We start from the raw sequence: 144,179 nt of genomic DNA, 5'->3' as shown, positions 1-144,179 counted from the left end.
ATGTATGAAGGCAGCAGCAGCTGGTGGAGATACACAATGTCAAGAGAGCTCAGAGAGACAGAGAGAGAGAGGACAACAGAGGATGCCTCCTTGGCCGACTGCGTGGAAGGGGGACAGTGGAGCATAACAAACAGGATCCACCTTTCTGCTTGGCTAATTTTCCCCATTAAAACAGCCCAGCAGGAGCCTCAGCAGTCCACCAGCTGGAACAGAGGTTATTTTAGTGCCTGTCTTTCAGCAGGGTGTGTGCGTGCATTTGTGTGTGTCACTTGCATCTATTTTGGCGTGCGAGTCTGAGGTTTGGGGAGGCATAAAGATCTTCCATAGGAGCGGATTCAATTCACTGATATTAATTTCCTTCTCTCCAGTCATGCATAAACAAAGAAAATCTCCACGGCTGTCTACAGTATGTGTTTCGCCCTGCTGCACGGCGCTATAATGTGCTCGGCGCTGATATTGATGTATGTGCCCATATTTGCCCAGTCATCTCTTTATGTGGCAAGCCCTCCTCTCCTCTGTCTCAGTCAGATCCTAAACTAATCCCCAACCCTGCTACTCTGACAAGAAAATCCCCTATTTTAATGCATGCACACACACACTCCGTCTTCCTCCCTCAACCCCCGGCCACACACCCCAATCACAGCACACACACTTTCTTTTTTATCCCTCTGTGTACCTGTACACAGCATCGCTCTAGTCTCTTTAGCTTTTAGTAAAGCATGCCGCGTATGGAAGTTACCATTTGTGATATTTGTTATGGTAATATCTTCACAGTGTTGTGGCGTTTCTGGAAATATATACTGTAATGAAATTTCCTTTTTGTTCACACAAGGCAGAGTTTGGCAGCGCAGTGTCATTATGCTAGACACTGTCAGGAAATGTTAACCGAAATCTGCTATAGTCCATTTACTGTAAGAAAACATAATCAGATAACAGACATTTGTGAGTTAAAAAAAGGGGGAGACATGTTGTGTTACTAAAACATAGCATCAATAATGCAAACTAATTTTTCCAAGGGGTCATAATGCTTGCAAATGACAGCTCGTTCATATTGTAGTCTGAGAGTTTGGACACATTGTGCAACTGTGCCATTTTGGAGGCCAAAAGGCTAACGAGTCTCGTGGTTAATTATGCTGGCATATAACATTAAATAACCTGCCCTCCAAAAGCAGCAAACAGTAACTATATTATGGAAGCCGAATGGACTGTATTCATACAGCACATTTCGATCTTACCGGACAAAGAGCTCCAAAATTTGCACACTGATGGCAACAGTGCTGCCATGCAAGACACGAGACAGCTCATAAGGAGCAACTTCGGTTTACTTGTCTTGCTCAAGAACATGCGGAGCTAGGGACTGAGCTACCAACCTTGTGATTAAAAGACATCACGTTCTACCTCCTGAGCCACAGGCCTCTAAAGAAAATTGGGAAAAGGTGGGCAAGGTTAAAAGGTGAATGACACACACTGTGAGATTGTAGGCCTTAAATTTGTGCCCTTTTAGGCCGATTACTGTATTTAACCCCAAATTTCATTGCCATAATACCCACATGATACTTAAAATATTCACATACAGCATTCTGCCTTTGCAAGAGGAATAGTAATGCTCCACTCATTGTTTGTAACTTCACTTTGTTTATCAGAGTTCATAGGAAAAACATATTTCTCTGTTTTCAAGGTGTCCATCCTTCTACTATCAATATTCATATTAAAATCAATATATTACATTGATTTATAATTAATAGATTTAAATATATGATTTAAATGTATCCATGCCTCACCATAATGCATGAATTCCTCTACAGTCAAAGCTGACATGCAGTTCGGCTAATGCTACGCTGCTAAGCTAGATACCGTTAGCATTGTTTTAGCTCAATTTTTCTGGATTCAGTAATAATAACAAAAAGGTTTAGTGTACATTTATCAAAATTGATATTTTTCATTAACAGGTAGGGGAAAAATCATTAGCGTGAGTAAATCTTTTAAATCGTTTTAGCTTATGCTAAAGGTAGCTGCAGCTAGCTCACTAGCTAACTTTAGAAGAACACGTGACTTGCTTTAGATGTCTGTTTTACTGCTTTTCTGTTAGTGTAATTAGTGTTACGCTACCAGAGTGTAAAGATTACAAAACCAAAGTCCAGTTATTACAATATGGCTTGATTTTTGGCTCCATTTTGTAGTTACTGCAAATTTTCCATAGTGTTTTGGTGGGACTTTTACAGTTCTTTGCTGTAATAATTGTTTAGGATGTAAAAGAGGTGCCAAAAAGTTAAATTCAAGTATAAACTTAATTATTCTTTAAACAAATACAGTTTCCCAGTAGTGCACAGTGTGGGCATAAACTGAAGCTAACGCATACATGCAACTGGGTGCGGCCTTGGAGCAGTTTATGTGGTGAGTGTATTCTCAACCCTCAAAAATAACTACGTACGGAGGCAGAGGAGTTGGAGTGAAGCTTTAATTTATGCCCTTGTTGGCCTGTCAGGAGGTTTGCCAACTCCAGCCCATTTATATTTCACACTGTTGTTTAAAGGCTATAAAACATTTTATTTCTAATTTCTGTATTTAATAGCATATTAACACTGATGATAAAACAATACTACTAAGCTGTAACTCTTCTGAATACCACACCGGATTATTTATGTTTACATACAGTAAATTCAGCCTGTCCAGATGACCAATTACTACCTGGTACATGCACAGAAATTTAACTATTATGGCTCATATCAGATGAGAGAAACATACATCACACGAATATAACTTTCCGTATGTTGTGAGCTAAACAAATGACAAAGGATTTCAGCTGCGTTACATTCAGCATGTGAAAGGACCGACTGCATTTACCAGCCAGGAGAGATGAGGTGCGGTTGACCTTGGCATGTGTGCGAACACACGCACACAAACGCAACGCNTCTCACTCTCACTCTTTGAAACACACACACACACACACACACACACACACACACACACACACACACACACACACAGTGGAATATGAGTGATGTGATTCAGGACACCTCTCGGCAGCCACTCTGCTTTCCATCCTAACGCCTGAGCAGAATACTAATCACTGGATCACATTACAGAGAGAGAGAGGGAGAGAGATGGTTACAGCTATAGAAGGAGAAGAAGCAGCATGGAATAGCATGGATTATATCAGATAACACAAATACAAAGGTGGGCTTCACAAGCTGTGGTATTTTTTTTTTTTTTTTTTTTTTTTTAAAGCTACACCTTCCTGTGAGCAGCATGCAAATACCCTGGGTTAGTGATGAAAAAGTAATGTCACGGGCAGGTGAGAGCAAAGCTAAACAGCAGGGTTGGAAACACGCTGGAAGCAGATTAGAAAGGAAAAGAAGTTCTGTCCACCTGTACGCTATGAAAGTCACTGACAACAGGAAGCTGCTATAGGACCAGTTATTTCCCATAGCTGCAGTTAAAATAAATAACTTCCTTTATTTGAGCACTTTTATTTAATGCTACCTCTTAAAAACATTATAGAGGCAAATATTGTGCTTCTTACTCCACTACATTTATATTAGTTTATGCTTAGACATTTATATTAAAGATACTAGTTACTTGGAAGATTTAGAATATTTTACAAAACATATAAACAACCTATAAAATGCAGTGTTACAAACTGAACTACCCAACAGTGTGTAAAATAGTTCAAATGACCTCCAGCAGCTACAATGCATCAGTAATTCAGTATCATAATAGACAATGATGTAAATGGGGGCGGCAGTGGCTCAGTCTGAGGGGACCTGGATGGGACCCAGAGAGTCGTTGGTTCAAGTCCCCATACGGACCAAATACTGAGTGTGGACTGGTAACTGGAGAGGTGCCAGGTAATACTCCTGGGCACTGCCGAGGTGCCCTTGAGCAAGACACTAAACCCCCAACTGCTGTGGGTACCTGTCCATAGGCAGCCCCCTCACTCTTACTTCACATCACTCTATTAATGCATGTGAATAGGTCCTGTTTGTGCATGTGTATGTGTGTCTTGGTAATGTGTAAAAATAATAGTGAAAATAATAAGATGACTAATAAAAAAAAAGCTTTATTTTTTCTTTCTATAACAATGACATGGGCTATTCTGCAGACTTTAAAGCTGCACTAATCAATATTTTCACATTAGCGATGGGGAAAATAACAATGTGTAATGTGAAAGGGGCCATTTATAGTGATGAACCCACAGAATCATCACCCAAATTTGGAGTCCTCCTCATTTCAACATTGCATTTTAGGCTCTTTCAGCTCATTGTTTTTGTTCTCCTGCCTGAACATTACTGTTTGGTTCACTCAACAGCAACATTTAAACCTGGTCCCTCCTCCTTACATGGCTTGTGCGTACACTGCAAGCTGTTGTACTATTGTAGGAGCTTTACATTTGTTGTAATTGAGTGCCCCAGGGTTGACATTTTTCTGTTAGCATCGCCCCGGTTCCCTCGTAATAAAGCCTATGGGATTATTCTGTTGCATTTTGGATTATTGCTGAAAATAAGCTCTGTGGCAAACAAACATTTATGATACTTACATGTTTTGTTCAGCAAGAAAATCTTCACAAGTGAACACCACTTTTATAACTATTGAAGTCTAACTGCAATCGGCAGAAGTAAAAAGCTAACGTTATAGGGTAGGGTTTATAGGGTATAAACAAACTGCACTATGGTCACATGACCTAACATCACCACCATAACAACACCATAAAGCTTCAGCGCCACTCGGTGTGATGATGTTCTGATGTTCTCATTTAGCCACTTGTTAGCAACCGCCTTACACATAGAAGCTTCAAAGTTCATGAGTGGGGTATTTACTGACGTATTTTATGTTGTAAAACAAAACATGAAAGACTCTTATTTTAGGCATCGAACCCCATTAAAAAAAACATTGACTTTGAGACAAGGGAACCAGGAGTGGCAAAATGCTAACTCATTTCTGGGGTTTAGGACTCATTCCTGAGGCACTCTATGAGCGAGCTTACTAAGCTAACTTTGCATCACTCTTCATCGTCTTCTATATTGCTCGCCAGTGAAAGTGAAAGCCAACCCCAGCTTCACTTTCGTTTGCCTCGCTATATTTGCGTGTCTCAACGTTGTGTACGACTTTCGTAACTTCCTCTTCGATGCATGCTGCTACTACCTGGTTGCTACCTTTTTAAAAGTTCTAACCTCACTTGCACACAGTTATTGGCAGGGAACTACAAGCTCATAAACATCCCAACGACAGCAAAATACGAAGAAAATTAGAAAATACAGGCAGACACCAGGGCTCTGCAGATTAATACGCCACCACACATATCTAGTTGGTCATAAATGATGATTAGGGATTACTTTTGTACAAGTCTATCCAGTAATATCCTGAATAGTATACCTGTAAGACAATGTTGTGGTTAGAGCATGTGGCGCTGCCCCCAAGTGGCCAAAAATTAATGAACGCTGCTTTAAATTCATTTTTCTAATTAGAATTATGTACCTTTGCTGAAGTAATATTTTGTATGCAGGACCTTTCATTATAATGGTGTATTTCTGCATTATGTATTCCTACTTTTACCCAAGAAGAGGATCTGCATATGTTTTCCATCACTGTCTGAAACAGAGATTAGATCAAACAGCAAAGAAAGAAGCTCCTTCCACCTGCATCGGACTCATCCTCGAGAGGCACCCAGTAATAGAGACATTTAGGCCCATTAACTGAAGTTATCGGAAATAATTGTAGGAGTCATTCTTCCTGAGCAATGACTCAGATTAAAGCTCATTTTAGACTAATCTGGATCATCAAATGCCAGTTTAGGCAGTGTGCACCGTGTCCTTTATCCTCAGTGCTGCACTTGCCTGTATGGCCAACATGCAAATACAAACACTCACACTAATCTCACACACTCTCCTTCTCCTCACCCTCCCTCCCCTCGCCTCCCTACCTCCCTACCTCCCTCCCTCTCCCCAACCCCATGCTGAAGCAATTATGTCCAGTGTGTGAGTCTTCTACAGGCAGTGTGAGGGTGATTGATGATGCTGTCAGCACAGGGAACATGTTTTAACGTCAGAATAATCTCCCTGCTAATATATTACATCCACTGGATAGGGTTCAATCATTACTAATAGCGCTGCTAAGTTGGTGAGAGGGGAGCTGGTGTTGAGAGCACGTGCCTTTGTGTGTGTGTGTGTGTGTGTGTGTGTGTGTGTGTTTGAATGAGTTTGTGTGTGTGTGTATCTCATTAATCAGAGCAGAAGTAGAGGCAGGGAAATCTAGTAAGGCCAACCAATAAACAAGTGTGCCAGTGCAAGGTGGAATAAGCAGCCAGCGAGAAGTGTTTACTTCTTACATAATTATTCACACATATCCTATAGTCAGTGAATCGACTGAGACGCCGTTATTGTGAATGTGCGAGTCTTACCACCACTTGATATAATATCGTCTTATGAAATGAAAGAAGTGGAAAGAATGGAGCACAAAGGCATCCGACGCTTCAAAAAGAGGCAGCCTTGTGGTGTCTAATCCGCGCTGTCTAATCTCTCAAATTGCTGTGACGTTTGATGAAGGGGATCGAGCTTGGTGTGAGAAGAGAAACGGGCCCAGTCAGAGAGGGAGTGTGTGTTTTTTTTTTGCTGATGTGTACAGTACAGATCCAGCTGTGCCCTCTGCGTCTGAACAAATCCTTCTTTAAATACGAGCTGTGTTGTTTACAGCAGTTCTCTGCCTCCAGACACCATCCTCTCTCTGCCTACACTGCCTCTGTTCATTTGACACTGCCTCCTCTCTTATCTGCTTTACGTACTGCTGATCAGATGCACCATCCCCCCACTTTCTATAGCTGGGTAGAATATGCATGTTGTCGCATGTTGCATGCACACGCGTACACATGCATCTGGGGACACGGGAGAAGAAAAAAAACCAGAACTGTGTGTGTGTGTGTGTGCAGGAGAGAGTCTGTGGGGATTGGTGTTATATTCTGCTGGTGTCAGCTGGCTCGTGGCCTGCAGATTAATGTGTGTGTATGTATGTGTGCACACGCATATGTGCAAACAAAGGCGCCCTCACAAACACCCGTAAACAGATTAGCTCGTCTGCTGAGAAACAAAGGGTTAAGAGAGAATGCAGATTTCACAGGGAAGGGGAGGGAGTCGAGGCTGCGCGTCTACTTTTGGGGTGTGTGTGTGTGAGGGGTGAGCAGGGCGAGCGGGGCCAGCACGGCGGTGGAGCGTCGTGATCCCTCTCCCTAATACTGTGTGGAGAATCTCCTCGCTGGGCTCAGCTGCCAATTCTCTCCACTGTAACAGTTCCATTCTCCTCCTCAGCCGGTGAAACAATACTGCCATGCCTTTCTCTGCATCTCCACACAAAGAGCCCAGCGCTGAGACAGACGCTCAGAGTGAACTGAGACACAGCACCGGGACAATAGACTGAGAATGGTTTTGTTCGGCATTGTGTTGTGTGTTTGTGGAGACAAACAATAAAGAAAGTTCCAAGGGACGAGCAACTTTTTCCTCATTGTTGAGACTTTAAGAGGATGCACAGTTTACAGAAGAGGGAGCTGGGGATTTGCTTCTTTGGAAAATCTGTCGCTAAAACTTGTGTGTATCACTCAAGTGTATCTCAGAGAACATTTAGGTGACTGTGCTTGGAGTCAGACTTGTTTTCCAGCACCTTTTTGCATGAAATATCACTCAGGTCTGATCTAGTGACAGCGAGGCCTGTGTAACTCTCTCTGCTCCCCTAAGGTACAAGTTTAAAGGCTACAGAAAAATGTGCTTACATGCACACACATCTCTCGCTATCCAACACACACAAACACACACACACACACACACACACACACACACACACAGTGGACAGTACACTTGCATACAGGAAGTTCCCCCTCTACTGGTGGCGGTGGATGCTGAGACGAACTGCCCCAGAGGACCACCTCCATGGGACCTTGAGCCAATCACGACTGCCGAAACAAGCCCTTTATCTACAGGGGCTTATTAAGCTAATTGAATTAGCATGTTGTGGTTTCTGAACCCAAATACGATTAGCCTGTTATTACTGTGTTATCAGGGTCCCTTGTTACAGTAACAGCAGGTTACTTTTGGCTGCTTCATTGGCTCTTTTTCTCCCTCTGTCTCTCTCTGCCTGCATAACACGGGAGCTTTTCACATATCAGCTCCTTATCTGTTAGCTACCTGGCAAACTTACATTGGCAATGAAAATCAAAGATATAGAGCATCTCATACCAGCTAAAGCTCCACCTGCACTCATGTTAATTTGATTTATTAACTCGGGCAGATATTATAGGGTCCTTAAAGCAACAAACAGCAGAATTATACATTTAGCAACTAGTAACCATAGTGGAGCATTTAGCAGCTAAAGAGCCAGATATTTCCTTTAGTGGTTGGTGGAGATAAAGAAATGGGCTAAAATGAGCGTGAATATCGGATTTACACTCATCAGGTGGACAGAGACATAACTTCAAATGAATGCTTATGGTGCTCAAACGGCAACCTCTGGGTCTGGAAAATGAAGCCAACACGTGAGTGCCAAAAACTGCAGTTCCTCTGATGGCCACTTGAGGCTGGCTCCAAAAGCGACTCAGTCCCCATACACCCCCATGTTAAAATGGTCAAATTTACAGCAGAGATAAACACGATTACAGCCTGGTACAAAATAGGTTTTAGTCTTTATAGCCAATTTCCTACTTCATAACAACTGTACAGGGGTGATTTTTTTATATAACTTACCTGTTTACACTTTACTAAGGCTTAAAGTTGCGCATAATTAAGGGTCTGGCTTCTTAGAGTGACAGGCTGTCTGACAATAGTACCTTCGGCTTCAGTCGAATCCACCCCTCGCTCCTGCACAGCTCCAGCCTTTCACCCAAATATGGTCACCTCTGGCTCCAAAGAAAAACAAAAAAACAAGCTAGCGATGGCCAAAATACGGCAGTCAAGGCTTCAAATGGGAGTCCTGCCCCGACGAGCAGAGCCCACTGAATCGCCATCGGACCAATCAGACCAGTCTATCTGACAGAGGCGGGCTCTGGGCGGGCGTAAGATGATGAAGACAACGCTGCGCCGTAGGAGTTGAAAAGTAAACAGCCAAGATGGCAGCTGCCGAAGGACCGTGTCCATTCAATTTAGCTTTGGAAGAAACGCTAAGCCAACTACACTTATCTTTTTCCTTGAGAGAGGAACAGAAGACTGCCCTAGAAGCCTTCGCTTCCAGGAAGGACGTTTTTGCAATTTTGCTGACAGGATACGGCAGAAGCATAATATATCAGTTAGCCCCACTGTTCGGCAAACAAATGGGGCTTAGTGCAATGAATACGTCACCTTGTTTTTTGCTCTGATTGGCCATCGTGCTATCCAGTTGCGTGCGGTAGCATTTAATATGCCTCAGTTAGTGCTGTCCCTTGGGTAGGAAGGGTGTATCGGTGAGGGCCAGACTCAAAATCTTTCTAGATTTGAGTCTGGATTTCCAGGCTACAAAAATGCAACAGTTTGCTAACATGCTTGCCATGACAACTTCATAAGTTGATAATGTATTAAGCTGTCTTACAATCTCAATGACTTTTTTTAAAAAAAACAACAACTAATTTTTATAAACTCACTTTTCTGTAACTTTGTTTGTTTACATTTTTAAAGTTTTTTCATCTTTTTTGGATGTCGGGGGTAGGATGGGCTGTCGGAGTGGGAAAGTATTATATTATGTATTATTATGTATTATACTGTTTTGAAAGGTGCTGTATGAATAAAGTTATTATTGTTAAGTACTGCAGGGCACCTATGACATACTCATGTGCACAGTTAAGATTTTGATGGTTATCTGATCACTGTTACTATGGTGGCAACTTTACATACATCAGTCAACTGCAACTATAAAATGAAAGCATGCTTTGATGCCTTTTCATCTTCTCAGCAGCTATAGACTGAGACACATCATTTAATTCACTGTGCTGCTCAAAGGCTACCAGCAGCTATTGCTGCAACAATGTTTTCTTGCACGTTACTCAATGCATGAGTTGACATGATGAATCAGTCAACACACCTTAAATGTAAATGTGACAACTTTGCACATTCTGGTTGTTTTTGTTGTCTCTCTTGCCTGACGCATGTGTTAGTGATGATTAGATCTTCAAGCACCTAAAAAATGTGTTTGAATTTCAACCAGATTATGCGAACTGTGAATATTCTTTTTCCTCATGTGGGGAAAAATACTGGCGGAGTGTTTTTTCAGTGTGCTCTGGCAGCACTACACCCCTGCACCAAGTGACTAAAAATCAAAAATGCAGGTTTCAGTGAAAAGTGAGCTGATCAGAACAATTGTCGGCTTAAACTAGCGGCATGTTGTAGGTGAATTTGATGCTTCCTACACTGCTAATTCATTTAGATATCAGTTTCTTTGGATTGGAATTACTCTATTCCTTCACTAACAATAATGTCATGGGTGTTTATCATTGTATTTCATTATCATTTACTTAGGATGCTTCAGCACATGATCATAAAAATATAACTTTATTTAAAAAATTGCCTTACTGAAATTTAAATCTCTTAAACAGAAGTGCCCTGGTCAGGCAATAAATATACCATATCACAAGTTATTACAAATTAAGAGATGAAATGCATAAAATGAATAAATAAAAACATTGTATATGTTGTGGTGTTTGGACCCAAAGCAAAGATTTTGAAGAAGAAAAAGAAAACGTGCAGTGTTTCGTCTCATTGAACCTGCGTGAACACAGCGTTCCTTGTGCACCGAAGCTCCCTTTACCAGCTGGGCAGGGAGTCATAGAGGCAGGCTTCACTGGGAGAGTAGGAGGTGGGCAGACTGGGTGGAAGGAGGTGCAGGGGTGAGGGAGGGGGAGCTGGGTGAGGGGGCTGAGAGACCAGGTTGGGGAGTCAGCTGGTGTCTCAGAGCCTGTGATTAATACACTGGGGCTGCTCTGCACCACCTCCACACCACACTGTCCTCACCTCCAATTAGCATGCTAATGAACCTGCACATGTGTGACTGTGTGACTGTGTGTGTATGTGTGTGACTGTGTGTGTGTCAGTGACTCTGTGTGGAGTGTGTGTTTCACCTGAGGGCTCTTTCTCACTGTGCAGCATAAACAGAAACAGGCTGGCATTCAGAGGAATGGCTGCTGCTCTGCTAATTGAGACTGTGTGTGTGTGTGTGTTTGTGTGTGGGTGTGTGTGTGTGTGTTATGGGCTGACCCCGGTCCCGGTCTTACTCGCTGCTGTTATGGTAACCGGTCGAATAGGAATGTTTTCTCGGTCTAGTTATACCTGTCATGGTGACCTTTGTTCTCAGTGACTGCTGAGAGGTGGACATGAGCAGTCACAGCTCGTTCTCCATGGCTAACATGATTTACAGGTCCACCATGAAACACAAGGCATATGCAAATATTCAGAGGCTGTAAACACACAGTACACAGCCAAGAGATATTAAAATATGTGTTAAGGAAAACCTTTAACGGTGTTAAAAAATTATTAACTTAAAGGTGCTGTGATTTATTTTGTCCAAAAACTGACAAAAGACTAAAAACAGGGAAACAGCAAAAATTAATCCAGGGATGTGACTGATTGTTGATCAGTAGGAGGTTGACAACAAAACAGTTTGGCATACTGCACACAAACATGTAGGTGATACTGCCTCAGTTTACTCATATTTGGGGCAATGAACAGTTTGCACCTGGTAAAAAGGATGGAGGATTTCGACCATGGTATATAAAAGGTATTCAGAAAATGATGGACCTTTCTGTTCACGGAGTTTTGCTTTCTTTCGATCAGTTATGTCAACATTTCTTCAAAAATCTACAGTTAAAAAGCTACATGTCATCAAAACTTAAACAAATGAGTATATCACCTCTATAAAACTAGAGGACATAACACTTGCAAGTTTGAAAGGGCGGGGCCTTGTATCTAAATATTACAGCACATTAGTGGCATATAGTACAGAATCAACTTTAGATACACTCAATGCAAGGAAAAATGATAAAGAAGATATTGATGTGACAAATTGGAATTTGGCTTACTTAAAAGCACAAAAACAGACAATAAATAAAAGGTTTAAATTATAATATAAACTGGCTAATGTGACCTTAATGTTACCTGATTGGAAATTGTAAAAAAACAAAAAAACAAGTAAGGAAATATTTTAATTTATTAGTATTGTACCTAATATCTGTGCAAGTAGAGTGTGTGGGTGTATGTAAATGTGGATGTCTGTGTAATGTATTTTATGTTAGTTTCAAACTGTTATATTGCTGGTGTGCATTTCTTTAATGTGTTTTCAGTAGCAAAAGAAAATGACAATGAACATATTAGGAGAAAAAAAGCATAAGTGCCTTGTTAACTCATTAACACACTGCGTTCAAACTTGACAGGAGCTAAATAAAACTGACCAGAATTGTTTTGGTTAGTCCACTCTTTCAGCTCTGGTTTGGTCAAAATAAACTCTGAATTCATCAAGTTAGACATGAAAATATACTGGCTCTACATGTTGTTTCTCCCGCTGTCTCTCTGCTATTGCTGGCCTCTTTGTGCAGTAAGCTCACTGAATCAGAGTCTGTCACTCAGTATTCTTGGATAGCCAAACCTATCTCCAAACTTTGTTTTAGTTCTGTGCCAGCTGCCCGCCAAGCAGTGGGTCTCACTTGTCCTTCGGAGGCAGACAATTAATTTAGCAAAATAAAATGAAAAAAGAAAATCCCCAGCAAATTTTATATTCGTCTGTGGCCCTTACTGTGGACAGAGCCAAGGTAGCTGTTTCTAGTCTAAGCGCTAAGCTAAAGCAACTAGCTGCTGGTGGTAGCCTCATTTTAGCATACCAACATGAGAGTTTTTGTCCTTCTCTTCATTGTACCTATATGATGTCTACACAATAGGGCTGTTACTTTTTAGTTAAAATCCAAACTTTCATTTTAACATGGTGAAAAAAATAACATTTGCAATGACCTGTTCAAATCCCAAATTGAATTCTTAAAATTCTGTACCCGCAACACAGTGCTGGAAGTAGTTTACCTTGTGGACCAGCAGAGGTTCACAAGAAAAACTTAACCTGATCTATTGAATTTCCTATCGAAAGAAAACTGAGCTAATAAATTCTGTGGACTTGGATAAAAAGTGTGTGTGCACAGTCTGAGTTTCTAATTAATGGTTTAACAACAATAAATCTTTAATACTGTACATTCATTTTGAGACATTAGTCATTTAATAATTGTACCATAAAATTACAGTACAAAAAAATTCAACCACTGCTTTTTTTTACCAGCAGCAAAGAGGGTTTTTTGGGGAAAACAGTCTCTATATTTAGGCAAACACAAGCGCTTGTGTTGGAGGAACGCTACCATGACTTGACTTGCCTGTGCTTTTGTTTCGGTGGTGCTGAACCAAAACCATAATTTCAACATTCCAACATCCAAAATGCAAAAGGTAGCAGCCACACATTTCATCAGCTTAAAATACATACATCTCCATTTCACCAGTGTATTTTGGTGCTTAAAAAGAATCCAAGAGAAAAAACAGTCTTTTTGCCTTTTGGACACTAGAATAAAGATGAAATCAGATGCATTATGGTTTGTGACCCTTCAGTGTGTCTAACATCACCTTACTTACAAAAATAATGCATCAGATAAGACCATTTACAAACTTTAAATTCCTCATGAACAGAAACATAATCCTATTTCGATTTTGGTCTTCTGGTTGCACATGTATGTACAGGAATGTGCATTTAGGTGCCTGAGTGTGTGTGAAAACACATACTGCTTGTGTGTGTACAGGCACAGGCAGGGAAACAGTGCAGCAGCAGTGCTACAGTAACCTTTGCAATAATCAGTTCTGTCTGATGGGCCTCTTTAATTAACCTTGTAGGAAATTAATCCCAGTGTTAAATGGACAAGAAAAAGATGTTTGATTACCACCGCAAGCCAACTGGGACTTCTCCCTCTGTCTAATTGCCCAGGAAGAGAGAACAAGAGAAAAAGTAGCAAGAATGAGAAAGGGAGAAACAGATAGGGAGAGAGAGGCGAGAGGGGAGAGCGGAGAGCGGAGAGCGAAGCGCCTCGAATCCTGTGGTGTCATTAGCGTCTGTGTGAATGTCAGTTAGTCCCTGGAGCACTGATAAGGCTTCACCAAGAAGAGAGAGGAGAGAGAAAAAGAGAGGACAGGGAAGAGAAGGACATCGAGGAAAAAGGAGGAAACATTTTGTTACACTGAGAGGGACAAAGTACTTTACATATTGTACAGGAATTCCTGAGTAGTTACTGGGGAGTAAGGAAGGAACTAACTGTTATTTCGGGAATAAGAGGCTAACAGGTGGTTCCTGAAAAAAGGTTTGAGTATGTTTCAAACTCTCTGTTGTGCAAAATGCCGTCTCAAGGCAAAACCCTGCTCTAAATGCCCAAACTCAGAGGTGGGGTAAAAGGCTTGCTGTCATGGCGTTCTCCTTGCTGGAAGAATTCTGTGTCTTCTGCATTTCTTTGTCGTGTCAACGTGATGATCTTACACATAAAAAGAACAGCGCAAACTTTCGGACAGTGTCTTGTTATGTTATGTTAAGCTGTGGCTGAAATATAAATAAAAGAAAAAGAGCTGAGCTTGAGATTGAGAACTTTCAATTCCACTTATTTTAACACCTAGCATGCTGAGGCCGTAACTCTGAATCAGTGTGGTAAATTATAAATCACCTGAGAACAGATAAACTATTTAATTGTAAATGTACTGATGGTTTTTGAAGATTTGCAAACATATTCCAATATTAATCATTACAAAATGATTTAGTGACGCAGTATCTAGCAGTTGATTCTCAAACCATTATGTTTCCAGGTACTCTGATGTAAGTTTGTCCCTTTGTGGAGTGTTGGAGCTGTGTGGATGTGACAGTGTGACACAGAAGTAGTGTATTTTGCATGTGTGTTGTGGATGAAGCAGACATTATCAGCAGTGACCTATGCTGCAGAGGTGGTTTGATTAGTTTTTATGGGTGTTTAATACACTTTGACAAATCAGAACTTCAAGACAAACTGTCCACACTTATTTGCAAGTGATCATATCAGATTTCTGTGCGCAGACATCAATAACTTTTCTACGTGGGTAGCTGTAGTTATGGCGTAGGCGTCAGTACATATGTAGTAACGTGGAGATATCGCTTAATAAATTGTCCTGTTCCAGTAGGTTCTTTCTAGCTTTACCTACAGAAGCCTCACCGTTAAAGTGAAAGCAGACAATTAAGGTGCTGTTTTGCTGTCTAGACTTTCTTAAATAATTATGTATACAATTTGGATATGCCCAAATGGATTTGGACTGGCAGTCTGACAAAACTTACGTGTGAATGTGGTCTCAGACACTGTGAGATTTAAATGAAGCTAAAGCGAAAGTTCGGCCAGGGAGGCTATACTTTCTCATGTTTTCTGCCACTCACTTTTTGCATGCATGCTCACTCACTATTTCTATATCTTATTGCCTCTCGTTTTTTTGGTTCTTTTGCCTCCTGTAGTCCTTTCGTGCTGCTGTCGTGTGTACCCTACACCTCCCCATCACAGCCTATTCTTCACGGACTCATCAGCCTCATCAGCCATCAGCCATCAGCCTCAGGCATCTCCACCACCACTAGTGTCTGGACCCCATGGGAGGATTTATCTTGCTGCTGCTCAGATGCCCTTCAATGACAAAAAATCTCCCTGGTGTCCAAGCACCAAAGACTTCTGTTAAATCTTAATCAGCTCAAATCTGTTCACCCATGTTCTGTATTAAACTTTATCTTTACTTCACTCATTTGTCTCTCCTAATTGAACTGATGATACACTGAGAACAGATCACACTTGCACTATATTAAAAGTGTTACCACCTAAAAGTTTTTTATCTCCCACCTGTCCTACTAATTTACATCCACCTCACCGCTGCTTTATGTACTCCTCTTTTCCTTAGGCTTGTTGGAGCAGGTGCTTCCCCTCGCTCCTCACTAATGTCCCCAGATCTTTGCACTGACCTCAGCTATCCATGACTCATCCCGCAGCGTGCTGGCTCCGTGTGTCAGTGCATGTGTGTGTTGGCTGTGTTCATCGGTGTGTGTCGACTTCCCGGATCCCTGCAGGTGTCTGTATCAATAACCCAGAGGGCAGAGTGAAGAGAACCAGCGGAGGCTACGTCCGCTGTTTCCAGCTTTGGCTGTTTAGTCTGTCAACTGAAATAAATTTGTCTGAATGTTATGTCACAGAGTTTGACAGAGACACTTTCTGATCAGTTATAGTCAGTTTCAGTTATCTATATCAATTATCACTGGCTATATGTTCCCTCTGCATTTATTAGCTAGGTTTTATTGGAGGGAATGAATCAAGGAAAGTGTTAGGTGTGCACTTTTTTCTTTATGAAAGCATCTAGCAGTGTGTGGCCACTTGAAAATGTCAATTACTCATCATTATTATTTGCTAAAAAGTAATCTCATTACTTTACTAATCACCAAGATAGCTTACCTCACTTTTATTTCTCATCCCAGCTTCATCAAAGATGCCTTCCATCAACTCCAAAGCTTCCAGACCCACTTGTATCATCTTCAGTATTTGAACATGTAGAAATAGAGAACAGGACATTGTCGTGAAACAAATAGCCGGCCTACTTTGTGGAGGTTTCAACGGCTCAGCTTAGCCCCAGTGACTCCACTCCATGAGTCCTGTTATCACACCCTCTAACTCTGAACAAAACCAGGTGATTCCTAATGTAGGCTTATCTGTGGCTAACCAGGAAGACAGAGCATGTCAAATAGCAAACTTCTGAGTAACAATAAGACATAGCTCTTCTCTTTCTGGCATGGCTAGCCACCACCAAGCACCTCTAGGCCCTGTGGCACCCTAACATGTTCCTGATTAGTCTACAGACAGAGACATCATTCATACACTCCCATCCAAGTCCTGGTAAGACAGCAACAAGCTGAACCCCCAAAATGTTACATTTATATTAGACAGTGTAAAGAGCCTTACTGCCCTGAGGAAGGGAAAATTCAAAATAAGATCCCTTCTTTGTCCAGCCTATTTTTTCTAGATATAACTGAACTCAATATAACATCAATATGTGATTTTCATTAGTTACTCATACAGTATTTCTTAAATTTAGCTCCTGAGAAATAGCCTTCCTCCTGTCTCAGTCCCATCCTAATTTATGTTCTTAAAATCATCTGTTTTCCTCTCTCACTGCAGTAATCTTTATTTGTCTGAAATAATCAGCTGTTGTGATAACAGTAAGATAAAAAAAACAACTAAACTGACTCATAAATTTGTCTCAGTGATCACATTCAAGTCTCAGCTCTGTGTATTTTATCGGTTTTTAGAGTCGAGGAACCTCTGAGAACCCTATGAGCACAGCACAAAAAAAAAAAAAAACTCCTGCTGATTTATTCTTTTGCTCTTTATTGCTCCTAAGTGGAAGTTTAGGAGAAACAGATCAGAATTTAGAAATCTCCAAATAAGAAGCAGATTTATTTCTGACGAGACAATAAAAAGACTATTGTGAGCAGCAAATTTTTCCTCTGGGTGGGCTTTAAATTACTGAATCTCAAACTCCCTGTAAACACAATAATAGGGGAGAGTTGCTAGAGAATATTTAGAAATTTGGGTACTCTGATTCAAAGACTTTATCAACTCAATGGTGTGTGGGTTAGGACAGATCATCACATGCAGGAGGTTCCACTTAAATCTTTTATTTTAAGGCAGTTTGAGTTGGATTGTCTAACAACAGAAGAAAAGAATCAACATTATTAAACTAGACGTCATGATTCCTGATTTGGAATAATTAATAATCCAACAAAGGTAATTTAACTTCAAACCCAATAACTACAAACCTAGGAATCAGGAAATAACTAACTGATCTTCTGAGGTTACTAAAAATGCATCAAATCAAAGGAAACTCACATTTCACAGACTCATTTCAAACAATTTGAAGGTAGGATGAGGCTGTTGTTATCCAAAGAAAATGGACTGCCACCTGTGAGCTGCTGCTAATAGACTCTGGGCTCCACCCTATTCAGGAAGAGGGAGGCAGGCAGGAGTGGAGTGGGGGATTTTCTATGCAGGTAGACGGAGACAGGTAGAGGGGTGCTTAAGGATTTTCCACAGCTGCCTTAAATGTAACATCTTGCCACTTTTACAAGCACATTTTCTCTTACATGTGCTTCATTTGTAAGATCGAACAGCGTCCACTCTTGCTTAAATTCCTGACAACAGGTCGTTTTCCTGAAAATATTACACATGTAGGAAAAAAAAAGAGAAAAAGAGTGACAAGTGAAACATGTTACAGTTAAGGAGACTGTTCCCTACTTTAAAGCTGCTGTGGGGCATTCAGAACCCGGGCTGGGGCTGCCTGTGCACGGCTCTCAACTCTGATGTCACAAGCAAACTGAGCAAACTGATGTGACTGAGCCAAAATGCTAACGGTGCTAACAATGCTAACAACTGCAACAGTGCTGATAGAGCTAACAGTGTTAACGCAGAGGGGAGGAACCAGATGGTGGACGTTACCCTTCAATGACAACTTCTACGGTTTTGTTTGTGGCGATGGCCTTATCAGCAGTAACCACTGTACGATTGCGGTGCAAGACGGCGGCAGTTAGCTAGTCAATGGGACACGAAGGGCGGGACTCAAACGCACTAACAAGCATACTCAGCCGGACCATCAACCACAACAAAGAACAGTGAAGCTTGAATTACAGCACACATAGAGGTAGCCAGACTTCACTCTGTGGTCAGGACAGTATTACTCCACCATATCTTTACATAGCAAATAGTTGTTTGCTGCTATATTAATGTCCTTAAAAATACACAGTAACTACACACTGAGGCTGACACGGCTACGAAGGTATCTCATGGGGAACTATGATTTGTTGTTTGTACAAGTTTCTGATGCCGACAGAGACTGGTCAGAGTGAATATAACATGAAGCATAACACCTCCTTTAAGTTTTTGCTGCCAGACGTCTGCTTCCATAGGTTTCCTTTAATACTTACTAATGAATGGAAATAATTTTATGCCACAAATACTGCAGGATGTTGTGTTAAACTGACAGCGCACATGTGTAATCAAATATTAGCTGTTGAAGATGCAAGCTTCTCTTTTCATGAGCTGTAGCCTCTAACAAGTCTTGGTAACTTAGAGGGTAGTATAAATACCTAAAAAGTTTATAAAAATACAGTTAAATTACAGACCATGATATTAATGACTTGATAGACATCTGTTTTTTCAGATCTGTGTTTATATGCGAGTCTATTTGAATATTGTTCTTGTCAGTCGAGCGTCCACTCACTTCATTGTCTCCAGCTCACCTTGCCTTCTCCTCTTTAAGAGCTCGTTAGCGTTAACTCATCAGCGGGGTCAAACACTGAAAACACACATTACAACACAGCCAAAAGATCACATTACACTATTTGAATAAATACAAGGCAATTTGTCACTGTCATGTCAGAGTTGCCCCTTTCTCTGTCTGCCCTCGCTGGCTCTCTCATCCCACCTCCTCCCTACCCCCTCTCCTCCTCCACGACCTGCCTCCTCTGCTCCGGCACAGCAGCAGGAAGCCGTAATGGTGATTGTATTAACCCCTCGCAGAGAGCACTGACCTTCACTTCTGTTCAGCTGGAGGAAATAGTCTAGCAACACACACAGACATATGTCTGAATGTGTACTCACTCACACGAAATGATTCAGGCAAATGAAGAATTTTTAAGAAATGTACACTTAGAAAATGAAAAGGGAAGGAAATGCATTTTAGAAGGTGGTTTTCTCCTTACAGCTACAGGCTCCAAAATTCCCTAACATTCAAACTAACTATTACTGCCATTTCCTAAAAGGTTGAACCATGTCTTTGTCACTTAATAGTTATTTGTATCACATTGTCACTGTCACAGTTTCTCCATTCTTTATTAAGTTTGCTTAAATTATAGTACTCCTCGGCATTCTAACATGTGGTAAATGTCACTCACTTTGTGTGGTTAGAGAATGTATTTCACTGTTATGGTACAAGACAATCATGTAGTTACCCATCATGCCACTGTAAAAGTGAACTGGCAGGACTCTGGGGAAAAGTGAAGCTAATTGCATTCTGGCCTGCCAATAACAAAAATTGGAAAAAGATAGCATCATTTAAATAAAAGAACTGTGGAAGTCAGCAGAGGATAGCTATGCAAGTTGTGGAGTGTGAACAACCAAGACTTCCAAAACTGATATACAGTATAACTGTTTTATGATTTTATAGCGCTATGACTAAGTTTGCTTAGGTTTAGTCACAAAGACAACTTGGTAAAGGTTCAGAAAAGATCATGATTTGGGTTAGGGGCCCTTTGTGGTCATAGTTACAGTAATAACCAGGGTGTTGATTGAGAAACAGCTGTGGTCAAGATGAAATAAAATAAATATCGGGAAACGGGAAATTAAAAGCAGTCTCCTGTGTTAAAGTGAGTAGCTCCGATTTGTGGAAGTAGGGTTGTATGGGGTACTTATCCATAGTCAGTGTATTACATATGGTGGATGTCTGTCGGCACGCCTCCAATTTGGAGAGGCAGGCAGGAGCATAGACATATATACGTAGACGCCGCATCGAGCGCTGAGCCGTACGTCAACGTCGCCGCCATGTTGGATGTGGCAAGGCTGTGCTGTAAACAAATACAAGTAAATGGACTTAATTTCATAAATTGCCTTTCTACAAAGAAATTTACGATAATGCCTCTCGTTTGTTCATTCACACACACACTAATATACTTGGGAAACAGTTAGGCACCAAAAACAATGTATTTGATCTTCTCAGATGGCTAAGATAAGAACTTTATTGATCCCACACAGGAGTAATTCACGTTACATCAGCTATAGAGAACAAGGTAGTGCCGGGTTAAAAACAATACATATACGTCTATATATATATATATATATACATTTATTACACGGCTCTATTAAATGCTGTATTCTAATTGGTCAGTCGCGGCATTCAGCGGTCATTACACAGTTGCTATGCAGCCCAGCGTTGCTAGGGAGGCTGCCCTGCAACACTGCAGCTGTCAAACAACTTCCGAGGGAAAAAACAAACAGAAGTGGCTGATTTTAACATTTCTTTTAACTTATTTGGAGAGTAGCTACAAGGATTTTGAGGAATGGGATGCCGCTGAAGAAAAAGAAATGGAGAAGGAAAGAAAAAAATCAAGCGAAAAACGGCACATGAAACTGACACCAGGAGGAGAAAGATGAGATAAATACAAAAAAGACAACAAAATGGGCTACTGTACTATACTGTACTGTACTACTTCTACTATACTGACGGACTTTCTCTGCCAAAAACAAAAGAACACGGATTTGAATACACACTTGGCAGCCATGCTTAATGACATTTTACGCGAGTTTTATGTCTTGGTTCAGTCCACTAAGGTGAGTACAAAACTTTCACCAAAAGTTGTCGAATCCGGTCGGTTTTAATGCACTTCGCGGAGGCAGACAACATTATTTATTTAACTGATAATTAGCCGTGTAATAAGCGGGATAATGTATAATGAGCCGGTGGATACTGGGAAAATAACTCCCTTCATGGGAATTAACTGTCGGGAGTTATTTTCCCAGTATTCACTGGCTCATTATACATTATCCCTTACATATATATATACATACATACTGTAGTGTCCACCAGGACGTGTGGAAAGGATGACGCAGCTATTCGGCAAACCACCGTTTATTACTGAACAGTACAGGTTACTGTTGGCCGTAACCACGCCAAAACAACCAACAAACAAGAACTTAGCTGTAACTCCAACTGTGCACTCCTGCTCTCTCCTCCAGCTCGCTCCTACACACACCAGCACGCAGCCCTCATCCCTGTCACACTCGCACCCCGCCCCCCTACCTATACTCATTCAATCCCAAATATGCCATTAACTCACAGAACACTGACATTATAACAAAACATTTACTGCAGGGTCGCTACAATACACACATATATATATATATATATATATATATATATACATACATATACTGTGTATTGTTTTTCGGCACTACCTTGTTCTCTTTAGCTGATGTAACATGAATTACTCCTGTGTGGGATCAATAAAGTTCTTATCTTAGCCATCTGAGAAGATCAAATACATTGTGCCTAACTGTTTCCCAAGTATATTAGTGTGTGTGTGTGTGAATGAATAAACGAGAGGCATTAACGTAAATTTCTTTGTAGAAAGGCACTTTATGAAATTAAGTCTATTTACTTGTATTCATTTACAGCGCAGCCTTGCCACATCCAATATGGCGGCGATGTTGACGTATCGCAGCAGTGGGCAAACCCACTCGATGCCGCGTCTACGTATATTATGTCTATGGGCAGGAGTACTGTGTAACTTTGGTGAATCTGAACTAATCCATTTCAAACACCAAAGTCACACAATTAACCTTTTGCTAAGTCCCGCCCCCGAATACAGACTGGCCAATCATAATGTAGCAGGGGTCTGAAAACAACACAGCTGTGCTCCATTGACTCTAATGCAGTGGTTTCAGTTTTCCTTCATTTTCAGGCTGGTTTTGTGGATTTGGAGCTAAATGTTGTGCCTGGGGCACATCGTGTATTAATGATACTTGTTACCTGGAGAGGTTGGAAAAAGATATGTTTCTTTCCTGTTTCAAAACCAAAATCAAATCCTGAAAAGTGTAGAGTTAGCTAGCTAGCTACTTTAATGATTACCATAACAGTGAAAAAAAGACCGACCCTGCTGTACAGGAACCAGGGAAGGGAAGCAGGGAAACTTTGTAGATATTCAACCAGCTGTGTGTCATTGCAGTGTGCGCAGATGAATGTTGTTTGATTTCCCCTGGAGATCCCTGCCTGTCCAGTGGCGGAGGTCAGGTGTTGGCAGTAGCACAGGGGTGAAGCCAAACACCGTTCATCTGCACATATTGTGATGCCACACAGCTGGTTCAATATCAGCAAAGTTTCCCTTTATATTCATTGTCTTCTGTGGCGATCAGCAATGATGTGGTGGTTCACTTTTACACTGTGATCTGTAGCCTATAGTTTGGCTCTAGCTTCTAACTATCTTTGCTTTTTAACCTGTTGTTGCTGCTGAGTCAGTTTGACATCCTGGATATATCCTTCAAACACAGACTGTAGACCCCTCTGTCTCCTTCTCTCTGGAATCACTGTTTCATTGATCCAAAATTTGATAATATTTCTTCAGGGAGTGCAGTTAGTTACAGTGTGGGCTCCATGCTTACTCTGACAGCTTGTTGGACCATCAGACAGGGGCAGAGCTTAGCGAAAAGTCAATTACACAAACAATTTTTTCAGGTGGCTAAAATGCGTTTTGCTGCTGCCCCCATCCACAGTAGTACATTGTTTAGATTCTGTGGCAGCACTCTTGTCTGTTTCTCTAGCCTTCTACTGTACGTAATTCACTGACTATGGATAAGTGCCTCATACAACCCCACTTCAAAAAATCCAAACTACCCCTTTAAAGTCTGACATTTTGCAGGACCTATCCATTAACCCAGCACACTTTATAATCATGGCGACTGATTCTTTTTTTCTTCTGATGGACCAAAGAGTCATAGTTTTTGCAGCTGATAGAGGCTTTGTCATTACTCTTTGAACAAATGTGCTTTTGCTGAAAACATATTATGCTGTTGCTGTCGTTCCTCTCTTGAGGACAGTCTCAGTCTCTCTAACATGGATGTTTAGCACATTGCCTCCATGACAGAAACCTTCTCTTTCTGTCTCACTTTCTTTGTTAGCTCATTGTACATTTCTAAATAGCCCCCTGTGTCTATATGTCTTAACTTCCTATACTGTTGTTATAATGAAGGTTATATTGCAGAAGACCTTCTGGTTGCTTGTTACAATTTTTTCATCTTTGTTTTGCGTTTAAGCTACTCTGTATAACAAGTAATTGATTTTAGTAATTAGCTAGATAAGGATGACTGTGGGCTCATAGGCTGTTTTCATATGACACAGATAAGAGTGGTGTGTAAGTCATGTAGTAATACATCCTTGATACTGAACTCAACATTTAATTATTATCTGTGAATTAATATTAAGTGGTTCTCTTACACTATTACTGATCCGTACTTATAGTCTGTACCTGAGTAAGCTTTGTAGCTTTGTAGCTTTTGCCAGTAGAGCTGCTGTGCTGTCACTGCTGTTCAGCTGTGATACACAGTATGTTACTGCCCGGTTGAAAGCTTATAATTATACAGCAAAAGACTCCGAAACAATTGTAATGTGATAAATCTGTTGCAAATAGTTGGCTGCTGAGCTGATGACCCGATAAAACCTTCTTCCTTAACTGCTTTACCCAGCAACGAATTAAACCTGAGTACTGTCAGAATCAGGTTTGAAGGTCACAGACATAATAACGATGATGTGCTCACTTACTGATGTGCATTTAAACAGCAATGTAACCGCTTAGCTTAAAACAAACTAACTAGGGCCTACCGTAAGAAGTTGATGTAGCATACAGGTCTGAAAAGTGAAGCCAATGCTTAAGTGCCTTAAACATGCATTCTGTCCAACGGCCAGCAGGGGGTGACTCCTCTGGTTGCAAACATAGACTGCAAAAATAATATACATGGGGCGCTTGGTGGCTTAGTGGGTAGAACAGCCATTTTACATATGAAGGCAATGTCCTTGCCACAGCGGCTGCAGACTCAATTGACTGATGGCTAAGCCACGCCCCCCTCCACTCACTCAGACAAACTATCAACATTCAGTGATCGAGCGCTATGGCAGGTGTCACAGTACACGGCATTTGCAGGAGGCAACTGATGATTTTTTGGGACATAACGATCAGATTTCATTCAGAAGTAACCAAAAGGGCCTAAACTATGCACTGGAGGGATATATTCATCATGTGATTGTTGAGAAGGTCAATGAAAAGCTTAAATTACAAGCCAAAATTTACAGGTCACAGTGTACGCTTGTGAACCGCATTTTGTTGCTGTCACCATCAAAGACAACAAGTTAAAGTGCTGCTGAAGTTCAGGTTTTTGGCTCAGAGTATGAGAAAAGGATAGCGGCCTTTTTATCATCTTTACCAAGAGTGTCTCTCCGTTGGTTTGGTGCTGCAGTATTTACATTGAATCATTCAGCATAACGTTTGCCAACCTTTGTTATCTCTGCGATTACAGATAAGTTAATGAAGCTAAGCTCCAGAAGTTAACGTTAGCTTAACTAGAGCCCTTTGGACAACAGCTAACAATGATGTACGATCACCAAAGTACAAAACTAGAACAAAATAGGCTAATGAACTCCCAGGAAACAAGGTGTCATGATGAACAACGCAGCTAGGAGCTAATGTTAGGCTAACTTTAGCTAATGTTAGCTAGAGATGTTAAAGATAACTTTATATTTCTTTCCAGCAAAGTGACAATATGTTGCCTCAAACACAATGTTGACTTACCTTAGAGCAGATGTAGACATCATTGTTAATCTTATTCCCCCTCTCTCTCCCATTCACGTTTAGACTGTCCTATAATAAAAAAAAATAATAAAAAAAACACAACAAAAAAACTAAAGAGAAGTCTATACTGAACACCAGAAATGTGAGCGCCCAGACCCCACGCCCAGGGAGCCGCAGAGGCCGCGGGACGCCACGCAGGCCCAAGGACCCGGCCGCAATGGCCAGCACCCCCAGAGAGCCAGAGATGCACCCCAGATGGGCGAGGCAGGAAGGCCCACCCACCCACCGCCCACTAAAAACATACCTACTGGACAGGAACTGTAACCAAATAATGGCCTGGTGCAGGTCGGTGCAAAAAAAACAAACAAAAGCCTTGAGCAAAAAGCCCCTGGTTCTTTTAAACGCCTGGGGTCAAAATCGATTTTGTGAAATAAACGCCCGGGCGACTATTTGGAAAAATACGGTATCTATGTGTTGTAAAGGCATTTTGCTCTGCACCTGTAGACAGCCTGTCTAAATGATGTCTTGAAGCCTGTCTGATTGTATGTGGGGTTTTTTTCTTCATGTTGGCATGTTAAGCTTGTATTTTTGGTCTCTGGAGACACTCCAATAAATTCGCCTATACAGTATTGTACCAAATTGGCCTTTGTTTTACTGTGTTTCATACACCAGACCCCTTGGTTATCTTCTAGAAATGAGCTTGTAATTAATTTATTTTCTTTATTTTCTGTGAAGTTAAACACATGATAATGATAATTAAACATCCGCTCGCTGTCCGTGGTGCTGAAATATGCGCCGAAATAGGTCCGATATTTTCACTGCTCTCACCAAGTTGTGCATTACATGCAGACATGAGATATTATGAATGAGAGAAACAGCTTTATGTCCTTTGAAACAGTTTTCAATAGCATAGTATGTACTTCTGACAGGTCAAAGACCAAAGTGAAGTTTTATTTAAGTTCATATTTTTGAAACTCCATCATCAGTAGCTCTGTGACGTCATGTCATATTGCCATACCTTAGCTTTTGCTGAAACGACGCCCCTGCTCTTGGTAAAGATGGTAAAAAGGCTGTTATCCTTTTCTCATATTCTGAGCCAAAAATCTTAACTTTAGTGGCAACGAGATGCAGTTTATCACGCTTACACTGGGACCTGTAAATTTTGGCTTGTAATTTAAGCTTTTCATCGACCTTCTCAACAATAAGATAATGAATATATCCCTCCAGTGCGTAGTTTAGGCCCTTTTGGTTACTTCTTAATGACATCTGATCGTTATGTCTCCAAAAATCATCAATTGCCACCTGCGAAATGCCGTGTACTGTGACACCTCCATAGCGCCGGTCACTGAATGTTGATATTTTGTCCGAGTGAGTGGAGGGGGGCGTGGCTTAGCCACAGGTCAACTGTCCGGCCTAACCATCAAAATCTGTTTTTCTACCAGGCTGTAAATGTTTATTTCTACTTTAAAGTTGGGCATTTTAACGTGGGTATAGGGACTGCCTGGCTTGTGTATCTAGCCTCAAGCAGCCATTTAAAGAACTGCAGTTTTTGGCACTTCCATGTTGGCTTCATTTTTCAACCATGGAGGTTGTCGTTTGGTTGCAGCAAGAAGTCAGACTTTATAGAAGTCTTTGAGAAAATGACTGTACTTCTTACTTGATTAATTACCTCAGTAAACATTTTCCTAATGAGTTTATGGTCTCAATCGCTACTTTCAAGTCTTCCTCAATACAGCATGATGTTCATTTTTTAAAGTACGGTACCCTTTAGAGTATAATAGACACAAAGCAGGACATGCTTTATGTTGTGGCTGCCTTGTGATTGACAAGTTGCTACCAAGGGTGTCCTTGGGCTCTCAGTCAGATATACCCCTCACTCCTCTATAGCTCCACCATCTCATCCAAATACAATCAATTGTGGATCAAAAAAAAAAAAAAAACCCAAGATGGTTACGACCAAAATGCCAGACTCAAGGCTTAAATGTAGTAGTCTGCTGCTTTTACACAGTCTATGGAAAAAACTAACATAGTCATTGTCAATGAATCTTTGAACTAAACTGAAAGAAAAGTTTTGAATCAGCACAGTGACTCATCATTTCTCCCCCTAATTTGTACATTACATTTGCTTCATAAACCAGCAGCAGTGTCATTTTCTAACACCAACATGTCCCGCTTCAGGCCTTATTTTCTTGGAGGACTGTCTCACTTGGCGTCCTCACAAATTTTCCCATGCCACACCACACCAGTGCCAAAAACAGTGCTCCTACTGTAGTTTCAGAGTTAGTATGACTAGACCTTCTTTTTTTCATTGCCAGGTTGACAGAAGATAGTGTATCTGTCACCAGTAACCCCCTGTCCATGTGATACCTTGCCAAAATATCACCCACATTAACCCTGACACCTTCACACTGAGATCAGACAAATTAAAAGGGAAAAGGGCAACATTTAAATTTGTATGCAGGATTAAGATGGTCTTGCTAAGAAATGTTGCAGTACAGCTGTTACAGTATACTAGAAGTGATATCCTGTTGAAACACAGTGTAAATCACTTTAACTTTTTGTCTGGAACGAACCCTCTTAAAGGAAAACCTTTAATAAAAGAATTTCTCAGATGTGTGTGGGGCGGAAGTTAAGCGGGGCACCTCCGAGTGTACGGGGGTTAGCACAACAGCTCAGACCTCCTGCACTCTTTCATCTGGCTGTTTCAACATCCCTCCATCCCCTCCACCCCTTCCACTCCACTCTCTTAAACAAATCCTCTTCTTTATGACAACCTAACACACACATGCACATACGTACACACACAGAGCTCCGGGGCAGAGCTGTGACCTATCCAGACTTTGACCCTGTGTGGGTGAAACAGTCAAAGTCCTCGTGGACCCAGATGTCCTCTTGGCTTCTTAAACCACACAGTCTCCCCTTTACTTTCTTTTCTCCTCTTCTCTTCCCCACTCGCTCTCCTTTCCCTGCAGCCCCTCTGGAGACTCAGTGATAACCAGGGTAGACGGGAGGAGGAAGGGAGCGGAGGAAAGAGGGATGGAGGGAAGGGGGTGGTGGTGAGAGGGAGTTGTGATGTCCCGACTCAGGGATATTTAATCCTCTCTGTGAGGGGCGAGCGTCTCTCTCCCTCTGTTTGGCTTTGGGAGATCAAAGAGGCAGTTCAGATCCTGGCGAGATCGCTCGCTCTCTCCTCCTGAGTGGACCAGAGACTCACACTCACACACAAACACACACACGCTTAAGTACTTGGGGTGACTGGCGAGGACGTCGGTGGTGACGGTGGTAATGAGGCAGTGATTGATGGGACTTTATGGTTCTTTGCAGCACTGTCTTAAACCACCAGTATATGAGTACGCTCCAAGTAAAATCAAATCTGTATGCAGAAGAAAAATGGCTGGTTGAGACAGAGAAGAAGACCCACATTTGGCTTCTGTCAACAATATTATGTGATTTCCTTTTGGGTTGAATTTTAGCTTCATCTCCATAGAGTAAAACTAGTTTAAAAGTTAACTTTGCACTCCAGCACGCTCCCACTGTGACTCACAAGCTTCTTCTTTTGGCATGGACGCGATCAAACAAACACACCTGGAGCTGCAGTGAGTACAGAGGTATTTGCATTCATCTGTATAAGAACAATGCAAATGTAGTTTTATTTTGGAGTGTGCTGTTGGCTTTAGGCCATGACCATAATGCTAATGTGGGAACATTTGGAAAAGCATCCTTTTTTCTGCTCTGGCCTCCACCCACACTGGTCCCAAAAATTCTGGTCTCACATCATGATGTCTAAGGAGAAAGTAAAGTTTCAGATGCATGATTATTGCATGGTTTTAGGTGTCTTATTATCACTTTGGACAAAGCTGACATTCTTGTGCGCTCCATTCTAAAAAATTGCCATAAAATTGGGGTGGCCTTGTGGTTTAAATGCCTACGACATATCAAACTGACATAAAAAAACTAGTGTTGGTGAAGGTTGACTGTTGTGTTGCCTAATTTCACCTGTGTCTCAGCCAAAAAGTTGCACTTGAACAAACTGCAAAGACTACAGCCAACAGCCAACTAACAGATACGCTCTGCGGCTACGTGAGAGGAAATAACTCTGTGTACCAGAAGGCAGCATTAGTCATCATTCAAAAAGGGAAACCGGAAAAATGACAAGATGGATTCAAGACGCTGGTTAGTCAGTTAGCACATTTGCAATACAACCTAATGTTGAAAGAACAAAGGATATTTACAGTTCACTAGCAAACAATAACACAAACAATTACAAACTGTCTTTGCTAAAGACTTCAATGTCTAAAAAAGACAATCTTACCTCATATAACAAGTTTGTTTCAACCTCACACCCTCATGACTTTAGTTGTTTGTTTACTTTCCTCACTTCCAATTCTGTTATTGTCTTGCCAGTCAGAGTGATTTGATTCACCGACAAATCTTCTCCTACAACAATTCATCATGCTGAATAAGCCAAAAATCAGCCGACAAGGGCCGACAAGGGCCGACTAGTGCCAACGGTGCAGGTAACATTACCTTATCCTTGCCTTCTTCCCAGTGTTTCTTGCCTATGTGTGTAATTGTCAAATAAAAGCAAAATATGCTGCCAAAATAAATGAATAGCATGAAGCTGGTGGACCACAGGCCTGTTAGGAGGATTGCTAGCATGTTTCCATTGTTTGTTATTTCAGTGTGGATGCTGATCATTTAGGAAATTCTAGTCCGAGGAAACTTTTTTTCAGTTTCTCCAACACCTTGGTCCTGACTGAAATATCTCAACAACCACTGAAAGGATTGCCAAGCAATTTTCTACAGGCATTCATGGTCCCCAGGCAATGAAGCCTGGAGACTTTTCCAGCAGTGCCACCATGAGGTTGACATTTGTGGTTTATAGTAATATGTCTCAACAATTATTGGATGAAATTGGTGCAGAGTACCCCTCTACATGCTATCTTGCTTAATTAAGACAGGTAACACGATTATACCTGCTAAACATCAACATGTTAGCTTTGTCACTGTGAGCGTGTTAGCATGTCAACATTAGCATTTAGCTCAGTACACAGCTGTGCCTAAGTACAACCTCACAGACTCTTAAGGGTCATCCACAACGAGACCGAGAACTTCAACAAAAACTATAGCGATGAAGTGAGCGTCCACACTTGTACAATAACGTGCAGCATGCTCCAGCTGTGTCAGCAGCTTAGACAAAATTGAAATTTATGACCTGAAACTGCTGTAGGTTGTGCAGAGAAACACAACAACGAGAAAAAAATCCCAGAAGGAAATGGACTCACGAATTTCGTCAAAGACAAAAGAAGTTAGGAGAATCCAGCAGTCTGTTATGAGAGTTGTCGTCATTTGAATACAAATTTTATTCATACTTTATATAAGTCAACATCAGTTTCATGGTATCCTGGTGATCATCAAAGAGGACATCAGAAAAGTCAACTTTAGACATTAGCTCCAAAGACCGTAAAATTAGGTTTTTACTATGTTGAAAGCAAAGCCCTGTAAATTTGGATGGATTTTGATTGGCTGTCAGTGTTTCTGTTGTGTATCAAATCGCTCTGAAAGTGATCCCAACAATATTGTTTGTTACTGGCGTCCTTATAGTTGTGGTTTTGACTCCACCATTCACTTAAGTTAGAGCAATTTTTAAAACAACAGATTTATAGTTATTGCAGTTATCATTCTTGGTGTGGACGGCCCTTTAAATCTTGTCAAAATATGAAAGCATGGTTGTGGCAGAACCTCTTAGCTGACATGGTCGTAAATGTGTGTTAAGTTTCCCTGTGATGTAACATACAGTAGAACAATTTTCATTAACTTTATTGTCAGGAAGAATTACACTGTCATGGAAGACCAGCAAGGTTTGGTTTTGGAAGGGTAAAAACTCAGGTTGCAGCTGATTTTCACGGTACGATAGCTGTCTTAGAAAATGTTGCAGTCTCACGGTATCATGGTATTACAGAATTTAGATTATTGTCAATCAGAGTGACTCTTAAAGGAATGAAAACAGAAGGGTTATTTTTGGTTGATCTATTACCATAATTGAAACTTGAAACAGTTTTGTAAATGGAAGTTTGTGTAAAAAGTCTCCCCTTTGAAAACATCTGAAATAAAGGGGAGATTTTCTGTCCAGTTGCTTTTTTTCAATATCGTAGATAAGCAAATGTCCACAGTACCATAACCGTCAACTTTTATATCACTGTATACCTTGAAACCAATAGATTACTGCAACCCTTGTAAAAACTTTTGGTTATGCTTAGTAATCCAATATGAGTGTAATTCTTGGAATTCAAAGCTTTATCTTTAAGGTATAGTTGTTGATCTATAGGATCAGGTGTTATCCCGTGTAATTCCTACAGACTTGGCTCAGAATTAAATGTTGAGCAACTCTGTGAACGTACTCATCGGAGGCGGAGCGCTTTATTGTTGGATGCAGTAATGTTTTTCTCACCTAATGCCTAAAATGAGTTTCACACCCATTGCAGTCTTGCCAAGTGTTTATAATATTACTTAAAGATATTCTCTGAGTCATGAAGTGAGTACATTCCAGCGCTTTCTGTTTCATCACCCTGGAGGAGTTTGTTAACAGTGGGAGCTATAAACCGTATAGCTGGCGATAACAAAAGTGATGATTCCAATGTTTCCTTTCTATTTGTATTTTAATTTTATACCAATCCCCTGAAACACACACACACACACACACACACACACACACACACACATTCATGCACTTACACACACTCACACACACAAATGTAAACCCACGGCTCCCCTGCCACTCGGCTTCTGAGGTTTGCAGGTCTCTGATAGGAAGCCTCTGAAATGGAAAAGAGATAAGAGTAAATAAACAAACAAATACAATAAAACCGAATTTGTGCTGGTTCAGTGCACACAGAGGGAGAGGGGGAGAGGGAAACGGAGGGAGTGTGCTCTGCAAGGCCCGACGACGAACCCCACAAAGATGCATTCTCAATAAAGCAAAGCAAGGTAAATACCTAAGTGAATTCATGCAACTTCCATTTATTCAGTGGAATCTGTTGAGACTGTGCGCTGATAGAGAGAGACACCATTTGGCTCTCGAACAATGGAGCTATCAGTTACAGCCTCTGTGTTCCCTCGATATGATCTCCGTCCATTTTACACAACTGAATCGCTCCAAAAAAAAGCACTTGATTTCCATCACAATGATGTTATATAGTGTTGTCAGCTAATTCTCAATGGCACAACAAGCCTCTCTTTCTTTCCTTGTCGATACCTTAGCGGAGGAGCCGCGCTAAACCAAATGTTCTGCACAGCCAGTCTGCCTTTAAAGCAGTGCCACAGGCTTTGATGTGCGCCCACACCAACACGCCACTCCAACAGCCTTTCTTCTCAGATGTTGCTTAATTACACTATCATAGTCTGTTAATTACCTTATCAGTGCTGCATAATCCCATGGTCAGTGTTCTGAACGCCATCTATCAAAGCAAAGAGAGTCTCTTTCATGTGTTTTTTTTTTTGTATGGTAGTGATTAGTGAATTCAGTGGCTCCAAACTGAACATAAAGACGACAAGTTGTTTAGGCAGGGATTCATGTAGAAGCCATGTCTTGATGAACACCTTCCCACCGTGTACTTCAGTGCAGCATCTCTGGCTGCAGGGCGGGTTGCCAGATACTGTTCAGTCGCACAGCACAGTATCTGGTTTTGGTGTTCATATCGACACGATAGTATGAAACCTAGTGACCTCATGGTGATGACAAGACTCAGTCACTGTGGCTGACTGTTGCCAGCAAAAAAGTAATTACCAAACATAAGATACGGAAGAGAACTAGAGCCGGGCATAACAAAAAAAAAAAGAGAGGAGGAATTTTTCTTTTACTTTGCATTTAAAAATAAATTTGAAATGTTGAGGGTAAAGTCCAACTGACTTGTACTAATGCCAAAATAAATCAGACTATTAGCATTAGCGTATATAGCTGTCTCTATAAGATGCATTGTGTAGATGAATTGGTGACATTGTGCGTCAGACTCAGTTTTAGTAACAAGGAAATTATTGCTCTTTTAGTGCCAAAACACAGTATGGTAATAAGCATAAGGACTCAGGAAGAGATAGTGCCAAAAACTGCATCAGTTTCGAGGAAGAAACGGCACTGTCTTGGAAGATGTGGTTGTATTCATGCATACTGAAACAGCTGCGAGGGTATCGATGTTACCTGGACCTGAGGAGTTGACTTTATTCTGAACATTTAGACTTTATTCTCATAATTCAAAAAAAAAAAAAAAAAACAACTTCCTCCTCTGATTAAAATTTCCCCATGTCTGGCACTAATACTGAAATTTAAATTTTATTCTTGAAATTTAAATTTTAGTCTCAACATTTTGACTTGAATCTTCACCTTTATCTTTATCCTCCTCTAATCTTTTACCCACATGCCTGGCACTAATACTATTCCATACATAACACAAATAAGTGTTACTACATTTACTGTTGGTAAACTTTTTTTCTTTATTAATTTAATCATACAAAGAACCAGGCCAGCTCCCTGTGTCCAGTTTTACAAACCTTGTTAACCCTGCCTTAATCCAGCTGAATATTTGATCCGCAGACATGAGGTTTATTAATCTTTGCAACTTGGAAATAACATTTCACAAAACATATTGTAACATATTTCCCAAAATAAATAACTTCGACTGTCTGAGCAGTCACTGACATGCTCCTAGTTTCCCTGTTTATTATTAAAGCAGTAAAACCAAACAGTGTCCATTAAATTTGGGAGCAAAAAGGCCAAAACCTAGCCTGGAGGTATGATTGTGAGAGAATCAACTCCAGGCAAATATAATATCTAAAGTTATTATGTGTTCTCTTATAATCGTCTATGTTGTGGGTGTGGAACCATGAGGTGACTGCAAACCCGTCCTGACTGGCATCTGTACGTTTACCTTGAGTGCATCTGATGTGTTGCATATGTGTCGATTTTTATCTCCACACAACTCTGTCTGGACGTGGAGACGATAATTAAGAAATAATTGCAGGGGCTAGTGAAATGTTTCTCAAGCGTGGAAGATGCATGCCTAAATGTTAATTCCACTCAGAATATGTTAACGTATGCACAGATGTTAATGTAGACTGCACGGTGGGCTCTTGTGTTGTGCACCTCAGTGCTTTCCCAGCGCGCATGTGTTCTTCCCCTCAGCTCTGCCAGCAGCCTACTGGATCTGTCAACTTGGGGAAAATTTCCATTTTGCAGCTAACTCTGCAGCCGTTTGATGGATACGTCTTGCCGACTTTTATCTCTCGGTGCGTCTGCAAACTAATTAATATTTTTTTTCTCTCACTCCCTCTCTCTCTACCCTTCAGGCAAATATTTGTTTCCTCAGAAGTGAGCGTGGGCAAACCTTCCTCACAGCTCCATATGCTGCCAGCTGCCAATCAAGTGGGCTGGAACCCTGAAACTAATCGCAACCCCCCTCCTCTCTCCTCTGTCTCCTCTTCCTCTCCTTCAGCAGAAATGAAAGAAGTCGGGGGGAGGAATGGTGTTTGTATGTGTGTGTGTGTGTGTGTGTGTGTGTGTGTGTGTGTGTGTGTGTGTGTGTGTGTGTGTAGGGGGATGTTAAAGGAAAATAAAGACATATACTAAAGAAGAATAAAAGGGATGGTTGAGACACAAGCCCAAAGGAGTGTCTCCTCTGCTCTATCTGTCCACACAGAGATCTTACTGCCTGTCTCTGTGTTAAGCTCCTTGTTTTTATTGTATTTCCTTATTTGTTGTTCAGATGGATTGTACACTGTATCTGTACTGGATTTGGTTTGTTTGCCAGACAGCTCCAAGAGTGAACAGTGCATGTAAACAGTGATTTGGGTGTGTGTGTGTGTGTTTGTCCTACTCAGGTAGTGGTGTGTGTACCAGGGCCAAAACACAAACACGCAGACTGGGCTAAAGCAGGTTTACATCCACCTGCAGATCAGCAGCAAGTGAATGAACAAAAATGATAAATGTTGTGTGCTATATCAATCAGCTCTGTCACAGCAGCTGAAGTCTGAACCCACACACACATATCCATGCACTCTGTGTCGGCTTAGGACATTTAGGGGACTTTATGGTCCTGGATGCTGACTCTAACTTAGCTGAGACATGGCTAGTTTTACATGTGTGCAGGGTTTCAGCTGGGCTGGTTGTCACTCTCAGACATTAAATTGTCAAGGGTGGTCCTAAACCAATATGATCTCACCAAAATATGTGAAATAACCACAACCTTTTAACACTGCAGTATGTGGTGGTGGCATATATTGTGTTAAAGTTATTTCCCAGGACTGCTGCAGCTTTAAACACGTAGTTAATGCTGTGAAACGGTTGCAGTTTGGTTTGGTCGGCCTTCCCTCAGCTAACCCCGAATAGGCCACTTTCCTGCAGCACAGAGCAGATGAATTTTAACATCTTTCATCATGAGGACACTTAAAATTTCAAACCCGCAACGAAATTTAACAGACCACTTTAGAATGCTCGACACAGATTATTGAGTAACTGTTGGGGCTTTTTAACTTTACAAACTGTACAATGTCACAACAGCTGTCAAGCTGAATGAAGCACACTGGGCCCTCCCTCAGTAAACAGTAAAGCTGTGCGGTGCACAGTGATGCTCATGTGATGCTAACACTGCCGCTGCGTCTGCCTCATCTGTAATGTAGCCAATTCTTCCCGTCAATCACTGTGTTTACAATCAGGTAGGCCTGTTTCATACTCATGGACCTTGCTATTGCTTTCTAAAAAAAAAAGTGGTTTTGGTTGAATTAAGAACGCTTCTTACGTATGGGACATGAGTATGTAAAATATGTTAAGTTAAAATAAGTCAACATTGGCTTTTGGTTTCACACGAGCAGCGGTCTCATGGGTGAAAGTCCTGTGTTTGTTGACCCATCAACAACCCTGACCCACGCGGACTCTTCCCTCTTTATACTACCTATGACGTTGTTACATTACAACCTCCCATTGTGTGCTTGTTGAACCAGGGAATTTGTGTCCACCATGACAAAGGCTCTTGACTTTCCGCAGGCTTTGTTTTTGTGGTGCCTGCACGTAATTTTAACACATGATGTGCCACTGCCGCGTAGTGCGGTGTTTAGAGACTGTAATCATTTCACATATTTTTGTGAGACAAAGCTGTCCGGGGCTCTGCTGCTCAATATTTGGTGTAATTTTAGATCTAGAGTGGACAAAATGCTCTTTTTTGGTTAGAAATATTTACCTTTGCTAGACAGTGTTAGTGGAGAGCTGGCAGGAAATGAGGGGACTTGTCGGGGACAACATGCAACCAACAATCAAACTCAAACTGTGGCCAGCATCTTGAAACTCCACCACGACCCTGGAGCAAAACAATTTTGAAGGACACAGCTAGGTTTTCTATTAGTGTCACAGCTTGTAAGTCAGGTTGAGTGTTTTGTCCATTTTTGTTTGTCCCAAAAAAATGGCAACATAGATTTGAAGTGAGATAGTCACCCAGGTAGAAGACTCTGTGGTCCACATCAGATGGAGCCAGATTGATACATAATGAATCCTGAAGAGTTCAGTTTGCTTTAAATAAAAACTGGGTATAACAACATGTCGTCCAACTGTGTCTGTTGCTAAAAGTGTTAGGTGTTTCTTGTACAAGTGTACAAGTGTTCTGTTATGATACCTCATTGTGGCTACTTTACATCCCACATTCAATATCTCGCACTTTGTTTTTCTTGCATGTTTTTGTTGTCTCGACATGATGATATGCACAAATGGGGATAAGGACACATCAGAGAAAATAGAGCAAGAGTAGAATGGACATTTAACTTTCACCATGGTCATTTGACCAGTTTACAAGAAAATGGTGATTATTATTAGTTAGTGTGGCTGTTAACTGTGTCACACTCAACAGTTTGGGATAATAATGAATAAAATGTGATGACTTACCGATAGACAAATTAAGCAATTCATTCCAGCAATCCTTAATTCCTCTCTAGCAGTAAAGCAACGGAGATAGTTCACAAAAGACAACCCTCCATGCTTCACACTACTCTACTGCTCACCTGGTCGTGGCTGCAGCTCACCTCACTGAGTCTGTGACTTACCACAAGTTGGTTTAAACAAATGTTTATGTGGAAGTTTCCCCTGCTACTACGGTCAAAGCTCTTTGCAGTGGCAAGGGTACACATTAAAATGGCTGCCACTCTGACCATCCTGCTATGTTAATTCAAATAGGAACGTCCTTTTTACTGTCATTCTGTATCAGTACACATGAATGAAAAAGTTGTGTAACCAAAAAAACGTTCAAAGGCTACCTTACATTCACACCTCTGCACACCTGACCAATCACAGTGTAACACAGGCTTGCTTGTCAGATTGTCCTCTGATCCCACTATAAGAAAGGCAGGCTGAGATGTTGTTAGATAATCTGATAAGCACTTATCACACTGAGGCCTTAACTTTGACCAAACGTCTTAAGTCCCTAACTGTGGTATAACGCAGACACTATGCTAACATATACAATATGATCATTTTCTAAAATAAATACAAAGATAGAAGCAAAACTGTATGCTGTGTTGTATTATTTTTGTTCTAAACAAGTATAAATAAATAACAGCAGCTTCCTCACAGTGTGGTGAGTGCCAATAAATCCAAATGCAGAGCAGCACCTTGCCAGTGCTGTAGCCCTTTGGCATCGCTGCTATCTGAATCTCACCTCACCAGTCTATTGAATTTCCCTGCCAAGCTTTTTTCATTTACTTTACCTGCAGTATTTATTCTCTTAAGACTACACACAGCAGTGCATCCCACCTTCACTGTTTTAGAGTAGCAGAAACTAAATCTGGTAACTGTGCTTATATTCAGTGGTTTGAACAAAGTGGACAACACACAGGAATGTTTGTCTCTCAGAAGACAATATGATATAATGTCCTCAACTAATAGGCTGATTATTGTATCATGTCTTGATATGTGGTAGAGCCTGCCTGTACACATATCAGCCACTGAGACACACACACACCTCCTTATGGTTTCCCTCCTGCTATCATCAGATGTGTGTGTAAGTGATCCTGTCTTTGTGAGGTTAATTGAAGGCAGGAGCTCTGACTGTCTGAGACATAATCTGTCTGCATGAACAGTGTATGCATGTGTGTGTGTGTGTGTGTGTGTGTCAGTGCATGTATGTGTGTAAGTGTTTTGGGGGGTGTTTTGAGGGGAGGGATGTCTTTAATAAGACTGCACTAGTTATTTATACAAAAATAGAAAAAAGAAACACACAGAAACTCTTCTTTATCCCTCCACCTGCTCCCTCTCTACCTCAGCTACCCCCCAGTGCAGATTAGCAGTGTGTGTGTGTGTGTGTGTGTGTGTGTGTGTGTGTGTGTGTGTGTTAGGGGGTGGTGGGGCTGTTCCTGGGGATTTGGGGTGTACAAAAGAAACAAAAAAAGCAACAGTGATGCCATAAGGCTTGCCATTCTCTCATATCAGCTCTTATTATCAGTCATTTTTTGACGGAAGAAAAACCTTTATCTGGGAGAAACTGTGTCCGTCTGGCCGTCTCAGGAGCACACACACGCTCACACTTAAAAAAAAAAGCATGCTCGGGGCCTAGCGGACCGGGGCTCTCACACACAGAGCAGGTAATCGGCTCACTAGTGGAGTTAGGGGGTTAGAGAAAGGAAGGAAAGAGCTCTCACCAAGTGTATCCCCCCTCTCTGACTGGATTAGAGCCCACCAGTATTCAGTCCAGGTGCTCTGGAGGACAGAGGGGTGAGGGGGTCCACGTAGGGTTAAATTTCCCTACCTAGTGTGAGACCACATCCCGCTGTTTGCTGTCTGACACATCACATACGTGGGACCTTTAGCAAACACTGGAAATTAGCATTGAATAATGCTGCCATGGCTGGAGCTACAGATCTACATCCCCACATACATACACTCATTACCCCTAATCAACAAGACGTACGCTCTTTAGGTTCCTTGGGTCTGTTGGGGTTAATTTGCAGACCATTTATTACTTTATTATCACGTCATGTCTTTATTCACGTGATGCTCACTATGCCATATGCGTAATATTATAACGCCATAATTGCTGACACTTCAAGTGCAAGATTATTTCTTCCTTAAATGAAGTGATAGTGTGTTTCCATTGTTGTGGATGACAGGGGAGGAGACATAAGAGTTAATTAACTATGATTAGGAAGAGCTACAGTCACTGAACAAGCCGGGGTTCTAGCTCAATACTCTGCTCAGTAATTGCTTCCTTTCCTTTCCTTCACTTTCCTTTCCTTTTCCACTCGCTGCTCCCTCGTATTTTTCTCCTTCTGTCCATCCATGCATGAGAGATGTTCCTTTTGAAGAGGAGAGCTGGAGAGCCCTCTGCTGGCCGATTGTGGCAATTCAACCACAGCCATAACTAAAGTGAAGTAGGCCAGTTACCAAGTACTTATAAGATGAATGTTTAAATGAGTATAATTTGCATGGATTAGAAGTCTCAACAAGTAATTTGCCATCAATCCACCGTCAGGATTTGACTGAGCAAACTTATTCAGATAACAGAGCAAAGCATGGCTCTTGTAACATTCAAAATAAGACAGAAACAGAAACACTGTCTTCATCCTTGTACATGTCCTGTCTAAATTCACATTAGAAGCCTATCCAAGGTATACCCAAAGTAAACTGAAATCTGTTCTTGTTCCATTTTTAGAACATGTGCACGCATGGTCTCATTGAAAGGTAACAATTTTTTTGTCCGTAACAGTCAGAATTGCTGTAAGTGCTTCTGTCACTGAGTTATATAAGTTTCAATGCGCTGAAATTAAAGTTTTCTTTATTTTTTTTTTTTTATTTTTTTTTATCTGTGCCTGAATATAGAACTGGGAGGTATTAGCTGGGCCATATCACAAAGCTTCACATCCAAAGTATGTAACAATATCACAGAAAATATACATGTTTTTTTAAGGTTTTGTCCAGGTGCTTTTTTTAAATTATTTTTATTTACTTTTTTACAGATGGTAGACTTTACTGAATGTGTGACTATGAGTGAAAAACAAGTCAGCACTTGTTTTCTATTGCAGGCTATGGGATGGGCATTGAAGCTCCTAATGGCTCAAGTTAGGTGTCAATGAAAGGGTCAGGAGTTAGCCACCATTCTGACAGCGAGGGCTCCTCATATTTACATACAAACAGAAGAAATATGGATAATATATGGAGAAATATGAACATTTGAAAGGATGCAACAGCAATTCGTGGGTATCTATGGATGTAATAATGTGTTTGGACTAAATATTTTTGCTGGATTTGGATCGTCTGGACCTTTGAGAGTGTATGAGAACTGTGTCATTATCATTTCTATTGGCAGAATATTGATCTGTGGATTAAAATAAACCTTCAAAGGTGAGCAATAACAGTTTGTTTTCTTGTCTGACAGAAGCGTTCATTGAGCCTGCTGTGTTGGTTATATCTTGAAATGGTCAGCATCAATTGAACCGCAAGGAGTGTAGTTTTAGTGTAGACATATAACTAACCCTCTTAAACAACAGCAAATACAGCAGGTGTTTCCATATCATAATTATCAAAACCTTGCGAAAAGCTATGGATGGGTCATCAGATTTCTAATTAAATAAGAACACCCAAGTAAAAAACAAACAAAAACAAAACAATAACCTGCAGACAGTTTTACATTGTTCAAACAGTTGTTAGACATTGAATATTCACTGCAGAAATCATTCACAGCAGGCAGAGAAGACCCTGATGCTTTACTCATGTTGTATTTTTTGTGTCTTGCTGTTTCATAATTGTTGACTTTGCACCCCACATGAGGTGGCAGTTAAAGGGACAGTTCACCACAAAATCAAAAATACATATTTTCCCTCTTACCTGTAGTGCTATTTATCAATCCAGATAGTTTTGGTGTGAAGTGCTGATTGTTGGAGATTGTCTGCCTTCTTTTGAATATAATGGAACTAGATGGCATTCAGCTTGTGATACACAAACAAATTAAAAAAAACAACTCAACAACAATTTATCTTTCCAGAAATCTGGAAATCTACTGTTAGCTCATCTAGAACCATTGAACTAGCCAGTTGGCAGAGGAGGACATGTTGTCACCACCACAAGCCTCTCATCCATGAAAGGATGCACCTTTCCTTTTGCGCAGAGATACAATTAAAGGTAAAGTAAGGTAAGGTAAGGTAAGGTAAGGTAAGGTAAGGTAAAACTTTAGTGTCCCCGTAGGGCAATTTGGTTTGCAGTGAGTAAAAGGAAACATAACAATACAATATGACAATACAGCGCACATACAGAATACCAAGACCACACACAGGACAAAAGATAGCAGCTGAAACTCAGCATGTAAAGGAAGCAGAGGGTCGGACATGATGGACTGAGCCCTTGACATGAGCCTCTCCTCATAAAGCTGTGTAAGATTTTTTAGTTTCACCCCAGAGATCAGTTGGCTTGTGTAGTTTGGTAGAAAGAAAATAGTTCTTATATGAAACTGCTCACAACAAGGTCTGTGGATTATCTTGGGTAACTTGGTCATGATTACTGGAAAGACACATTGCTGTTTAGTTTTTCAAATGTATTTATTTGGTGCTTTGAGCACAACAAGCTGAGTGCCATCTAGTTCCATTATATTGGAGAGAAGGCAGACATCTCTATGGCTGATATCTGCAACATTCTGCAATTTCTACCAAAACAATCGTCATTACAGGTAAGAGGAAAATGATGTATTTTTGTTTTAGGGGTGAACTGTTCCTTAAAGTATGGGGATGTTAAAAGAAAGATCTATCAACATCTGTTTGCCAGATTTCTGTTCATTTTGCTCTGAACATTCAGGACCCCAAATCATAATGTCTAAGGAATAAGGTGATCCCTGACCTTTCCACCCACAAGCCAATATTTCCACCTACACAACCTACATAACAACACCTACATAAAACACCTAGATGGCAGACCTCTATATTTGTTAAGCACATTCATGCTCTTCTGAAGATTAACCATTTTGATTTTAACGACCCCATGACTTTTCAATCAGTGCCACCTTCAGTACAAAGACTGTATCCCCATTACTGGTTACGGCTCTAAGAATTGCTAATTCATAACTGCAACTGCAGTTCTAGGCAATTCCAAGAGCTGGCACTGCTTTGGCAGTTGTACCCTGATACACTTCCTATCTCTGTTAAGGAGCAATGCACAGCTGCCTCCTTAAACATTGCAATGGGAAGCATTCAGGACTGTGTGCCATGCAGTGGATAAAACAGTCTCAGGCTAGGCTTGTGAGTTACAAGGAATGTCAGTGACACGCACACCACTGGCATCTCAGTTACCACCACAGGCCTTTCACTGACTATACATCATACATCGGCTTTGACTTAGCTGCTGCCAGCCACTCTCAGTAGTTTTTTTTGGGGGGGGGGGGCAGTCGCACAGCTTCATAAAGAGAAAATCAAACTCCACACAGACAGGACCAAGGCTCATTCAACACCTATTCTGTGAGGCGCTGGTGCTAACCACTGAGCCGCTGATGTGACCAGTGTGTGTTGCACTAAATAGTACCACCTGCAGTTCACTGCTCAGTTTCTCAGCAGCAACAACTCCTTTCAGTGCTTATGCTTCAGCTGACACTTTCAGCTCCTTTAAGTGCTTTGATCTCGACTGTTTCTCCTGCGCCAATGAAAGCATTAAGGTTTTCAACTGAAGTGAGCTCATGTACCCTTCAATCAATAAATGTCACCTTTCCTAGATGCTGTTGCGCTATCTCTTGAATACTCTTTCCACTTTTACAGTTTAGCCAGTAGATGCTGATAACAACTTAAAGGGTCAGTTCACCCAAATCACTGCAAACTTTTTTCTCACTTATGGCTTACCCTTATGGCCAAAATAAATGGGGCATGGATGTGACGTGTCATGCAGTCGGGCACAGCAAGATGTTTTTACCTGCTACACAGACTCCGTCTTTGTAGCGTATGGTTGCTGCCAGCTTCACTGTGTGTGTATTTAGTTTTGCAGGATTTGGAAGTATAGGCTGTATCTTGTTGAGGTCGGAATGTTTGATTGATTTATTTAATGTGAAATGTAGAAACAACTATAAGATGCTTTGCATTGCCTCTGTACTTGTTTTCTTACACAGCGCTATGTAGTGCTTACCTGTTGGAGGGCTGCAGAGCTCTGCACATAGAAGAAATAAATAGACCAGCTTCACTTGATTATGACAGACGCGCTCTGCTGTGGGCATGCTGTGACTGACGTGCAGTGCTGCATCAAGGCACTGTGGAGCAGGAGTGACACTAAAAGAGCGTGACCATTGAATGTGTTCATGTTTTCGATGAACAGTAGTCTGAACATAACTGTTTGTAACTAATGAACATGAACAACACCTATGCACTGTGTTTTTCTGCACTTGAAGGAACCACGGGACCTACAATAACAGTGTTGTGTCAGAGAAGATTTCCCCGTAGATATGAAATTCCTCTTCGTAAATCTGAACCAACTCCCATTTCAACAGGAAGAAAACACTATTAGCTGGGGGAACAGACTTCAGCACAACGCCTGCATGGCTAGTGCAACTGGCGTTTTAAACAAACTAGTATTGCTGAAGCCAGTTCAAGTAAATATTTGAAGTTTTATGAACAAATCAGTTCAGATTTGGATGAAAAAAAAATCTCATATTTTATGCAAATTGTACCTCGAGTCGAGACAGAAGTCTGAAAGTCAGCCTCATCAACTGCAAATTTGAAACCTGTTGAGGCATCTGACCAGCCATGGGTAACATCTGTGATTAAATCACAAGTTTTTATTTTATTTAAAAACTTTAAAAAATGAATGAAATTAATTTGTAAAGTAGAACTAGTTCATTTTAATCTGTGGGAACTGAAATTTGAGCGAGGTGCTAATGTAGCGGAATCTAGCCATTGAGAAGTGCCAAGGTGTTGAGGTGCCTACCCCTGGAGCCATGTCAAAACAACTGAGCTAAATGGAGGTCTGATGTGGCGTTGTTAAGTTGCTGTTGAGTTTTTAAATGTAATTTAAATGATCCACAAACCACATTTCATTTATCTACATTATTCTGGGATGGTGGTTGAAATCTGAGAGACGCGTGTAAAAAAGCGATCCCTGTCCTTGTATGTTCTTTTCCCCCTTAAATGGAACAGATTTATTTCACATGGCATACCTCAGATTCTTCAGATGGAATTATGTGTCTTTTTTATTTCTTTATTTTCTCTGTCTTCTGGGCATCTTTTCTTCTGCGTCTTTATTTTTTATCTATCGTACTGCCTTCAGGCTTCTTCACATCAGGAGTGGAGTGTTTTCTTGTGGTTGCAGTGTTATCAGATTAAAACTCACATATGAGAATCCCATGCTTATAAGGCCACAGAGGAGCTGAGATGTTCTTTAAGAGGTTTACAGACTTGTATTTTTTTCTTTTATTTTGTTGAAACACTGATTTAAACACAAAGATTAAAGCATACTTTATCATGCTGCTTCATGCAGAATTAAACTGTTCTTGCAAGGCAGTTGCAGACAAATGATGCAAAATGAGCTCATATATCTGTCATGTTTATCAGAAATTATCATTACATTAAAGCTAAATAAAATCACAAGTTAAATTACCAGCAGCAATCATGTAAAAGACCACAGTGTACCAGCATTAGAGAGGTCTCCTCTGACACCACAGGCAACACAGTTAACTCAGTTGACCTTTATGATTCAGTGACGATGGTACTATATTACAGCATCACACTCTGATATATACTGTCTTACATGAGTCAGATCCAGGGTCAGTGATGCAGTTATAAATACAGAATACTTCAATAATTAACATCAGTGTGTTGTGGACAGTTTGATCACAGCATGTGTGTGTGTGTGTGTTTGTGTGTGTGTGATTGAACGTGTGTTTCTATGTGTTTGATCAGTGAGGTCTTTGAAGCAAACATGCCCCCCCTCCGCCACTCCTGCTCCACGGTGGAGCAGATGAAAGCTGATATGTGTGATTGAGAGTCCACCCGCTTGTTTCCACACACTGTCCATTCAAACCAATGAAAAAGCAGAATGATCTAATATCGTAGCAGTTATGATACAATCACAAGTCTGTGCTCCCCATTTGAATAACACTGAGGAAAAATAAAGAACAGTCATAAAGGTGCAGCTCATTTTGTCTGTGTCAGTAGATGGTAAGGAGTTTCTGAATTCGTGAACTGAAAGTTTCTGTGCACATGCAGGGTGGGGCAGAGAAACATAACAGTGTGAGGCAGAACAGAGGAAGAAGAGGGGTTTCAGTGAGGGAGTGAAATGTGATTGGGGTGAAGGAGGCAGGTGGTCGGCCTGCTGCACACCAACCAAACCCACAAACAGCTGTTCATTTCTCAAAACCCCCTTGTGCCCCCGCTACACGCATCAATTCTCTGTCTTTCCTCTCCAATATGCATCCCTCTCCTGCTCCACCCCCACCCTCAACCCCACCCTCTGTCCAAGCCCACTATTTCTGTCTCCAGTCCATCCAGTCATTCCTCCCTCCCACCTCACCCCCCTCTCCAGCAAGCCTACTTTGAATGTGTGCCAAAGTCAGGACAGGGGCCACAGCTGGTTCACCCAAACATGTCTTACCTTCCACTCTGTGGACTCATCATTTGCAGCCTTAATTTAAAAAATCAATTACAAGAATGACAGTAGGCTACAACTGAGTGGAGAAAATATTTGTATTCACACATAAAAAAACACATCTTAGCACATCATATATTGCTCCTTAAAGGAATACTTCACCTCCCAAATGACTATTTGTGTATTTATTCCTCACCTCATGTTACGCTGAATTCCTGAGGAAAACTTTGTTTTTCTCCCATGCCCCCACAGTAAACGAAGAATCCAAAAACTGAGAAAATTCTTGATGAATTAAATTACAAGGGGATCACATTTAACAACATCAAAATTATATCAAAACATCAGTTAATAAACTCACACAACTTGTGCAGTGTAATCCATGTCTCATTTATCCAGTTGTATGCTCAGTACTTCACAAACAGACCGCTGGAACTCAACTCAAAATGAAACGTAGTTAGCGACTTGTCAAAACCAGGAGTTGCTGCCTCAATCAGTAGTTTGTTGTTACTGTTTTAAAAGCTAGTTTGGATTTAGTCTCGCTCACCAGACCTTTCTCAAGAAAAGAAAGGTCTGGCTGTGCCAACTCTCACTTTAAGATAGGAGAAAAAAACGCTCCGGCTGCTTGTACTTCTTTCAACCAATCACAATCGTTCTGGGCGGTGCCACAGCAACGGTGCGCTTGCAAAAATATTGCCAGGGGGAAACAGGTTTTGGTGTAACACGCCCACAAAAATATCGCCTACAGGACGCGAACCATGGCAGAAAAATGGCTACATCAAACATCGCAAAAGTTAGTAAAGGACGTGTTGAAAACTGCTACACAACCAGAGGTGGTAGGGCGGGACTTCAACAGGTGGCTCGTTCTGCCCAATGAGAGGTTGATCTATGAGGTGGCTCGTTCTGCCCAATGAGAGGTTGATCTATGCAGCGAACTTCCGCCCACTCAGACTAGTTTGGATTCAGCAAAGTTACACAATAACATAAAGAAACTACAAATTGAGGCACCAGCAGCTCCCATGTTTAGAGAGGTAAAATTATTGTTTTTGCCAGTGGACTGGCTGTGAAGTGAGCATAGGTAAGTTTCACTTTTAGTTCAGTTCCTCATTGAAAATGGTTGTCTATTTGGTAAGTACTGAGCCTACAGCTGGTTAAATGAGTCTTGGATTATATGTAGATGTTTTGAATAGTTTGCTAATTGTTCAATGCAGACCTTTTTTACTCCAATTCTTCAAGAATTTTCTCCGTTTTGATTCTTTGTTCACCATAGGCTGGCAGAAAAAACAAAGGTTTCTTCACAAATTCAGCGTAACACAGGCTGAGTAAGGCCCCAAACACACAGGAAAGGGTTGAGATGAAAATTAAGCTTTTTGCTAGCGACGTTCCCCGTGTTTCTGCACTCTAGGCTCCTGAAGTGCTCTGAACTCCTCAAGTTGAAAAACTTCACCTCAGAGTGGAACAGCACCCCATGTGATCTCTTTTTCCATACTTTTTCCCGATTGTCCAATCGGAAGATTTGAGAGGCGGGCCTTCTGTGGTGGTCATGACAACAAGTTTACAGTTGGTAAACAATGGAGGAGAAAATGGTGGCAGCAGTTGCTGAATACCCAGAGCTATACGGCCCAATTACTGCCCCCGAGTCACCCTAAAACAAGCCTGGAAACAGCCATCATCAAGATGAAGCTCCTGGACCAACCTGTGGTACTCCCCATGATCCACCCTCTTTTTCAGGGTCTCATGTACCCACACAGATCTCTGTTTCCCTGTGCCCAACAAACTATTTGCTGACAGCCTCTCACCCTCAACCAGAGCTACAGCAGGTACCCTCTGCCTCAACATTTTAGGAACTAGATACTAATTACTGTGAAAGAAACAAAACAAAAACAGCAGATTGATTACACGGGAAGGTTAGTGTAAGGACGTGATGAGGTGGTTGCCTGGCAACAATAAAAGGTGAAGCAAGCAATTTGTTTACTAGTGGCATTCAGTTGTATAAAAAAAGGCAGTGCAGTGCACCTCACGATTTGCAACCTGCACAACCTGCAAAACACTTTCTCTGTGATCGAGGCCTAACTGACATAAAAATGGTCATTTGGGGAGTGAAGTATTCCTTTAACACCACTATGATATCAATATCACACCTCATTAATCCCATAACTTGTGCTCTTTAATTATGGTATTATTATTCTAAAGCAATTAGAGTTTTTTAATATATATAAATAAAGCAAAGCAAGTTATAGAAAACTAAAGATGAGTGTCTCTGACTGCTATACTTGACATCCAAAGGGTGGTGCTGTAATATTGATCATGTCTTTCCAGCCAGTATCTACATCCCACAAGTCTGCCAGTGAGTCCCAGTGCAGGACAGTAAAAGGTCATTCCTTTCTTCCCCACAGACCAGACGGCGAGCTCACTTGCTGGCACGCAACGCGCGGCCCACCAGCATGAAGATCATTCCAGAGATGAGCTCCAGAGGCACGCCTGCAGCCGCCACCATGAAAGACAGCCCGTAGAGCACTGAAACCTGAGCAAGTGGACACGTCTCTCCTCTCTCCTGCATGACGTAGCGCTTCACCTCCATCACCTCCATCCACAGCACGAAGAGCAGCAGCATGAACAGGATCAAGCAGGCTGGGAAGTGATATAAAGAGTGTCAGGGAGACTCAGATATCAGTGCTGTGAGTAACACCAGAGGAATGCAGCTCCTACTCATCTCTACTGTTACCACGGCAGCGGTGTTTGAACCTGCTGTTGTTATAGCGACAGTCCTGCAGAGTGACATCTGCTGCTCTGCTGTCTGTGTTGGGTGTGTGTTTGTCATGTGACAGGTATGAACAGCTGACAGCAGTAATGGCTGCAACATACGTTTATGTCTGCGCATTCACCTACTCCCCTGGCACCACACTGCAGATAAATACTGTGGTTATGAACTCCACACATACACACAGACTATATTTACCAGCAATTATGAGGAAAGCACCGCCCAGCTTGTACAGTGTGTGGCTGATGCAGGGGACACCACAGACCAAGAGGAAGCCTCCAGTTAGAGCTGCGACCAGGCCAAGGATTAACAGCACAGTCCAGAAACCCCGAAACACTGTGAGAAATACAACCAGGCCACCAGCAGAGCACTTACTTATACATGTAGATATAGATATATAGCATGGCAAGTGAGTGTTTGCATTCAGGCAACAGCTATTATTAAATGACACTCAGGTCATGTTCTCATCATTGTTTTTTTTTTTTTGTTTTTTTACAAATTTGGGCAGCTTGAAGGAAGTGGGAGTCTACAATGAAATAAACAGTCTGACATTTTGTGAAATATGCTTAACAATTATATGACAAGATCAATAGCCTACCTCTCATATAATCATATATTATAGTCAATTATTCAATTCTGTATGAAGCTACAGCCGGGAGATGGCTAGCATAGCATTAAGACCAGAAACAGGGGGAAACAGCTAGCGTCACTCTGAGAACCTATCAGAGCCTCTAAGCTCACTAATCACCACATGATAGTGAATTTGATTTATGCATACAAAAACTGAAGTGTAAAGCAACAACTTGAGAATTAAATAGGAGTTATATGTCGGACTAATTCTTGGCTGGGTGCAGACTTTTTAAATAAAAGATATAACATGTTAATTAATAAATGTAAAAGTACTGATGTGCGAATATTTTGTGTGAAAACTACTCATACTGGCGTGGATGGGATAAAAGGTTTTGTTGCAAATAGATTCGTTGGCAGTGATGCACAACAACTACCAGGCCCCTGTTGACCCAGAGCAGCGTCTGGCAGTCTGTCTGAGGTAAGTTGTTGTGGAGCCTAAGCTACTACAGGCTATCTTATTGACTTACCTTTTCACAAAATGGTCTAAGTGAGTCAGAGTGTCCTCTTGTATACAGTATGTGTAAGGCTTTTATTGTGAAAGGTAAGAACAGAATTAACAGACCTGGTATGCACTGACTCTGTCAAAGGTTGAGAGAAGTAACAAAGTTTGCCATTTTAGTTCAGACTACGGAGCCTCTGTATTGTTGTTGCTGTATTGTAATCCTCATAAGAATAGTCATTACATGATTTGTTAATGCCATCATTCATGGTGCAACAACCTTGTTCAGAAAAAAGAAAAATGATGTCGCTTTTGGCTGTGTGATAATTGCCTTCTGTGTGAAAGTACTCATAAAAAAACATTTTGAAAAAAAAAAATATATTGACATGTAAATTAATCGCACAAAAAAAAAAAAGAAAAAAGCCCATGGGCCCATGGTGTGTAAAGGCCTTTAGAGGTGCTGATAGGCTTTATGTTATTCCTTGCAGTCTTTATGTTAAGCCTAGCTAACTGAATGAAATCCTATTTAAAGGTCAAGTGTTAAGGATATAGTGGCATGTAGCAGTGAGGTTGCAGAACTGAAACTTCGACAGTGGACATCGCGAAAACATCAATGGCCCTGTCTATAGCCAGTGTTTGCTTTGTCCATTCTGAGCTACTGTAGAAACAACATGGTGGACCCTGAGAAAGACAATCTGCTCCCTATGTAGATATGTGGGGCTCATTCTAAGGTAGTGAAAACACAGCAATACTTAGTTTTGGGAATTTTAAACTAATGAAAACATAGTTATGAGTATTTTATACTGCACCATTTGTCCCAGTAGATGCTCCTACACACTGGACCTTTAAAAGACAGATCTAAGAGTCAGTCTTTCCACCTAGCTCTCGGCAAGGAAGTGAATAAATGTTTTTCCCACAGACATCATACTATTCCTTGGGGGAAAAAAAAGTCTGTGTATGAAGTTGGTGATTTAGAAATTAAAGCTTATTTTACTGTTACTCACCATAAATGGCCAAAAGTGAATTGTGAATTTGTGCTTATGCATGTGAGGAAGTGTTTGTGTGTATATACAGATGGGTGTTAAGCCAACACCTCTAAAACAGCTTCAGTGCTCCTTAGCATTTACTCTACAAGTTTGAGGAACCACCAGAGGGATGAAACAACATTTTTCTAAAAGAAAAGACCTCATTTGGTGTTTTTGTGATTGTGGTGGAGAACTCTGTTAAACAAGTTGGTCCAAAATCTAGTCCATAGCATCACTGTCATACTCATCATGCTGTCATGCTCAGATTTTTCGCCTGTCTGTAAGGGTGTGAGTGAGTGCATTACCTGCTGCAGTATCATAACTTGGATGAGGCACCTGTCCAAGTGCGACAGGCAGAGGGAAGAGGTAACCATGGATACAGACTTTGGATTTTGGCTGGTTTGCTACATGAGAAAGAAAAGTCTTTAAGGCTCTAAAGAACCTACAGGGTCGATAAAAAAACAATGTGGTTTTGAAAAAAAACAAACACACAAGAGCAAAATTTAGAGAAATGCCAAAACACCGCACAAACTGAAATAGATGCCAACACATTCTTCCTCCTGTATATTTTCTGTCAAATATCCAAATTATAGACATTTTTCTTTCCTGCACTTGTTAGCGTGTCAAGCAGACCACACTGCTGAGCGTGAGACATGCAACCACATTGGACAAACCCCAACAAAAACTTTTTGCCGCCTTGGAGGGCATACATACTGAAGAGAGTGGCCAGGACTGCATGTGCTGTGGGCTCCACCTGAAACACACATCGCCAGAAGAAGCCCTCGTGGTGCAGAGTGAGAGGTGGAGGAGAGGCAGTGACGGCTTCCACTAACTGGATCTAAATGAGAAAAAGAGACAGGCTGACATCAGCACACAAACACAGTAATGGACGCTCAAATGTCTGAAGATGGATGAACCTTAATGTCTGTCAGCTCTGTCAACACGTGTCTGTTAGCCGCTCTGTGCGATTCTGTACTTCAGCGGTGCCACGGCATCAAACGTGGTTCTGATTATGGCCTGCTCGTCTGTGAGGTTTTCAAGGGGAACTTATGAAACACGCATGAGTGATACTCTCCATTTGCTTGTCAGAAACATGATTGATGGTGCTGAATAACACACAGCAACTTTAATCATCCTCTTTTATTGAAAATGAAAGACTTTGTTGTGCTGTGGCGTTAGGGAGGAGTTCACCGGGGGATCAGCTTTTATAAATATATCCCTTACTTTGCATTTTGTGAACTTTCTCACAAATGTGGCATGGAAGAATAAACTGGGAAATTAAAGGGGAACTCCGGCGAGTTTACACATGAAGGTCAGCACTACACTGCCTGTGAAAACAGTTGTGTGATGGCTCTGGAGGAGCTTTGTCAAGTCTGACAAAATAACCCTGATGTTGTCATGACATCATTGTGTTAGCATTTTCTCTGTGAGAACGTTAGCATGTTAATATTACCATTTCGCTAAAAGAACCACTTTGCCCAAGTTAAGGCTTATAGAGCAAAAAGCATGGCTGTAGATTCTTAATCTTGTAAACAACACAGTTGATGGTGGAGATGGTGACACACCTGCTAAGCTGCCAACCACTGTTTGATGCCAACAAACAAAACTGGTTTTGATTTTACGAGTCTGAAAGTGTAAATAGTGGTTGTTTCTCACTGAGACATTGCTGCTTTTCTTGTCAAGATTGTGCCCCTCAGGCCAAAACATGATCTTTTCCTAACCATAAGCAAGTGGTTTTTGTGCCTAAACCATTAAGACTGTAAATAATAACGGATGTAGCTTCTGTGACATCACCCATTGGTTCGTAGGCTGCTGTTGTGAAGCCTCAAGTTTGGCATTTCAGCCCTTTTATATTTGGATGAGAGGGTGAAGCTGTGGAGAAGCGAAGGGGGGATCTGTCTCACAGAGTGTAGCGACGCCCCACAGATAGAATGTCATTCAAGCAGCCTCTCCCTTAGATATGCATAACTTTTGGGCCTTAATAAAATGTAAATGGTTCAGTTATAAAACAATTCACCCCCTGTACAGGTGTCGTAAATGTTAGAATTAGCCACAGAGACCAAAACTGTTTTTGTACCAGGCTGTAAACATGTTTATTTCTGCTGTTAAGTTGAGCATTTTAGCTTGAGGGTCTATGAGGATTCACTGGCTTCTGGAGCCAGCCTCAAGTGGCCATTTGAGGAACTGCAGTTTTCAGCACTTCCACATTGGTTTCATTTTTCTAAACCTAACCACACAAGCACAGCATTGTCGAAACATTAAGTTTCAACATATCACTACATAATAACATGCAAATATAATGTACCTGTGGTTTGCAAGAAACAAACACAAACATAAACACACAAATAGCCTTACGTTTGAAAGACATCAGGGTTTACAAGACATAGGCTACGTGAACACTGCAAGTCTTAGTCTGCAATTTGATGATTTACTCAGATCTGATTTTATTGTTTACATGCCGACTTTTTTTAAAAAATGCGGCCAATATCAGATTCAAGTGTGAAATGGTCATGGTTCTGAACTGACATGTTTGCAGAGAAGAACAATAACAAAAACATCACACTCATGAGCAGATGATAATGAGGACAGGCTGAAAAGAAAGAAAGTCAAATTTTTAATTATATGGTTTTTTGTGGCGCGATGGCTGCTATTTCTGTATGGCGGTGGGCGTGGAGTCGGAGCCAGGAGTGGTGGGATTGTGTCATGAATGGCTTCACTGAACAGATTTCATCCAAACTTTTAGAATGTCAAGGGCTACTTGTGACTGCATCTGTCAGCGCCTCTCCACAAGACTCTTGCAGCAAGTCTCTAGAGTCGGTACAAGTTGCATGAATTCCAATACGGCCGTTCAGTTCAGAGGTTGGAAAAGATCAGATTGCATGGTTATTTAACAACAAACAAACAAACACATTACATGTCACATACAGTATGAGCAATATTAGCATGGTGGTAGATTCTTAGTCTTTAAACAAAAAGCCTGCATTATAAAGTGACGTTTGAGAGTTGTTTACCAGATATAGAGGTTCTGACAAAAAGATGCCATTGGATGCATTATGGGAAGTGTAGGATCCAGTGTTTTTGGAGCGTAACCAATACTAAAAGTTACTAAAATCAAAGAAAAAGTCAGGATGTCTCAACCTCCTCTTGACCATGATATGAATTTGTTTGTTTGCATTCATTCTTGTGTATATCTGTTTCTTTTAAAGTGAAAGACTAGATTATTTTGGTAGCTCTTTAAATATCCTGTAGTGGCATAGCATGCACACCACTGTTTCACGGCATCTGATCAGGTTCCACAGTTGTCTTTTTGTGGTCCCCACATGTGATGTTTCAGTGATAAAAATAATGAACTGCGGTGATTATTATTGTAAGCATTTGTTAGGCTGTAAGTCACTGACAAGTTCTGACAGACAGCAATGCGGTTTGTATTTACTGTGTGTATTTATGTCAGTGATGCTACACACATTGTATGTATGTGGCCTACCTCAGTCCCATTGTCATCTTTTGTCAGGGTTGTTTTTGTCGGCCATGTATACGGCCCGCAGTCGTCACTGGCCACCAGCCAGTAGTCTGTAGCAAAGGCAAGGAAAAAACACAGAGTCCCTACTACCCCAAATATCCCCCCAGCCAAGGTCGCAGCTCCCACCCTCATAACTCCAGCCTAAAACCTCCTTGACTGTGCCCTTTCTCCTCAGCTTTCAGTCTGCAGGTCAGTTACTCCTCAGCTCCTCACTGGTGTCCACTCTGCAGCCCTCTGCCCAGCCCCAGTCCTAAAGAAAACAGTCGGGCTCTCCCAGCCACTCCCTGGCATGCTGGGAGCTGTGGGGAAAAGAGGCTCCAGTATCTGAGGGGGTCAGGTGGGGGGACAGGAGTTATTTTAGGAAGCAGTAAGCTTGTCCTCATCACATTACCGGCGGCTGTGCTGTGCATTTACAAAAGAAACAAGGAGAGGCAGGATTGGTTTGTGCGTGTGTGTATAATGCGGACAGCGAGTATCAGCATTTATGACTGCGAGGTATTTCTAAGGTAGGTGTTACACTTGGGGCGCCACTTTGAAAATGAATTAGACAAGAGATGCAAATGACCCTCAAACCTCCACCAAAGGTGTTCATGAGGTCAGAACATGGAGCGAAGGAACGCTTTAATGTAGCTGGCAAACACTCAGAATGATAAAACCGGAAGGTGAATTATTTAATCCATTTAAAAAGTTTTAATTGGCAGATATCCATGAAATTGCAAAAACCTTTTATCAAGTCTTGAAACCCACAACTCTATGGCTAAATAAATATGAGGTACTTATCACTTTATGGAGCCATTTTGACTGAACACACTGAGTTCACTGGTTTACATTTCCGCTCCTTCTCCTTTCTGTCTCTCTCCCAGTCTGCCTTCACTGCTGCTTCTCGCTCTCCAAAACAAAGCTGAGTTGTTTCTTCGGGGCTCTTCCCACAGGTTGCTGATGTTGTGGAGAAATCTGCTCCTCTCTGGCAGCTGAAGATTGTGGATCCACTGGCCCTCCGGTCTGAGCTGAAGCTGCTGGGACTGATGAGTCCTGGAGGACGGGCCTCGGGCTGATGGCGCACACTGCCAAGAGAAGAGAGGCTGCAGTGAGCTCCAGGCCAACAAAGTCAGAATAGTCACACCGTAGCTGTCGGGGTCAAAGGTCAGGAGGTAGAGAGAGATGAGCAGTGTTGGGGAAGCTACTTTGAAAGCACATCGAAAGTTACTGATTACTTTGCACTGGAAGAAGTTGAACTACAGCAAAGCTACCTTAGGGAGAAGTCTAGTTTGGTTGGGCTACTTAGAAAAATTAGATTAAACTACAAGTACTTTGAAAAAATGATCAAATTGACAAGATACATGTGATGCGGAATTATAACAAAAAAACGCCAGTCACTAAAATTTATTGTTCGTACTTGTTCACAAACTCTAAAAAGAATCAACTGGTTCAACTTTAAAAAATCAAGGTAACAATTTGCATGCATCTTTTAAAGTAGTTACAACTCTGGCATTGTTCTACGTGTCTTTTATAATCTGACAAACTCAATTAGTTTAGTTTGCTTTGACATGAAAAAGCTTAATTAGGTTGAATCAACTTAATATTTATCCAAAAGTTGTGGTGATATTTAGTGGTCAGATTATTTTATTGATGACATTCCAACTAAATTATCTTAATTGCATCCAACTCAAAAATGTCAAAAATGTTTTTGATTTCAACCAACTTCATAAAATAAGTTGTAAACTGACTAAACCATGTTAATTCAACAAAAGTAATTTTTTATGCTCAAAACCCTTTTTTATTTATAGTTTTTTTTTTTATTAATAAATCAAATTATAATAATTAAAACAATTTAAACAGTGTCATTACTTAATGCATTTTAACAGTGTAACCAGGGAAACTGTAACCTACTACCTTTCAAAAGTAATTTTCCCAACAATGCTTCTGACTGACTTGGGGCAAAAGAAGTTCAATAGCAGTAGACAGGCAATGGTAAAATGATAAAAATAAAATAATAATTTCTTTCCCTTTATGGCCCAAAAATGTTTGTAGTTTCATTAGTTAACTGCAGAAAAAAAGTTAAAAAAAAAAAAAGTCATTTAAGTACTTGAATCACTGTACAAATATGAATGTAGCTGAACTACCAGCAAGCTGCTGCACAATATTGATAATACCAGTTTAATTACAGTTCACTACTCCCCAACAATGGAGAAGAGGGACACGCTGATGATAGGTCTTTATATTCTTATAACCTGTCTTTAGTGACTACTGAAAGCTTGAGAGGAGGCACAGGAGTGGAAAGAAAAAACTAGAATTGTGTACAGATATACTAATAATATCATTTATAAAAACAGTTCTGTCATCCTTTTACCAGATTACCAGAGATTGTCCTATACCACAGCAGTATCTTACACACACACACACACACACAGAAACATACATACGATCCTTTTATTTTTGGTATATTAATATGTACTGAACCGTCTTTCACTTTACCTGTGTGAGACCTGCTGAGTCCTGCTCTCACTCTGCGGCAGCCATTGAACTCTGCATCCTCCACCTGTCACAGTCAAAGTAAAACACGCTGACAGTTTAAACTAAGTCAGTTTGAGGAATAAATTAAACTCAATAAGTCTTACTGATAATTCTCCCTGAGTAAAGAGGCATTTTCTTCACACAAATAATGACCTAATACTACGCCTAGACTCAATGACTTGTTTACATGGATACAGTACCTGTGTAATATATGTGTATCTTTCTCCCAGACTCTGATGTCTGTAAAGAGGCTTCCTCGTTCTGTCCGTGGTGGCGTCCTGGTGCAGAGTGTGTCTGCTGTAGGCTGGTGTCTGCTGGAGTGACATCATCATACATCATACATGAACCCAAACAGCAGATTAAAAGTGCATACAGTATCTATAGTGCATGTCAATGATTCCTTCATGAAAACGAAGGTACACAAACCAAAGCTGTGAATTTACCTTGTTGTTGAAGTTTTGAAGGTTTCTGGAGAGAATTCGCCTGATGCTGTCCATCTCCTCTGGTAAGAGGGGACGGCTGTGGGAGCGAGGGTCCACTCTAAAAGTGAGGGGTGAATATTCACATCCATAAGGCCAGAAACTGTGTTGTGAGGACCGACATTTCATCAGTTTTTGGTGGCATGATTAAGGTGTAACATGGGAAGAATTCTGGGAACTGACAGAGTAGGTCGAGATATTCTGTAACTTCTTGACATTCAAACAGATGCTGAAAAGGATTCTTATAAAATGTTGTGTTGAACTTGCTTTCTTTTTTAAAGAGTTGGATTAGCACAGATTGCCATGATGGTCATAAAACTTTACTTAGTTTTTAGGATCCTATGGAACTCCTTCCATCAAGTCCTGGAGATCCCTGAGCCCTGATACAAGAAACTATAACATACAGTAACAACATGTCTTCTCACAGTGGTGGCGCCTCCTCGTCTCCCCTCTGCTCCCTCCTCTCCAGCTCCTGGTAAACTCTGAGGATGCTGGAGCGAGCCTGGTGATCCTCACGGATCAGGAAACGGCGAAGGTACTTCTTGTTGAACTGCTCAAACCTCACACACACACAAAATACTTTGACATTGTTATGTGTCCTCACTGGTGGAAAATGATGAGGAACTTTTGCATGTGGTGTTTGCTGCCACCTACTGGTCATTTCAGGGCCTATTTTTTTGGGTAGCATGCAAACATTTTTAGGCAGAAGTGAACATAAAACAAGAAAAACTAACTTGTCTTTCCAGTAGTGTTGCCCCCAGTAGCCAACCACATCCTCTATTCCTGCCAGCAGGTGATCAATGAGCTGAGAGGAGACAAGATGTCAGTATATCATTCATAGATTTTCTTTTGCCTCTACATATCATTTCACTGTCTTATTTCAGAGTAGGTGTCCATCACTGCATGTTCCATATATATTAGGAATGTATAATCACAAAGCAGATTGCACCTTTTCTGCTGAACTCTCACTGTTATTTTCATTTTCACAGATGAAATTTCAAAAAGATCTGTGTTTACACACACACTCATTTCTGTTACTAAGAACTAAAGCTCGTGGCACTGCAGAATTTTGCAGTATTGTACAATGACCCCAGACAGCAAGAAAAATATTTAAGGAAGGTACATTTGAAGATGCATAATTTGCTAATTTATAAAACATATTGACACCAAATTAATCTTTTGTTTGATAGATCATTTGCTGTGATACATCCACGATGTGACAGCGTAATTCCAAAAGTAAGAAAATAAAATTACAGTGAAGGTCCAAAGCTAAATATTGAGCAGTTTTAAATCAGTTTATAGCAAGTAATTTCAGGTTGGTTATTCAAAAGTTTTAACTTTGTTATACTGACATAACGTCGTTTAAAAAGTATGAAAAATGTTGGAAAAAAAAAAGAAATTATGACTGTAAAAACAACTGAGGTGATGCATGAGTGTGTGATGTATTGACAAGACATGAATAATTTTGGTGTCTACATTCTCTCAATGTATAAGTTGACTAATTTACCCTTGGAGCAAACTGTACTAATAATACATGTGCAGTATATGTAAGTAAGTGATGTCATTACTCACCCTGCTGTGGATCTCCTCGCTGACAGTAGGCAGCGCCCTCTTCTTCCTCTTCACATCCAGCAGCTCTACTAGAGGCTTAATGGTCATCCCCTGGAAACAAGACAACACCAAACGCAACTAATATAACCAAAAAAAGGACAAAACAAAGCCAAACAAATGCAACGCAAAGAAGAAAAACTACTATGTGAAGATATAGGAAGTGGTCATTCAGTGACATCATTCTCCCACCTGTACAAAGACAGTGAAGAGGATGACCACAATGGTAGTTGTGATGAAGAGTCTTTTCTTTGGGAAGTCATCGATCAGGAAGACGAGGGAGAAGCAGATTGCCCCTCTCAGGCCTCCGTAAGCGATGATGAACTGATCTCGAAAGGTCACAGTGTTCCTCCGCAGCTTGTTGACCACAGCAGTCAGCAGGAGAACACCTTCAGAGGAGGGAGAAGTGTTGAGTTCTCTATTCTGACAGCTCTTTATTAAGCTCCTGGACAGAGCGTCAGTGGTATATTGGTGGTTACGTGAAAAGATTTAAAATTACCTGTGGCCCTCCAGATGAGGCAGAGCAGCAGCGTGGAGCAGACAAAGGGCCAGCTCCACATGTGGACATCCTGTATTGTGGACACGCCCAGGAAGATGAAGATGAGGGTTTCACTCACGCTGCTCCACATCTTCAGGAAGTACTGGATGCTGGTGTTGCTGCGCTCAGACACATTAGCCTCCACATACTGCTTCATGGTCACAGCACAGGTCACAATGCTGTACAAGAGGGGAAAAATATGAGACATAATCAGATTTAACCAAGCTAAATATTTATAAAAGGAGGTCTTTGAGTTAAATACGCGGCAGAACTCACGCCATGATGCCAGAGAGGTGAAGCATCTCTGAGGTCAGGTAGGACAAGTAGGAGTAGAGGAAGACAAAGAGCGGGGCAATGACCTGGGCTCTGGAGGTGAACCTTGAGGTGAGGGCCGCCACCAGGCCAAAGAAGAGGCCTACAAACAGGCCACCGAGGCCCACCACCACCACCCTGCACCCACCCAGCAACACATCCAGTCCCGACACTGACGGCAGACGGAGGAAGGACTCAAACAGCTTGTAGAGCACCTGGGAGAAGGAGAGATGTATTATGCACAGGAAAAGGTATTCTATTTTGAGACTACCTGGTGACCACGTCTCCCCTCACCACGGTAACGGCGTCATTGAGCAGCGACTCTCCAAACACCAAGATGTGCAGCTGTTCGTTAACATGCATCTCCTGGAAGACAGAGAGCACGGCCACGGGGTCGACAGCAGCGATCAGAGAGCCAAACAGCAGGCAGTGGAGCAGAGAGACGTCTCCCAGAGAGCTCTGGGCCAGCAGACACACACCGTACAGAGACAGGCCGATGCCCAGGACGTTCCATAAGGTTCCCAGGACTGCATACCTGGAGATGTACACACAATCAGCAGCTTAGCAGGGCTATAAAAACCAAGGGAGGGACTTTTAAAACCAGTCTCTTCTGCGATCTGGTCCCATATAGATGATTTTGGTACATAAGGATGTTAGGTATCCTGGTAGTTTGAATAGCGAGGCCTTATAGATGAAGATGCAGGTGTGTAGATGTCTTTTAGCTGCCAGTGCCAGTGCCAGCCAACCTTTTTATACAGGTCACAGTGGTGAATGTGATAACTATCAGCTGTAATGAAGCACAGGGTACTATGATAGGCAGTATCAAGGGGCTTGAGGGTTGTAGCAGCAGCATGAGTACACAGGATATCCCCACAGTCTATTGTGGACAGCATGGTTGACTGTATCATGGTTTTTCTGTTTTCAAAGGAGAAGTAGGCTCTATTTTTTTGAGTAAGATACTCAATATGAGTTCTGATCGATAATTAGCTGTCTAACCAGATTCTGAGATATGTGTAATGCTATTTATAAAACTATTTAAATCACATCGCCACATCACTATGGGTGGTGCCTTTGGGAAATAAACACATTGAAAAAATGATCTGAGAGCTCCATATTCCCATAAAAACACCAACAAAAAACAAATAAAGATCCTCATTCACTTTATTTACTTCCACGTTGTTTATATGTGTGTATGTGTAAGGGTACCATGAGAAATGTCTTGATAAAGTAATCAAAAGGCATTGTAGAGGTGGATTTTATGTGTGGGCATATTCCTTTGTTCTCTATGAGCAAACAAACACTAAGGACCTGCAACCAACTTAAGCATCTCTATTCAACACTTCTTTATGTGTACAGGCAATTCAGTGATATTCCCACAGCTGTGCTCTTGACTGGGCTTGAAATCCTGAGTCCTCTTTGACTGAGAACTGAGACAAGACTGAGTAAGAATGTGCTCAATTCTGAGATGAGACTGAGACCTACAAGAGGTGAGACTGAGACCGAGACCAGTCTCAAATACTACAACGCTGCCTCTGGGATATTTGCACAAAATTTTATGGCAATTCATCTAACAGCTGAAGAGAAATGCCAGTCTGGACCAAAGTGGTGGAAGGATCACCGACAGCACCATCACCAGAGCCACACTGCTACAGTAGCATGGCTAAAGAATATTGATTTTTAGCACTTTCAAGAAGTTAAATTACTGTATATTCCCCCCTTTATGTGACAAGAATATTTCTTTGAACCTACTTTTTTGAGGGATTCGCTGAGAAAAGTTAGTGGAAAATGTGAAGTGTTGTGCATGTTGTATGAATTTAAATTGAATTTCCCTTTCATGTAGATAGACACACTTGAAAACTTGATCCCAGCCGTAAACTTTAATTTTGAAAACTAACCTCTCTGTCCAGATATGTTAAAACATATTATTGAAACTTTGTACCAACCAGAGGATGGTGCCGAGGTTTTCAAAGAACAGCCTCCCTGGCAGGAAGTATCCTGCATCCAAGACGATGGGCGGGAGCAGAAAGAGGAAGAAAGCGTCAGCGCTGAGGGTCGGAGGAGCAGAGTGGCGGACACCATAGATCACCCCTCCAACCAAGAGGCCCACCATGATGAGGAGGCAGCTCTCTGGGACGACGGCTGGGACTCGACCTGACCAGTGGAAACCTGGAGGTTAGAGACAGAGACGATAAAACGACATCATGCTCACTGGATTCAACCATGTTGTGACTCTCTGTGACTTTTTACTCAGACTGACAGCACAAATGTGGAGCTGCACCAACAGCTCATACACACCATAATGAGCACACAGCTGGGTAGTGATGGGACGCTTGTAGTAGCTTGAACATTCTAAATATAAAGATAATTTCAATACATTTTCTTATATCTTAGGAAGACCTACACACTTCAGATTTGAACCCTCTAACAGCATCTATTGACCTCCAGTAGCATCTTGTGACTTTTCACGTATGAGCAACAGACCGAAGCTTACCCAGCTTGGCCAGTGAGGCCAGCATGATCCACAGCACAATCTCAAAGGGAGCCTGCACATGGTGATAGTCCACGCTGAAAACCCTCAGAGCCATGGGCAGATCCACAGACAGGCTGACATCGCTGCTGTTCAAGCCCAGCGAGGGGGGCAGGTTGTGGGGCTGCGGGAGCTCAGCTGGGGGGGTCAGGGCCAAACATGTAGGCCAAAGCAGGCAGGCAGAGAGCAGTAGAGAGAGAGTCCACAGGGCAGCCATCCTGCAGCCATGCTGGGACAACAGGAGAGAGAGAGAGAGACAGGGAGAGAATAGGACAGGGGTTATGGAGATAGGGGGAGGGCGAGCAACACACACATATACACACACACACACAAAACAATCTAACCACAACTCAGGCAGCCACTAATGTGCACAGGAATCCCTGAGCTAGCAATGATACCCAACCAGCAGTACAGAGCTCAACACACACACACACACACACACACACACACACACCTACTCTCGTTGGTGGGGACACCACTTTCTGAGAGGTTTAGAAGGACGATACCACCATCAACAGATTGTAAATGACACACACTGGTGATGCACTGATGGCAGTTATATCTGCAGGCACTGCGGTTAATAACCTGATGGGTTGGATCATAGAAATGAACACTGATTAATAGAGGATGAATGAATATGAATGACATTGAGTTTATTAAATACTTGCAGCGATCACTGTAGCAGTTCGTCTCCATTAAGAGAGCCACTGTGTGGATTTACACATGAGGAACAGTCGAGTTTATAACCACAGCTAGTTGGTAGGTTTTGTGGCTTTTGTGGAAAAATAATTACCAATCTTAATTAATGATTTGATGTATTGTTTGCTGTTTCCTCCAAGGACTACTTTGGAAATAAATGTTTTTAGTCATGCTTTTAAGCGCCGTCCTCTGGGATTTTTTTTATGTCATGATACTCCTTTGAGTAACTGTGCTTTTAAAAGAATCAAATCAAATCAAATAAAGATACTAATTAATTCATTAATATTTTATTAAACAGGTTTTTCCCAACATTAAAAGTAAAAAAAAACTTAAAGGGGTTGGAGACTGATCTACTGTGTGTCTCTCACTGATAAATTCTGGATCTGGCCACCAGCATAGATTGTGGTTGGTTTTACTTTACACTATCTCCAGTGCTGACACATCGCTAGTAGTGCAAGACTGGTAACCAACTGACCAGTTAAAGAGCATGATGGCGGGCGTTAGCATCAGAGGTGGAGAGATTCAGCCATACGTGTTTGAGCCTCAGTCAGACCCAGACTCAGAGACAAGTCTGTCAGAGATAAGCAGATGCGTCAGAAAGTGTAGTTAGCATATTTTATTTATTCATGTTGTTTATTAGCTTGCGAACTTGTAACTGGCAGTGACTGACACAGCGTTGGCTGTGAAACACACAGTAGGCTAATATCTGCTACAATGTTAACCATGTGTGTTGGCATGACCTGGTTTATATCCAAACACTGCACACTCTACCATGTTTGCTATCAAAACTTTCACTATGCTAATGCTAACTCTGCTCTCTGTACTGACAGGTCCACTCTGCTGTGGAGGTGTCAGGTTTCTTCGCTGGTTTTGTGTCGAAGGCAGTCCCCCTCCAAAATGTGCTTCCAGTATTAGACAGCAATTGGCTTTCATATTAGTGACGTAGCTAATCTAGCTTGCTTGAGGTACATTCGAATCTCAGAGGGAAGTGCACAGACATCGCTCCTTTCAGCAGAGGAATGTGACAACACCTCTCTAGTGACAATCTTTGCACAGATACAAGCCAGTTTAGTCAAGGTCAGACATTTTAGGGACTGGTAGGGAAGGAGTGAAATGTCCATGCAGGTGCTGGTCTAAGTAGAGAAAATAATTAATTTGGGTGGGTGGCAGGTTGATTTGGATACATCGGCATAATGAAAATCAGTTCATATTTCAAATACAACCATCTTCTTGCCATGTGACATTATACCTTATTATTCAACCAAACTTCTGCCTGTTGTGCTGCTCTCTCTCAGCTCTGGTCATTGGTCACGTCATGATGGAAGCTACACAACAGAAGAGGAGACCAGAGGAGAAGATTTGTAGAACAGCAAATCATAGGTAAATTGTTTACAGCAGGGGAGTGAAAATTAAGTGGAAAAAATATTCGTCTTCCTCTCTCCTGTATGTTCTGGCAATTTTCCTTCAGTTGTGCTCATGCAGCAGGTCATTGAGCCAATTCAGAAAGCATCTCCAAATGCTCTTATCTGTTTTTTGGCTCCGTGGATTCTTCCATCACCTCCGCAGCAAGAACTCCAATGTCATCAAATTCATCCACCTCTTCAGTCTGGACATTTGCTGGCCATGTTTCAGGCCGTCTTTGCAGTTCCTGCAGGTCTTCTTCTGCTCGCTCTGGTTCTTCCACCAACGGCAGCAGTGTGCATGTCTTTCTGTGCATCACTCCAGATTTCTTTTTCATTTTATCTCTTTTTTTTTGGCCTTCCTTAAATTCACTTTAGGAAATGAATCACCACATTGGAGAGCCCAGTGGTTCTGATCATCTTCTCACTGGGTTTTGGGGGGCAGAAGAAATTTTAGCCAGGCTACTGGTCTCGACCACTAAATGTCTTGCTACAGCAAGAACAGTCTGCCACAGGCACCTTCTGGTTCTAGAAGATGTCATGGTGGAACAGATTCATTTTTTCGGTGGACTTGGTCAGAAGAATCTCGTGGATTGTCTTCCTGGCTGAGCAGCGCTTCTCTTCCTCCTAGATTGTCATGAGCGGCAAGAGGTTTCTGTCATTGTAAGACTGCTGAATACCAAACTGTGGCATTATTTTAATACAGCCACAATAAACTACAACATATAAATCAAGTTATAGCCTACTTGTCTATTGATTAATTTGCTTGGAAGGATCTCCCAGCCCCTTCTCACTTTAAACTTGTGCAAGTTGTCAGTGATCTCAGCAACAGAGGCTCCTTTTGTGGCGGGATGTAACTCATTGGCTTGTGGCGGTTTTTGAGGTAGGAGGCAACCATCAAACTCATCAAATACCACTGTTTTGTACCTGTACTTCAGTGTGAGACATTGACACACATCAGCACCTTTCCCTGCGGTATGAAATGCACTGACTGGTGGCAGTTTGTAACGCCACAGGCAACTACCGTGGTAGCAAATTTCCTGTCGCAATGGAGAGATACATATATAATACACAGGAGGGGCAGCTTCCCTGTACCAATATGGCAGCCACTATCAGCCAGTATCAGACTTCCACTGTATAAGTAACATAAACAAAGAAAGCTTCTTTGTCCCGGTCACTAACACACACAAAGATTGAGGTTAATAGGCTACTAAACATATGGTGCATGTGCAAGCTTGTGTGACTCTTTCCCTTTTCCAGAACTTCAAACAGATGGCATGTGAAAATATTCATTTTTCTTTGGTTTTAAAATCTGTTGTTGCTTTTGGAAAGTTGCTGCACGTTTTCTAGTCCAAGAGAACAGATTGAACCCGAGTTTGTTTTTTCTTTTCCAAAATCTGGTTTGCACTGAATCATGAATGCAACAATAACCTGCTTAAAATTAACCAGTTTTCCGGAGCACAGTGACCTTAGATGACCATGGGAAATTGGAAACAGCTTTTAGGATGCCAAATTGTAAATCCCAGGTTTATTCTGTCTTTTTAGTCAGCTATCCATGAAAGAGCATCTGGACTATTTTATAAACCATATGTGAAGTATGTGTTATTAAAAAGTGGTATTCTCTCTTGTGACAAAAATACGGTGGGGACGAGGTGAGACTTTTTCTAATCCAGTCTTTTCTAATAGAGCTTTAGAGTAGACATTTTGAAATAGCAGGAAAAGTACAGGTGTAATTAATAACATTAATAATGACTGCTTGAAGTTCTTACTGGAACTGTTTACTGTGTAAAACAGACTATAGTGAATTATAATGTGTTGATAATAGATCTACACCACACTTCTAAACACAGGAATATGAAGCTGTACAGCCTTTAACTGATAGCTTTGACTGAGGTGGAAGTGCTTCCTGCTTTCCTTCAGCCCTGTTGGAGGTCTGGATATTTATAGTTAACACTGAATGTGTCTGACGCCTTCTGCAAAGCTGACATAAAGTTAGTCTGGCTCTCTGTGGCTCCTCAGTTAGGCCCATCATTTTAGCCAGGTGCAAGTGGCAGAACAGCAGTTTCTATTTTTCATGGCCAACATTACACAATATTGGCTGGTTAAACATTGTAACAATCAATATCTCCTCAACCCAAACTCATAGCTTTAGTTTGATTCTAATGTACTGTCCTTCTTGTTCCTCTGTTTAAGTTCTGAAACTGTTTAGTATTGATTAATAGACCCCTGTGTGTCATTGTTTTAGCTATAGGAAGTCTTCAAGGTGTTGAAGGGATTAAGGCAGATTGAATCAGATTGCATTGGTAATCAGCCTGTCCTGGGCTTTATGAGTTCAAGTCACCTTTGTTGCCACTCAGACCTGTTGATTAGCCAAGCCCACAACCCACTGTTTTAGCCTAGCCCAGGGGTCAGCAACCTTTACGATCAAAAAAGCCATTTTTTGGCAAAAAAAGCTCTCAAATAATCTGCCTGGAGCCGCAAAAACATATTTCAGTCTTAGAATGAAGGTAACAGTCAGTCTACTTCACCCATGAACATTACTAATAGCTCTAAATGAGCCTTTATTAATATGTTACCACAATGTGGCTACTCCGCAGTGGGCTATTTATGATTGCTTGGGACTTTACTTTGCAGGGTTGGCAGTAAAAGCAAACAATATGTCCACACACTGTTCAATTCTTGATTGTCTTCCAACACCTTTTAAACCTGGAATCCATAGCTAGCTTAGCTAGGGAGATCCAAGACAAACCATTGCTGTTGAGGTTTCTTAAATTCTGTGAATAGGTTATACATTTTTACAATGGAGAATGTAAGAATCATTCAAACCATATATAATTTTTTCTCCAAAGCCATGGGGAGCCACTAGAGAGGGGCGAGTCGTGTGCGGCCACAGGTTGGCTACCCCTGACTTAACCTTAATTTAATGCAATAAAAACCTCATTCTGAATGTTCATCCTCAGATGGACCCTTGCTGTGACCTTCTGTCTCCACTGCACAGTGAATAAAACTAATGTGAACCAGCCACAGAACTGGACCTGAAAGAATTTTTCTGGTCAAAGTTCACCTAAGTTAAACTCAACGTGATGCAAAGATGCAACTTTGCTTTCCCAGCAGAAGTGAATGTTTTTACCCCTCTGCTCACATTGAATGGAAGGGAACAGGGATCGAACATACACCAGTGTTAATTTCTCCAATGTGTGACCGTACCCTTACACTGGCAATGGCTCTGTTCCATTCAAATTCCCAGTAAGTCATGACAGCGTAGAGTGTGAGCCAAAATACGCAGTACCAGGACCCTAAATAGAATCCAGCCATCATTAAGTTTTTTGCTTTACCTCCTGTGTTACCCACAAGTCAAAATGTCCTCAGAGACAAAGTGGCCTCTGCACATCTCCCTCACCCTCCTTTTAAGGCCAAGATACACCAAACTGACTTCAAAGAACTAGTGGTTACGAGGGCCGACTATCATGTAGCTTCATGTTGCCTACGTCTTGGCCAAAATATTGTACTTGAACACAATGTACAGACAACAGCCAACAGCCAACTAGCACATATGCTCTGCGTCTATGTGAGAGGAAATAACTCTGTAGCAGCAGACAGCAGCAGTCTATATTCTTAATACAAAAAGGGAACAGGACATTAATAGCACAACCCGATTTTGAAACAACAAAAGAAGTTTACCACGCACAAGCGAAACATAGGACAAACAGTAGGAACCGTTTCTGCTTAAGAGCTCAGTGGCTAAACAAAGTTATCTTACCAACATAACAAGTTTGTTTTGATCTGGTTTGGTCTTCTTCTGCACTGAGCTGGTGTGCCAAACTGATTCAAAATGCTAAATTGGCCAGATATTGAATTACAGCCGAACGTTGGCTTCGTGTGTGAGGGTCCTTCGTTATGAGTGTGTGGACTTTGATGACCCCAGTTCCCTACATAGCGTTACCCAGCTTCAGCCTGGACAGAGGTCTAATCAGCCCACTGAAAGCACCCATGTGAACACACAGCACAGGCACATAAGAATGATGCCCTTCGAAACACAACAGTAGGCCGACTTACAACAGTGACTAACAGACTGAAGCTTTGTACCTGCACACACAGTCCTGAGAGGAGGATAACTCAGGTGATATAAGTGAAAACACCTGTGGGGGTTTGCTTCTGTAGACCCTTTAACACAAATACAGGTATAATGCTATCTAAGCGGGGTGGTGCTTCTGTTACTGTACATTTGGTATTTTCATGTTGCTCCAGCTGCATTGTAAAGTACAACAAAAGTTTGTTTTATTATCGTGTTACTGAAGCATCTTTAAAAGAAGTCCTCACTCTACTACTTAACTAACTACTTAATGACTTGGATTTATACATCTCTCAGGGTTAAAATCTCATTTTCCTTCTCTTTTTGTTGGCATTTAATTTTTAGATTTGCTGTTGCAAATAACCTTGAAATTTAAAGATGAATGCCCAAATCTCCAGATAGAGGCTGTTTGTAACATTGCCTGATTAGACACTGTTGACTCAAATCTGTTAATTAGAGAAAACGCTTAACGAATCTCTGTTTTCTTTTTAAACAGATCAGTGAGTCATCTTATGTTTGCAGCAAGCCCAGTGTGTCAGTGCATGTTGATGGATCACCATTACCCTCACTGTGGGTACAGAGGAAGCCCCGCTGCGAGGATTTGTGCTTCACAGGTTACAAATCAACCTTAAGCAGCCAAATGCACCATAAATCTTCAGGCTATTGCTTTGTCAGTTCATGCTGGAGCTCGCTGTGAGGTGCAGGTGCCTCTAGGATGACTGAAGACTCCACACTCAGCCAAAGAGTCAGCATGGTGGTGGATGCTTGGAGCCTGCCAAGTTGTGATGAACAGCTCACTGAAGCACAGCATCATCACACGGCCTTGGATGTTTAAGCAGGAGGTTATAGGGTAAGAACTGTCAATTGTTATTCATTCATAACCTGTATCATTTGCAGTAGTTAGTATAGTATAAGTGCGGTATTACAGTGATGTGGACACACCGCACCTGAGTACAGGTCTCGAGGCCTTCACACGTCTTATATGGACACACCAAGTCATGTGAGATAAGATAAACTCTTACTGATCCTGACTAGGGATATTTGGTAAAGTTATGGTTCTGTAAGTGCTATTCTGATTAGACTTGACGGTAAACGTAGCATCTATGTACGCACATGGCTAACTGTCATCCTAAATAGAAAATCCCAACTTCAAGATTAATTTATGTCATCAAGGTTTTTGGTGATGGTCCATTGAAGTTCAAATTTGACTGTTCTGGTAGGCTTATTTTTTGGTTGTTGTTGTCAAAAAGGTCGCACTTAATCTATATATCTAATTTAACAGCCTGATCTGTTTACCTCCAGGTTTATCTATGATGGGCCACAGAAAGGCTTCTGTTATTATGTATACAGAATCCTGAGTAATAAAAAACTATGTTATAATGTTGCAAACTAGGGCTGGCACGATATTCGATTTTCACTACACGATTACTGTGGCCCAGAGAGTTAACGATAAGGATATTATCACAATATTTATAGAACATTTTAAAGTAATAATAATGCTATTAGTCAGATTTATCTTAAACTTTGATTATTCACTATTTATCTCTTTTTTGGCAAATAAATTACGCTCAAAATACGAGTAAGGTGGAGAAAGAGTCTGTTATCATAACTGTACAAAATCTTAAAAAAGAGCAATTACACTTAATGGATAGTGAATCGACAACTAGATTGTTTTAGTGGAGGGGAAATAATTCAAAAGGTGCTGGATTATTTACACGATATTGTCAGTATTTCATTTTCAAACATCACCGTTATCCAGTATACCATTATACCAGTATATCGCGACTCCTCCATTGCAAACCATATGTGAAAGTACAATTTGTAGTAGAATGTTTCCTAAAATTCTACACACCAACCCCAATATAGCATAACACCTTAAAAGGCAACAAAAATAACAAATAAAACCATAAAAAATACTCTGTAGCTACACTGTGACTGTTTCAACAAGAGCCTAATTTTGTCATGTTGTTGTGTCACACTGATCGTGTTTGTCTTAACTGATTTTGGGACATAAAATAAAAAACAAGTATCCACTTCAAGTCCTGTGGGAAATAATTTCAATGTAAGTGCCCGTCTCGTATTAAAATAATTATACAGTCAACCACATTACTTAACCATTTATTATATTTCATGTATATTCAGCCATTATTGAGAGACTGACATGTCAGTTTAAAACAAGAGATGGATGCACAATATTGAATTTGAACAAAGACAGATTATAAAAACAAAATCAACACTGCAGAATTAAATCCAAATGCACTTAAAAACATTAAAAAAGACAGCTAAATTAGTTTATTGGAATCTTATTTTACCTTCAATGGACCAGATAGATATATTACCATTACATGTCTATTTACAGGTCAGCTTCAATGTGCAGTATACATCTAAATCTATAAACTCACACTGGATTAGTTTGCTTCAAATAATAAATACTTTAAGCACAACCACTTTTAATATCAATAAAATAAATGTAAATGTGTGTCAGGTGAAGTCAGGGTGGTGTAGTACTTAAATCTAACAGCAGATGGCACATGAGAGCAATTAAAGATGGGGCATCAGTTCATCAAGCAAGTAAACAAAGACATTGTGTAAATATAAGTAAACAAACATAAAAGCATGCATTTATATCCTGAATTGTACTCATTTTCACACATCAGTTGCATGTTTGTGAGTGTGAACCTGAAGGTAAAGAAGTACAGAAGCAAAAAGCCTTGCTGAGCATCACATTTAACACTTTCACAGGGTGTATGCATTCATTGCATATGAGCATTGTCAGCCTCTGAAATCCTCAGCACAGGGGAGCTGAAGTTAGACGAGCAATGAGGTAAGTTCTGGGTGCTCAGATAACTAATCTTCTTGTTGCTGTCCCCTCCTGATCCCTGTTCCAGACTGGCCTCCAGTGAGTCAGGCCCCTGCAGCTGGCTGCTGGGCTGCGGCGGAGGCACCAGGCCATGTAGGAGGCTGTTCCCCAGGTGGGAGTTACATCGAGCCAAGTTGTCAGTCAGATGCTGCATGTACACCTCCTCCAGCTGTTTCTCCAGCAGCCCGTTCAGCACCGAGTTAGACATGGGCTCCAACCTTGATCCGGGCAGATCCAAGCTGATGTTCACACTGGCTCCCATAACCAGATAACCCTGGTCTGGTATCGATGAGACACGCCCACCTTGTGGGCTCTCCTGGGCTGCCCATTCTGGTTGACGGGAGGCTTCAGGGGCAGGCGTGTACAAATTGTGCAAGGGGATGGCGGGTCTCTGTGGGTTCTGTGAGATGCGGCCTGAGTCAGCCACCTGCAGGTCTGGATACTGTTCCAGCAGGCTACAATCGTCTAAGCACGCTGTAAAGTCAGGGTCCAGGTTGAGAGGGGGTGGGCACCCAGGGATTAAGAGGCCTGCAGGACCTTGAGGTGCCATTTTCACTGGTCTAGGATCGAGTTCTTCCCGGTTTGGACCTGATTACAGAAAATATTATTTGGGTGTCTTCAATGAAATTTAGTTTGGTTTGACTATTTCATCAGCAAGATTTAATCTGACAAAGGAAGAACATTATAGAAAAAGGGAAGCACTGTGTAAAGTTAACATTAGAGCATGAAGCCAGTACAGAAAGTTATCACAACATCAGACAGTTTATGCTCTTATGAGGGCGTTTACCTGCTTCAGCTGAATCTGTTTGTAGGTCTGTAGAGTTTGTCTCGAAGAGGATACTGTTGAACTGTTCCGGATGATGTGTCTGCGAACTCTTCTGCTTGGAAGCAAACTTTCTCTCCTCCCTGTAACGCAGCACTCTGAGAAAACCTTCGGCCAACATGGCACAGAACGACTTTTTGCTTCCTTTCTGTCTGTTTTTGCTTCTTATGATAGTCAGTCTCAAGGGCAAATGGCACGGTCTTATTGCGTATGTAATTGTAAAGTTCTACTTGCTTGTTTCACTTCTGCATCTGAGAACTGGCCCCTCCGCCCTCACCACACACTTCCTTTATTAATCTGTAACTGAAAATCACAGTGGGGACAACAGAAACAGTAGGCCTACATTTAGACATAAGCCGAGGGGCAGAAAAAAATACCAAAACAACATCTAACAAGAATTACCACCTTGCTGTTGTATGCCTCCACCAAACAGTCAAGTTTGTAGACAATGCTTCCAATATGGATGTTACTGCACTGAAGCTCCAAATTTTCAAACATGGATGCTTCACACACATCTCCAACACAGAAGATCTATACAATCAGCACAGTTTCAAGATGGACACCAAAGATTAGTGTCACCAATTCAGTATCTGACCAAATGTCTCCCCTTCTGTTCCTGACATACCGTGTTGAGTAATGGCTCTCATTGATCTTTTACCTTTGACCAAATTCTAAGCAGTGGATGTTTGAGAAAATTTTGAAGAAATTCCCTCAAGGTGGTATCACGTCCATGAGAATGGGACACACAATGGGACCGTTGGACAACATGAAACCATAATGCGTCCAGCCATGGCTGTCGTCAGCGTGGAGGCTTGAATCTGCTCAAGTAAAAGTACATAAGTATTATCAGAGGTATTTAACATGTCGTAAATAGCCTAATGGCCCCTGTGACAGATATGTTAAATGTATATTACATTATTGATGCTTCAGTGTGTAGCATTTTACAGTTGTAAGCTGGCTAGATAGTTTTGTGTTTTTCAACCGAGGGATTGGCCCCTTCTGAAGGGTCAAAAGATAAATCGGAGGGGTCGTGATATTATTAATAAGGCAGAAATAGAAGAAAAAGAAGCATAGCTATACAGAAAAATCAGACCTTTGCTTGTTTAGGTGAGATATTGAAGAGGTGATCACTTTTTGGGGGAACAGCTCACAGACATCCCCACACACTGCTGTTTGTAAAGGGTTAAATGTCAAAAACATTGGGAACCATTGCTTTATTCTCCATTGTACTTGCACAAAACCTCAGTGGAAAAGGTTCTAGACACACACAAAAAAAGAACGAAATTGCAATACAAGCTGTACAAACACATTGGATTCTTAATACTTTAATTAGCAAGATTTTGATCAACTACAGGTCTTTCACTTTCAGAGTTGCATGGGAATAATCATCTCCACTATATTCAAAAATCTAGCTCAAAGTAGACTTACCACTGTCTGCCATAGTGTCAATATTAATGAGAGTATTGCTAACATGAAAAAATATAGAAAAAGTTTGAGTGTGCACAACTACAGACGCCATGGAGGTGCTCATGTTGCAGTTTTATTCTTTAATATCTTCTAAGTTTGTCAATTTGTTTTATGTCAAATCTTATTCTGAAAAGTACCTACTTACCACAGCTGCCATAAAAATGTGGTGTAGTAAAGAGAAGAATATTTGATTCTGAAATGTGATGGAGTAGAAACACAAAATAGGACAGACTGAGAAAAATACAAGGATGTAAAAACTGCTGAGATACGCTTTGAGTGGTTGGATAACATTCTGGGGAATATCTGTAGCATCTCGTGATTCACAAATACCAGTAACTCAGTGTGGGATGACTTCTTCAAAAGAATTCTTCTTTCTCTTTTACGGTGTTTATACTTTCTAGTAGTGTTGTGGTACTTGACATTGGTCTCAAGACTCAGTCTCGTCTCGACTGCATTTTTACTCAGTCTCGTCTTGATCTCCAACAAAGCAGACTCTGGATTTCATTTCAAGACCGGTAAAGAGCACAACTGCAAGGATATCACTAAACTGCTGGTGGATAAGAAACAGTGTTGAATAAAGATTGTTGTTGGTTTCAGTTCCTTAGTGTTTATATTCGTTTGCCCACAGAAGACAGTAAAATTCTCACGCATAAAATTCACTTCTTCAATTCTTTCTGATTATTCTATCAAAACATAACTTTTGGTACACTTACACATACAAACATATATACATATATGACAATAAAAGAAGTGAATGAAGAGGAATCTTCATTGGGTTTCTGTGGGTATTTTCATGGGGGTGTAGTTGAGGACAGCCTTTGGTTTGCATGTTCTACATTTTATATTAAGTGCGTCATACAATATGGGACTCGTCATTGACCTGGCCTTGACTTGGTCTCAACCCCTTTAAGTCTTGGTCTTGTCTCAATCTCGATACACTCTGATCTCGGTCATGACTTGGTATCGGTTTAGGTGGGCTTGACTACAACGCTGCTTTCAGGACAATGAAATCACTCATCCCAAATGCTTGACTGCCCTTTTATGGCCACACAGAGTCAAGCCAAAGATTAGGCATGATCTGTAAACTCATTTATTATACATGAAAACAACTGCATGTTATAAGAAGGCAGAATTAATTTCAAATTTGTTTGACTTATTTAATGACAACCACCAAAGTACTGAAAGTCAGGCTTGCAGTTTTATTTGCAGTCTTGTTTTTATTTTATTTACGGGAAGATTATGTAAAACGGGGATTACCAACACATTGTGAAACAGGATGCTCACAGCGAAACACAACAGTCATCCAACTCCCCTTAAAAAAAAAAAACAGCAAATAAAAAAAAAAACTATTTCACATCCCTCTGTGTATGCAGACTTGTAAGTTTGGCATGTGTTATTACTTTTAAACATATATCATCTCGTAGAAAAAAGTTTGCTATTAAAACAGCATTAAGACAATATAAAGTAAATAAAAACATACAGAATGGGATTGTAATAGGTAGCTTTTACAGAAGGTGCTGCGGGTTTGGCGATGATGTGATTGGCAGTAGCACAGCATGTTTCCAGGATTCAACACATAAGACTTGCTCTAATCAAAGCTGTCAAGATAAACAGATGGAGATATTGTGTCATGGTCTGATGGTGACATGGATGATGTTCTGTCGGCCAAATGATGAATCTGTGGTGCAAATTTTGAAAGTGCGTACTTTTTGTTGAGTCTGATGATGTGCTCTCAAAAAGGAAGCTACATGTCCGTGCTAATGGTTGATTGACATGTCATTAGGCCAATAGGCTTAGCAGGCTGAGGCTAACAGGAGGAAGCAGAGCTGTTTGTAGATACCCATAATGCTCTGCTTTAGCTCCTCCCTCCACTACAGCTGACAAGGCACAGCAGAACACAGATTAATAGAAAAAAAACATACTGAAAAAAAAAAAGTCCACGTATTCATAAGCCGAGTGAAAATGTTGCTTCTTCTTTTTGTTCCTGGATCAGTTCCAGGTCAGTCTGGGTCCAGATCTGGGTTTAGGTCTCAGGTAGAAACGGTGTAAAGCTGCTACTGCTGTGCTTTCTTCGCTAGAGCCTCGGCCTCCTGCAAAGACAGACAGAGGGGGAGAAAGGAAGAGAAGAGGGAGAGTGTGTTAAATTAAAATGGAGGATATTGGTTTATATATCCCCTGCCACAGCACAGAGGAAAACCCCTCTGTTTCTATGGTAACTGGCACACCTCCTTGCAGTCCCCGTTGTGGCACAGAGGAGGCGCCAGTGTGCAGGTGTGAGAGGAACAGGAGGAGAGGCCTGCTCGGGTGTTGGGATATCATTAACAGATGTATTATGTAATATGTGTGTTTTCTGCATGGAAATCACACAGTGAGGATAAATATATATTTAAGCACATAAGCCGGTGATACAGGAAACATGGCTAGGCTGCAGGAATGCAGTTCAAAGAGAGGGCAGATATCAGCGTGGGTTTTGTGTTCATAAGCTTACCTTGGAGCCCGGGGGAGCAGTCAGACCCAGAAACGCATACACGGCGTTGTCTTCCCTGGCATCAAAGAAGGCCTCATAGTTCTGAGGAAGAGGAGGACACAGAGAGAACTTTAGATGCAGATCGATCAGAGGATCTGAGCTCCAACCTGAGGAATGATAATGTGAAACAGACTTTGGATCAGCGCCTGCAGGCGACAATCTGAGCTGCAGTGCCACATGAAGACCTCTTTGTGAGAATAGGTCATTGTCGGGATTGTGTTATTTGTCCAAGGAAAGGCCTCGGTAGTCAATCTGATAGGCGGGTATTGTCTCTGAGAATGTAACTCACAGTAAACTAGCAAACACAGTCACCCTTTTACTGTTTAGTTTACTGCAGTCTCTCTCAGTCTCAGTCCCTTACTCCTTCTCATTCCTTTGTTTTCGCTCCTTTTTCTCCCACACACACATACACAAACAGATTTTTATAAAGGGGCCGTACAGCTGCTGGTATCCTGGGAAATGCTGTTCTCTTTGTCTGTGACATTCAATACAGCCCATCCTGCATGTGCTGCCTCACTTACAGCCGTCCATTAGTTGCACAGCATGACTAGAGATTTAAGGCCCAGTGTCCTAATGGGAGGAAACCAGCATCTGCTAACACAGGAGATTAGGCTACAGTCTCATTTTAACAATTAATCAACCGTTCAGTTCTGGAAATTCAACCTCCGCAGTTTAAATGAGTAGTTTGACATTAGGAGAAATACACTTATTCACTTTCTGCTGAGAGTAAAATGAGAAGATCAATATCAGTCTTTTATCTGTCATAAGGACAGAGGGATGTCGTATGCTGTAAAGCCCTGTGAGGCAAATTGTGATTTGTGATATTGGGCTTTATAAATAAAATTGATTGATTGATTGATTGATTGACTGTTAAATATGAAGCCAGAGCAAGGTGATGGTTAAAGGGAAACTTACATGTTTTTCAACCTGGACCCAATTTTCCCATGTTTTTGTGTCCGAGCAGTTAATGGGAACAACAGTTTTTAAACTGGTCTGGTACTGAGAAAGACTGCTGCAGCTGCAAATGGGCTGCAATGTAATCGATCGGGGCAATAGCATCAATGTACGCCCATTAAAAGTGCTCGTTGACAGCTTCAGATTGTTATTGTATTGTCTGACAAAATTATGGAAAGGTCTCTGCAGAGAGACAAAGTGTTTTCCTTTAACTTTAGCCCCTTTTAAACAGGAATTGTGCAAATTTGCAGGAAAGCCCAATCAGTTTTCTTTCAGCATTGGCAGTATAAAAACAACATCGGGGAGTGCGGCAAAATGCCGCCTACCTACTTTTGTTTATACAGAATGTGCCTTTTTCGGGGCAATGGGGGGCGTGAGCAAGTAACAAAACGTGTAGCTCAGTGTGTGACGTAAACAGTGACGTGGGAGGGAAGTCGCAGCTGGTCAGTCCTTCTGAAATTCTCTCCTAAATTGGCCCGTTCTTCACCGTCCCCGCCATCTGACGGTTAATGGCCTCTTCGTTTGCGAGGACAAGGAGGGCGCGCAATTCCTTGTCTCCCCAGTTGCTCATCTTTACAGTGTCTGTCAGGTTTGTGTTTCCCTCTTGCTACTAGCTGCTTGCTAATTCCTGCTATCAGTTGTTTCCTGTTTATCCACCGCCAGTGGGTCCCACGTGCAGCGTCATCAACAGCTCCTCCCACAAGTCTTCAACAGCCCCTCCTGTGGCGGAAGGCCACCTCGGTCTTTTTAAACTAAAAGGGTTCGATCAATATGTCTACCCTACAAGGCGGAAAATTGGGCACCTCGGATCAACTTGCCAATCTGGCTCTGTGTGTCTAAACGCTCGCAGGATGCCAGCAAAACGACCCAACATTCGCGGAAAATATGGCAATGTAAAAGGGGCTTTTGTTTATCTGGTCTGTTTGTTATTACGTCTAACCAAGAGTCACTCAAGAAGTAGTCTCGTTTCTAGTGAAGTCTTGCGAGAGTTGAGTTGTTGCAGGGAGACAATATTAAAAAGGTTGTGTCAAGTGAGAGGTAAAGAGAAATAGTTAACTTCTCTGTAGGATTCTCTCTAAAATGTTGTCAGACAGTTTTAATAACAATCTGCGCCTGTCAGTGGCAAAAACAAGCACTTCATTTGGACGGAAATTGACAGTGTGAACACGCCCCAAGGAATTACATTACAGTCTATTTTGCGTCTACCGCCTGCAGCTCTCACTCAGTACGTGACCATTTTCAAAAACTGTTGTTCCCATTAGTCTAGTGCCTAACCACAAAGTTAAGCACAATGACTGGAAGCAGCAGCCTGGCAATATCCAAAAAGAAAATAAATCTGCCTACCAGCATCATGTTTGTTTAATCTGTACAACTCAAGGGAAAAAATAGGGCTGTAGCCAGAATTATGTCAGTCGAAAGGGATGTGGCTGTTCAAGTTTGAGAATTTGAACAGGGTTAGGCAGAATGTTCAGGGTGACAGCGATGTTCACATAACATAGTAAACAAGCCAAGTTAGCGCTCCAAGCTAATGTGTGCTAACTACACTAACAAAGGATCAGAAATGTGCAACAACATTTTCTGCTGACACTTGATATCAAACAGAAGAGAGACTGAGTCATATTAAGTTGCTGTGAGCTGTAAATTCAAACCTTCTGAGCAGAGGGCAGAAGACACGGTTATGTCAGAGCCTTAGGAGGCAAAGCCTTTATTCTTCCTCCGAGCTGCTGCCTCCGTCTCACCCTGGGTCTGGGTCCACGGCTGCCTGTTCCAGAGAGCAGTGTGGAAGTGAGGAACGCTCACTCTGCAGCTAAATCTGGAGGCGGACACCTTCCCAGAAGTACACTGCACACTGACTGAGAAATAAAAATAAAATCAACTGCTCGACATAAAGAATCAAAACTGACTGAGGCGTCTTGAATCTTCCACCTTTAGGGGGTAGCCTATTGAGGGGTTAGCTGTCTATATCTTATTGCTTTTTTATCTTTGGATTTTGCATGGATGTAGTGAGCTTCAGGCTGATTTTGTTTCCCTTGGACAGAGCCCAGGCCCACCGGAAAGCAGCTCTGCCTTGCAGCCTGTTTTTCCCAGTGGCCAATCGCAGTATTGCACCAAAAAAAATCCCCTGTGGCCCAAAAACCATTTTCCCCATAGGCCACCATTATAAAAGAGACATCTGTGAAACTGTTGACAGCACACCTCAAACTGCAAACTAGCTCAGTTATGACTCTTTCTATTGTGAGTTTTTAATCCATTGATGTTTCATATCTGTAAAACGTTCCCAGAACTGAGAAAAGCAATCTAAAAATCTGTGACATCATCACTATGTAAAGGTTATGAGCTGAGTGGGAACTCGTGGACGGGGCCAGCAGGAGAAACATTTCTGCACATAATCAGTGGGACGCATACTGCAGAAGTAAACCTGGAATCTAACACTTTATTTGGCTTATGAGCCAGGCAAGTGACTCCATTGGAATGAATAGGTGCCATCTTGGCATCTAGTATCTAGGCAGGGGTGGGTAGTAATGTTACAAGTAAATAGTAGATCTTAAGGAATGACTGCTTTTCATGTTCCTTTTTTCAAACTGTACTTCTTCTTTTTACTTCACTACATTTGCCATTTATACCTTTGTTGCAACGAGACTGCTCTAACTACAATCAAGTGTTGGGGGAAACAGGCAGCCTGCCTGGTCTAAATTGGGCCCCTGCTTGGACTTAACTTCATGTATTTTTTTAACAAATGTATTTTTCACATGTTCGACGATGGAAATTAAACTGGTTGCACTCACTCGCACACAGCAAAGAGGCAGCCTCTGACCTCATGACAGCCGCAGCTGCAACAGGGAATTCAACAAAAGTTAATGATGTGCGCTTGCTAGTATCAATGCTAACCTTACCAGTTAGCTAACGTTAAACTTTGATTTTAATGCTAAAGTTACAGTTACCGATGTCTGCATTTATAGTGAGTGGGCTGACGGTACCGGTATGTAAAATATGAGGAGTCAAATCATTACTAACTTAACGTTACTCCTCTTCATCCCCTGTGGGACTTAAGGCTGCAATGAGATCTCTCCATCGTATTTTGTCCTTGGCAACATGAAAGCTGCATCAAGAGGAGAAACTTTCCACCGTAAGGCTCTGACATAACATTATTTTCTCCCTTCTGTTTGGAAGTGGTGAATTTACAGCTAACAATAACTTACTGCGACACAGTGTCTGGATTTCCAATCTGTCGTTAGCACCGTTAGCTTGTTTGCTATATTACATGAATGCCGCTATCACTCTGAATGTCTGCCTGAAACCTGGTAAAACTTTAAATGGGAAAAAAAGTCACATTTTCGTATTAAATGGCTGAATCTGATTCATCTGGCATAATTCTGAGAAGGGCACAAACCTAGTTTTTCTGTATTTAGCACTGGCCCACACTGAATGTAACTTGGACTCTAAGTAATGTATTAACCAGGTACATTTTTTACTTTTACTTGAGTAGGTTTTTCAAGGGGAAATTTTCACTTTTACATGAGTTATTTTTCTGGAAGTAATTGGAATTTTCTTTAATATAGATTTTCAGTGCTCTACCCACCACTGTATCTAGGTATTATAAATCTATCACAGAGCCAGGTTAGCTGCTACCATCTATTTCCAGTCATTATGCTAAGCTAAGCTAACCAGATTTGGCTATTTCATGTGCATACACACACACACACACATATATATATATATATATATATATATATATAAACACATCAGTCATTAGTTCGGTAAACTACAGATAACTATCTTGGTCATTATTTAGTCTCTGAGGATCGCCTCCGCTATTTTGCAACGGTCATTGGTTCAGCTGTTTACACGCATTTCACCATCTAATAACACAATTTGTGATTGGATGACAGAATCAACATGGCTGCCACCGTCTACCAAGCGCCGCTTCCAAAACAGTAAATAATTATTTAGGTATTTGAGAAATAAGTGGATAAAACGTACAACTATCACTTTATAATGTTTCTGAAGTGTTTCCCTGATGGATTACTTCTCTCCTCGATGGATTCTAAAAACACGTGACGGCTCGTAACTGCTGAACGTCGCTCTGGACAGAAAGTAAGTCTATTATTACACATGTAAAGTTCCTTTACATAGATTAAAAGTTTAAAAGCATTAAACGTAACAAACGAGTGCTTTTACACTCGTATGGGAGAAGAACACAGAGGGTTGATGATGGAGCTGAAGTCAGGTTTTTATTGTGAGAGCTGCTTCATTCAGGTCGTTGTTTACTTACTGGCACCTTAACTGTGGCGATATGCTGTTCAATATTCAGCCAATATGACCCAACATGATTACTTTAAATCCGGGTAACGGGTCGGGCTGCGGGTCGTGTTTCAACGGGTCGGACCAGGTTGCGGTACTAATTGGCCTGATGCCTGGCAGCCCTGGGTAGATAAAGTCAAAATCTTAAACTTATTAGATTGAAAATGTAAAGCAGCCATATTGTTTTGGTAATTTGGGGACACTGAGATATTATAACCCTTATGGATAACGTGTTAGAGTTTCCTTTTCACTAAATCTATCTTTTATGGAGCAACATCAGTATTCTGGTTCTGTTTACCTGTTGAATGTAAATCCAATATTCACTCTCATTTTAGCTCTGTTAATGTCTCCACCAACTAAGGAAATATCTGTCTCTGAAAGCGACACTTACCTTTCTGGAAATTTTACGCTTTTCTTTGTTTAGGTTAAAATGCTATTAATAAGCTGATGGCACACTAAAATGTAAGTGAATTCCACCAGAGATAAAAACTCATAATTGTACCATTCTCATATGGTTCTAATAAAGCTCTGACGAATGCAATGATTGGCCGAGCGTCCTGTCTGTCTTCCCCACGTGGAGGCCTCCAACTGATGAAACTGTCCGCCTCTAATGTAACTTAGGCTATAACTTTATATATGACAACACAGCATCCAGTTGCTAATGGCTAACGTTAGCCTACTGTAGCGTAGACTCTGAAACATTAGCGTCATCTTCCTTGTGCGTTTTCACTTACTATTAACGTTAACGCTACTATCTAACGTTAGCACTGTAACCTTATTCTAAAGCTCATCAGCCATCACTGACTCCGGTTGAGTTTTAAAACTCTGGGGTTGCGTTTGACTGTCTTGGTTGTAACGTTACACTCACTCTCCTCTTCCGTGTATCCACCGCGAGTGGGTCGCACGTGCGACCCACTGGCGGTGGACTAACAGGAAACAGCTGATAGCAGGAATGAGCAGCTAGTAGTAAGAGGGAAATGCAAACCTGAAAGACACTGTAAAGATGAGCAACTGGGGAGACAAGGAATTGCGCACCCTCCTTGTCCTCGCAAATGAAGAGGCCATTAACCGTCAGATGACAGGGACGGTGAAGGACGGGCCGATTTATGAGAGAATCGCCTGACTGACCAGCTGCGGTTTCCCTCAGAGTAAGTCACTGTTTACGTCACATGCTGAGCTACACGTTTTGTTACTTGCTCACACCCCCGATTGCCCCAAAAGAGGCACATTCTGTAAAAGTAGACAGGCGGCATTTCACTGCACTCCCCGATTTTGTTTTTATACTGCCAATGCTGAACGGAGACTGATTCGGCTTTCCTGCAAATTTGGACAATCCCTATTTAAAAAGGGCTAATGCCTACGTCTATCATGGATGTAATGAGGACGTAATGGAAGAGGGGGGAGTAGGCCTTTGGAAGGAGGTGGAGTTGCAGGAGGAGGGGGATGAGACTTTGGAGGGAGGCGGGAGTTGTGGATGTTCAAATTTTTTCTAAGTGCTGTGTGAAATGCAAGAAAGATAAGAGTAGATTTAACTGCTAAAGTCTCCACACCAAAAAAAATGACCTGTGATGTGCTGTAGAGCTGAGGGAAACTGCTGAGCTGTATGATGATTCTCGGTGGGTCGGTCACTATGAGTGACACCTTTCACATTACGCACAGTAATGTGATCTATTGTTAATCTAAATATTTTGGTTAGTGCAGCTGTAAATGTGTTTAGTCTAAAAACATCCGAATCAGCATTCAAGCCCCACCATGCATGATTTGTGTCCTGAGATGAGCTTGATGGTAGCTGCAGCTGTGTGTGTGACATATCAGAGTAGCACTGCAACAATCATGAGCCAATAATTCAGAGCATCTGTGTGCATGTGTGCCTCACCCCGCAATATTTGCTTTCGTTAAATATCTGAGGGGGGAGAGGGTTCCCCGTGGCCGGCCTGGACTCCTCCGGAATATTCTCTCTCATCCACTTCCTGTTGCCCTCATTGGCGGCGATGTCACACTCCTCGAATGCGATCTTATTGGCCGCCAGGAAGCCCATCACATCCTGCTGCTGCTTTTTAATCTGCATGTGAGGGAGACGAGAGAGGTTGACAGAGGGGGAAGTTGTCAGTTAGACGTGTTGTTAACTTTCAGCCGTATGAGGAAACATAAGGACCCCAGTTCACCATACTGCCATCAGTCTGCTGCAGGAATAAGGACACTTCTTATCTGCTGTGAGAATTTACACCATGGAGATCGCTGGCCGCTCTGTTACTAAGTTACCACTCGTTTGCTGACAAGTGAATGAAGTGATACAACAAGAGGATAGAAGAGGGTGAACTTGGGCAAGGCTAAGCAGGGACAGATTGTGTTTTATAAGCATTGAAACTGCCAGATAGTGACGAGGGCGGCAACTCCCAAGAGTTGACTCCCATCATACTCCTTACATTTTAACAGGAAATTGCACTTTCTTGTTTAAAATGGAACTATTTCAAAAGCATTTGTAACACTTTGCATGCTTTTAATTTGACAGACTGTCTAAGCTGATCATTTTTATACAATAAAGTGAGCAGATTTCCCACAAAGAGAGACTGTGTTGGCAGTCCACACATGAGAGTTGCTGTCTTTCTCACTATCTGGGATTTTCATGTCAATGTGATTAATTTTGAAAGGCTCCACATTCTCACAAAAGGCAGTTCTGTTGCATTGGCACAGCACCATATTTAACATTTGTGACACTATTAAAATAGTCCATCCTGCTCGATGCAAAACTGCAAGCCTTTCATCTGAGAGGATGCAAATAAGCAACTCTGTGACCCAGTGGGAAATAAAAATGTATCAAAACTGACATAGTGACACACTATGGGATCTCAGCTCTTTTAAAGTACTATCAGGTTTGTCCTTAAGTGGTTTTGTCACAGAGTAACCCAAATACAGACATATAGCAAGGTAATAAAGAGGCTAGAGAATGGATAGAAATGTGTGCTCGTCTGGATGTCTTGTTGCTGCTTAAGCCTCTATCTATATGGATGTGTGTGTGCATGTGTGTGATTTAGTGTATGAAATTGTGGTCCAATGAGGTCTCAGTGGGTGTGTGTAAGAGGGAGGATGGCCCTACAAGGCCAGACGGAAACAAGAGCTCCTCTGGGACTCGAGAGGAGGTAACTGGTCAAACACGAGCCAAATAAGGCCTGCTGCAAGGAGACACACACATCCAGCCTCAGCTGCACACACACACACACATTCACACGAAAAATCAAATGAAGCCAATATGATGGTAAAAACACAACAAAGTTCTTTGTATAATAATTGATTGTCTTCCAGTCCAGACACCTCTACATGAGGGCTCCTCCCAGCTTTATGGTGTGCAGACGAGACAGGTGGATTATTTATTATTCAGCCATCTGCTGAAGCAACAACACTGAGGCATGGAAATGAGGGAGCTGACAATGCTGGCAGATTAGCTGTGGTGCAGTTTGAATCATTTAATGGCAGTTGCACACCCGAGGCCAAAGTCCTAAAACCAGCTCTCTTCCCACCTGCTCTGGAAGCCAGCACGGGATGAAGCAACGGAGTGGAACACCATGAGCTCAGACTCACTTTAACTAACTCTGTGTCTAAACACAGACAATCCACTCTCTGATGGAAGAATCTGCACCACCTGCTCTGTCTCCCTTTTGACTTGCATTAGCATTGTACACAAGGAGCTTGTACTCTTATCCAAAACGCCAACAAAACTAACTTTATCCTTAATTGCTAAAATGACAATTTAAGCACAAGGATCCACTTTCTCCTCTTTTCTCCTTTCTTTTGGTGCACTCTGGCCATTGCCCAAGAAGCCTGCATTGTACTGTTGCCAAGCAAAATTAATTTGTAGGGCAAACTGGCATCAGGCCATCTGCCCCCGACTCTAATTGCACAGTGAGAGTTCCCAGCGTTGCCCCCTTTAGCCCTTTGCATGGCTCTCTGGTTTCTTAAGTGGAGCTCCTGGTGATTTTAATATGGAAAGAAACAGGCTGCTGATGCCTTTGGGTGCGGTAATAAACAACTAGTCTTCTCCCTGTATTACTCCTTATCTATCTCTATGGAATGCTACAAAATTACTCCTCAGTCGTTATAAAATAGACAAGAGTGAGAGAGATGAGTCAGTGCAGACAATAAACAGGCGGGCCCAGAAAGCCACATAATTTGATTTCCTTAATTTATGCTTTCTCTTACAATACCTTGGTATGCAAATAACCAAGTGAGTTAAACAACATGCAAAAGCAGGAGAGAAGTTTTCTCTGTGTTGTTTGTTTTGTCTAGACACCAATCAGGCAGTAACTCCTTTGTCATGTTAGCACCATGGCTCTGTGGGTGGCAATACTGGTTGGCCAGTCCACCACTTTGCTCCAGACTGAAATATCTCAACAACTATGGATTGCCATGAAATTTAAAACAGACGTTCATGGTCCACACATGATGAATCCTACTGGATTTTGGGGTTCCCTGACATTTCCTCTGGCACCACCATGGGGTTTACATTTTTGTTTTTTATTGAAATAACTCAAAAACTATTTGATGAGTTACTAGTGCAGACATTCATGATCCCCAGAGGAGGGATCCCCATAACTTTCATGATATCCTGACATTTTCCATAGCGCCACCAGTAGGTCAAAGATTTTACTTATTCTGTGAAATATCTCAACATCTACTGTATAAGAATTGTACTTAAGGAATGTGCTAACCATGGTGATCACGAGACTAACCCCCATGCACCATCATCAGGTCAAGTTTTAATTTGCCCAGTATTTTGGTTTATGACCAAATGCTTTTAAAAGCTTTTGACATTCCCATCAGCTGAAGCTGAACTTTGCATTTAGGGCTAATTAGCAAACAAAAGCATGCTAAAATGCTAAACTAAGTTAGCTTGGTGAACTTTACTTAATATATCACTTTTTAAATATTAGCATGTTAGCATTGTCATTGTGAGCATGTTAGCATGCTAAATTTAGTATTTAGCTAAATTCATGAAAATGTTGCCAGGTACATTTTCATTCACAAAGATGTTTTCGTAAACTGATTTAAAATTTTGATTTTAGTAAAGTGATACAGAAACTGCATGAACTTGCTTCAATCACACTGATAACTATTGAATCAGAACTGACCCGCCACTCTACTTATGTGTTATCATATTACCAAGACAGTGCGCAAAAAAGTTGTGAAACGGGTAACTAAAATTTTTGGGTATGTAGAAATCAGGAAGGAAATTGATCATGCAGAATTTTTTTTCATCTAAATCATCGTATATTATCAGCGAAAACCCCAAGGCCCCGTTTAGACGACAACGATTTCAACTGAAAACGGTAAACTTTAGTTGCGTTTTGGTCGATCGTTTACACAACAGTGGCGTTTTGGGTGCCTGAAAACGCAACGATTTGAAAACGGGTTCTAGAGTGCAACGTTTTGGAAACGGCAGCGTCTCCGTTGTCATGTAAACGTGCAATATGCAGTTCCTCTGAAAACGGAGACTTTTCACACATGCGCATTACGGTTCCAGTCACTAGGCATGCCGACCGTCACAACAACAATGGTGAGCTCTGCTTGCGCTGCTCACCCTGTTGATTTGAAGTGAAGTGTAGATCTGTTACTGTAGCAACTCCACCTCGTCGTCCATCCAGACAAAGTTATCTGTGCATGCTTTCGCCAGTGTGTCTTCTTTGTTTTGGTTTGTAATCACGGCGTTGGAGAGGAAGGCGCTTCAGCGCAGGCGCATGCCGTCATGCTGTGGTGTTGCTTTGCAAATTTACACTGCCACCCATTGACCTGGCGTGCATACTACAACGTTTCCAGTAGATTTTGCGGCTCCGTGTGAATGGGGATCGTTTCAATAACGTCGTCATATAAACGCAGAAGTTTTTTAAAGGCAAAGGACAGAGTTTTCCGTTTTTACTGAAATCATTGTCGTATAAACGGCCCCTAAGACACAACCTTTGACCTCTAAATTCACATCTGGCCAAATAATGCAGTGTTTCTGATCCAAGGGTGATGTAGGCTCCTCTGGCTACATCAAAATGGATGACACAAAGGCCAAAAAAAAAAAAAAAAAAAAATCAGTGAGGTTTGGGAGAAATTTGGTGTGAAGAGAGACTGTGAGAATAACCACAGTGGCTTTGCTGCTTGTAAAATCTAACACAGCCAGTAAAAGAGACTTTTCCTCGGCTGGGTTTGAGATTCAAGAAAGGAGAACTCAGCTTAAACCAGAGACTGTGGACAATATACAGGATATACTGCAAGCTCAGGCTTCAGGGCAATTTCATATCAGCTTAATGAGTGGCAACATTGTTGGTGGTTGACTTAGCCAAATAGGCTCCAGTTCATTATGATTTTAATTCAAGTTTCTACATGTTCCAACTGCACAAGTGAAAATAAAGCACCTTAAAGTGAGTGACCGTAACCTGTGCGCTTGATTATGGGTCAGGTCGGGTTTGGATTTGACCTGCAGATAATTGCAGGTGACAGGTCTGTTCCAGTACTGAGCTTCGCAGGTGTGGGTTTGCAGATCTAGACCTGTGCAGGACTCTGGTATACATCTAACAATATGAGTGGTCAGCAGCGCACTAAAAAGCTTCTGATTCATTCAATATCTGTTACTTTTTTAATGCAATTTTGAACAAAAATCATTTCCAATGTATTTATTATTGAAAATTATAGGTATAGATTTAAGGCTTACAAGGCCTGTCACAGTAAAACAAATCTATTGTTGCACAGATCGTTATTTTGACTCCAAGTAGGCAAACAAACAAAAGCCACGGATGTTGAGAGGAAATCTGTAACATACGCTCTTTGGTTTACATTCCATTGCCGTCATCATCATCATCATGTGAGAGAGGTGCCAGGGCCATGAGATCAGATCCAGAGCAGATCAATCCCTGAAAAAGGGCAGATCTCTGGCATTAACAGCTGCCAGACAATGGCAGGCATTGATTGGATGCACTGTATCCACAACAAAGGCTTGGATCAATATGGTGGAGACTGATTCAATCAGTTATGTCGACTCAGGGCTAAGGTCAATTCATGTGCAATTTACTCACGTGTAAAGGAAAAGACATTTAAGCTGAATTTGTCTTTGTTGGAAAGACTAAGTGACCTTTCTAATGGCTCAGGAGTCCGACATTTGAATGCAGGAAAATCCTGTGCCTGGACTAAAGGAAACATAAATCAGCCCCAGCCCTGTGTGTTTATTAGGGATAAAGGTTTTTGTCTTGATTAGATCAAGTCTGATTTGTGCCGAAAACAGACGCTTAGTGGAATTTTAGCGGCAACAGTAGCCTCCACCCAATCTCGAGCTCAGTCAGCATTACAACACTGTTACAAAAGAGCCTTACACTGCTGCTCTGGCTGGGTTCCCTCATTGCTACAACAGCAGAAGGCCAAAAAATAACCTTTTATACAGACTAACGAACTCCCTGTAGCAGCCGTCCAACTCAAGCCTGACCTACAGGCCCTAATGTCAAACCCACAGTGAAAAGAAGCAGTGAATCTGAAGCAGAAAGCAGGGGACTTCGAACAATGCATATTCTGTGCATACTAAAAAAAATCCCAAGTTGTTACTGATTCTTAGTACATTTATAGTGGCAAGGAGGAAATTGTACAATAGTGTGTCTGCAGTGCTTGAGGGGAAATGGGGCAGTAAGTGTTCTCTGGTGCTAGGAAGTTTTTGGCTCTTGCCACAGACACATTCTTTTTCAGTTAACGCTCCACAGTCTAGATACACTGCTACAGGTGTGTATTATTTGCATGTGCAAATTAAAAAGATAGCCTGGTTTGTAATTCAAATTTGGCCTCACTGTAACCTAACAAGCAGGTGAATTTAGAATAGTTGGTACTGTTCTCTCAAAAATACTACAAGCACAAATATTATTAGAATATATATATTCTTGAATGGGGACCTATTATATTTTTACTTGTTACAAAAAGTCCCATACTGATATTAAACTTGGCCAAAGTTTCAATTAATGAGGTAAACTTTTGTAAAAGTAATCCATCTGAGCAAATATCTCAGGCTTCAAACTGCTCTGTTTCCACTTTTTTTCTGCTTTTGAGACAGGTGACTTCAGATTGTGACCGATTTCTTTATATGGTCATCTGCTTCAGGCACATTACTGCAGCTGTGTACATTACTTAGCCTACACTGCTACATGTAGCTACATGCTAACATCAGGGAAACATGTAATCTTGGTTGCCAGTGTTGTAATTTCTCCCAAATTTTGGATCATGTACCTGCTGGAACATGTCCTGTTATGTTAAGAAGCTTTTATTGGAGATTTTTCATGGTAGAAATTGCCGCTATACGCTACCTCATTACAATGGTTGAATCCAAATGTCCATCCTCTGGACTTGCAGACTGAGCCCTCGCAGACCTAAGTCATACGCACTGTGATGAGTTCACCATCACGTAAAGCCCTAAACACTTCCAGACTTCCCAGGAATGTGCCTGCAAAGTCTGGAAGAGCCTGTGCAGTGAAGTCCAGACATTTGGAGTCAGCCAATCGTTCCCTGGCTGCAAGTACACTGCTACATGTAGCTACATGCTAATACCAGGGAAACATGTAATTTTAGTTGCCAATGTTGTTAATGTCTCCGAAATTTTGGATCATATTTGTATTGGAACATGTCCTGTTGTGTTTAGAAGCTTTAATTGGAGAAAGTAGAAAGTGCCACCATACTCTGTTACATTCATTTTCAGATGCTGAGATAGAGACGACCCAGAAACACTGACCAATCAGAGCAGACTTGGCTTTTTCAGGAGGGGGGGTTCAAAGAGACAGATGCTAAAATGGCTTGTCTCAGGCAGGAGGTGAACACAGGTGTTCCAGCTCAGACAGTATGAGGAAAATAAAGTGTTTTTTGAACATTAAAGAACATAAACATAAACATGTTAGAAAACCCAAAATGCAAGTATTAATCTGAAAATGAGCATAATAGGTCCCCTTTCATTTCTGTCACAGCTGAGGTCAACATAAGGATATGGGTACGCAGCATGACCTCATGTCTACAGAGCCATTGACGGTAACAGTAGAAGTCTCTCTGGAGAATTCACAGCGAATCACAACACCATTTCTTCAGGTGACTCAAACATTCTGCTTCTCATTACTTGGTGGAAATACGATGATGTCACCTCATATTCACTTTGCAGGGTTACCACCCTTCACAAGGGACTATAAAGGTCAGGGGTCAGGGGAGAACTAAGCTGGCAGTAAGTGCTTGGCTCAGTGACACTAACCCGAGACACAGACCTGAAACAATCCTCTTTTTGTAGCTTATTGTTCCTTTTTTTCTGTCAGAAAGGTGCTGATTCCACACAATGATAATATGCAAACTGCAGTCTGTGGTCTTTTGCTAAATAGCTTTATATTATAAGGCACTTATATCATATTTTTCTTCCAACTATTGCACCAAAGCTTCACAAAGAAAGCATCTATTCCAGGATTCTTATAATGGACTGTAAGTATACACTTGTATGGGGAGGTCAATGGACAGACACATACCACTTAATCTATTAACCATTCATGCAGATGGGAAATGTTGAGGAGCAATCATGTTGACATAACTCACTTCAGTTCTTCATTGTCTGTCATTTCCATACAGTTCTTCTCTATGTGACCTTTGTGCATTACTATATCTTTTGTTAATCAGCTGTGGTTGTCTTAGATTAGATACCGAAGAGTTCAGTCAGATAAACCTTTTAAGATGTTTACCAGCCTTGGTGCTACAAAGAACCATTTCTGAGAATGTTCGGCCATCATGTGGATCAGATTCTGTATAAAATCAATACACATTAATAGCTATAAATAAACACTGACGTGGAACAGAACTTTATGTCTTTAGAAAATACTGAATAATGCTGACTGTTGTAACTTGTCAAGCGCTAAATCTGATACATCCCTCTGGCTAATCTTTCTCCGTCTCTCTCGCTGACCTGCAATTGTTCCCTCAGTGGAGCAAACACTTTTTATGTAGTTTTTTTTTACATACTCCTACTTCTTTTCTGTGTTTCGGCTGTCTCTCCATTCACAAGCTGAATTAGATTGGAGTGATTCATGTAGCAGCAGACGTTGCTGGATCGTGGAATGCAATCACATTGTTTTGTGCAAACTGACGCAATCAAACTGCAAGCTGAGGGTTCTCGACCACAATTTGTCACTCAGCGGCGTTTTACTGGTCTGAATGTCTCTTTTTAATGGATTACATTTGTATTAATTTATTACATTTGTATTCCATTGAAGGCAGACATTGCACAGAGAAAGAATCTAATATTAATAGACTAACATATAACAGACATAATGGGTTTATGGCACTTTAGTTAGCAACACTGTTGTTTTTCCTCCAACTCTAAAAGAGGATGTTGAATAGAGATGATAGCATAGCCTAATTATAAGTGTGTTTGTGCAAGCTTTTAAGAGGACATAAGCTTGTCCACTTGTTGTAGCAGACTCTACTAAAGACAGATCGATGAGAGGTAATGCATTTTTCCCGGACAGGCTCCAGCACAGTGATGCACATCACTGGCTCTGAACTCCGACTGCTCCAGCTTTACAGGAAGCTTCCATCCCATAAGACTGCTGATGAGCTTGTGCAAATGTCATTGACTGTAAGGGCAATAAAGTTACACAGAGCTGTCCGACTGAAAAGACACTCTGTGCTTGATCACTTCCTCCTGCGTGAGCTGCGACGACAAGCTGCACAATGAGAGTAAATCATTCTAAATGTGACCTAAACCACATTGTGTAACATGGGACTTTAATTTAAGTGACTTCGATGTAGGAGCTTGATTTTGAAGGCTGTAATATCTGCACCACTTCCATCACAACACTATAAAGCATACTAGTAACATCCTGGACTATGACAAGCACCTAGCAGTGGCTAGTAATATTCCACATCAGCTCAGACTCTTGCAGTAGCTGTAAGCCAACTACACAAGAACAGTGTGCTATAGCCAGAATTCAAGCTTTAAATGACAAATTCCTGCAACTCGAGACCTCCAACAAGTCCTAAACAGAGCATAAGTGTTCCTAAGCTGCAGCTGCATGTCTAAAAAGGGGCCTTGGAGAATTGCATCACCATCATTCCTCTCCACTCTGGAAGAGGCTGGCAAGAGTGAAGCTGATGGTCATCTGGGCTGCAGGACATGGACCCCTGCAGGACACTGTCCCCTTATCAAACACACAGCCTGTGAGCCACACTATGGCATCAGGTGACACACCAAGACCTTTTAAGTGCATTTATGGATTTTCACTGCATGCCTTTCCTGTTTGTCAGCCTGCTTTCAGCTGCAGATACACTGACATGTGAATTCAGGAAACCCTGTGACAAGCCACAGCGCAAAGAGAAGTCTGCCCTGCTCAGTTAACCAGCCTCAAACTTCCTGTCTGTCTCTTACTTTGTGACAAAGTTACTGACAGACTCCATCTGTGTCTTAAGTCTTGAGGAGGGCAGAGCAACATGCTTACTGATGAGTCAGACCCACTCCAGACCGTGTGGATGACAGCCGGATGGACATCAGTTGGTGAGTTCAATAAAAGTTCAGCAGCCTTTTATTTGTCAAAACAAGCGCTGGATGCTGCAGATGAACCCACCGATAAAAACACACACATAAAAGCAATGCTTTTGTAGTATCCCTTACCGAAGTGGATCCAGAGGACGATGCTATGTACACTTTGATCACCATGTTAAAATCCCTGGTGCTGACACGAGTCCGGTAAGCAGCGGTTAGTTGCCCTGCTTCCTCTAGCAGAGACTTTGCAAGGCGGATCGCTCGGCAAGCGGGACGAAATAACAACAACAACAAAGTGCCCCAGCTGAAAGGCTGAATGTGTGTGTGTCTGATGAAGGCAGCGCAGGCTATCTGCGCAAATGCTCCTGTTCTCAGCACTGGATGGAGCTTCACATTCCTCCTCCGCCTCTACTCTGCCTCCCCGCCCCTCTCTCTCTCTCTCTCTCTCTCTGTGGAGCCAGGACACACACTCTGAGGCACGTTCACACACACACACACACACACACACACACACACACACACACACACACACACACACACACACACACAGGGGCAGTGGGCCTATCATGATGGCAAGACAGCAGGGTTATATTGTCTCAGTATTTCAGCATCGACCCCATTGTCTGCAAGCCACCACGCACTGGCTATTGTCCTTTGAAAGAGCGCAAACGTGCACCATCCCGTGTGTTTTAATAAATGCTGGTGTGCTAAGTTGGATGTTAAGATTAAAAAATGAATGTGCTGTGATTTTGAACACTTCTGGGCGCTTTTGTGTAACAGCACAGCCTCTTTAAGCGCCGTCTTGTGCAGCCACATCATTAGACGGGCTTTGTGGGCCCCCTGCAGGCGTCTGGGGCAGACGACGGGAGGCTTTTCTCTGAAACGAATTTAGGAAAGCCGACTGACAAACAAAAAAAAAATGTGTCGGAGAGGAGTGGGCGCCATATTGGACTCAAACACGAAGTGAATTTATGGTGAAATTTCTGCTCGCTGGCCGTTGCAGATGTGGGCACTGCTTTGCACGGCTCTACAGTGGGGCATGTTGGCCGCCGCCGGGGCCTGTATAACGGTACACGGCGGCCCGCCGCGCGATCCCTTTCTCGCCGTAATGAAACACACTTGTGTGGAGGCAACATGTCCTCGAAGGCAATCCTTTCATTCTTGCAGGCTTCCTCCCATCTCTCCCTGCAAGAAGCCATTCGCGCAGACCTCAGAACATCACCGGCTCCAAAATTCCAAGTGTTCTGCAGCCCCGAATGGCGTCACCTGATTGGCCGAGAGCCTATCAATCATGCCTTTAGCCGCACCCCTCCCCCCATTCAACCACTCGCCTCTCTGTTCCAGTGTGTTTACTACACTGCCGAGCATAAGGGAGACACTCGTCTTCACATGCACTGAACCCACTAAGAAAAACAGTTTTTAGTTGTATTTGTAAGAAAACCTCCAAGAGATCAACATGCCCAAGAGAAAGGTACGTATTCTCAAAATAATAAAAATAGTTTGAGGGGGATAGCAGCTATTAATGCATTGCAAACGATTGTGAAGACATCCCTCTGAGACATTACTTAATTATAACATAACGGATAATCGTTATTTGTCGCTGGGAATTTTTGCCTATTTTCTGTATATAATGTACATTTTTTATGCGTCAGAATTAATATTTTCCCGCTCGGACACGGCCTTTAAAACGCGATTTCTTGTCAGAGCCGCTGTCCTTTGGGGAGTCAGAAGTCTCTCTCGGTCTCCATGCAGTTAAAGCACAAGCAGCAGCCATGCTTTGCAGCTCTTGTCCACCTTCGTCGCCGACCTACCGAGAACAAACGCTTCACTTATCGCGGTTTCGCCACCAAACCGGCCAAAAGTGCCACCAGAAAATGCTTTAGTGCCTTTACTTTGCATTTTGGCCGCAAAAACAAACACTCGCCGTCGCGTTTCGATAAAATTGTATATTTTCTCTCTTTGTTCATAGTCCCAAATGGCTGCGATGGCGTGGCTCTGCCGCCAGGTGGCGCGCGTGAGCCTTAAGCAGGTCCCTCCCCCCTCTCAGAGACTCCCGCGCCAGCTTTCAAATCTGAGCTTCATGCATTGAATGAGAGAAAGAGACGGGGGAGTGAAAGGGAAAAGCAGGGCTTGGGCCCTCAAAATATGGCTCCAGAGGCCCACATGGCTGAGCTCTCACAGCCCAGTACTAAAATCATGCATTACCACTACATTTCTGGGCTGAAATCCTTTAAAATGACCTGTATTTGAAATAAAATTTTATATTTGCATGAAACCAAAAAGTTTTCTCATCAGGTCTGTAATTATTTGTAATATGCGCATGAGGCATTTAACAATAGTTCCTTGTGAATATAAACACAGTTTAAAGCAGTAATGCCATTTTAATTTTTTTTTCTTCTGATTTTAACCTGCTGTATTTGTATTTTTCAGAACGCATCAGCAACAGGAGACGAAAGGGATGAGGTAAGAGGGGTGCACGTTAAATAACATCTCACACATGTGATTAAAATTAAAATTACATTAGCATGAGGAACATGTGAGGGAATTATCAGGAAGCAAGTGCTGGTATTGAATTCGAGGGTGTGTTTCCTGCATACAGTCCAAATTGAAATAAAAGCCCTTTTGATAACAGTCTTTGTTCTGTTTCAGCCCCAGAGGAGATCAGCTCGGTTATCAGCGGTAAGAAGACGCATACAAACACAACCAGCGAATTTACATGAACAAATACAGTTAAAAAACAAGTTAAATGTGGTAGAACGCTTAAAAGTAGTTGCACACATAAATAAAGCAAAATTTTGCCTTTAGAGAAGCAAAAATTATATAAAAATAAGGTTTCTTTTTATTAAACACTTAAATTTGATTCCTAGGAGTATTGAACTTCAAAAAATGTTAATTTTACATAATTAAGTTGAGGAATTAGTTAAGATTGTGCACATGGTGCATTAGGCAGTAATTAAGTTGTCAGAAGTACATTAAAACTAATATAATATTCATTATACATGATTTAGGAAGGTTTTTGCTTGTAAAAAGTGCAGGGCCCTTACAATACATACTTTATATCAAAAGTGGGCACAGTAGAGTGCATCAGATTTATTTTCTTACAGTATAATGTCTAAATTCCTTCATAAACCCAGCTAGGAGCAATCATATTAATGTAATAACACCTCAGACAGTGTCTGTATTAAAATAAGTTTAATTGTAGAGAAAATTTTACATCTTGACTCATTGTCAGGGATTTAAAATGTGTCATGGGAGCCAAAGTTGTCTAGTACCTTGAGAATAACTAGAACAATGGCAAATTAGCAAACAAAGCACTAACAGACAGTTTGTGTAGCTGTTTCTTGATCTCTTTCCCTCTCTCCATCACAGAGACCGGCCCCACCCAAGCCGGAACCAAAGGTCAAGAAGGCAGCAAAGGTAAGAGGCGCTCGCCTTGATTCTGACCGAACATGCAACATAAAGCAGAAGACACAGGTTGTGTGTGTGAAAGAGAGCGTGCTAACAGCCTGTCTTGTGGCCCCTACAGAAAGAAAAGGCTGTGAACGACAAGAAGGAGGACAAGAAGACCAAGAAGGCAAAGGAGAACGCAGAGGCGGAGGCAAACGAGGAAAACCACTCTGAGAACGGAGAGGCCAAGACCAACGAGGTGGGTAGACTTTTAGACGTACGTGCACAACTTTGACTTAAAAAGGCACAAAGTTTTGACCTTGACTTGTCTGCTGTGTCCCACAGGTGGAGGCAGCCCCCGAGGAGGCCAAGGAGGAGGCCAAGTCCGAGTAGCACCACTGCCCAAGCTTCCTCCTCCTCTACAATCCCCCCTTCCCCTCCTGAACCCCAAGCCAGCCAGCCAGCCCCCCCAAGTCTCTCACATGGTTTCCCTCCAAGGCGTATTGTTAACAGAGGAATATTTTTATCAATGATTTTATAAGTATCCGTACAGATTTTTAGCACAAAACGCAAAGCTGATTATGGAGCGCCTTGCAGATTTGCAGTGGTCATATCAAGTGTCTGCAAGCAAGATGAACACACTAAAATCTTTTTTAAATGGCATTTCATGATTGTTGAAGGCTTGTTTGGTGTAGAAAGTGCGTCCCTTGCCGGATTGGCTATGTTGTGAGTTGTGTATTCCTGTGTTTTTCCTCCTTCCCCCGCTCTCCCTTCCTCCTCCTCCTCCCCTCTTCTTCCTCCACAGATTAGACCTTCCTCCCCCTTACAGTTCAGCCTTTATCCATGTTTTATTAACGGTTCAGCCATGTTAATGTGGGTGATTCTTTTAGACCTCTAAATGTGCAGTGAGTTCCCTTTGCTTCTGTCTCTTGTTTTTTTTTTTTTTTTCATTGAAATCGTGTTTAAAAAAAAAAAAAAGCGTGTTGAAGCGTGTTGTCCATAAGAAAGAGGAAGACGAACATGTGAAACATTCCGGGAACAGCGATGGCCTCCGACCTGTCTCCTCGACGGCCCTGCGTGTGAAACAGCTCCTGCTCCATCCACGCTGTCATGTCAGCTTTTCTAAACACTCTGGTTTTTTTAAACGGTCGAATTTGGAAACCCTCTCTGACAAATGCAGGTGTCTGGTCCCTCTCTTATGTTCTGAAATTCTCTTAATAAAAACAAGTCCTGGGAATTTTCCTCGATATCATGCGTCTGGAGTTTGTTTCTTTGAGACATAGAGAGCGATGGAAGTTTTAGGTTCCACATCACCACACCATAAGAGCCAATGAATGAAAGTAAAAAGGGATTTGTGGCCTTAGTTAGCGTGGATCTTTAACTGAAGTCAACCTTGGTAATGGCTCAGGGTGCTTAGCTTTAACATCCAGTGCTCTTTTTGTAGGTAATGCAATCATATATCATCAGGAAACGAAAATATAAAGCTGTTTTGTAGCCTCAAGACCTGTATTCAGCCTAGTTTGAATGCAGTTTTCTTTATAAATCACCTGTTTCAGTGTCTAGCCATAAAGAAAGATGTAAAATCAGACCTTTGATGCACAGGTTGCATCCGTTTTAATGCACCCAAGACATAAAACAGGCCTGAGGCAGCCGCAGTGACCTCTGACTAAATGAAACATGCCTGTAATGTAATTTCACTGTAGACAAATCCAACCTGTCCTTTGAGGCTGCTGCTGCTGCTGCTGCTGCAGGATACCGATTCTCAACGGAGGCATTTGCTTTGTCAAATTAAACAGCGGAAGTTTGCTGATCCTCCATACTGCAGGTGGGTACTTGTCAGCTGGGGATTTAAACCAACAGGATTTACTTCACAGATCTGTAGCTGCAGATCCTCAGGGAGGTCAGGTCAGCAGAAGGTCAGTTGGGACACTATTATAAGATTTCCAGATAAGGACAGTGAGTCTTACATTTAATCTCCATTCTTTGTCCTTTAAGAATGATTCAGTCTTGTTGTGAATCATTGAAATGCCCAAATAGAGGACATCATACCCAACAACTGAATAAAAACCCTCCTGAAGCCTGTACCTTGCATGCCCGTCTTGTAGCCATCACAAGACAGAAGGAAGTTACAGAACAGAGGCCTACACCCACTGAAGGGGCAGACAGTGTCTATCCACCCCACGTCTTTATTCCCCTTCAGGCATCACACATTCAGATTTAACTCTACATGAACTCGAGCGTGAGTGCTGTGACCCACATTCACCTCACACAAAATATCACCGATTTATTCAAGAGCATCGCACAAAGAGGGCTCCATATTTAGTGTATGCATACACAGCTGCATGCATTAGTTCATGTTAAAAGCCTGGCAGGAGCAGGCATAAGGAAATGCAAGTAGTCTATTAAGCAAAGACAGTTTGAAAGGGGGGACTTTTTGTGGGCTTTTGTGTGTGTGTGCACTTGCCTCCAGCATTGACAGTGTGTGACTGCGTTTGCCATGTGCTCTGAAGCACAAACCTCACTGGGTGTGCGTCAAAACATGTAAGTGAACTGTTTTTTATTATATAGTGCAAACGTTTTGCAATTCCCCTTTATATAAAAAAAGATTCAGTAATATTTGATTATGTGCAGCTGGCTGCAGCAGGCCTTCTGTCTTAAAGACGGGCGCTTGTGGGTTTTTATTTAACCTTGAATCACTGCCGGCATTTTGCACAGAATATGGCGCTATGTTGGCTTTCCTCTGCTATTTTGTGCAGCGGTTGCAGCCCCTCTGACCTGCATTGTCATGGCCGAGCAACGGGCTCCATTTTGTCGATATTTTTGTTGTGTGCAGAGCGTTATTGCACCGCGCCGCCACTAGATGGCAGCCTTGTCTTATATTTCCTCCTGCAGACACACACACAGGCGCTGTGCTCATGGCAGCCTGTCGAGCTTTGATTAACCTCACATTTTATTAACTGATACATTAAAAGTGTTATTATTTTTCCCGAGGCAAATTACAGAGAATCAATGAATAATAGCAGAAAGATCACAGGGATCATAATACAAAGGAGCTTCAAAAGTGGATCCCTCCCGGCTTAAAAAAAAAGAAATCCAATTTCCTTTTTTTTATTCACGTACTTTCTTTTAATCCTCTGTCAGCATCAACCTGTATTCAGCCAGACGGTTCAATTAAGAGCAAATTTTCAAACCCAGGGTATGCATTCAGCATCCTCTGAGTGAGATCTATTGATGGAGTGCAGTGATGTGATGGGGAAACTAAAGGAAGCACATTATGGGAAGTTTCTGATCTCGGTGGTCTCTCTCTCTTTCATCTTGTGATTTTCCTCCTCTCCTGCACCTTCATTGATCCGTCCATTCATCCTGTCTCCTGTGATCAGCCCTCTAGACTCTTTAACGGCTTTGATACTGAGATGCAGACACACACACGCACACACGCGCAGACATACAGTCCTCTCCCCTGAGGCATTTTGACATCAAAGAGCTAATTACTCCAATATTATTTTATCTCTCGTCTGTGCATGCATGCTGCCTGGTCTGTCTGAACTGAATGTTTGTCTGCCTGCTTAACTGTCTGTCTGACCATCTGCCAGTCTGCACCTCATCCCCTTTTCACTGTCTAGTAATCACAAGGGAGTTGTGCGCCCCAGCCCCTAAGCACCCACCCACCCCCTCGGGTGTGCACTCTCATTCTGTCCTCTCTAACTCTCTGATGGGTTATGATATGTTGACTAAAATAGCCCCTTTTCCCTTTTTAAACATGCGCATATCCTATTCTGTCATCCCACGCATTTGTAGCCGCTGTCTCCTCCCCGCACTCATCCATTCACATCCACTGTCCACATCGCTCTGCTCAGGGTCTCGCACGCATGCAGGGCGGAGAGAATGAGTGTGTGAGCGACCGTGCGTGTTTTTGCACACACACACACCCTCCCATGCGCGTTGGTGGTGTGTAGTACGAAGTGGCGGGGTGGGGGTGGGGATTCTCTGCGTAAAAGATGAGGATGACCTTTTACGAGGAAGTGATTTAAATGATGTCCTGTCGTCACCAGGGATACCGGTGTGTGAATGTGGATGAGCGTTTGTTGTGGAAAGCACGTCACACCAGGCACATGCTTACACACACACACACACACACACACACATCAGAGAGAGTGAGAGATAGTTGCCAACAGGTACATATTCACATTTTGCGTAGAAACAGCCTGAGTCAAATGTCCTCCCTGCAGACCGGACCTTAGTGATGCTTGAAATGAACAGATGTTTAGTGGCAAGGTTCTCTGCTGTGCTACTCTGAGAGGATGTTGCTGTCTGGCTGTCTTAAATTGTTTGTGTTCAACTGTCTTGTTTATCTGCGAGGCTGGCTGCACCCTACGGGGGTGGGATGTACAAGAGCGAGTGAATGGGAAGAGGCAGGGTGAGAAGGAGAGGAAGAGAAAGTACCGGGAGGTGAGGAAGGAGAGAGGGGGGTGCTGGGAGGGGGGGCGGGGATGCAGGGGGAGAAGAGCTGGATGCAGATGGGGATCTATTCTCTCCGCGCACGCAGACAAGATGGAAATGAGTGGGCGTCTGTGACGTCAATCAGTGTAGACACACACACACACACACACACACACACACACACACACACACACACACACACACACAGTGAGACACTCCCCTCCTCTTCCAGTCCCATGCTAATACATGCTTCACTGCAAACAGCAGCAATGCCATGGACCACAGGCATAAACATCAGCGCACACACAAACACCACCACCAAATGCAAACATGAGCATACACACACACAGACACGCAGATCTGAGTTTCATGTCTAACCAGGCTGATGATGTCAGGCTCATTCATAGTAAAAAAGAAAAAAGAAAGAAATAAAGAAAAGAAAAGAAACTGTGCTTGAGTCATGGTAAGAAGATAACGTCAGTCTTAAACGTTTTCATCCACAGGTCAACATGTAGCTCATTCATAAAACTAAGGGCCAAAGAATCAGAAGAATCAATGGTTATTGTACATGTATAACCCCAAATGATGGAGGATGTACTAAGAGTACTTTACTGCCACTAAAAGTACCCAATGTATTGTCATAGAACAGTTGGTATGATATCCTACAAATTTGTGCCTCACCACAGCAGCCTAAAGCACCAACACCACAGTGTAAAACTACTCAATTACAAGTAAAAGTCCTGCATTCAAATCATACTTAAGTTTTTTAGTTAAAAAAAAGTAAAAGTACTTGCTCTGCAGAAAATGTCCCTTTTTATAGGTTATTTCTATACGATACTATTAGTACATACTGCTGCAATATATATTTGGGGGGTTGTGAGATGATGAATAGGGTAGGAAAGAAGAACTGCACAAATCTGTAACAGTATTTCCATTTCTCTAGTCTTTTCTCTTTTTCTTTATGAAATGTCAGATCATTTGACCTCTTCTGGCCTCCAACAGTTGAGGAGGCAAGAAGCTGTCTGGGAAGTTTAGAGAGGAAGTCTCTATTTTTAGTGGTACTGCTAAGAACTCATAGGTATGTTCGATGTGACAAAGAGCCCTCAGACTAACGAGTCACTGCAGCTATCAGTTAGACGCAGTGCAGCATAAATACTCCCTCTGAAGCGTAGTGAGTAGACATATAAGGTAGTAGAAATATACTCAGATATAAGGACCTCAAAATTGTACTTTGTTACGGTATTGAGTAAATGTACTTTGGCAATATTCCCCACTGTTAACCCATCTAAGATTAAAAGCAACAACAACAAGAATGGTCAAATATCAAAGCAGCGGAAACCGAGATATTCTGACTTTTAGTTTATAGTATGGCAACCCGTTTGAATTCCCTGGGCATCAAATATGGCAGCTTTGTTAGAGGCCATCAGCGTTTGATTTTGAGACACAAAGTATCCTTTAGCACAGTGGTACTCAACTTGGCAGCCAAGGGATCAAGATTTGGCACTATCTTTTAAAATAAGGTGTATTTTTTAGAAAGTCGATATGTTTGCAAGTCACTTGCGGTCCATTCAGAATGGACCACGACCCACCAGTTGGGAACCACTGCTTTGGCATCTGTATGAGAAGTACCGGGCTTTCAGAGAACTCCAGCGTAAACCCATCCACGGCAATGATTTAAAACAAAGAGCAAGAAAGTCCGAGTTGGGCAAGAGGAAGGAGTGGGTCCTCAAACATAGGACTTTCACCTAAGAGACTGGTGAGGCATGTTGAGTTTTTTGTAACTACCTTAGAAATATCACGACATGTGTGTCATGTGGTATAGTCGTTGACTTAAGTGAAGCAACAAACATACTTATTTTAACCGAAACCATCATATTTTTTAAAACCAAACCAAGTAATTTTGTTGCCTAAACCTTAAAGGGATAGTGCACCCAAAAATAAAAATTCAGCCATTATCTACTCACCCTCATGCCGAGGGAGGCTCTGGTGAAATTTTAGAGTCCTCACAACACTTGTGGAGATCCGAGGGGGGAGTGGGTAGCAGCACAACTGCACACCTAATGGCTGACGGCGCCCCAGATTAAAACGTCCAAGAGCACAGAATTGAAACCACAAAATATCTCCATACTCCTCGTCCGTAGTGATCCAAGTGTCCTGAAGCCCTGACATAAAAAGTTGTTTGGAAAAACGTCATTTGAACTCTTTTTTTAGCCTCATTGTAGCCTGCAGCTCTAACTGCCTCTCTGTGGACTGCACGCACTCGTGAGCGTGGTCCACAGAGGCCAGCAAAAGCACGTGAACACACATGAAGGCGGTGCCTATGTCTCACGGTCTTGCGCAAGCGCACACACGTCAGCGCAGTGTAATGGTGGTAATGGCTGAATTTTCATTTTTGGGTGCACTATCCCTTTAAGTACCTAAAACCTATGTTTCTTAAGCTTATGTAACGAGCAGCAACTGACACGCCGTCCCTGAGTGTCCAAAACTGATAATAGAGGGGTAACTGGAGGATCATAGTGTCAAGTGTAAGGCCACTGACAAAGCTGCGTATATAATGAGTCGGGAGTAAGAAGGTGTTGCGTTTGCTTTAAGCACCAGTAACACTAGAGCTTACATTCCCCATGATGCAACTGGATAACACCTTTAAGTATAACCTATCTAATACCAATGTCTTTCAAACTTCACAACTTAAATTTGTCAGGCAGGCTTTCTGTCAAAAATTTGAAGTCTCAAGCTCCTCTGATGACATCAATATGACATCATCAGGATTACTCTCTGCAAGCTCCTCTACAGCCACTAAATAAAGAGTCCAAGTGTCTTTAAAGGCTCAGTTATTCTTCTCATGACAAATAAGCCAATGTTCATGTGCCCAATTGGTACGATGCCCATTTGAAACAGCAACCGTCACTACATTTGAAGGTCTTGTGAAGCTTTATGCAGAAAGTGGCACATGGGCTGCAGTGTGAGGTAAAATAATTGGTTAACGTTGACACCAGCCAGCTGCACGTACAGCTGTGCTGCCTCAGTAAATTGTGCCCCTCGCTGTATTGTAAATCTGCCTTTCTGTCCGCCTGATTGATCACTTGTTATGTAAGCTTTGTCTTTGTCACATGGCTAACATTATCATCCATTATGCTGCATTTTGTTTGCATAATTAACAAAGTACGGTCTCAGTGACCCACAGGTTTGTGGATGGATTTGATACTAAAGAGACGAGCAGACAGGAGGCGCAGACACCATTTAGGAAACATAGTCATCGTCTCCCACTGTATTCTGCATCACTGCATAAATTGGATTGATGTAAGAGGAGTTTAAGTAATGATGAGCCTGAAAATAGCACAGATGGGTTGAAGATGTGAGCGGAATAACAAAGTAATATGATCGACAGGTTCGATCCCTCAAGGTTTACTGAGTCAGGCTCCATGTATGGCATGTATTTGGCAAGTTCGCCTTTAAGAAAATCATCCATCCATGTCACTGAGTCGTGACGACACAGACTTCTATCTAGAGAAATGAAAAACTATTTTTGAAACACTCCTCACTGCCTTCCAAATTTTGCTGTTAAGGATGATTTAGCAGATAAAGTAAGAGTGCATCAATTTCAATGTGGAGGCGGCTTGTGTGTGTATTTCTGATGAGGGGGTTTGGAGGTGTGTGTGTGTGTGTGTGTGTGTGTGTGTGTGTGTGTGTGTGTGTGTGTGTGTGTGTGTGTATGTGGTGGGTGGCATTAGAACTAAAGATGCAGCAGCCACTTGCCTTGCCAATTGTTCTATTCCTTTGAGTAAAATGATTTTCTTGGCTGTTTTTCATCAAGGTTTTTATCCTCTTGTACCCTCAGCTGGAAGAGGACTGAGTCATAGCAGTCAAGGAAGCAGGTGGGTGAGAGGCACACAGTGGGTAGGGGGGCGAGGAGAAAGGTAGAGGATGTGGGTGGCACGGGTTAAGGAGGGTGAAGAGGAGGCTGTAGTGAATGAAAAAAAAATTATGAATGGCGAATACTATGGACCCATTTCATTACCTGGTGTTCATCAGTCACATAAAGAGAGATCCTGTCTGCAAGGGAGCATAAAACCCTCACAAATGATTATGGTTTCTATTCACCGTGCGCCACTAACTGCTTTATAATGGCAGGTTTGGTGGTGTCTACGTTGTCATCCAAAAAATATTGCTCTCGTGTGAGACTTTAAAGGGACAGTTCACCCCAAAATCAAAACTACACATTTTTCCTCTTAACTGTAGTGCTATTTATCAACCTATATTGTTTTGGTGTGAGTTGCTGAGTGTTGGAGATATTGGCCGTAGAGATGTCTGCCCTCCCTCCAATATAATAGAACTAAATGGCACTAGGTTTGTGGTACTCAAAGCGCCAAAAAACTACGTTTGAAAAACTCAACAGCAATGTCTCTTTCCAGAAATCATGACCCAGTTTCCCAAGATAATCCACAGACCTTGTTGTGAACAGTTTCATGTAGGAACTCTTTACTTACTATTGAACTACATCCACCAATTGTATCACCACAAAGAGGGAAGCGTGCATCTACTGCTAGCTCACCTAGCACCACTGAGCTAGCAAACATTATTGTTCAGCCAAGGAGGACGTCATTACATCTCGCACTGTCATGAGCATGAGCCTCTCTACACCTGCTAACTGTATCACGCTGCAGAAGGAAGTGTGCATTTACTGCTAGTTCAACTAGTACTACTGAGCTTGCTAATGTTAAAGCTTAGCTGTGAAGAGCGCCATTAATGTTCACATCAGGCTGTCACAAGCCTCTCATTCATGAGTACATTCATGCTTGCTTCTAAAGCAGTGATCACTGATAAAACAAGTTACTACATGAAACTGACCACAACCATAGACTGTATAAACATGGACGTATCCATGGTGACTTCACCCATTGGTTTATGGAATCCCATTTTGAAGCCTTGAGTTTGTAATTTTGTCCGACAACAGTGTGGAGATAACGCTAATGCTAGCTGCTAGCTCAGTTAGTATGGTGCATTTATAGTTATCATCAAATGTGATAATACTTATGCTAATTTTGGCTAGAGAAAAAATGGCTTAAAACCATTAAAACAAAATGTAGGGGAGATTCACCTTAAATGTAACACGTTACAGTTGTAACTTGCACATTTTCTCTTGTGTCATCCTGACGTCACCATGTCAAGATGTAGCCAGTGCAGTAGTAAACATCCCCAGGAAATAACAACAGGATTCGTCCACTCTGCTGGGAATGGCGGCTAAAAAAAATCAGTTATACTTGAACTAAGTAAAAATGAAGATCCAGGGGTATTTTTCAAATAAAAATTTGTGTCTATTTGTTGTCGGGCTAAAATCCATATGGTTGCCTACATGTATCTGTTCTCTATCAGTTAGCATACCTTTTACATGTCATGCATGCTAGCTCTGGTCTGTAAGAAACGCCAAAGCACGGGTGTGACCAGCGGCTCATTTGTAACTGCCTAGGTTTGCATACACAGCTTGATTACTTAACTTTATATATATAATATTGTATACACGAAATGTATATGTCTGCTTTTCATAAATAAAACTTGCAAAAATAAAAAGGACTGTGTGGCTATAGCATAGACTGCAACGCTTAGTCACTTGGGGTGTTGCTAAATTGACCCTCAGGGGGTCAGTGGGCATTTACACAAGGGCATCCTCAAAAATGTCGTGTTTGAGCCGTGTTACAATTGTAACTCACGCTGTAACAATTCAGACTTACATGCACCTTATTTGTAACATAATTGAGAAGAAGAGTGAAAAGTGAAAAATGTTACAATTATGGCGACTCTCCTGTACTTACTGGAAAAACTTAAAATGCAGCTCCTTAGCGGGACTTTTTTTTAGGCTACCAATACGTTACAATGTACTTTTATAAACTGAAAATATACTGAAATAGCAACACCTATAGTTATGCTTATACTCTGTGAATCTAGGGGCTACGCCATTGTTACGTTACCAATCCAAAATTTTGCTGTGGTAGCAACTCATCAGTGGTTGGCAGCCATCTGTCACAGGTTTATTTTTACTGTAAAATTTGGCATTTTAACTCATTTTTGGAGCCAGCTTCAAGTGGCCATTCAAGGAACTGCAGTTTTTGGCATTTCTGCGTTGGCTTCATTTTTCAGCCCCAGAGGTTTCTGCTTACTCACAACAAGGTCTACGGATTTTCCGTGTCATGATTTCTGGAAAGAGACATTGCTGTTGAGATTTTTTTATCTAGTAGTTTTTTTGTGCTATTGAGTTTCATTATATTTCAGAGAAGGCTGATATCTCTGTAGCAGATATTTCCAACACTTGGCAGCTCACATGAAAACAATGTAGATTGATAAATAGCACCACAGGTAAGAGGAAAAAATATGTATTTTTGATTTGTGGGGGAATCGTCGGTTTAAAAGGGCTGGTAATTAACAGAAAGTTACAGGGGGATTCATTTGGACAACAACATGAAGGGAGATTGGCTGGCAGCCATAATTATCTTGATTCACACTTCGGATGGAGATACATGCTTCGTGCCTCCAGCCTCTGCTAACCAAAACTTAATGCTTTTGTTTTCATTTATACTGCAGAGGCTGCATGTGCCCACAAACCATTACTATTTTAACTCTGAGAAATAAAAAGACTTGGAAATCTGTTTGTTAAACCTGCCGAAAATGATTGTGAGAAGACAGTCAAATCAAATGAGTTGGCCAGAATATGAGAGACAGAGAGAGAGAAAGACAGATGTGTGGGTGATGTTCTCTTTTTGTCTCAGTGAGTCTGAAACTGTTTGTTGAGGGTGGACGGGTGGGCAGGCCATTAGGAAAATTGATGTGCATGCAGCTGTGTGTACGTGCGCATGCTCATACATGTGTGTGTGTGTGTGTGTGTGTGTGTGTGTATGTCTGCTCTAACATCACTGCTGCCGTCACTGCAGCCACCTCACAGTGACTCCCCTGTGACTGAAGGCCTGACAGCCTCCCACGCTCTCCCCATAAACTCCCCTGCTCCTCTCGCTTTATCTATAACCTCGCCCCCCTCTCACTCTGTCCTTTGCTTTCTGTCTCCCCCTCAACTCTATTTTCTCATCCACCCATCTCTCTCTCTCCACTATCTTTCTTTCATTTCACCCACTACTTTTTTTTATTTTACTTGTTTTCATCTCTCACCCCCTCATTTGGTGTGTGGGTCTTCCCTGTCTTCCGTCATGCTCTCTGCGCCCACCGTGCTGCCTGTCTCTGTCTCTATGGAAACCCAGAGTGGACAAGAGTGGCTCAGAGGTCTGTGAGACGCTGATACAGACCCTATTAGATCACACGCTCCCTTCCTCTCCCAGAGAGCCACATGCTTCCAACCTTGCGCACACAAGTGCAAGCCTATAGTGTGTGTAAATAGATGATGTGTGACTGTGCCACTACCTGCCATCACACGAGTCCCCCCCCTGTGGAAAGAGACGCCCCCATCTCCCCTGGTGCTCATGACTTATTGAGGGTGTGAAGTGGGAGGAATGAATGGAGGCAGTGTTGGAGTAAGGAGGAAGCCCTATTGTTTCATTATGTTGTAGGTCTCTTCAATTACTCAGTGGAGAAGGGGACCACCTGATGCTGCCTTTGCACATATATTCCCATCAGAAGCACACACACATGTACACACACACACACTCTGGCCCCATCCTCCCCCATCTCCCCTTTCAGTCTCACACCTCACAAACCATATTCTCCTCACATTTACACGTTGTTGAGGCTGCTGTGTTGCGTAGTGCGTGCGTCATTCGGGTCCAAACGCATCTGAAGGACAGGTGATTTGTGATAAGAGGCCTCACACAGACAGAATTTCACAGCTTTGGGTCGCTCTCCTGGGCACCATCATGATTTGACGGTCACGCTTAAGTGGATCATCGCAGAACGCAATCATGGGGAGGATACGTAAGCCGTACAGCATGTCGTTTTGGGGAAAAGTGAAAGAGGGCAGTGAATGAGAATGGAGCAAAAAAAGACACAGAAAAAGTGTTTTCGTCTTTTAAGTTTCTTGTGAATGAATCCAGTTTCTGAAGGTTTGTTGAGTTTCACCTTTATTTTATCAAAATGTACATGAACAAACTACAACAAAGGACTACATTAAAGAAGACATCAAAACGGGCAGCAATAACAGGGGTCAACAACTGAACACACACCCGACCCAGCCCCAGGCCCACCCCATTAACACCCCCAGTGCAGTGAGATAAAGACATGCCAATCATGTCTCACATTTAGGCACTTGATTTCCCTACCAAACCATCTTTGGTCATAGTTGCTGTTGCACGGCTTTGAACTTAGATTCAAACAGGTTTGAGGTGGATTTGATTTCATGTTCATTCTGACTGCGTGAATTAGAGGGTGCTGATTCATGCTGAGAGGAGTCACACAAGTTTAGATGTAATTCCTTCAGTTTAGATCCTATGGTTTACACAGATCGCCATCTGCCACATTTAGCGATGACCCAAAGATGGTTATAACCTGACCACCTCCACAGAAGTAAACTTTAGCATTAAATAAATCAACACTAGATGGTACAGTACTTCACATGATTACAGAAAGGACTCCACAAGGGAAAGGAATCAAGCACTACATCTTAACACAATTTACCTGAAAACAATGCAGTGTATCCGCACACGATATACTGTAATCAATACGCTGTACAGTCTATTGCAAAGGCAATGTTGTTGGCATTTTTCTGTAGGAACTAACCAGTCTGTTTACCACTGAGTTTTATATTGGAAAGTCTTGCAAAAATAGATCCATTTTTATTAAATTAAAAGCCTTTGCTTTGACTTCAGGATGTGATCTATATATTTAGCTACTCATGCATTGTCTAACTGTGTGCGTGTATGTATATGTGTGTTTTTATGTGTATGTATTGTGCATGCATGTGTGTGTTCTGATGATAGTACTGTACACACTGGTATGCCTGTCCCTCTGTATTTTTTTTTCAGAATACACCCCTTCGGTAAAGGATTAACAAAGTTACATTGAACTGTTTAAGAAGCATAGTAGTCACACAGTATTTGGCAGTGAGAGAACAGTCCTAACTTATCCATGCACAATATCAACCACAGGCAAGGTCCACATTCTGAACAAACCCATTAAGAACAACACAGTAAGAACATGAAAAGAGTGTACAAGAATTCAAGAACCTGGAGGTGTGAGTTGTGTGTGTGTGTGTGTGTGTGTGTGTGTGTGTGTGTGTGTGTGTGTGTGTTTGTGTGTGAATGTCAACAGCACAGTTGGTTTCCCGGGGAGACCAAAGGGCTATGACTCATGCAGTGCATAAAGCATTTTCTGGAATTTTAACAATATCGGAAGAATTATTATTTTACCACAAAGCCCAGATAATTACATATAATCATATTAGAACCTTACAGAGTACTCGGGGAGTTTACTGTAAAAACCCACTCAATCCCACCCCCACAGGTCTATTATAGACCAAACAGTTTATCCCTGGATTATGTTTCCATTCTCCAGCCCTTTCCTCGTAGAGAGCACCATCCCCTTGCTCGATTGTGTGTTTTGTGTGAGTACATGCGTATTTGTGTGTGGTTTAGACTAGTCCAGTCTGTGTGTGCAGGTGTAAGGGGTACGGTTGGTAAAGCAGCGTTGATCCCCCTTGGGGTATGTAGTAGCTGCAGTAGCTGGGTTCTGCTAAATAGGAGCCGCTGTGATCAGCAAGGTACGGGGCGGGCTGGTAGAAGCATGTCACATGGTCTGTGTTGGGGATAATGTTCTGCTCTCCTAGAACCTTCAGTGCCAGCACTGTGATCATGTTCAGCGTCTGACGCCTCTCGTGTCCCATCAGACACACTGTACTGTCGTCGACCACGCGACGCAGCGTCATCAGATACTGGTACTTGCTTCTCTCCTCGCCGATGAAGTGGTTCTTCAAGTAGGACAGGATCTTCCTCTGCTGCTCCTGCACGTCAGGGAAATCGATGAAAAAGCGCGAGCACATGTAGCGCTCCAGTGTCTTTATCTGAGTCTCGCTGGCCGGTCGGTAGTCCCTGACCAGCAGGTTGCTGTATTTCAGCAAGCCACCGCCTCGAATCTCCTCGGGGTTTCTGGTGGCGATTAGGCGGTAGCGCAGGTGGTCCATGGCTGCCTCAAAGTCACCGTACATGCTCTCTGCCAGGACCTCGACAGCAGGGACCGAGCCTGATGCCTGAGGAGTGCTGCTCTGTTCAAGCATGTCTGTGGTTACCTCAGGGGCCTCTTTGTTCTCAGGCACAGAGCTGGATGCCTCATCGGCTTTTGGAGGGGCCGATTCCCCTGGGCCTTCAGACTGAGAGGGAGGCAGCACATGTGAGGTGGAGCTCGGGATTGTGATCGGAAAAGAGACAGGCTCTGCAACCCCAGGCGACGATGAGATATAATCTTGTTCTTTTTTATCCTCCAACTGTAGGAGAGGGATTCCTGGTTGAGGGGATGACTCTTTAATCTGTTCCTCGCTGCCTGTGTGCAGTATCAAAGGCTCCATGTCTGAAGATACCTGAGGTACAAGGTCTTCTGACTCCACAGGCGGAGTGAGGCAGAGGAGGGGAGGGCTGAGTGAAGGGGGGCTAAGACAGAGTGGAGGAGGGCTGAGGCTGAGCATAGGAGGGGTGAGGTAAGGAGGCGAGCTGAGGCAGGATGAGGTAGGGCTGAAACTCAGGGGTGGAGAGCTAAAGCTGGTGGTGGGGCTGACGGTGCTCAGCATCGGAGATGACAGGCAGTGAGAGGGAGGGGTCAGACATGGGGGAGGACTGAGGCTGGGGGGTGAGGGAGTGTGGCAGGGAGGGGAAAGACTAAGTACAGGAGGGGTGAGACAGGAAACAGGAGGGGTGACACAGTGGGAAGAGGAGGGTGAACAAAGTGTGGTCTCTTGTGGGCTGCCATTTGGCTGATTCAAGTCCAACTTTTTGGTCCGTAGTTCTCTGTTTTCATCTTCATCACTGAGCTCAACTTCTGAGGTATGTACAGGTTCTTGGGTGTTTGAGCTGGACGTGTCAGCGTGTGAAACTAACGTGTCCACTGAGTCAAGAGGCTCTGATTGTTTGGGTGCAGAGACAGTTTCACTCAGGGAGGGCTGGCTTTGTTCGTCACAAGCCACATCTGATAGTGCCTCTTTTAGGCTCTGAATACTTGTCTCACATGAACTCTCTGTGATTAGCTGAGAGGGTGATGGCTCTTGAGGTAAAGCAGACATGGGATCCACAGAAGTGGAGATTATATCAGGGGCAGGATCAGGAGCTGAGGTAAGGTCTATGATTGACACTGAGTTGGGTTCAGGCCCAGGGTTTGTTTCAGTAGAGATACTAGGAGTTGGGGTAGTTGTTGGCTCCGAACTGGGAGCTGTTGGCTTTGGGTTAAAATCTATCTCAGGTTCAGAGCAAGGGCAAGGGTTTGCATCTATACAGAGTGCTATGACAGGTTCACTTTCAGAGACTGGACTGGGGTAAGGATTGGGGGCTACCTTCCTACACATCCTCCGAGGGGGTTTGGGAGAGGAATGTTTGAGCACCACCATGTGAGATAGTCTCTCTGAGGCCTTACAAGAGGGAGAGGAGGAGGTCTTTTTGTCAGAAACAAGGCTGGGTGGTGCAGGTACACTATCCTGAGTATCTGGAGGGCTGACGGCATCAGGGGTGTTCTGAGTTTTATCTGAGTTATCTGTGTGTAGTGTGCTGTGAATCTCCAGTGTATCCTGTGCGCCAGCAGGCTCTGTGTTGTGAAGTGTAAGGGATATGGAAGAGGTGGAGCAGGAACAATCGATACCCTGTGTGTCTTGTATGTTTTTTGCTTCTGACGCTAAAACCTCTTCTGCTGTTTCACTTACTTCTGTCTCGTCTGTCTCGTGTTTTCTCTCTGCCTGCTCACATATCTCTACTTTGCTTTCATCTGCTAACTGTGTCTCGATCTTTGCATGTGAAGGTGTGCTAGAGTCTGGAGCAGTTACGTGTTGTGTTTCATCTTTCTCATCGCTCCTCTGATCCTCACTGAAACACTTGGAGGAGTCCGTATTGTGACATGCTTCTGCCAGGTTTAGAGACTCTGTCTGGTCATTGTTTGAGGTTTTTGGCGGCTCGGACCGTTCCATCTGCTCTGTGATTTTGTTCTGTTCATCAGGGGGTTTTGTGTGGTTGGACTGTTCTTTCTGAACAGAGAGTTCCTTGTGATTTGAATGTGCTGGTTGTTGCTCATCACAGGGCTGGGTTTGCTCTGCCTCTTCTGCCTTTGTCGAGCATTTGGTCTTGTCCGAGAGCTCTGGCTCGTGTCTGAGTTCAATCTGAGTTGGAGGTTCAGCTTCCTCAGAGGTTTTGTTCTCTGACAAAAGGTCTGCAGAAGTCTGGTCAGAGAGGTCTGTCTCATTGAGGGTTTCTCTATGTTCTTCTTTCAACTCCACAGGTGTTTTCTCTTTGTTGTCCTTTTCAACTTTGGAGTGTATTGTCTGGTTTGAGTGTTCATTTTGTAGTGACAGTTCTGACTGCTTTTCATGCACCTCATCTCTCTGTTGTGTCAGGCTGGTCTGAGCCCCCTCTTTGTTGGATGAGTCTCTACCAGAGGACTTCTCTGTTTCTGGAGCAGTGGCCTGTTTGAGCAGAGAGGAAGAGTCTTTGTTCTGTGTGTCTGCAGGCTGGTCCTTAAGATCGACTCTATTACTTTTGTGCTGTGCCTCCTGCTGCATGTAGGACTCCAGGAGACGATCCAGAATGATCTGGAAGGAATCGACGCTGAACTCAAACTGCCGCCTCAGCGTGCTCACAAACTTGAGCTCCAGGTTTTTGCCGCTGTTGTTTGACAGCGAGATGAGGCTCCAGCGGTCGTGTTCATTGAAGACCTTGACCATTTTCTGGACGTAGGCCTCCTTCATTGTGGCACTGCTGATCCGCTCCCTGTTGACTCCAGCAGGTAGGCAGTCCAGCAAGCAGCCCAGCACTGACTCTTTGATCACCTGGGAGGAGAAAAGGTCAAGAACATGACAGCTACAACTAATGACGGCAATCTGAGTGCAATTTTGTTTGTATTATGAAACTGAATATTGCGATGCTCTTGTGGTTGCTGTATAATGCAGTAAAAAATATTAAAGCCTGTATTATTGATTCATCTTCTTGGTAAAATGTTACACAATTAAATTATGGTTATGATAACAATAACATCATTATCAATATTGCAGCATAAAAATCAATACTGCAACACCCTAGAGATTGTAGAGACTCATGGGTAATACAGCAGAGTAAATGCTGGTTAATGCAGGAGATTGAAGCCCAATGCTCCCAATTCATGTGACCTGCTTCTTTTTCCTAACCAAACAGTGCACTTATCATACCTGAAACTCCTCCTGACTGGGCAACTCCACTCCGAAGATGATGTCCAGGTCCTTGTAGCTGGTTCCGTTGTCTCGGACGAGGACGTGACTGGCCGTGGAGCCGTTCAGGCGAACATCTCTCACTGTGATTCCCTGCTTCTGCAGCCTGGCCCGCACAGCTATGATGATGTCTCGAGGACGCAGCTCCAGCGTGGGAAAGTTCCCGCGGCCGTGGATTGGGACCACCTCTGACAAAACCTGATGGAGAACCTCCACCTGCTCAGCGTTCAGGCTGTGGAACCGCTGATTGGGTTTAGTTTCAGACATGCTGCTGCCCTGAAGGGGAGGAGGGAAGGAGGACAACAATGAGAGTTTATTACAACTTTCCCAACGAATTGCGCTATGTGTTTAACTCTCTCCGTCTCACACGCACCAATCGCTCACACTCATATGCACACTCCCTGCCAGTCTGCTGTCTGCAAGTCACAGCTTGGCTGACAGCTTTTCCACAATGCTAATGTAACTGCTGTGTTGACAAGCTGACACATGGAGCGATCCACGTAGATGTGCTTTGCATAAATATCCTTCCACTGCTCAACCAGATCAAAACAAATTAAGCGGAAATGTTTGACTGGAATCTGGAACGCATTACAGTATTCACTGCCCACTTATATCACATCACTTATTTACACTCCATCTCAGTCAGATATAATATCTCCTCAGTTCTTTTAAAAACTGTACACAGAGTAATCATTTTAAAAAAAACCAACTAAATAATTGTATAAGAACATAATAATAATAAGTCTTATTACAAAACCAATATCACAATAGATAATAATTATAATGTAAAGGCAGACTAAATCTTTGTTTATTGATTGTTTCCACCAGAGGAGCAAGGGTTAAGCTGAATGAGTCATCACCAGCAGACTGCATTAATCACACCAACGTCACTAATTAAAGACACACATCTGTTTTTGTGTCCGTGCGTGCAGCACATGATGTGTGTATACACTACAAACAATGACTCCCACACACATTCACGTGAGTGCACACAGGCTTTTTATATGACACCTTTGTAAACTGCAACACAAATTGGAACAAAGTGGGATTTAATATCAGCCAATTATGTTTGTTTGGCTCTCATATGTGTAATCCTCCTGGCAGTTACGCACGCAGCCTCTACATCCAGACTCCATCAATCAAATCTCTACAATCTAGACATATTTTTCAATAAACCAAACAAAATTCACCTAACCATGTCAAGAGTTTCTGTTATGCGAGTGCGTGTCTGTGAAAGTGTTTCGGGGAGTGAGTGCTTGTGTCTGAGTGTGCAACTGTGGTTCATAGCAGCCCATTATGATCTATTGTTTGCTTTAATCAATAGATGTCAGTCAGTGCTGCAGCTGAATGCTGCTGATTGCTATGATTTGTCAATACCAGCAGGGTAAACATTGGGATACTAATGAGCAGTAATGGGATGCTTTCTGGTAGCAGTAAGTCAGACATCACGGGGCTATATTCTATAATAACCACAAACAATCTATTATAGGGAGTGTTTATAAATCTTCTAATCCACGTTGCACACAATTCAACAAACACTATAGAACAGCACTTAAGTTCATATAGCATCTGTAAAGCTACAAATTGCAACCTTTCTACTCACTGAAAAAGAACCGAGCATGCTTACCACAAGACAAAGAAGTTGAGTCTGAGAACACAAAGCTCCTGAAAAACTGTTGCGGACAAGACATCTCTCTGCGCCACACTTTAACAAGCTGAACTTCAAGTTGCAAAAAAACAATTATCATACATCCAGAGGCAATAAATACACTCCCTGATGTTGACACTGGTTATGTATACAATGAAACAATGTATTGAGGAGGCTGAGAGGCACTGCGGGACTGTTTTTCCTGCTAGCCCCAGTATCTCCCCCTCCCCTTTCGCACTCTTCTGCAAACTTGCAGCCTGAGTGACTCATCCAGGCGTATCGGCTCAGCTCGCACATAATCTATGGCCATTGAAAACCCAACAAATACGGTGGGTCTCATATACCCAAGATTGAATCTAAAACAAACACAAACAAAGATGCTGTGTAAACTTAGGTTGATGCATCTGGTATAAAATCTATAAAGCAGTATAGAGGAAAACAAACAATTCTGTCCTGTGTATAGAAAACTAACTAAAGCATATAGCATCCCTGACTTTTTTTATTTATACAGTTATAATTTATGTATTTAAATGTTCTTTCCCCCCTCACTTAAATAGTTATGATCCTATGAACTATGTTTATTACTGAAATAGAAGGTAACAGCAGTGTTTGATTTGTTACCCTGCAAAATGTGATTGCAATGTCTGCTCACTGGTGATTTTGTATAAAATATTCAGAGCATAGGATCTTTTAAATGCACCTGCTAAACTTACAATACTTTATTAAAAATAGTGTGAGTTGTTTTAAATGAAATGAAAGGCTACCGTTTTCTAGCTTGTTTCACAGTCCACCACTGCCTAAAATTTCCTGGAACTGATCCAGAACCCTGCTGAATTTCACTGTGCCCTGCTGGTCTTCACTTTAATCACCTCATCACGCACTTACTCACTCCTGAGATACCAGGTGAAGGCAATTAACCGCAATTAAGAGCCTGGCAGGATAAAGGGCAGCTGTACTTGTGAGCAGCAGGATTATAAACGCATTAAATAGCCGCCATGTAAGCTCCGTGCAGCCACACAAAAGTGAATTATCCAACTTTACAGAGCTGGAGGTCCTTACCTGTTGCTGTGGCATTTGAGGGAGCGACTGGCTCCTGTCTTGGCAGTAGAATGAAACCTTGAGTATCCACCGAGCTTCAGGTCCGGAGAGTCTGTGTCTCTAGTACGTGGGTTTGTTTTTCTTTTCAAGTCCCTACCCACCCCGGTGAGGCTGTGTGCTGATGCGGCTCTGTCCCTTATAAGGCATGTGAGGCTAGAATCTGTGCGCGAGTTCATTCGGGCGCTGTCCAGGAGCTCGCGTGGTGCTGAAATGAAGACTGAAATGAGTCCTCGCGCTCTTGTTTTCTCCTCCGGCCGCCCGGAGCGTAACGCAGTTTCCATAGCGACCTGCCGTCATTCAGTTATGACTGGGGTGTGTGTGTGTGTATGTGTGTGTGTGTGTGTGTGTGTGTGTGTACACAAAGTACAACAATGATGAGGAAGTTGTGTGTGATGTGGTGGCAGCGCGGGAGGCGTTAACAGGTATAATATGTGTGTTCCAGCTGTTTCAAAATAAAAGTTTAAATTCATGTGGTGTGTTTACTGTAGGTCTATAAACTGCAGACAAAATGGAAAGTGCCACTTCAAATGTGAGGCAACAACATGGCTGTGCTGAAGCTGAGGTCAGGGCTTTAAGCAGTCGTCTGACACTCTTATTCACTTATTTACCCTCCCTCGTGTACACATCAGTATATCTAGTGCTGTATGGAGATACTGTACATTTGTCTCAATATTATTTGTATGAGGAGCAAGTGGCAATCTGCAGGCCTGAAAAGCGAAGCCAATATGGAAGTGACCAAAATTGCAGTTCCTTGAATGGCCACTTGAGGCTGGCTCCAAAAGCTAGTCAATGCCCATAGACAGCTATATTAAAATGCCCAACTATACAGCAGAAATAAACATGTTTACAGCCTGATATAAGAAAGTTTTGGTCTCTATAGCTAATTTCTCCTTCATGACAACTGTACAGAGATGAATTTTCATACAACTCACCCGTTTACATGAAAGTTTAAAGTTAGCTTAACGTTACGTACAGTTATGGGCGGCAGCTTTGAGTGACAGGCTGTCTGCTGGTAGTGTTCTCAGCTTCTCAGTCAGATCCAAACCTTGCGCTAGCGCTAGCCTCTCGCCCAAATATGGTCCCTTTGGCTCCAAAAAAATAAGATGGCATTGGCTGTGAGACTTCAAAATGGGAGTCCACAAACTAATGCGTGACGTCACGGTAGCTACGTTCATTATTTATACAGACTGTGGTGAAGAGATCGACAATCTGTGTGTAAATGTGTAATCTGTAAATATTAACGTACAAAAAAGATTTGTAAAACCACAAAAATATTTATACGATAAGATACAACAAAATACGATACGATATGATACAATATGATACAACACAATACAATATGATACGTGATATACTTTATTGTCCCCAGAGGGTAATTCATCTTGGACTTGAGCTGCACAGAAGGTGTGTAACATTTTTATGTTTTGCACATAAAAACATTCCAATAAATTAAAGATGTGCATAAAATGCAAATCCACAAGCGCAGAACTGAGATTCACAAATACAAACTATTCACAAATACCTGTAAGTTATTAATTTTGTGTGTATATTTGCAGACCCCTTACATATTTGCAAAATGTTTTTTTTTTAGTTTACGAATCTTTTTTTGTGTATGTGGAAAGTGTTTTCTATTTACAGATTGCACATTACACGCAGATAGTCGATCTGCTCACACAAATTACATGAAGACACACAACTCTCCATAGTGCTGTGTCCATACAGAGTATCAGCACATACAGTATGAGTCATCCATGCTGCTCCCTCCCCCTGACCCAGCCGTTAATCCCCTCAGCCCCCTTCGGCTGGCCGGTGCACGCACACACCGGAACCTTTTTCTCTCTGGACAACCGATGATCCCTTTTCCCCTCATGCTGCATTTTCTTGCCGCCTGTGCCATCTCTTCAACAACTAAATCCCTCTAAGTATGTTCCCGTCAGCCCTCAGGCCAGTCCAGACTGCCATTCTCTCCACGCAAAACTCTACAACAAACGCTTACAGATGTTAATGCATCGGAAATAAAGTGAAAGAAACGTGATTAAAAGCATTAAAGCACACAGCGAGCTGCTCGGTTAAAAAAAGGTCAATTTACTCCCTCACAAAAAAAGCACAAATGACGTCACTAGACGTGTACCACAACCTACCGATACCGGGTACAAACTATTTTTAGCCTGGATGGAACTTGTCTGCTTTGGACACGCGCGCCCGTCCACCTCTCAAACGGTGGTGACGTAGGAGGCGCGAGCACGCCATGCGAAATCGTGACCGTGTGACGACGGTTGAAAGGTGGTGGACACAAGTTTGAGATTGCGTTCAAAGATGGAGATACATCAAGATGGTTCACACATCGTGGTCCAGCCATATGTGGTATATGTGTCCAGCCGTCGTCACAGTGAATCGACGCAAATCCAATACGGACGACAAATTATATCACACATGGACCTACCTGTTTAATAATATGTGTTTAATACAACCCATAGGATCGGTTTGTAATTAAAAACAGGTGGAATATGAAGGGACAGTTGTGAGTAGTCAGTATTTTAAAATCACCGAGCTGCGCATGCGTCACATGGGAGAGCGTATTTCCAACGTTTTAAAAGCGGTTTACAAAGTTCTTACTTACCTAAATATAACACAGAGATCTCCGGAAGTAAAAAATAAAGATTTCGCAACAATTACGAGGCGGTTGTTGTTACTGCAAGACAAACTACACACTGCCGCTTTGCTTAACTGATTTTAAGCGAATGCGGAAGTACGCGGAAGTGAAGCCTCTTGTTTCGTCACAGTGGCGAAGGAACGCTAGCTTGAAAATCAAAACAAACAACTCTGGGAAAAAAGTGAGAGGCTGGATGCTACTTTGTACCTGTGCTTAACCAGACTGAGGGTTTGTCTCAGAAAGAGACCTTCATCATGTCGGCTATGGAGAGTATCCTTTCATGTGTAGTCCATCATACATAACGGCAGATACAGTTACCTAGCAGTAGCAGTAATGCTAGCTAGCCAAATGTAAAATGGGTTTGGCAGCTAATCTTGTCAATGCATTAGCTTGTAACATTTGCCCAGTCATTCAGTGATAAAGGATGAGGATGATGGGCTTGCTAACTTAATGACTCTTTGGTTATTCACTTGTTATGAGAAAAACAATTAGTCTTGCCTGCATAGGTTTGGGTTGTGTTAGCTCAGTGTCTTCAGCTGCTCTAGTTTATACTGAGTATGTGTTTTATAATTTTAATGTATCGCCATGACTATAATAAAGCATCCCTTGACCAGCCTTACAGAACACCTGTTCAACCTCAAGTTTGCTGCCAAGGAGCTTCACCGCAACTCCAAGAGATGTGACAAAGAGGAAAGGGCAGAAAAGTCTAAAGTGAAGCAGGTTGGCTTGTTGAAAAGTGTGTTTACTGGATCCAGGGACACACTGGGCTACAGTGCAGGTATAATCTGTATTATGTTTGTATGTGTTCTCCTCTTTCTTTTGTTTCCCAGGCTATCCAGAAAGGTAATATGGAAGCAGCTAAGATCCATGCAGAGAATGCCATCCGTCAGAAGCATCAGTCCATCAACTTCTTGAGGATGAGTGCACGTGTGGATGCTGTGGCTTCTAGGGTCCAGACTGCTGTCACTATGAACCAGGTCAGGACTGGGTTCATCAGAGACTTGCTTTCTGATGTAACTTATAAGAGGTCAATGATAACCGGTGATAAACATACCTAACAAATTTACTGCTGTCACACGTCAAGATAATCTCTTATTTGGAGTGTTGGCAGATCATTTTAAGTAGGGAAAATGTGCAGATGTTTGTACTGTCTGCTGTAGTGAAAAATTAACATAATTTTTCCTACCTGAAGGTGGTTGTATGTTATATTTAATATCTTGCACCTGGTTAACACTGTTACCTTTTTATTTCTACAGTTATTTGGGGGGTATTATCTGCCTTTTATAGATTGCAGTAATATAAGGAGATGAATAAAATGGTCAGCGTCTTAACCCCTAATCCACAGAGGCACTGCAACATTGCAACTTCTAAAAAAACAGCAGACCCAGTAGCCATCTACTTCATTAATGCAGTCATCTCTCACCTCCTTGGTAGATATCTGAAGAATGACTCCCTTTATTCACTGATAAAGATGTAGAAATCACACAGCTTTTATCTGATGCCAATATAGTAGATACAAGTACTCATATGGTATATACCAGATATGTCACTCTGCATGCAGTTATTTTGAAAAACCACATATGTCAGAAGCTGAAAAGCTGCACAGTGTAACCATTTCAGGGTATAAAGTGCAAAAATAGTCCCTCACGCAGTCAAAAGTCTTACACAAAGGAGACAAAGGGAGGCAGAGTGAAAAAGGCTAGCAGACTTGCAAACTAAAAGCCACCAATTATATAATGTCATTAGATGTGCTTCAGACTTTAGGCTATTAGCTTCCCGCTCTTATGACAGTGACAGCCTCTTTTAAATGGCTTTAATTCAGATTCTCTATAGGACAGGCATCATTTCATAGAATAGAGCGTATTAGCGTCTAAATGGAAGCACAGCGTGGGATGGTATAGGTAAAAAACACCTCGTCATATTTTCATAGTGCTGCTGCCTGTCTCAAAAACATTAACACAATAGCACTGATAATAAACCCCTCTAATATAATTTGATCAACTACCGGTAAATTGGTTTTGAGATGATTAATTCGAGTCATTTTTTGTAATATAAGGGATGCTATGGGGATGAGAGGGAGTCGTGACAGAGTATCTGGTTAAAAAGCTAAAAGTGACACCTAGTGGTAATATAAGGAAACAGCACCTAAAGCTTTGCCATGTCAAAAGCCATCCTCCTGTCTGACTTCAAATACCTTGATCCTGTTTTGAGTCAAAACAACTGAGACCGGTAAAAAGTGAGAAGGCTACAAAGGCTTCAGCGCTTTATTTGATGTGCTTTTTGTGCCCAGGTGTCTAAATCCATGTCTGGAGTGGTCAAGTCTATGGATGCTACGCTGAAAAGTATGAACCTGGAGAAGGTACAAAGTGAACTCATATATATGAGCGCTGACAGACACGTACACAAACAAAGTGAAACAAAATATGGTGGATGGAGATCTTTAGAATGTTGTTTTCTTTCTCTACAGATCTCTGCATTAATGGACAAGTTTGAAAACCAGTTTGAAACTCTTGACGTGCAGACAGCTCAGATGGAAGACACAATGGGCAACACCACCACTCTGACAACACCTCAGGTAATTAACACTGTCCTCTTACTGCAAGAGAAAACTATACTCATGTGGCTGCGTATAAATGCAGGCTTAACCACGGTAATAATTCATTCATCGAATCCTCTAAACACATGTTGTTTGCTTGGTTGGTCCCTAGAATGAAGTGGATACTCTGCTGCATGAGATGGCTGATGAAGCAGGGTGAGTACGGCCAACAGCAAAATCAATGAAAAATGAATGCAAGGAACTTAAAACATACTGTTCCATCTTGTCCAAATACACAAATTAACCTTTAAAAAACAAGACACAAAGAAGAAATAGAACAAAAAGCATTATTTAAATGACTTTCATTTCAAAATCAAGGAATGTACCTCTTAAGTGTTTACAAAGTCTCCTTATAACCCATAAATCCCATTAACATTAACAGTGCATGCCGCATTGTGAGGTCAGACTGACTTTAATATCCCCTATTTTGTTAAGTTTCTTTAAGAGCTACGCAGCCATGCAGAAATGATCACGAAAGTGTTCCTGTGTTTGCTCCTCTTCTTTTATTTTTAGGTTGGATCTTAACCTGGAGCTTCCTGCAGGCCAGACTTCCGCACTGGCTTCATCTGTGGCATCAACAGAGCAGGTAACACATCCACCTTCGTCATCATGCTGTCGCTATTTTTGGTGTTTTACATTCCACAACAGAATTCACATTCACACTATCTTTATTGTCTTTGATATTCTCGTTGGTACACATGAACTAGTGTCAACCAGAAATACCCAACTGAATCACATCCCTTCTGTACGTTTGAAAGGTGGCTCTTTAAGGTTCTATATGAGATTTTGAACATTAATATAGCAGCAAACAACTATTTGCTATGTAAATATATAGTGTAGTAATGATGTCTTAAGCAGAGAGTGAAGTCATGCTCCCTCTGTGTGTGTGTTGTAATTAGCCATTGGTGCAGCTAGCAGTTCTAGGGGTGTAGATCACTGTTTTCACCATGATACAATATTATATTGATTCAGTGGACAACGATACAATATTTAGTGATATCACAAAGTCTGATTTCAAGTCAATTCACTTCAGGGGCCTGCCATCGACATGAGACAACATCATAGATCCATTTAGCTCGATCGATTACAGAAGAAGGTGGCACCCCTTTCTTTTTTACTTTTGGCCATAACAGATAAAAACAACACATAAATAATTTTAAATAATTGGAGCTTATAGCTTCTTACACTGCATAAATTTGCATCAGATTACTTATATTATTTATACGTTTTCTTACTCACTGTTAGTTTACGTCACTGCATCCACCGATAGAACAGAACATTTGATTATCAGGCTGCATGCATGTTTATTCAGTCAGATATTTTTAAAACAGAGCAGCTAATGATGCTGTAGTGAGAGCAACAAGTTAGCGCAGTGATAGGCCCGTTCAGGTTTGTCGTGCTTGCTGTGTGATTTATCTCGTTATGGCATTATTTTCTCCAGAATACAAAATATTTCCGCACTGCTGATTATTTTCCTGGGAGGGGAGTAAATATATCTCACTGCCCTTTTCTTGGTTGCTTGCCATTATATGCCAGGCGTTGTTTGGTATGACACAGACGTGCCACAGGAACTTCAAAGAAAAGGCGTATCCTAACGATGATGACATACATCAGTGTTTTCACTTTGCATTAGTGATATTGGATTATTGGTCACTGAATTGATGCATCGATCCAGACTGGTGGATCATTACATCCCTAGCAGCTGCTGCCATTTAGTCTCAGCCACCTCCATGTTTGTTTGTGACATCACAGGTGAGAGCCGTGTGCAGGCAATCCTGGCCCAGGATCTGAATGTCTAATACAGGACTTTTAAACATTTGTTTTTCAGAACGGTGTCTGTGGTGAGCTTCACTCATGTACAGCATGTAGGTTCTAATGATGGCGAGTTTCACAATTCACAAAAATATTAAACTATCCAGAGACGCTTCTTTAGGGGTGTTGCAGTGGGGAGACAAGTGGGACTGATAACTAAGGGCCCTGATGGGAGGGGAGCCCTTAAAAAGCCTCAAATAAAAAGTTTGGTATTGTTTGCAGTTTATTATTTTAAGTGGTTAGTGCCATAACTAAATTAAATTTGGCTGAATGAATCAGTTGAAAGACTGAACTGTGTATAAAAAAATAGTCAAAAGTCTTTGAGGCCTCTCTCACTCCTTACATGCATGAAATAGTTCAGTCCTGCCCTGCAATAGGATTCATGTCTAAACACAGTCAGAGCTGGTTATGCTTTTGGAGTCCTAACGTTCACTGTTATGTCTTTCCTCAAAAAAGGGAAATCAGAGTTCAAAAAAAGAAAAGAAAGCAATTTGACTTTGTACTTAAGAATTTCAAAAGGTGCGTGCGAGAGACGTGAATCAAGAGACGAAGGGTCGGGGTCCCAGAGAGACTTCCAATGCATAGGGCCCAGAATTTGGTGCTACGCCCCTGCACGTCTCAAAACACTCCTGCAGCTCAGTACACTTCACTGTATGCTCAACATGTTCAAAACAGTAACTGTCTCCCCAAAAATGGCTCACAGATGTGGCCTCTGGTGGAGCTATTGAACCTCATGGAGAGTGATAGTGTGACACAGGAGCAGTGTATTCAACCTTTTCACCTAAACAATGACTGTGTGGAACATTGCGATCACACGAATCAACAGCGGAAACATGGAATATGTGGCAGGAAGTGTTTGAGTCGTTCCCGAATATGTTTTGTTACGTTTTCCATCATGACAACCCACCATTGGAATCCACTGTAACCAACATAATTCAAGCTGACCACAGCCACTCTTCGTCAAAGACATAACCACACTCTTTATGCCTTCACCTTTCAAGCCTGCAGGGGTTGAGGGATACTTTGAGAAGTATTGCTTCAAGTGAAACTTCCAGGGCTGCCCCATTGACAAATATGGCACCTCCCCTCACTGTTATACCTGTTGTGTGTCGTTATCAGGACGAACTATCCCAGAGGCTGTCTAGACTGCGAGACCAGGTGTCGTAATCACGTCGAAAAGCAGAAGATCAGGAGGAGGGAGAAGAGCAGGAGAAGCAAGAAGAGACAGGGGGTGAAAAAGTGGAGAATAAAAAAAAGAATGTGCCATGTGCCTGAAAGCTCTGTGTTTCAGGTTTGTCCTGCTGTGAGAGGTTAGGGTGCTGTCTAACAGCAGATAAGGACAGAGGGTCCTGCATCTCATGCAGTCCCTCTGTGATAATGTTCATTTGCACACTTATATTTAACTTGTATTCTGGTTATTTATTAGCTCAATATTATGACATGACTGTGCTGGCATGTTTCTTTATTTTAAGGTGGTGCACCTCATATTCTAAATGGATTTTTGGCGCAAATTGTTAAGAGAAAAAACAACTGTTCTTAATAATACCTCATTCCAAAGTGATTATACACTATGTATAAAATGTAAAAAGCTTTTTATTATATTTATTTGTGTATTTATTTATTTACTGCCTGCTTCACTGACTGATTACTAAGAGCATGCTTGTCTTGTAACTGTTATATCCTACCTGCTTGGTTGAGGATGTTGGGACCTGCATTGTCAGTTTTTTGTTTTTGCTGCAGTGCTGAAAGTCAGACTTATAGTATTTGTTTATATGGTATGGCAGGGCTAAATGTTTGCCTCAGACACGCTCTGGAGAAAGCTGGAATAGTGTTGATTTGCTGCTCGTAGCGGCAGGGTGTGGACTCAAGTCACAAATTTGATGACTTTAGACTCTATTTGACAAAATCAGAAGAAGACTTGCAACTCGACTTGGACTTTAACACTTTGGACTTGATTTTTTTTACTTGAAAATACTTGATACCTTCCCCCAAGTCCAAAGACTAAAGAGTATGTTACTTAAAAAGTGTGTCACGAATCATTTCATTTCCTTTCATCTCCTGAAGCAACTAATGTTAACACTATTCATTCTCAGCAAGTTGACACATAATTCTCGACAGCAATCCAACAGCATCCAATCAAGTTGCAGGAAAGTGACAAAAAACTAAGGCTACATTACTTTGTAAACTATGAAAACTATGTGGTCGTCAACAAAAAATGAATTGCAGTATGCAAAACTTGTTTTTTTTTTTTGTTTTTTTTTTTTACAAGGAATTGTAAAGGACGCAACACTGAAGTTGCACAAAGAACAGTAAGTCAAGGCTAGCATTAGCATAGTCAGAGAACTAGTGTTTAACTTACATTAGCTTTAAAGCTAAATAACTTCGACAAATAAGTACACATTTTAAAAAGCATTTATGATTTTTATAAATATAAAATGTTATTACTTTGTCGTTGAAATGGCATCACACATACTTGTGACTTGCAAAACAGTGACTTGGCTCCACCTCTGCATAGCAGTAACAACACTCGTGGCTCAGTGTGTACTTTATATGCAAAGACAGAGTAATTAAAAGAGTTTTCAACATGTCTTAGTCGTCATGTTTTCTGTCAGTTTATAGCCGTGTGCTGGGTAAAGTATGCACCGTCCCCACATGCCTGTCTGCCCCTCTTTTTCCATCTTACTCCTCCTCTTTCTCTCCTCCAACAGGGAACAGATGAGAGGTCAAAGGTGTCACCTGTAGAGGAAGCGGCCCTCTGCCGCTCGCATGCCAGTGTCTCATTACACACATACACACATAGTTCGGCGTATCCCAGGGGAGACGTGAGACTCAGCTGGGAGCCATTACAGGTGCTGTCCAAGCACACACAAATATCTATACATGAACAGCCCCGTAGCTGATGGGAGTCCTCCGGAGTGACACTCGGCCACCTCTGACCCTTTTTGTGTCCTTCCTAATCATCATCAGCACACACTTAACTACATTCACAATCATCATCAGTGCCCCCAGACAGACACAAGTCTCTATTCTGCCTATTACGCACATACTTCTTCAAGTCCTCAGTCAGTGGGAGTTATACGAAAAACAGCGACCCCAGTGATCCAACAGCTGTCAGTCATTTCTGCCAAGGGTTAGATCACCTGAAATTAAAATTCCATGTCCCTCTGCTGTCAGAGCCACAAAATCTATTTGGTAAGTTTTGTCCTAAATCTATTTTTAACCAACTCTTTAAGTATGATTAAAGCCGGGAGAGTCTACCATGGCCTAGTTTGCTCTCCGCTGTGTGCCTCTCAACATGTGTGCAGGGATGCTTCCTCCAGATGTGCTGGAGTCGGCTCCTGTATGAGCGCTGCCGTGGGGGAAGCCTGTGTTTGTATATGTGTATGTGTCAGGTGTTGATACCAAGTGGCTTTTCTCCAGTGCCGTCAACACCTCCTCGTCTTGGTTCCTAGAGGAGTGGTGCTCGCTGACAGGCAGGGATCCGGTGGGCCGGTGGTCCTGTCCCCGTGGTCGACCTGTCTGCTTCTACACGGGGGGGATAGCTGCTCAGAGCCACACACACGCACACTGGCTGGTGAAAGAGCAATAATTGCAGCAAGGGGGATTGGTCAGAGTATGACATGATTTCACACACAGGAAATGAAGCTGTATGTCCAGACAATAAGTCTTAAGCTGGGAATCAGCAGGAAGAGATACGTGATGCAAAAGCCAAGATTTTTATCTTGAGAATAAAGCTGAATATCTGTTTTACAGGACTGTAATTCCTTCATAATTTCCAAGAGGTTTTTTAGAAACAACTATGTGATGTGTTTTTGATAGAAAAATAGAGACTGTTCACAAGGAACACTTTCCATTGCTTATTTCAAATTAGATGACGCATAACTTTCTGTCTTTTAGTCAGTGTACAGCAGGTCGATTAGACATGTAAAAATGCTGAAAAAATTAATCTGCAAGCCAGTACACAATTATAAAGTATATTAAGATTAAGAAAACAAAACTGACAGAAAAATAATTGGCAACCGTTTTAATAATTGATTAATAGTTTATTAAGAAGTGTTTCAAAAAATTTAAGAAAAGCGTTCTTTGTTTCCAGCTTCTCACATGCCGCTTTTATTTGTCAATTATCATTGTAAATTTAATATCTTCGCTGTAATCTAAAAAACAATCTGCAGATTTGTTAGTATGAAAATAATCAATAGTTGCAGTACTGCTTTCATTTGAATGGAACAGGTCTCTTTAGAAAAAAACATTTTCCCTGTAATTAGTGCAAAATCACAAAGTTCTTTCCAGGAAACCTAAGATTTTTTTATTTTTATCTTCAAAACTGAGCTCCAAAATTCACCAGATATCCTTATGTAAACTTAAAGAATATGCAGCATCTTCAAAGAACTTAAAGATCCCACATATTTATAATATATATTATAGGTTTAAAGTGATGTTAGTCTACTTAAAGAGAGAGAATCAAATTAACACATGGAATAGGAATTTCAAATATCGTATGTACTCTTTGTCCACTGGAATATGTGCATATTGTGTGTTTATATTCTATGTGATATACACCCTTTCTGTGTATCGCCATTTGTGAGCATTGACAGCAAAAAGACTCGTCATCTATTTAAAGTGGCGCTTGAGATGGAAAAGTTTCATTCACTGAGGTAGCACTGGCTCGTTTTTCCTCTTTTCCTCTCCTTGTCTCCTCCGTCCTCCTCAGCCTCCCATTTGAAATATTCAATTACGATGCGTGAAGGGTCAGGTCAAACTCAGGAAGCCGAGCTGATTGGTTCTTCTCGGATATCGATGGGCATGTGTGACCAATCGCTGCTGCCCACAGTCTCCATCTGCTGCTGCTGCTGATAAGTGTGTGTCTAATCGTTCCAGCCCAAGGCTTTCCCCAGTTTCCACTCACCTCTTGACCAGTGCTTCCTGTCAGATGTGTTAACGCTGCTTTTAATCAGTTTTACTGTCCCGTGCACACACACATACACAGGCGCGCTGACACAGCTGGCCCTATCCATCCCTGCGGCCCAGAGCACGCTTCATTAAGACCGAACCAATCTCCTGCTCACACCGTCACAACCTCTGTCACACACAAACACACATCTGATCCTGCCGCCCCTCCACTTGACCCTCACCTCACCCCATCACCCACCCTGATATCTCTTACAGTCAAACAAGCCGTGAACATGAACATGCAGCCTTGTCTTTTGCTCTTTATTGAGGCTGTCTGCCAGTCTTTGTGTCTGCACACATGAATGCAGTGTGGAATGTGTGCCACGCTTCATTATTACATTATTGGTCATCATCTCATGCAGGAAACTGTTGCCTCAGGCTAAATCAAACAAATAAGAGATCTCATTTACCCCAAGGCTTCAAAAGTGTAAAAGACCTTTGGTGATCCTTTAAGGGGACAGCCCATCACCAAAATCAAAAACACATATTCTGTAGCGCCATTTATCAGTCCAGATTGTTTTGGTGTGAGTTACCGAGTGTTGGCGATATCGGCCATAGAGATGTTTGCCTTCTTCCCAATACGATGGAACTAAATGTCACCCAGCATGTGGTGCTCCAAGTGCCAACTTTTTTGTCCCCTTGTCCTCTACCACCAAAACTGGTCTGCAGTCCATTGCAATACATTTTGCAAGGCAGTTAGTTGTCAGTTAGACAGAATTACTCAGTGTGTGTCTGAACACCTGGTTGAGTGAGGCTTGACAAGGCTGGCTGCTAGCGTTAGCATCACAGGCTTCGTGTTGGCTGTGAAATGCTTTGCCTTGAGGTGAAATTTCAGGCTTGAAGTACTCCAATGGTACGAAAATTCCCTATACAGAAATAGCAGAAAGCGATGCTCCTATCAACACTTCCATCTGGGTGTTTTTTCTATGATTTATTAATCGAAATGAACACATTATTTTGACAACTCTAATGTAAACATTTGGCATCCTCCTTGGTTGAGCTGTAACGTTAGATAGCTCAGTGGTGCTAGGTGAGCTAAATGCACACATCCTTCTGCTTTGTGATTCGGTTGGCAGGTTCAGTTTGGTAGAAAGAAAATAGTTCCCACTAGGGCTGCCCCCTGAAAGCCAGAGATTTGAATCATCAGTGAGAGACCCTTCAGTCAGCTGAGACTGCTTCAAGTCGAGCAGCCTATTCCTTTTTTTCCCCCGCTAGTCACTGTGCTGTGTAGTGTACTTCTGGGGATGTTTTGGTCCCCATATTTTGATGCCGAGTGAGCACTCTTGACTTTCATGCCACTGTTTGGTTCAGACAGCTGCCAGTGCAGAAGCAGCTCATCGGTTGAAGTGACTCTGCAACGTAAGGCTTCAAGATATGATTATTTTCTCTCTTCTGCTTACAAGTGATGAATTTGCAACTCACAGCAACTCAGTAAGACACAGTCTCTGACTTTTGCTTAGTATCTAGTGACAGCAAAAATGTTGTTAAACATTTCCAAGCTTGTTTACTTTATCACTTGTTTACTTTATCACGATGTCACACTGAGCGTCCCGTTGAACCTTTACAATCTTTAAAACTTCATATGAAAAAAAACAACAAAAAAAAAAACAGGAATCATGTAATATTCATATTGAACAGCCAAGTCTGATACGACTGACATAGTTCGGAGTTGCGTTCTTATATGAAACTGCTCACAACAAGGTCTGTGAATTATCTTTAGTAACCGGGTCATGATTTCTGTAAAGAGACGTTGCTGTTGAGTTTTTCAAATATATATTTTTTGCACTTTGAGCACCACAAGCTGAGTGCCATCTAGTTCCATTATATTGGAGAGAAGGCTGACATCTCTACGGCTGATATCTCCAACACTCTGTAACTCACACCAAAACAATCTAGACTGATAAATAGCACTACAGGTAAGAGGGAAAATATGTATTTTTGGGTTTGGGGTGAACTGTTCCTTTAATGCTTTTATGCCATTGTCAGGTCAATTTTTAAATGTATCCTTTATTGTGGTTAATGACTAAATACCTGCAAAACAAATGATAATCGTGTCAGTCTCAGTCATGCCTTGTATTTGGAGCTAATTAGCTAATGTTAGCATGCTAACACACAAAACTAAACTAGTGACCATTATACCTACTTAACGTCAACATGCCAGCATTGTTGTCCTGCACACATTAGCATGCTAAAGTTAGCATGTAGCTAAAAGCACCACTGTGCCTGAGTAGGTACAGCCTCATGGAGCTACTAACATGGACCATGACCTTTGTTTCGTTTATATATTCTGCATGTGTAGATATTGTGTGCCAGTTCAAAACAATGAAGAAGTTAATATAAATGTAATCGTTAGCATATGATGTCTTGTTTTATTTTCCTCAAAAAAAGTGCAGTGTGTTAAAACGCAATTCAAACGAGAAATACTCACAGTTAAATCCTTTACCCTCTTGTTGTAACATGTAAACTTTAACCTAGTTGTTTCAAACGAACATGCTGTAAGTACAGTGTGTCTCACTTGGCTGGCTGTGTAAATTAATTCTGGGTTGGCAGTGACTTTGAGGGGGTTAATAACGTGTTACTCTGCAGTTGTTGACAAGATAATGAGAGAAACGGGGAGAGAGGAGATCTATTAATAGGACATATACCTCTGGAATTACATTATTATTATACCAGCAGATATGACAGAGCGATGTGTGTGTGTGTGTGTGTGTGTGTGTGTGTAGTGATCTGTTAGGAGTGTGTGTGTGTGATGCATATGGTAAAACACTCTGCAGGTCTGCTGTTAGTCACACTCCCGCGTCTCAAATTGAATTAGCGTTGACAGCGCACAGCGCCAGCCGCGTGTATGTGTGTGTGCACTGGGGGGCACTAGCTGTTGGCAAGCTTTGTGTGTGTGTGTGTGTGTGTGTGTGTGTGTGTGTGTGTGTGGGTGGGTGTGGGTGTGTGTGTGAAACAGAAGAGAAAGAGGGCCTTCCCCCCTGAAATCAATTAAGCGAGTATAGGTCTGTAGTTGTGGGGGTGAGGGGGGCACATCCTGTAGAGGGCAGCCCAGACAGACAGCACCATCTGGGGCAGCAGGCAGGTCGACCCTGGGTGGAGACATGAAAGAAGCAGGGCAGGGATAAGAGGAGAGGAGAGTGCAGGCCAGCGTTAAATCACTCTCTTCTCCCCACCCCATACCCTCACACCAGCCCCTCATCTGCCATCCGATACATCAGCCACGGAGCATCATTCTCACTCAATCACTCTCCATCTCTTTCCTTATTCTCCCCTCTCCTCTCTGTATCTGTCCCAGGAGTGATAACCTGTCATACACAGGAAGCAGAAAGAGGTAAGAGCGATCTATCCCTCTGTCAGAGATAGGGGCAAAGAGAAAAAGAATATCTCACATCTCTTGTTCCAAAAGGCTTGATTTATAGCTCCATGTTTAATAAAAACCAATGCTAGAGAGTGCCCCCCTCTCTCTCTCTCATACACACACACACACACACACACACACACACACATGCACCTGTGGAATCCCCCTCAGGTCCATCAGACTGGAAGGAATTAGCACATACACACACACTCTCTCTTCTAGGGGGGAGGGATGGCCCTGTGTGATGGACAGCCAGGGTCAGAGTGTGCGTTGTGTTTGTTGGTCATAAGCTGAGTGCTGACAGCCCTCTTCCAGCCATCCAGCACTCAGACACACACACACACACCTCCACTGATGGCAAAGCAATCGACCAAATGAGAAAGGGTTAAAGAAACGGAATCACATTAAGAGGCAGTGGTAAGACATGATCATTCAGGAGACTGTAGCCTTTAAAGTTAACCTTATTAGTTTAGCACATACAGTGTATATGCAGCACTGAATGCTTAAGTTAGTATGGCAGTGATCGAAAAAGTAATCAGAGCCTTTAATCTTTAAATATCCAACTGTAAAATGTTCACTTTAAAGCAACAATATGTCCACATTATCGGCAAAAATGTATCCATCAAAAGAAAAACTATGCATTTAAAATGTCCTCTGTCTCTGTTATATTAATATATATCATATCATAATAAATATTAATATAATATATTTGCTGTTTTAAATTGATAAACTTCTTTTTCTTTTCTAAATATACACTTATTCTGAATTAGATGCCTGCAACATGCTCCAAAAAAATTGGGACAGAGGCAACAAAAGACTGGGAGAATTGTGGAATGCTAAAAAAAAAAAAACACCTAAAATATTTCACAATTAAACAGGTTAATTGGTTATAGATTAAAGTATCATTACTGGGTATGAAGGGCCATCCTCGAAACGCTCAGTTGTTCACAAGCAAGGATGGTCACTTTGTGAAAAACTGCGAGGGCAAACAGTCCAGCAGTTTGAGAACATCTCTCAATGCACAGTTGCAAGAATGTGGGGATTTCACCATCTACAATCTATAATGTCATCAAGATATTGAGAGAATTTCTGCACATAAGGAGCAAGACTGAAAACAAATATTGAATGGCTGTGACCTTTGACCCCTCAGGCTGAACTGCATTAAAATCCAACATGATTATATAAAGGATATTACTACATGGACTCAGGAACACTTTGGAAAACCATTGTCGGTAAACACAGCTCATCACTTCATCCACAGTTCAGACTCTACCATGCACAGTAAAAGCCAAATATCAACAACTTCCAAAGACGAAGCCGACTTCTCTGGGCCCGCCCTCATCTGAGATGGACTGACACAAAGTGGATCAGTGTGCTGTGGTCTGATGAGTCCACATTTAAAGTTGTTTTTGGAAATCATGGACGTCGTGTCCTCCAGACTAAAAAAAGCCAAGCCAGTTCAAAAGCCAGAATCTGTGATGGTATGGGGGAGTGTTGGTGCTGATGGCATGGGTGATGGCACATCTGTGAAGGCACCATGAATGCTGAAAGGTACATACAGGTTTTGGAGCAACATGCTGCCAACCAGATGATGTCTTTTTCAGGGTCATCAGTGCTTATTCCAGCCAAAAAAAAACAAACACCAAGCCACACTCTCCTCACATCACAGCAGCTTGGCTTCTTAGTAACAGAGTGCATGAATTAGACTGGCCCGCTGCAGTCCTTACCTGACTCCTATTGAAAACATTTGGTGCATTGTGAAGCACAAAATACAGCAACGGAGACCTCGGACTGTCGAGCAGCTGAAGTCGTATATCAAGCAAGAATGGAGAGAATTTCACTTTCAAAACGTTCAAAACACAGTGGTAAACATGCTCCTGTGCCAACTTTTTTTGGAACATGTTGCAAGCATCAAATTCAGAATGCCTGCATATACAAATAAATAAATAAAGTTTATCAGTTTGAACATTAAATATATCTGATGTCTACACTGTGTTCAGTTGAATATAAGTCAAAAATGATTAGCAAATCATTGCATTCTATTCTTATTTATGTTTTATACACTGTCCCAACTTTTCTGGAATTATGGTTGTACTTTTGGTTGATTTAATTTTAAACCAGTACATTTTATTTTATGAACCCATTGTATGTTTGTACATGAAATGTTAATTTGAAATGTAATTATAGCTGTGAAATAAATGAAGTCAAATTAGTTATTTCCCTCCCAGTGGAGTAGAAGTATAAAGTAAACCCCCAAACTGTTTTTGAGTTTATTAATTGAGTGTAGTTGCATAGTTACTTTCCACCCCTGCAGTGTGGCGGTGCTTTGTTTTGAGTCTTTTACACAAATCATCTGCCTGTAATAAATGAACGTGCAGCATCGTCACATGTTCACTTCACAGAAACAAGAGAGGAAAGGTGAAAATAGAGAGGTGAGGTGTGAGGGAAAGTGCAGGAGCTGTTTGGGTCATTAACACTTTCTCTGATGAATGGCACGAGTGAGAGGCCCAGATGAGGCACTCAGAGGAAGCCCCAAAACACACAAAACATGCAGGCCAGGTGCCAGGCCACATGTTAAAGCACTTTGTCCTCCACTCATCTAACCTCTGCTCCTGTAAGACAGGGGCCTGTCAGAGAGCACATGCCTATGTAATGCCCCAGTGACCCCATGTCTACACACACTGGGCCATAGTGCAAGCAGTACGCGTAAACACACAGACACAAAGCAACATGCGAATCCACAGAGGCTCCCGGTTCTGTCCGCACTCCTGTGATCTAATGCTGCGAGACTTCTCATCACAACAGAGGAGCTCAGAGTCTTGGCCCATATTTAAAACTTGTCGATGTTTCACAGAGGATGTGTTTGGGATGAAAGGGAAACAGCGATGAGACGAGAGGAGAGGCGAAGTTTGACTGAGCAGCGTACGCCTGTTTGATAGCGCAGTAGAAGAGCGCTTAATCACTGTTAAACTGCCCTTGCTTTTCACATTACTCACTCTGTGTAATTCAATTTCAGCCACAGCTGGTTTCACTTTCAACTTTACAGCTGAGCTCAGTCACGTCCCATAATCTGACCTGATAAATAACCAGCTTTTATTGAGTTTGCAGAGAAAATAGCGTCCAGTATAAACCTTCACAAGAGTCTCGCAGAGCCAGATCCGAGCGGGGCTGGAGGGCACGGAGCTGAACAGGCTGCGTGTGTGTGTGTGTGTGTGCATCTGAGTGCTTGCGAGCCAGTGTATGGCAGCTATTATTAGGAGATAACTGACGTATGTGTGTGTGTGTGTGCCGTGTATGTTAATCTAATGAAGGCAGAGTATATTTACACGTCCTGACTCTCTGCCGAGCTTCTCTCCTGTTTCAGGATGCCATTTCACATGATTGGAAACAAATGACTTCAGGGTCAAATTTCTTTCCTTTTACTGCCTGTCAATCACGGCGGAACGGCCCAGAAACGTCCCCGCTCGTGTTATTGCAAAGTTGAATCAGCACAGTTTCCATGTTATTTCTGCCACCACCTTCAAGAGGATTATGTTGACACATTATCAAGCAAATTGACGATGTGTATGTATGTGTGTGTGTGTGTGTGTGTGTGTGTGTGTGTGTGAGAGGGACGGACAGCGTGGTTAATCATCGACAGGCTGATAAAAGGTTAACTCAACAGTGGCTTTCAACCAACTGTCAAGGTATTAGAGTTTGATGAGACAAGAAAGACCAGTCTGAAACATATATAAGCTTATAATATATAACTAAATATATATATACACTTATATATGCTTTTACATGCTTCATTTTAAAGCCTTTCACAAAATGCAAGTCAGATAATTTAAAGGAATAAATTGTGAAATACACTTATTCATTTCCTTGCCAAGAGCTAGATGTGAAGATTGATACTCTCTTACTTGATTGTTAAATATTAAGCTACAGCCACTTAGCTTAGCCTAGCATAAAAATTGGAAACAGGGGGAAACAGCTGGCCCGGCTCTGTCCAGCAAAACCACAAACTGCCCAACAGAGCCAGGCTAGTCTCCCCGTTTACAGTCTTTATGCTAAGGTGGCTGTAGCTACCTATTGACCAACACAGGAGTGGTGTCAATCTTCTTATTGTACTCTCAGCAAGAAAGCCAGGAAAGGTTGTTACCATGATGTTAAACTAATTTTTTGACTAAAAAGGCTGTTGTAAGTTGAGTGTCCCATACCTGATTACTCATTTCTTCAAGCTCCATTTGTAGGCCACTGTTGCAAAATGTGTGCACGTACCAATCAGAGGCTAATCTTCCAAACTTAATTTTCTGTGTGCATGGAGTGGCAATGTCCCTTCCTTTCAGGTGGACTACTATGGGACCTTATTTTGAAAATATGAATATGAAAATAATATGTAAGGTAGTCAACGGAGAGAGACAAAAAATGTTTTGATCCTGTTTGAATTGTGCTGTGAATTAAACATACAAGGATGTAACTTTTGTTTCAATTTTGGGGGTAACACATGTGAAACTGCCAGGAAATTCTGAGCATCAAACACTTAATTTCCTGCATTTAGGTGGATTTTTATGCACCAATTTGTGTCTTTTCTGCATCAGTTTATAGTGTAAATGTCTTTCATTTTGTCAAAATAAAAGTCCTCGGCTACGTTCGTGTTTTTAGTGAGGTTGACAAAGGCATATGTTCTAACTAATGAGGGAGACGTCATGTGTGCCCTGCACCCCGTACCACTCCCAAATCTACGCCTATGTACACATAAGATGTTTGTCGATTTAAAAAGCTAATTTTACAACTCAAGAAAGTAGCAAGTTGTTGTAAAATACATGAAAATACATAAATAGAAAGACAACACACTGAAAAGTCGCTTTAGTGACAACATTGCTTTCTCTCTCACTAAAGCTGCAACGCCTTTGTGGGATGTACATACTTCAGCAGTGAGTCCTGCTTGTTCTTTTGCTTAAAACGATCAGGAGTTGCTGGATAAAACAAATCAGGTAAAATAATGTTACATTTGTGCAAACGCAATGGCCATGTTGGTGATGTATATTGTGCAAGACAAAGGATGTAGTTCACTGAGCCGTTTCACATAAAACTAAATGGTACTATGACAAACTGCCACTTTCTTGACTTGCAAAATTATATTTTAAATTGACAAACAACATACGTGTAATTCATGTCACAATTCAAACAGGGTCAAAAGATGTCTTGTCTATCACTGTTAACTGTTGTACATATTTTTTTTTACGAAATAAGGTCCCACCTGAAGGGAAAGGACTTCTCCTCTCTATACAGCATAGTAGTATTTACAAAAACTATTAATGACATGTGTTCATGTCATATTCTATGTAATGTGTGTTTCTGTGTTACTCTTGGAGAGCAGCAGGTGCAGAGTTCAGCTCTCCTGGTATGAAAGCAATTAGTCTAATTGAAAGATCAGGAATTAGTTGGGAGTTTAAAATGATCGTCCTGCACAGCCGAATGTGGAAATGACAGACAGTATCAAATAACCAGCGCAGATTATGTCTGTCTGCAGACAAAGGCCAGGCTGTTTGATAGCAGCACACCTGACCGCTCGCTGAAACACGGGGCCATCCCCTGCCCCGAGTCCCTCAATTAACTCCTTCCTGCTATTTCCACGTCCAGCGCACATTAGCTCACTGCCATGCTCGGCCATGACAAGTAAATTGCTGTTTGGTTATGACCGTTTGTCGGGAAACAGGCCATTTCCCCCGCTTTGCCTAAACCGCTGTTCCTCGCTCCGCTCAGAGGGGAGGGAGGGATGGTGCAGGGTTTTGAGTCTGAGCTGAAGGCAGGAATTATCACATCAGCGGCTGAACGGGCGTGCCCCCTTTGGTATGGACAAAAAAACACAGTATTATGTTGGCCCGCAGTAGGTTTTCATTCTCTACTCCTCATGGCACAGCAGAATTCACCCTGCGGAAAGTCTTCACACAGCAGTATTGATTTACTGTTGATCCTGGAACAATGTTACCACCATGATTACAATAATGATGACACGGCTGCGAGGAGCCGTCTTCCAATCTTGTTACAGACTGTGCCTAATAAAGGCCTCTATAGAATAACCCTTTCACCTCCATGCGTCTCTGATTAGCCCTGTTATTGCTAATAAAGTACAGGAATGGAAACTGGCCGTCTGAATCCTGGCAGCTGTTGTTCTTCCCCTAAAATCACAGAGAGACCTGATGAGCTCATGTTATTAGTCAGGGGTGGCCAAGCCTGACACTGAGATTCAGCTGAGTTTAGAGCTCGAAAAACACAAAACACGCTTTGTGTTCATAATGCCGGTCCTGTCGGAGGACCACAAAGGAGATTTTTGCATAATTTCTTATCCAAAATCACTTCCTGTTGCACAACAGCATGTGTTTCTGTTTTACTTTGAAATATACTGTATATTCATGCGAATACTGGAAAACATGGAAAAGGTATTTCCTCTGTCACTGTGTTTATACGCACTGTTTGTGTGGAGAAAGAAGATTTTGAATGCCGATGTGTTATCTGAACAAAAAATATGAAAAATACTTTAATAGGCACTTACGGTCAGTTTAACAGTCATTCATTAATATTTATATTACATACCTCAGGTCCTATTGCTGATGCTCTTTGGCTAGGGTTAGGGTTAGGCGTACGAAGGGTCAGCCCTGCGGTAAAGAAACTGTACTTTCTGTCCCAAATAATAATCTACATCCTGTCTACATTTCTGTTCACGCCAACGCTTTTTGGCTCTAGCTGAGTGTGCACGATGGAGAGGAGCAGCTCATGATCTGCTTCAGGATCAGTTTCTGTGCTGGTAAATCGAAGACCGTGCACAAAACAGGTTTTAAATACCAAAAAAAAAAAAAAAAACGTCCCGACCGCCACAGTTTATTGCTCCTTTGAGAGTCTCGCTCGAATAGAGAATCAGCCCTCACTGTTTTGTTGCAATAAGCTTTGGCTCATTACACTCAATGGGCCGGAGCCTAAAAGTGCGGTCCAGCTGTCAGAGGCAGTGGTTGGTGGTCGGGTGCCACGGAGACTGGCGCAGCAGACAGTCTGTGGTGTCTTCGGCTAGTTTGGCGTGCCGGGAAATAGCTGTGAGCTGGGGGCTCAGGGGGAAGCTGTAGCGGTAAAGACAGTAGGGGCCCGCAGTGTCAGAAAGATGAGGAAGGAGAGATGGCCCCTGAGGGCTGAGGGGGCTGTGGAGGGGGAAGAGGCAGGGGGCACTCCCGGGAGACCCGTGAAGACATGGGTCCCTGCAGTGGGGAGGTTTCTTGGCCTGCAGCGCCGAGAGGAGCGGGAGGTCTGATAGAGGAGACAGCGGGGGCAGGCCTCTCAGTCTGTCTGCTCCCAGCGAGGAGAAGGCCCTGCTGGGCAGCGGGGAGGCGGGTGAGGCAGCGGAAGTCTTGCCGTAGAGAGGGAGAGCGAGGGTGTGGAGGGTGGCGTCCTGGCAGGAGAGCGTGGAGACGGAGAACGGGTGAAGGGATGAAGAAGCGGAGAGGGGGAGAAGAGTCTTCACACTGCTGGTCGCTGACCCCGAACTCCCTGTCCAAAGAAAGACGTCAGAATCTTGAGTCACGAGGATAAAAACTGGAGCAGAGGAGTAATGAGAGCTGCAGGACGGTACCTTGGAGCTGTATGGTGAACGGCTTGAAGTCTAAGCTGAGAGGGCCTCTCCAGGGATAAGACTCCAGCAGGCCATCCAACACTCCCCTACACACACACACACACACACACACACACACACACATATACTGTTAAAGCACTGAAAAATGTTCTTCCAGGTATTTAAATATTGTTTCAGAGAGGTGTGAAATTCTGCACTACACACATCAACTTCATTTGAAGGTTTTATGTGGTGTCAAATGTCAGTGGCTGAAGCTTAAATCCCTCTTGGGTCCTTTAGCTGAGCACTCTCTGAGCTAAAACAAGTGTTGATGTTTGGTGCGGTTCGCCGTACCTATTCCGTCCTGGATCTCTGAAGCCCTTGGCGAACGGGTTCCTGTCGATCTTCAGTTTTGTGATCTTGCCCAGAAGAGAAGAACAGACACGGGTTAGAGGTGGACGTGTCAAACGCTGACGTGTTAAGCTAACAATGAGCTCAGCTTTATAACAGCGTGGAGAGTGGCAGAGCGCTCGCCCTCTGGGACTGCATCTCCCAGCAGCACCCAGGGCGATCAGCCATGTCAAACAGGGTTCTTGGAGGTCGTACGGTTTTATTTGGTGCTTTAACGGGCTGTGGACTCCAGCAGTCGGCCCAGTCACAGCTCGTTATTGAGTTTCTGTAATAACACGTTTGCTGATCGTAAAGTGAGCCCTGATGAAAAGAGCTGGCAGTCCCCACGGATGCCGCTGTTACTGGAGGAGCTGTAGCCAACAGTGGGGTCAGCTCCCCTGCACAGAAACACTCACACCCACTCTGAGCAACTGGAAATCAGGACACTGCAATTCTCACCTTCATACTGTTCAGATTAAAAGCATTGTGGAGCTGCTGATTGGATCACTGAGGAATATCACAGCCACTGTGCTCATGACTACTGAAAAAGCGAATTTGCTTTCTTTATATTTGTGGTGCATAAATGATGCAGAATTTAAACATAACTTCAGACATGTAGAAGATTTTTAGTATTTGTTTTAACTGAAACAAAAGTTCAGTTGTTTTAACATTTTGAGTGTATCATATTCTTCAGTCAGTTTTTAGTGAGTGTTACCTGTTGGTTCTGGTAGGCTGTGACTGTGGTGAACTCAGTCTCTGGGAAGGAGAAGCTGTGCACTCCTTCAGCAGGCAGCGACTGGATCTGTGACAAGTCCATGCGAGGGTCATGCCGGATGACGTGCACACGTGGCTTGTATTTGTGCATCGACTGGAGAATGATCTGGACGAAGAGATGACAGGGATACTTTTTGTTTTACAAAATAAAACTCATTTTTTATTATTATCTTTAAAGTTGTGCAGAAACAAACACATGCAATTTAGCTTCCATGTCATTAGCAGTTAATCTGTAGATTATTCCTTCAATTAAGTGAGTTATTGTTTGCTTTATGAAATGTCAGACAATAGTGACAAATATCACCTATTTCCCAATACTCATGCTGATGTCATCAAATGTTTCCAAAAATAATATCCAATTTACTATCACAAAGAGAAGCAACTATTCTGCACGGCTGAGACGCTGCAATCAGAGTGTTTGGAAATTTTTGCTTGAAAAATTGAACAATTTATAACTCTACAAAAATGAAATTTTTGTAGTAGTTGCCAGTATTTCTTTTGCCGATTACCTAACTGATTAATCAACTAATTATTTACATTTAAAAACTGTGGGTAAAGAGCAGATAATTTTAGCTACACAAATGAACTACAATATGAACGGAATATAATGATACAACTAAATACAATTTATGATAATGTTACAACAGGCACCACAATCTATGATAACACAATAACACACTGAAAAATAGGATTACAAAGGACGCTACGTACGTTAAAACTAATATAGAGATAGCTGAAAAGGTCAGTATTATCAACATCAATATCATACAGTTACTTTCCGCAAATCATGCAAATAACACCTAATCATTTCATGGAAATAGGCATGATTTTAATTTCAAATTTAAAACAAAAATAAAACAAAGTAAATTTCCTATTTGCTTGAAGAAGTTTGCCAGCGTAAAACTGATTTTCCAAAATTTGATTTTGAATTTTATAGTGCGGCTTTTGTGGTGCATTATTAGCATTCTCATTTTGCATATCTGGTTTTTATTTTTCATTTTTATTTTAATCTATTTTTTTTTTTTCAAATAAATAGCCAACATAAAATAGCATATTACATGAATTAATAGTTTGATCGCTTCATGTTCTGAAACCTAAATCTAATGTTTTCATTTTTATTTGTTAAGAGAGAGATGCCAAATAAAAATACATACAGTAATATAATATATAAAAGACTTCACAATAGAGGGAAGATTTTTTTCCTAAAGTACACAAAGCTGCTAGTCTGCCAGATTTAACTCAAAAGCTTAAAAAAAAAGTAACTTCTTTATTAGTGTTAAAAATGACAGATGTAACAGAGCTCCAGAGAGGCTGTATAAGGGGGTAAACTGAGCCCAACAACAGCAGGGACTCTGAGGCTGATTCTACAGTTTCTATTATATGAATCCCTCAAACACACCAATTCCAGGGTGGTTTCATAAACACCAGGATCAAGTGAAAAGCCACCTACAGCCTCCCCAGTCACCACATCTGTCACATCTGTACATCACTGAACCTTTACAGGAAGTTCTGGAGCTGAGAAGGATTTCCACTTCCTTTATCCCTAAAAGACATACAGACTTTCCTTCCTGAGAAACCGTCCAGTGTTACACAAGACATGGTTCAATATGACAGCAATCCAAGCAGGAGGGAGGCTGCCAAAGACTGATTTACTGCTCCTTTATCATACATACTGATGTGAGCTCACTCAGATTAACAAAAACATGTAAAGAAATAATCTGGATTTTAAAGTAGCATATTATAAGACATCAAAATAACCAAGAGTAAGAAATAAAAATGTCTGACCTGTGTGGGCCTGCTGGACAGAGAGAGAGAGGAAGCAGCGCATGCTCAGATGGGTTACCTACATGTCCCTTATCGTCCATTTCGTTGTTGGTGAGTTTGACTCGGTCAAAGCTGATGACCTGACGCATCCACGTCTCTCCTGCGCACGGCGAGTCCGGGTGCACGTAGAGCCTGGGAGAGATGCAGGAGTGGTCCGTGTTTCCAGCCACCATCCACTGCGAGCTGTGGTACACATACCTGCCGGGAGACACACAGTGCATGTGAATAAACACACCAATAGATAAAAAGTGAGTCTAATGAATTGAAAACACACCCACACACACACACACCTGTAGCGTTTCGAGTCCACGGGCATGACGTCCATAGCGATGTAGTACTGCTGGCACGGGTCCAGGTTGCGCACTTTGACGCGCACAGAGGGAAACATTCTCCTGACGAGAAATGACAGCAGCACTTTTATTACAAATTTGTCTCACATGTTCTATTCTTTATTAGTTACATATTCTCATCTTCCCTAAAATATTTGTTTTAAGCCGTCCTGGATTTTACATCCTAAAAGCACACAGACAGAGATCAGACACTTGAGGCGGGAACTCTCCTGCCAAGTTCAGAGGGAAGTTCAGGGTCCTCGAGGGGCCATGAGGGCATCTTCACTGCAGAGATTTATGGCCTGTGTTCTCCGTAATTGAATAAACGGAACCTAGATTTCAGCAGGTAGTAATGTCCCAGTAACTCATTTCTGGGGAAAAAGAAAAAAGGGCACATGGCCACATATTGGGCTAGAAATTCATTTCTTTAAAACAGAAAAATAATGTTAAATTAATCGACCTGTACCCGAGAACACCCATGTGTCACAAGATTTTATTATGTAATAGATAGTCCTGGATCATATTAAATAAATATACGACAGTAATATAATCAGAATAAAATAAAATAAAATTCCAGAAAATCTATACATCTTCCACACGGGAAATATAATGTGCACTATTTATTTTTTTTATTCCAAAATATCAACTAAACAACAAAGACGCACAAACCATGAAATTTCAAGTATATTTCTACATTTTAACCCAATAGCAGGACAAAGGTAATATAACACCAGAAACGTAATAGCCTTAACTTTATATAACTGCTCACTTCTAATTTTTGCAGCGCGATCAGAGCCGTGTTACACCTGATAAACGCGCACCTGTGACCGCAGAACAGTTTATGTAAATCATATTACTGATAATAACCTATCCAGCATATATCCCGTGTATATCAGACACTTAAACACGGAAACTGACATGCAGTTGTAACGGATTGAGAATAACAGACTTTATAATGGTTTACTGTTTAAGCAGTGAGGCCTGCTCTAATTCCATGTGATTAAACTGACTTTCTGTGAAGTTTTTATTGTGAAAAAGTGTCATTTTCAAA

The 144,179-nt window shown here is 41.9% G+C and overlaps 8 protein-coding genes across 10 annotated transcripts in view; 2 read left to right on the top strand and 6 right to left on the bottom strand.

Moving 5' to 3' along the window:
• Window positions 1-46,038: 46,038 nt before the first annotated feature.
• On the bottom strand, window positions 46,039-54,595 carry LOC126389458 (transmembrane protein 182-like). Its single transcript, XM_050043169.1, has 5 exons — window positions 54,295-54,595; window positions 51,525-51,648; window positions 51,116-51,214; window positions 48,915-49,052; window positions 46,039-48,586 (listed from the first exon to the last, which is right to left on the bottom strand). Exons 1-5 carry the CDS (start codon window positions 54,460-54,462, stop codon window positions 48,366-48,368), a joined length of 750 nt encoding a protein of 249 aa, XP_049899126.1. The 5' UTR covers window positions 54,463-54,595; the 3' UTR covers window positions 46,039-48,365.
• Window positions 54,596-55,023: 428 nt separating this feature from the next.
• Window positions 55,024-62,659, bottom strand: LOC126388840 (sodium/hydrogen exchanger 2-like). 3 transcript variants are annotated; one of them, XM_050042148.1, is made up of 13 exons: window positions 62,273-62,659; window positions 61,725-61,947; window positions 60,076-60,316; window positions 59,746-59,996; window positions 59,431-59,648; window positions 59,124-59,320; window positions 58,896-58,985; window positions 58,058-58,128; window positions 57,749-57,883; window positions 57,288-57,384; window positions 57,045-57,158; window positions 56,806-56,869; window positions 55,024-55,394 (listed from the first exon to the last, which is right to left on the bottom strand). In XM_050042148.1, exons 1-13 carry the CDS (start codon window positions 62,523-62,525, stop codon window positions 55,201-55,203), a joined length of 2,148 nt encoding a protein of 715 aa, XP_049898105.1. In that variant the 5' UTR covers window positions 62,526-62,659; the 3' UTR covers window positions 55,024-55,200. The 3 variants fall into 3 exon arrangements, with proteins under 3 accessions (XP_049898105.1, XP_049898108.1, XP_049898109.1); XM_050042151.1 differs by having other exon boundaries at window positions 57,045-57,155; XM_050042152.1 differs by having other exon boundaries at window positions 61,725-61,932.
• Window positions 62,660-70,584: 7,925 nt separating this feature from the next.
• On the bottom strand, window positions 70,585-72,381 carry si:dkey-237j10.2 (uncharacterized protein LOC568721 homolog). The gene is made up of 2 exons (XM_050042230.1): window positions 72,127-72,381; window positions 70,585-71,927 (listed from the first exon to the last, which is right to left on the bottom strand). The coding sequence occupies exons 1-2, from the start codon at window positions 72,281-72,283 to the stop codon at window positions 71,233-71,235; spliced, it is 852 nt and encodes a 283-aa protein (XP_049898187.1). The 5' UTR covers window positions 72,284-72,381; the 3' UTR covers window positions 70,585-71,232.
• A 2,427-nt stretch (window positions 72,382-74,808) lies between these two features.
• On the bottom strand, window positions 74,809-93,328 carry sh3bgrl (SH3 domain binding glutamate-rich protein like). Its single transcript, XM_050042503.1, has 4 exons — window positions 93,057-93,328; window positions 83,289-83,474; window positions 76,118-76,198; window positions 74,809-75,719 (listed from the first exon to the last, which is right to left on the bottom strand). The coding sequence occupies exons 1-4, from the start codon at window positions 93,099-93,101 to the stop codon at window positions 75,684-75,686; spliced, it is 348 nt and encodes a 115-aa protein (XP_049898460.1). The 5' UTR covers window positions 93,102-93,328; the 3' UTR covers window positions 74,809-75,683.
• A 914-nt stretch (window positions 93,329-94,242) lies between these two features.
• On the top strand, window positions 94,243-97,561 carry LOC126388980 (non-histone chromosomal protein HMG-14A-like). The gene is made up of 6 exons (XM_050042389.1): window positions 94,243-94,398; window positions 95,358-95,390; window positions 95,577-95,606; window positions 96,297-96,344; window positions 96,454-96,573; window positions 96,660-97,561. Exons 1-6 carry the CDS (start codon window positions 94,384-94,386, stop codon window positions 96,705-96,707), a joined length of 294 nt encoding a protein of 97 aa, XP_049898346.1. The 5' UTR covers window positions 94,243-94,383; the 3' UTR covers window positions 96,708-97,561.
• Window positions 97,562-108,837: 11,276 nt separating this feature from the next.
• Window positions 108,838-117,080, bottom strand: LOC126389498 (nuclear receptor corepressor 2). The gene is made up of 3 exons (XM_050043230.1): window positions 116,822-117,080; window positions 114,076-114,390; window positions 108,838-113,700 (listed from the first exon to the last, which is right to left on the bottom strand). The coding sequence occupies exons 1-3, from the start codon at window positions 116,834-116,836 to the stop codon at window positions 110,317-110,319; spliced, it is 3,714 nt and encodes a 1,237-aa protein (XP_049899187.1). The 5' UTR covers window positions 116,837-117,080; the 3' UTR covers window positions 108,838-110,316.
• A 2,526-nt stretch (window positions 117,081-119,606) lies between these two features.
• On the top strand, window positions 119,607-125,160 carry LOC126389404 (charged multivesicular body protein 1b-like). Its single transcript, XM_050043070.1, has 8 exons — window positions 119,607-119,783; window positions 120,136-120,233; window positions 120,344-120,490; window positions 121,804-121,872; window positions 121,981-122,088; window positions 122,222-122,265; window positions 122,623-122,695; window positions 125,041-125,160. Exons 1-8 carry the CDS (start codon window positions 119,768-119,770, stop codon window positions 125,086-125,088), a joined length of 603 nt encoding a protein of 200 aa, XP_049899027.1. The 5' UTR covers window positions 119,607-119,767; the 3' UTR covers window positions 125,089-125,160.
• Window positions 125,161-138,722: 13,562 nt separating this feature from the next.
• Window positions 138,723-144,179, bottom strand: part of tbx22 (T-box transcription factor 22) — a 6,892-nt gene continuing 1,435 nt past the window's right edge. The window contains exons 3-8 of the mRNA XM_050042248.1: window positions 143,090-143,191; window positions 142,823-142,997; window positions 140,917-141,081; window positions 140,166-140,230; window positions 139,833-139,918; window positions 138,723-139,750 (exon numbers count right to left, since the gene is read on the bottom strand). Of these exons, the coding sequence (XP_049898205.1) occupies window positions 139,209-139,750; window positions 139,833-139,918; window positions 140,166-140,230; window positions 140,917-141,081; window positions 142,823-142,997; window positions 143,090-143,191 (1,135 nt within the window). The 3' untranslated portion in view covers window positions 138,723-139,208. The remainder of the gene's footprint in view (window positions 139,751-139,832; window positions 139,919-140,165; window positions 140,231-140,916; window positions 141,082-142,822; window positions 142,998-143,089; window positions 143,192-144,179) is intronic.

Source organism: Epinephelus moara, chromosome 4, assembly GCF_006386435.1.
Source record: "Epinephelus moara isolate mb chromosome 4, YSFRI_EMoa_1.0, whole genome shotgun sequence".
In the NCBI taxonomy this organism is placed as follows: domain Eukaryota; kingdom Metazoa; phylum Chordata; class Actinopteri; order Perciformes; family Serranidae; genus Epinephelus; species Epinephelus moara.
The sequence above is the reverse complement of the archived record's forward strand: the minus strand, read 5'-3'. Positions and strand labels throughout refer to the sequence as shown.

Bases quoted from the DNA above. Each gene is read 5' to 3' on its own strand.
- LOC126389458 (XM_050043169.1), bottom strand. From the start codon at position 54,462: ATGAGGGTGGGAGCTGCGACCTTGGCTGGGGGGATATTTGGGGTAGTA. The intron at 51,649-54,294 runs GTAGGCCACATA...TTTCTCATTTAG, and splicing joins AAGATGACAATGGGACTGAG to ATCCAGTTAGTGGAAGCCGT. The intron at 51,215-51,524 runs GTATGTATGCCC...TTTCTCATGTAG, and splicing joins AGTCCTGGCCACTCTCTTCA to CAAACCAGCCAAAATCCAAA.
- sh3bgrl (XM_050042503.1), bottom strand. From the start codon at position 93,101: ATGGTGATCAAAGTGTACATAGCATCGTCCTCTGGATCCACTTCG. The intron at 83,475-93,056 runs GTAAGGGATACT...CCTCACATGCAG, and splicing joins CGTCCTCTGGATCCACTTCG to ATTAAAAAGCAGCAGCAGGA. The intron at 75,720-76,117 runs GTAAGCTTATGA...CTGTCTTTGCAG, and splicing joins CTGCTCCCCCGGGCTCCAAG to GAGGCCGAGGCTCTAGCGAA.
- LOC126388840 (XM_050042148.1), bottom strand. From the start codon at position 62,525: ATGGCTGCCCTGTGGACTCTCTCTCTACTGCTCTCTGCCTGCCTGCTT. The intron at 58,129-58,895 runs GTGAGTAATGAC...GTCTCCTCTCAG, and splicing joins GCGAGGAGATCCACAGCAGG to CTCATTGATCACCTGCTGGC. The intron at 57,884-58,057 runs GTTAGTTTTTCT...TGTGTGTGTGAG, and splicing joins CAACACTACTGGAAAGACAA to GTTTGAGCAGTTCAACAAGA.
- LOC126389404 (XM_050043070.1), top strand. The intron at 120,491-121,803 runs GTCAGGACTGGG...TTTTGTGCCCAG, and splicing joins CTGCTGTCACTATGAACCAG to GTGTCTAAATCCATGTCTGG. The intron at 122,089-122,221 runs GTAATTAACACT...GTTGGTCCCTAG, and splicing joins CCACTCTGACAACACCTCAG to AATGAAGTGGATACTCTGCT.
- LOC126388980 (XM_050042389.1), top strand. The intron at 95,607-96,296 runs GTAAGAAGACGC...TCTCCATCACAG, and splicing joins GATCAGCTCGGTTATCAGCG to AGACCGGCCCCACCCAAGCC. The intron at 96,345-96,453 runs GTAAGAGGCGCT...TGGCCCCTACAG, and splicing joins AGGTCAAGAAGGCAGCAAAG to AAAGAAAAGGCTGTGAACGA.
- si:dkey-237j10.2 (XM_050042230.1), bottom strand. From the start codon at position 72,283: ATGTTGGCCGAAGGTTTTCTCAGAGTGCTGCGTTACAGGGAGGAGAGA. The intron at 71,928-72,126 runs GTAAACGCCCTC...TTCTGTAATCAG, and splicing joins AACAGATTCAGCTGAAGCAG to GTCCAAACCGGGAAGAACTC.
- LOC126389498 (XM_050043230.1), bottom strand. The intron at 113,701-114,075 runs GTATGATAAGTG...TTCTCCTCCCAG, and splicing joins CCAGTCAGGAGGAGTTTCAG to GTGATCAAAGAGTCAGTGCT.